Source organism: Arachis hypogaea, chromosome 2 (genome assembly GCF_003086295.3).
Source record: "Arachis hypogaea cultivar Tifrunner chromosome 2, arahy.Tifrunner.gnm2.J5K5, whole genome shotgun sequence".
Lineage (NCBI taxonomy): Eukaryota > Viridiplantae > Streptophyta > Magnoliopsida > Fabales > Fabaceae > Arachis > Arachis hypogaea.
The window spans coordinates 8,513,704-8,647,626 of NC_092037.1; the positions used below are offsets into that span (position 1 = coordinate 8,513,704).

The following is a 133,923-nucleotide window of genomic DNA, read 5'->3' on the forward strand; positions in this document are numbered from 1 at the left end:
ATATGGAACACCCAATAAAGTCTAGCCAACCTCTTGCAATTGGCTTGAGGTCTCCCCTCTTGAGTTGGTTTGGGACACCCTTTGAATTGGTTATCCACTTAGTCCCAGGGAGGCATATGTCCTCTAGAACTTGATCCAACCCTTTATCTACTCTCACCATCCTCCTATTGAAGGAGTCAGGATCATCTTGTAGTTGAGGTAGTTTGAAGATCTCTCTTATTTTGTCCAGATGGAAGTACATAACTTTCCCTCTGACCATGGTTCTGTAGGTATGGTAAGCAGTTCCAGTCATTCTCTGCTTATCTGTTAACCACAGATTTGAGTAGAATTTCTGAACCATGTTCCTTCCAACCTTTATTTCAGGATTGGTCAGAACTTCCCAACCTCTGTTTCGAATTTGCTCTTGGATCTCCGGATATTCATCTTCTTTCAGATCAAATTTAACTTCCGGGATCACTGACCTCAGACCCATTATTTTGTGATAATGGTCTTCATGTTCTTTGGTTAAGAACTTCTCTTGATTCCAAAGATTCTTTGGATTAGTCTCTTTCTTTCCTCTTGAGTTGGTTTGTTTTCCCTTGGGAGCCATGATCTTGATGAATCTTGGCTTAGTGATCACGGAAAAGCACACCAAACTTAGAGGTTTTGCTTGTCCTCAAGCAAAAAGAGAAGAAAGAAGAGAAGAGAGAGAGAGAGGAAGAGGAAACTCGAATGGTGTGGTGGAATGAGGAAGCCAAACACGAATTTATAAGGTGAGGGGGAGAGCTTTTTCGAAAAAAAAAGAGAGATTTGAAAGGAGATTTGAGAAGATATGGAAAGAAATTGAGAAAAGGGTGAGTTTTTGAAGAAGATTTGGGATTAATTTGAAATAGATTTGAAGAATGGTTTTGATTTGTGAAGATTTGAAAGTGAATGATGAAAGGTTGAAGTGCATTTATGTAGAAGAGTATGGGTAAAAAGAGGAAAGTTTGAAAAAAATTGAGTTGAAAACAAAAATGTGGTCCCCCCACCTTTCTGGCGTTAAACGCCCAGAATGGCATCCATTCTGGCGTTTAACGCCCATATGGCACCCCTTTTGGGCGTTTAACGCCCAGCCAGGTACCCTGGCTGGCGTTAAACGCCAGAAAACCTTCCTCACTGGGCATTTTTCAGAACGCCCAGGATGCTGCACACCTGGCGTTAAACGCCCAGAATGGTGCCCATTCTGGCGTTTAACGCCCAAAATGGCACCATTCCTGGCGTTAAACGCCCAGAATGATACCCATTCTGGCGTTTAACGCCCAAAATGCACCTTACTGGCATTTTTTCGCTAGTAAGCTCATTTTCTCTGCTTTTTGAGCTGAATCCTTCTGTAACTCTGTGAATTCCTTCATTTTTGATATTTGCCTCTGTAAGAACTAATCATATAACCTCCTAATGACTGGGTTGCCTCCCAGCAAGCGCTTCTTTACTGTCTTTAGCTGGACTTTCACTGAGAATCACTCAAGTCTCAGTTTTGAGCATTCCTGCTCAAAATTTCCTTCAAGATAGTGCTTGATTCTCTGTCCATTAACAATGAACTTCTTGTCAGAATCAATATCCTGAAGCTCAACATATCCATATGGTGACACTCCTGTAATCACATACGGACCCCTCCAACGGGATTTGAGTTTTCCTGGAAACAGTTTGAGCCTAGAGTTGAAGAGCAGAACTTTTTGTCCTGGCTCAAAGACTCTGGTTGACAACTTCTTGTCATGCCATTTCTTTGCCTTTTCCTTATAAATTTTTGCATTTTCAAAGGCATTGAGTCTGAACTCCTCTAGCTCATTTAGCTGGAGCAGTCTTTTTTCACCAGCTAACTGTGCATCCATGTTTAGGAATCTGGTTGCCCAGTAGGCTTTATGTTCCAGTTCCACAGGCAAATGACAGGCCTTCCCATACACTAGTTGGTATGGAGAGGTTCCTATAGGAGTCTTGAATGCTATTCTGTATGCCCACAGAGCATCATCCAAGCTCTTTGCCCAATCCTTTCTTCGGGCCATCACAGTCCGTTCCAGGATTCTCTTTAGCTCTCTGTTAGAGACCTCAGCTTGCCCATTTGTCTGTGGATGATACGGAGTTGTCACTTTGTGGCTAATTCCATATCTAACCATAGCAAGGTGCAGCTGTTTATTGCAGAAATGAGTGCCCCCATCACTGATTAGCACTCTGGGAACGCCAAATCTGCTGAAAATGTTTTTCTGGAGGAATTTCAGTACGGTCTTAGTATCATTGGTGGGTGTAGCAATCGCTTCTACCCATTTAGACACATAGTCCACTGCCACCAGAATGTAAGTGTTTGAGTATGATGGTGGGAATGGCCCCATGAAGTCAATTCCCCATACATCAAACAGTTATATCTCTAATATCCCTTGTTGAGGCATGGCATATCCATGAGGCAGGTTACCAGCTCTTTGGCAACTGTCACAGTTACGCACAAACTCTCGGGAATCTTTATAGAGAGTAGGCCAGTAGAAGCCACATTGGAGAACTTTAGTGGCTGTTCGCTCACTTCCAAAATGCCCTCCATACTGTGATCCATGGCAGTGCCATAGGATCCTTTGTGCTTCTTCTCTGGGTACACACCTGCGGATCACTCCGTCAGCACATCTCTTGAAGAGATATGGTTCATCCCAGAGGTAGTACTTGGCATCTGAAATTAATTTCTTTCTCTGCATGTAACTGTACTCTTTGGGTATGAACCTCACAGCTTTAAAATTTGCAATATCTGCAAACCATGGAGCTTCCTGAATGGCAAATAGTTGCTCATCTGGGAAAGTCTCTGAGATCTCAGTAGAAGGGAGGGACGCCCCAGCTACTGGTTCTATTCGGGACAGATGATCTGCTACTTGGTTCTCTGTCCCTTTTCTGTCTCTTATTTCTATATCAAACTCTTGCAGAAGCAACACCCATCTAATGAGCCTGGGTTTTGAATCCTGCTTTGTGAGTAGATATTTAAGAGCAGCATGGTCAGTGTACACAACCACTTTGGATCCCACTAGATAGGATCTAAACTTGTCAATGGCATAGACCACTGCAAGTAACTCTTTTTCTGTGGTTGTGTAGTTCTTCTGTGCGTCATTTAGGACACGGCTGGCATAGTAAATGACGTGCAGAAGCTTGTTATGCCTCTGTCCCAACACTGCACCAATGGCATGGTCACTGGCATCACACATTAGTTCAAATGGCAATGTCCAATCTGGTGCAGAGATGACTGGTGCTGTGACCAGCTTAGCTTTCAGGGTCTCAAACGCCTGCAGACACTGTGTGTCAAACACAAATGGTGTGTCAGCAGCTAACAGGTTACTCAGAGGTTTTGCAATTTTTGAAAAATCCTTTATAAACCTTCTGTAGAACCCTACATGCTCCAAAAAGCTTCTGATTGCCTTAACATTGGCAGGTGGTGGTAATTTTTCAATTACCTCTACCTTTACCTTATCCACCTCTATTCCCTTGTTTGAAATTTTGTGCCCAAGGACAATTCCTTCAGTCACCATAAAGTGACATTTCTCCCAGTTTAAAACCAGGTTAGTCTCTTGGCATCTTTTCAAGACAAGTGCTAGGTGATTAAGACAGGAGTTAAATGAGTCTCCATATACTGAAAAGTCATCCATGAAGACTTCCAGAAATTTCTCTACCATATCTGAGAAGATAGAGAGCATGCACCTCTGAAAGGTTGCAGGTGCATTGCACAGACCAAAAGGCATCCTCCTATAGGCAAACACGCCAGAAGGGCAAGTGAATGCTGTCTTCTCTTGGTCCTGAGGATCTACTGCAATTTGGTTGTAGCCTGAATAGCCATCCAAAAAGCAGTAATAATCATGGCCAGCTAGTCTTTCTAGCATTTGGTCTATGAATGGTAAAGGAAAATGATCCTTTCTGGTGGCTGTATTGAGCCTTCTGTAGTCAATACACATGCGCCACCCTGTGACTGTCCTTGTAGGAACCAGTTCATTTTTTTCATTATGAACCACTGTCATGCCTCCCTTTTTGGGAACAACTTGGACAGGGCTCACCCAGGGGCTATCAGAAATAGGATAAATAATCCCAGCCTCTAGTAATTTAGTGACCTCTTTCTGCACCACCTCCTTCATGGCAGGATTTAGCCTCCTCTGTGGTTGGACCACTGGTTTGGCATTATCCTCCAACAGGATCTTGTGCATGCATCTAGCTGGGCTAATGCCCTTGAGATCACTTATGGACCACCCAAGAGCTGTCTTGTGCGTCCTTAGCACTTGAATCAGTGCTTCCTCTTCCTGTGGATTTAAAGCAGAGCTTATAATCACTGGAAAAGTGTCACCCTCTCCCAGAAATGCATATTTCAGGGATGGTGGTAGTGGTTTGAGTTCAGGCTTGGGAGGCTTATCCTCCTCCTGAGGAATTTTCGAAAATTCCTTTGCCTCCTCTAGTTCTTCTTGATCAGGTTGAGCATCCTTGAAGATGTCCTCAAGCTCTGATTCTAGGCTTTCAGCCATATTGATCTCTTCTACCAGAGAGTCAATAATGTCAGTGCCCATGCAGTCAATTGGTGTGTCTGGATGCTGCATAGCTTTTACAGCATTCAACTTGAACTCATCCTCATTGACTCTCAAGGTTACTTCCCCTTTTTGCACATCAATGAGAGTTCGTCCAGTTGCTAGGAAAGGTCTTCCTAGAATGAGAGTTGCACTCTTGTGCTCCTCCATTTCCAGCACTACAAAGTCAGTTGGAAAGGCAAATGGCCCAACCTTGACAATCATGTCCTCAATTATGCCTGATGGGTGTTTAATGGAGCCATCAGCAAGTTGGAGGCATATCCGGGTTGGTTTGACTTCTCCAGTCAACCCAAGCTTTCTGATAGTGGATGCAGGTATTAGATTGATGCTTGCCCCAAGATCACATAGAGCTGTCTTGGTGCAGGCACCTTCCAATGTGCATGGTATCATAAAGCTTCCTGGATCTTGAAGCTTTTCTGGTAAGCTCTTTAATATGACTGCACTGCATTCTTCAGTGAGAAACACTTTTTCAGTTTCTCTCCAATCCTTCTTATGACTTAAGATTTCTTTCATAAATTTAGCATAAGAAGGTATTTGCTCAAGTGCCTCTGCAAACGGAATCTTTATTTCAAGAGTCCTTAGATAGTCTGCAAAGCGGGCAAATTGCTTATCCTGCTCCGCTTGGCGGAGTTTTTGAGGATAAGGCATCTTGGCTTTATATTCTTCAACCTTAGATGCTGCAGGTTTATTCCTTACAGAAGTGGTTGAAGAAGCCTTGTTAGAGGGATTACTGTCAGCACTCTCAGATGTCTGATCTTCCCTTGGCGTTTGAACGCCAGGAATGGGTGAAGCTTGGGTGTTAAACGCCAACTTTTCCCCCTTTTCTGGCGTTTAAACGCCAGAACTGGGCAAGGAATGGGCGTTTAACGCCAGATTTCCTCCCCTTTCTGGCGTTTGAACGCCAATAATATTCCTCTCTGGGCTCTGACTGTCCTCAGAGGGATTTTGCACAGTGGTTTGGTTGTCCTCTGTCAATTGTTCCTTATTTGGCTTTTTATTCTTTTGAGCAGTGTTATTCAAGGTCTTCCCACTCCTCAATTGAACTGCTTGACATTCCTCTGTTATCTGTTTAGATAGTTGCTGTTTTGCTTGATTCAACTGCAGTTCTATGCTCCTGTTAGCAACTTTAGTTTCATTGAGCATCTCTTTAAAATCTGCTAACTGTTCTGTCATCATGAGCAATTGCTGATTAAGCTCGGTTATCTGTTCTTGAGGACTAGGGTCAGTGATTACTGTCATGACTTCCTCTTTTGGAGAGAACTCATTGCTAGAGTACAAATATTGGTTTCTAGCAACAGTGTCTATAAGCTCTTGAGCTTCTTCAATTGTCTTCCTCATGTGTATAGATCCACCAGCTGAGTGGTCTAAAGACATCTGAGCTTTTTCTGTAAGCCCATAGTAGAAAATGTCTAACTGTACCCACTCTGAAAACATTTCAGAGGGACATTTCCTTAACATACCTCTATACCTCTCCCAGGCATTATAAAGGGATTCATTATCCTCTTGTTTAAAGCCTTGGATGTCCAGCCTTAGCTGTGTCATCCTCTTAGGAGGGTAAAAATGATTCAGGAATTTGTCTGACAACTGTTTCCATGTCTTTATGCTTGCTGTAGGTTGGTTATTCAACCACCTTTTAGCTTGATCTTTTACAGCAAATGGAAACAGTAATAGTCTGTAGACATCCTGATCAACCTCTTTATCATGTACTGTGTCAGCAATTTGTAAAAACTGTGCCAGAAACTCAGTAGGTTCTTCCTGTGGAAGACCGGAATACTGGCAATTTTGCTGCACTATGATAATGAGTTGAGGGTTTAGTTCAAAGTTGCTTGCTTTGATGGGAGGTGTACAGATGCTACTCCCATATGCAGCTGTAATGGGGTTAGCATATGACCCCAGAGTCCTTTTGGACTGATTGATCCCACTTAAGTCCATGATGGACAAAAGGGAAATGATAATGATTGCAAAGAGATAAATTTTGTTTTTTTTTTTAATTTTGACGAAAAAAAAATAAAATAAAGTAAAATAAAATTAAAGTAAAATAAAATTAAGATATAATTCGAAAATCAAAAAGAAAATAAGATCAAAGCAAATTGAAAACTGAATCAATTAGTTAATTAAAAAGATTTTGAAAACAGCAATTAAAAAGATATGATTGAAAATTTTTTTGAAAAAGATTTGATTTTTAAAAAAAAGAGGAAAGAGAAAAACACAAAAAGACACCAAACTTAAAATTTTAGAAAATCAAACACACAATTTTCGAAAATTTTTAAGGGAAAAACACAAAGAGGACACCAAACTTAGAATTTTTGTAAATCAAAAAGGGACTAAAAACATGCAAAAATCGAAAAATAGAAGAAAAACAAAAGCATGCAATTGACACCAAACTTAGAATATGAAACTAGACTCAACTAAAAGACTCTAAACCAACAAAAATAAAAAAAATCCTAATCTAAGCAACAAGACAAGCCGTCAGTTGTCCAAACTCAACAATCCCCGGCAACGGCGCCAAAAACTTGGTGCACGAAATTGCAATCACACTTTTGCAATCCCGCACAACTAACCAGCAAGTGTACTGGGTCGTCCAAGTAATACCTTGCGTGAGCAAGGGTCGATCCCACAGAGATTGTCGTCTTGAAGCAAGCTATGGTTATCTTGTAAATCTTAGTCAGGATATCAGAAATTGTCAGGATTGATTGTGAAAAGCAAAAGAACATGAAATGATTACTTGTTTTGCAGTAATGGAGAATAGGTTGAGGTTTGGAGATGCTCCATCTTCTGAATCTCTGCTTTCCTACTGTCTTCTTCTTCACACACGCAAGTCTCCTTCCATGGCAAGCTGTATGTAGGGTTTCACCGTTGTCAATGGCTACCTCCCATCCTCTCAGTGAAAGCGATTGCATATGCTCTGTCACAGCATAGCGGAATTCATCTGTCGGTTCTCAATCAGGCCGGAATAGAATCCAGTGATTCTTTTGCGTCTGTCACTAACGCCCCGCCTTCAGGAGATTGAAGCACGTCACAGTCATTCAATCATTGAATCCTACTCAGAATACCACAGACAAGGTTTAGACCTTCCGGATTCTCTTGAATGCCGCCATCAGTTCTAGCTTATACCACGAAGATTCCGATTAAAGAATCCAAGAGATAATTACTTAATCTAAGGTAGAACGGAGGTGGTTGTCAAGCACACGTTCATAGTTGAGAATGATGATGATTGTCACGGATCATCACATTCATCCGGATTAAGAACAAGTATTATCTTAGAATGGAAACAAGCATGATTGAATGAGAAACAGTAGTAATTGCATTAATCCATCAAGACACAGCAGAGCTCCTCACCCCCAACCATGGGGTTTAGAGACTCATGCCGTGGAAGAAAACGTGTAAAAAAAATGTCATAAGGTCATCAAAAAGGTGCTGATACAATGTCAAAAGATCCTATTAATAGTAAACTAGTAACCTAGGGTATACAGAAATGAGTAAATGACGTAAAAATCCACTTCTGGGTCCACTTGGTGTGTGCTTGGGCTGAGCAATGAAGCTTTTATGTGTAGAGACGTTTTCTGGAGTTAAACGCCAGTTCTCATGCCAGTTTGGGCGTTTAACTCCAAATTTTATGCCAGTTCCGGCGTTTAACGCTGGAATTTCTGAGGGAGACTTTGAGCGCCGGTTTGGGCCATCAAATCTCGGGCAAAGTATGGACTATCATATATTGCTGGAAAGCCCAGGATGTCTACTTTCCAACGCCGTTGAGAGCGCGCCAATTGGGCTTCTGTAGCTCCAGAAAATCCACTTTGAGTGCAGGGAGGTCAGAATCCAACAGCATCTGCAGTCCTTTTTGGTCTCGGAATCAGATTTTTTGCTCAGGACCCTCAATTTCAGCCAGAAAATACCTGAAATCACAGAAAAACACACAAACTCATAGTAAAGTCCAGAAAAGTGAATTTTAGCTAAAAACTAATAAAAATATACTAAAAACTAACTAGATTATACTAAAAACATACTAAAAACAATACCAAAAAGCATACAAATTATCCGCTCATCACTGTACCATCTACTGTGCATCAGAGTGTCCTCCTTTAGACAGAAAGTAGAAAACCTGAAATTGTTAAGGCTAATTCGAATTTGTATGTCGAACAGCTACATGTTGATTTCAGATTATATAGTCCAAAACTGAAACCTTTAAATGTTGACAGGGTGTTAAATTCTTTCAATTGTGAGGGCTACTATTTGTCTTCAGAAGGTTTGATGGTGAAATTGCGTCATCCACACTTTATTGTACCCCCAACTGGTTGAAACTGTTCGTCTCAAAAAGGATTCGAGACATTGCTCAATAGAACATGCACAAGATGTCTCGGATTACCTGGTAACTTTAAATAAATATATAAGTAATTTCCTTTTAATAGAAAATAAAAATGATTCTTTTGATGAAGTCGAATCACTTAGGAACGTAGTTTCTTCTTTTTTTTTTCAATAAAAATTTGATGTCTTTAATCGAATTTAGTCATGGTTTAAGTTCTTTTTCTTCTTGTAATACAAATGATGTTATTAGTCAAACTGCTGATGAAATAGCAGAAGTTCATTGTATTGAAAATGAAGCTATTATTAATCCAGCAAATGATCAAGTTCATTTTGTTTTTAATGAATCGATCTGTTGATTTCTCTTTTGATTGCATCTATGATTTAGAACCTTTGGATTTTGAAAAGTATTCAGTGAAAGATGACGACCATGCAAAAGGTTTTGAGTCCCAAGATCCCTTAGAAGAAATTAATTTGGGATCTGTTGGTGATATTCGAATTACTTATATTTGTAAGGGTCTTACGGATCCTTTTTGAACTGAATTGTTTCATCTTTTACATGAGTTTAAAGACTATTTTTCTTGGAATTATCATGAGATGCCTGGTCTCGATCGTTCTTTTGTAGAATATCGATTAGCATTAAATCCAAATTATTGACCTGTGAAGCAAACCCCTCGGCGCTTTGCTCCGAAAATCAATCAAAAGATTAAGGAGGAAATAGAACGGTTAATTAAAACAAATTTTATTCGAACTGCACGCTATGTTGAATGGGTTTTAAATATTGTACCTATAATGAAGAAGAATGGGAAATTGAGGGTGTGTATTGATTTCAGATATTTGAACAATGCTACCCTGAAAGATGAATATTTATGCCCATAGCAGACATGTTAATTGATTCTACAGCAAGGAATGAAATTTTAAGTTTTATGGACGGTTATTTAGGATATAACCAAATCTTCGTCGCGGAAGATAACATGTCCAAAAGTGCTTTTCGCTGCCCTGGGGCTTTAGGCACTTATGAATGGGTAGTTATGCCATTCAGTTTGAAAAACGCTGGTGCAACTTACCAACGAGCAATGAATGTCATATTCCATGAGTATATTGGGAAATTTATGGAGGTATATATTGATGATGTCATGGTCAAGTCGTATTCAGTGAATCGACACATTGATCATTTGAGAAAGACATTTGTTACTATACAAAGGAAAAGATTAAAAATGAATCATTTGAAATGTGCCTTTGGAGTGTCGGCAGGGAGCTTCCTGGGTTTTATTGTTCATAAAAAGGGGATTGTAATCGATAAGAATAAGACTGATGCGATTTTAGCTTTATCTTCTCCTATGTCGAAAAAAGAAGTGCAGTCGTTCCTGGGGAAGGTGAATTACCTTCGAAGGTTCATATCGAATCTTTCTGGCCGAACTTGAGTGTTTACACCTTTAGTAAAACTAAAGAATGATTCAGAGTTCGAATGGACAAATGAGCATCAATAGGCTTTCGAGTCAATAAAGGCTTATTTGTCCAAAGCCCCGATAATGGCAAATGTTCGCCCACATGAGCCTTTGAAATGGTACATTGCTGCATCTACAAACACGATTGGGTGTATGTTAGCACAAGACGATAAGAATGGTCATGAACGAGCCATTTATTACCTTAGTCGAGTATTGACTGATATCGAGACAAGGTATTCGCCAATAGAAAGATTGTGTTTGTCTTTATATTATGCGTGTATGAAATTAAAATGTTATATGGTGGCCAAGCCTGTGAAAGTCATTGCACAAACTGACCTTGTCAAATATATGTTGGGTTCTCCAATGTTACGAGGTCGTTTGGGGAAATGGATGCTAGCTTTGGCAGAGTTTGATTTATAATACGTTCCAGCAAATGCTGTAAAAGGCCAGGTCATTGCAGATTTTTTAGTTGATAATTCGAAAAACTTGAATGACCAGGGGGCAAATGTGCTTGATGTTAAAGTCGATTATTGGAAGTTATATTTCGATGGATCGAAACACAAGGATGGTGCAGGAGTAGAAGTTCTCATTATTTCACCAGAAGGAATTCTATCAGAATTTCTATTCGGGCTAAAATATCCTTGCTCGAATAATATGACAGAATATGAAGCTTTGATTTTAGGTCTTAAGATTTTGATTGGGAGAGGTGCTTCAGAAGTTCAGATTTTAGGGGATTCCCAGTTGGTGTTAAAGCAGTTATCGAAAGAGTTTAAGTGTAATAATGAAAAGTTGTAGAAATATTTGGCAACAGCTTGGGAGTTGTTAACTTCCTTTTGAAAAGTTTCACTGGTCCACATTCCAAGGATCCAAAATGAAATTGCCAATGAGTTGGCCCAGATTGCTTCGAGATATAAAATAGGCCCCGAAACATTGAAAAAATTGGCAAAAATTCGCCAAATTTTAGTGCCTATAGATGAAAGAGAAGCTTTATGCTTGGATGAATGGGGAGATAATGATTGGAGAAAACCTATTGCTGAGTATTTAAGGAATCCTAGCATTTGAGTTGATAGGAGGATAAAATTAAAAGCAATGAATTTTGTTTTAAAGGCTGATGAGTTATATAAGAAAGGGATCGATGGGAGCCTTTCGAGATGTTTAAGTCAAGATGATAAAGACATTACTTTAGGAGAAGTCCATAAAGGTATGTGTGGTGCTCATCAGGCTGGGTTGAAAATAAAATGGGTTCTATATCGAAATCATGTGTTTTGGCCCTCTATGATTAAAGACTGTATTGATTATGCAAAGACTTGTCAAGAGTGTCAACTCCATGGAGTGGTGCAACAGATTCCAGCATCTGAGTTGCATTTGATCATTAAGCCTTGGCCATTTCGAGGTTGGGCTTTAGACCTAATAGGATTGATACATCCTCCCTCATCGAAAAACCACAAATTTATTTTGGTGGCAATAGATTATTTCACGAAGTGGGTTGAAGCAGTTCCTCTGATAGAGGATGGACAAAATGAAATAATAGATTTTATCGAGGAACATATAATTCATCGATTTGGGATTCCTCAAATATTGAGTACTGACTAAGGAACTATGTTTACTGGTCAGCGAATAAAGAATTTTGCAGCTTCAAGAAACATTAATATGGTTACTTCAACCCCTTATTATGCACAGGCCAATGAAAAAGTTGAGGCAGCAAATAAAATTTTGATCAATTTGATCGAAAAGCAGATCGAAAGCAGACCTCGAACTTGGAATAAGACTTTGAGCCAAGTACTTTGGGCCTATCGAAATTCTCCAAGAGGATCGACAGGTACATCTCCTTATAAATTGGTATATGGGCATGATGCCATTTTGCCATTAGAAATTAATCTTAATACTCTGAGAGTATTAAAGCAAGATGATTTGCCTGTTGATGATTATTGGAACGCAATATTCGATGAGTTAAATGATTTAGATTAGAGTGTATATTGGCGCTTGAAAATATGATCCGACAAAAAGAAAGCGTTGCTGGAAGTTATAATCATCGAGTAAGGGAGAAATGCTTCAGTATTGGGGAGTTGGTTTTGAAGGTTATTTTGCCAATGGAAAAAAAGTCAAGATTTCTTAGCAAATGGTCCCATACTTGGGAAGGACCTTTTCAAATTATTGAATTATATTCTGGAAATGCGTATCGAATCAAAGATATCGAGTCTGGGAATATAGTTAATTCAGTAAATGGGAAATACCTGAAGTAATATCTTGTTGCCAGATTAAAAACTTGATACGCACTGTTGTTACTCATACTTTTCACAACTTAAACAATCCCCGGTAATGACTCCAAAAACTTGGTGCACAATACCATGGTCCACACATAACTTCACAACTTCACACAACTAACCAGCAAGTGCACTGGGTCATCCAAGTAATACCTTACGTGAGTAAGGGTCGATCCCACGGAGATTGTTGGTATGAAGCAAGCTATGGTCATCTTGTAAATCTCAGATAGGCGGATTCAAATAGTTATAATGGTTTTCGAAAATTAGAAAGATAAATAATCAAATAATAAAGGATAGAGATACTTATGTAAATCATTGGTGGGAGTTTCAGATAAGCGTGTGGAGATGCTGCGCTCCTGTTTAATCTCTGCTTTCCTATTGCTTTCATCCAATCATTCTTACTCCTTTCCATGGCAAGCTGTATGTTGGAGGATCAACGTTGTCAATGGCTACCGTCCGTCCTCTCAGTGAAAATATTCCAAATGTGCTGTCACCGCACGGCTAATCATCTGTCGGTTCTCGATCATGTTGGAATAGAATCCCGTGATTCTTTTGCGTCTGTCACTACGCCCAACACTCGCGAGTTTGAAGCTCGTCACAGTCATTCAATCCCTAAATCCTACTCGGAATATCAAACACAAGGTTTAGACTTTCCAGATTCTCAAGAATGCTGCCAATGGATTCTAGCTTATACCACGAAGATTCTGATTAAGGAATCTAAGAGATACTCATTCAAGCTTATTTGCATGTAGAACAGAAGTGGTTGTCAGGCACGCGCTCATAAGTGAGAATGGTGATGAGTGTCACATAATCATCACCTTCATCAGGTTATTAGGAACGAATGAAGATCTTGGAATAAGAATAAGCATGAATTGAATAGAAGAACAATAGTACTTTGCATTAATACTCGAGGTACAGCAGAGCTCTACACCTTAATCTATAGTGTGTAGAAACTCCACCGTTGAAAATACATAAGTGATAATAGTCCAGGCATGGCCGAATGGCCAGCCCCCATGAAGGTCTGAGATCACATACAACTGATCAAAGATTAATCCAAAAACTCTGAATACAATAGTAAAAAGTTCTATTTATACTAAACTAGTTACTAGGGTTTACAGAAATAAGTCTAAGTGCAGAAATCCACTTTCGGGGCCCACTTTGGTGTGTGCTTGGGCTGAGCTTGAGCTTTACACGTGCAGAGGCTTCTCTTGGAGTTAAACGCCAAGTTGTAACGTGTTTTTGGCGTTTAACTCTGGTTTGTGATGAGTTTCTGGCGTTTTACTCCAAAATGCAGCATGGAGCAGGTATTGAACGCCAGTTTGCATAATCTAAACTTAAATAAAGTATGAACTATTATATATGTCTGGAAAGCCCTGGATGTCTGCTTTCCAACGCAATTATGAGCATGCCATTTGGAGTTCTATAGCTCCAGAAAATCCACTTCGAGTGCAGGGAGGTCAGAATCCAACAACATCAGCAGTCCTTTTTCAGCCTGAATCAGATTTTTGCTCAGATCCCTCAATTTCAGCCAGAAAATACTTGAAATCATAGAAAAACACACAAACTCATAGTAAAGTCCAGAAATGTGAATTTTGTATAAAAACTAATAAAAACATCCCTAAAAGTAGCTAGATCCTACTAAAAACTACCTAAAAATAATGCCAAAAAGCGTATAAATTATCCGCTCATCACAACACCAAACTTAAATTATTGCTTGTCCCCAAGTAACTGAAAATCAAATAGGATAAAAAGAATAGAATATACTATGAATCCCAAAATATCAATGAATATTAGTTCTAATTAGATGAGCGGGACTTGTAGCTTTTTGCTTCTGAATAATTTTGGCATCTCACTTTATCCTTTGAAGTTTTGAATGATTGACATCTATAGGAACTCAGAATTCAGATAGTGTTATTAATTCTCCTAGTTAAGTATATTGATTCTTGAACACAGCTACTTTTATGAGTCTTGGCCGTGGCTCTAAGCATTTTGTTTTCCAGTATTACCACCGGATACATAAATGCCACAGACACACGACTGGGTGAACCTTTTCAGATTGTGACTCAGCTTTGCTAAGTCCCCAGTTAGAGGTGTCCAGAGCTCTTAAGCACACTCTTTTTGCTTTGGATCACGACTTTAACCACTCAGTCTCAAGCTTTTCACTTGGACCTGCATGCCACAAACACATGGTTAGGGACAGCTTGATTTAGCCGCTTAGGCCAGGATTTTATTTCCTTGGGCCCTCCTATCCATTGATGCTCAAAGCCTTGGATCCTTTTTACCCTTGCCTTTTGGTTTTAAGGGCTATTGGCTTTTTGCTCTTGCCTTTTGGTTTAAAGAGCTTTTGGCTTTTTCTGCTTGCTTTTTCTTTTTCTTTCTATTTTATTTATATTTTTTCGCATTTTTTTCCGCAAGGTTTTTTTCTTTTACACTCTTTTTTCTTGCTTCAAGAATCAATTTTATGATTTTTCAGATTTTCAATAACATTTCTCTTTTTCATCATTCTTTCAAGAGCCAACAATTTTAACATTCATAAACAACAAGATAAAAAATATGCACTGTTCAAGCATTCATTCAGAAAACAAAAAGTATTATCACCACATCAATATAATTAAACTAATTTCAAGGATGAATTCGAAACTCATGTACTTCTTGTTCTTTTGTATTAAAAAGCATTTTTCATTTAAGAAAGGTGAAGGATTCATGGAATTATTCATAGCTTTAAGACATAGTTACTAAATACTAATGATCATGTAAATAAAACACAAACATAGACAAACATGAAGCATGAAAATCGAAAAACAGAGAGATAAGAACAAGGAAGTTAAGGAATGAGTCCACCTTAGTGAGGGTGGCGCCTTCTTCTTGAAGAACGAATGGTGTTCTTGAGCTCCTCTATATCTCTTTCTTGCCTTTGTTGCTCCTTCCTCATAGCTCTTTGATCTTCTCTAATCTCATTGAGAATGATGGAGTGCTCTTGGTGTTCCACCCTTAATTGGTTCATGTTATGATTCAATTCTTCTAGAGAAGTGTTGAGTTGTTCCCAATAGTTGTTTGGAGGAAAATGCATCCCTTGAGGCATCTCAGGGATTTCTTGATGATGAGCTTCCTCATGCATCTCTTGAGATCCATGAATGGGCTCTCTTGTTTGCTCTATCCTCTTCTTAGTGATGGGCTTGTCCTCTTCAATGAGAATGTCTCCTTCTATGACAACTCCAGCTAAGTAGCATAGATGGCAAATGAGATGAGGAAAAGCTAGCCTTGCCAAGGTGGAGGGCTTTTCGGCTACTTTGTAGAGTTCTAGAGAGATGACTTCATGAACTTCTACTTCCTCTCCAATCATGATGCTATGGATCATGATGGCCCGATCCACAATTACTTCGGATCGGTTGCTAGTGGGGATGATGGAGCATTGGATGAACTCCAACCATCCTCTAGCCACAGGCTTAAGGTCCAGTCTTCTCAGTTGAACCGGCTTGTCCCTTGAGTCTCTTTTCCATTGAGCTCCTTCCACACATATGTCCATGAGGACCTGGTCCAACCTTTGATCAAAGTTGACCCTTCTAGTGTAGGGGCGTGCATCTTCTTGCATCATAGGCAAGTTGAATGCCAACCTTACATTCTCCGGACTGAAATCTAAGCACTTCCCCCGAACCATTGTAAGCCAATTCTTTGGGTTTGGGTTCATGCTTTGATCATGGTTCCTAGTGATCTATGCATTGGCATAGAACTCTTGAACCATTAAGATCCCAACTTGTTGAATGGGGTTGGTAATAACTTCCCAACCTCTTCTTTGGATCTCATATCGGATCTCCGGATACTCATTTTTCTTGAGCATGAAAGGGACCTCAAGGATCACCTTTTTCTTGGCCACAACTTCATAGAAGTGGTCTTGATGGGCTTTTAAGATGAATCTCTCCATCTCCCATGACTCAGAGGTGGAAGTAATTGCATTCTCTTTCCTCTTTCTTGAGGTTTCTATGGCCTTAGGTGCCATAAATGGTTATGAAAAAATAAAAAAGCTATGCTTTTACCACACCAAACTTAGAATGTTGCTCGCCCTCGAGTAAAAGAAGAAAGAACAGAAGAAGAAGAAGATATGGAGGAGAGGGAGAGATGTGTGGGTTTTCGGCCAAGGGGGAGAAGGGAGGGTGTATTTGGGTGGGAAAGAGATTTTGAATTGAAGGTAGGTGGGGTTTATGGGTAAGAGTGGATGGATGTGAGTGGTGAAGAGGTAATGGGGAAGAGAGATTGAGGTGATTGGTGAAGGGTGTTTGGGGAAGAGTGATGTTGGATTGTGTGAAGAAGAGAGAAGTGGGGTAGGTGGGGATCCTTGTGGGGTCCACAGATCCTGAGGTGATCCTGTGAGGTCCACAGATCCTGATGTGTCAAGGATTTCTCATCCCTGCACCTTTTAGGCATGTAAAACGCCCTTTATATGCAATCCTGGCGTTTAACGCCAGACTGCAGCATGTTTCTGGCGTTAAACGCCACTTTCATGCTTGTTTTTGGCGTTCAGCACCAATCTGTAGCATGTTTCTGGCGCTGAACGCCAGTTCTATGCTTGTTTCTGGCGTTAAACACTAGACAGATGCTTGTTTCTGGCGTTTAAACGCCAGATAGCTCTTCTCCATGGTGTGCTTTTTCTTCTGCTATTTTTGATTCTATTTTTAATTTTTGCAATTGTTTTGTGACTCCACATGATCATAAACCTAATAAAATATGAAATAACAATAAAAATATAGATAAATAAAAATTGGGTTGCCTCCCAATAAGTGCTTCTTTAATGTCAATAGCTTGACAATGAGCTCTCATGGAGCTTCACAGATGTTCAGAGCATGATGAGGACCTTCCAACACCAAACTTAGAGTTTGAATATGGGGACTTCTCAACACCGAACTTAGAGTTTGGTTTTGGCCTCCCAACACCAAACTTAGAGTTTGATTGTAGGGCTTTGTTTGACTCTGTATTGAGAGAAGCTTACTGAGCCTCTTTTCCATGTTTACAGAAGGATAACCTTGAGCCTTAAACACAAGGTGGTCCCCATTTAATTGAAGGACTATTTCTCCTCTGTCAACATCAATCACAGCTTTTGCTATGGCTAGGAAGGGTCTTCCAAGGATGATGCCTTCATCCTCATCCTTCCCAGTGTCTAAGATTATGAAATCAGCAGCGATGTAAAGGCCTTTAACCTTCACTAACACGTCCTCCACTAATCCATAAACTTGTTTTATTGACTTGTCTGCCATCTCTAATGAGAATTTGGCAGCTTGTACCTCAAAGACTCCCAATTTCTCCATTAGAGAGAGTGGCATCATGTTTATCCCTGATCCAAGGTCACACAGAGCTTTCTCAAAGATCATGGTGCCTATGGTACAGGGTAATAAGAATTTACCAGGATCTTGTCTCTTTTGAGGTAAAGTTTGCTGAACCCATGTGTTTAGTTCACTAATGAGCAAGGGAGGTTCATCTTCCCAAGTCTCATTACCAATCAACATTCAGCTTCATGATGGCTCCTAGATATTGAGCAACTTGCTCTTCAGTTACATCTTTATCCTCTTCAGAGAAAGAATAGTTTTTAGAGCTTATGAATGGCAGAAGGAGGTTTGGAATCTCTATGGTCTCTATATGAGCCTCAGATTCCTTTAGGTCCTCAATAGGAAACTCCTTACTGAATGGAGGACGTCCCAGGAGGTCTTCCTCATTGGAATTTTTGTCCTCCTCCTCCTATAAGGTTTCGGCCATTTTGATCACATTAATGGCCTTGTACTCTTGTTTTGGATTTTCTTCTATATTGCTTGAGAGAGTGCTGGGAGGAGTTTCAGTGACTCTTTTACTTAGCTAGCCCACTTGTGCCTCCAAGTTTCTAATGGAGGATCTTGTTTTAGTCATGAAACTGAGAGTGGCCTTAGATAGATCAGAGACTAAGTTTGCCAAGCTAGAAGGATTCTGCTCAGAATTCTCTGTCTGTTGCTGAGATGATGATGGAAAAGGTTTGCTGTTGCTAAACTTGTTTCTTCCACCATTGTTATTATTGAAGCCTTGCTTCTGTGAGTCCTTCCATGAAAAATTCGGATGATTTCTCCATGAAGGGTTATAGGTGTTGCCAAAGGCTTCACCCATGTAATTTACCTCAGCCATTGCAGGGTTCTCAGGATCATAAGCTTCTTCTTCAAAAGATGCTTCTTTAGTACTGTTGGATGCATTTTGCAATCCATTCAGACTCTGAGATATCATATTGACTTGTTGGGTCAATATTTTGTTCTGAGCCAGTATGACATTCAGAGCATCAATTTCAAGAACACCCTTCTTCTGAGGCATCCCATTACTCACAGGATTCCTCTCAGAAGTGTACATGAATTGGTTATTTGCAACCATGTCAATGAGTTCTTGAGCTTCTGCATGCATTTTTTTTAGGTGAATGGATCCACCTGCAGAATGGTCCAGTGACATTTTAGAGAACTCAGATAGACCATCATAGAATATATCCAAAATTGTCCACTCTGAAAGCATGTCAGAAGGACACCTTTTGGTCAACTGCTTGTATCTTTTCCAAGCTTCATAGAGGGATTCACCATCTTTTTGCCTGAAGGTCTGAACATCCACTCTAAGCTTGCTCAGCTTTTGAGGAGGAAAGTACTTAGCCAAGAAGGTCGTGATCAGCTTATCCCAAGAGTCCAGGCTATCCTTAGGTTGTGAGTCTAACCATGTTCTAGCTCTGTCTCTTACAGCAAAAGGGAAAAGCATGAGCCTGTAGACTTCTGGATCTACTCTATTAGTCTTAACAGTATCACACATCTGCAAGAACTCAGTTAAAAACTGATAGGGATCTTCTGATGGAAGTCCATGAAACTTGCAGTTCTGTTGCATTAGAGCAACTAATTGAGGCTTCAGCTCAAAATTGTTTGCTCCAATGGCAGGGATTGAGATACTTCTGCCATGAAAGTTGGCCTTAGGTGCAGTAAAGTCACCAAGCATCCTCCTTGCATTATTGTTGTTGTCATTATTTTCGGCTGTCATATCCTCTTCTTTTTCAAAAATTTCTGTAAAGTTTTCTCTGAAGTTTTGTGTTTTAGCTTCTCTTAGTTTCCTCTTCAGAGTCCTTTCAGGTTCAGGATCTGCTTCAACAAGAATGTTCTTGTCCTTGCTCCTGCTCATATGAAAAAGAAGGGAACAGAAAATAATAATAGGGATCCTCTTTACCACAGTAGAGAGATTCCTTTATGTGAGTAGAAGAAAAGAAGAATAAGAATGAAGAAGGAGAAGAGGAAAATTCGAACTCAGAGAGTGAGAGGGGGTTCGAATTTTTAATGAGGAGAGGAAAAGTGTTAGTAGATAAATAAAATAAATAGAAGGAGATGAGCGAGATAGAATTTCGAAAATAAATTTTGAAAAAAGGGGTTAGTAATTTTTGAAAATAATAAATGAAAAAGTGGTTAGATGATTTGGAAAAAGATTTTGAAAATAATTTTGAAAAGATGAGAAATTAGAAAAAGATATGATATGAAAAAGATATGTTTAAAAAGATATGATTAAAAAGATATGATTGAAAGATATGATTTTAAAAAGATATGATTGAAATTAGTTTTGAAAAAGAATTGATTTTTTAAAATCACAATTAATGACTTGACTCACAAGAAACCAAAAAGATAGGATTCTAGAATTTAAAGTTTGAATCTTTCTTAACAAGAAAGATACAAACTTTGAAATTTTTTAATCAAAACATTAATTGTTATCATTAATTTCGAAAATATGATGTAAAAATAAGAAAAAAGATTTTGAATTTTTTTTTTAAAAATAGATTTTTGAAATTATTTTCGAAAACAAAGAGAAAAAAAAGGAAAAGATATGATTTTTGAAAAAGATTTTGAAAAGATAAGATTTTTAAAATTGAAATCTTGATTTGACTTACAAGAAACAACTAATTTTAAAATTTTTTGACTAAGTCAACCCAAAGATTTCGAAATTTATGAGTAAAATAAGGAAAATATATTTTTTGATTATTTGAATTTCAATGATGAAAGAGAAAAACACAAAATTGACTCAATGCATGAAAGTTTTAGATCAAAACACGTGATGCATGCAAGAATGCTATGAATGTCAAGATGAACATCAAGAACACTTTGAAGATCATGATGAACATCAAGAACTTATTTTTGAAAAATTTTCAAGAAAAGAAAACATGCAAGACACCAAACTTAGAAATCTTTCATGTTTAGACACTATGAATGCAAGAATGCATATGAAAAACACCATACAACACAAAACAAGAAAATATGAAGATCAAACAAGAAAATTCACAAGAACAACTTGAAGATCATGAAGAATGCAATGCATGAACTTTCGAAAAATGCAAGAAACAATGAAACATGCAATTGACACCAAACTTAAAACATGACACAAGACTCAAACAAGAAACACAAAATATTTTTTTATTTTTATGATTTTATTAGTTTTTTTTATTATATATATATATATATTTTTTTTTTCGAAAACATATAGGAAGAAGAAAATAAGAAATTCAAAATTTTTAATAAGAATTCCAGGAATCTTTTAATGTTAGTCTAAAGCTCCGGTCTAGGAATTAGACATGGCCTAATAGCCAGCCAAGCTTAATGTGAAAGCTTCGGTCCAAAACACTAGACATGGCCAATGGCCAGCCAAGCTTTAGCATATATAGTTCAAGCATGTAAAGAGGAAGCCTCAGTCCAAAAGAATTTAGACATAACTTTACAGCCAGCCAGGCTTCAATATGTTTTATGAAACTCTAGAATTCATTCTTAAGAATTTTGAAAAACATAAAACAATTTAATATATATATATATATATATATATATATATTTTGAAAATAAAACAAAAAAAAGTACCTAATCTGAGCAACAAGATGAACCGTCAGTTGTCCATACTCGAACAATTCCCAGCAACGGCGCCAAAAACTTGGTGTGCAAAATTTGTGTTGTTGCCAGATTAAAAACTTGATAGGCATTGTTGTTACTCATACTTTTCACAACTTAAACAATCCCCGGTAATGGCTCCAAACACTTGGTGCACAATACCATGGTCCACACATAACTTCACAACTTCACACAACTAACCAGCAAGTGCACTGGGTCATCCAAGTAATACCTTATGTGAGTAAGGGTCGATCCCACGAAGATTATTGGTATGAAGCAAGCTACGGTCATCTTGTAAATCTCAGTTAGGCGGATTCAAATTGTTATAATGGTTTTCGAAAATTAGAAAGATAAATAATCAAATAATAAAGGATAGAGATACTTATGTAAATCATTGGTGGGAGTTTCAGATAAGCGTGTGGAGATGCTGCGCTCCTGTTGACTCTGCTTTCCTACTGCTTTCATCCAATTATTTTTACTCTTTTCCATGGCAAGCTGTATGTTGGGGGATCACCGTTGTCAATGGCTACCGTCCGTCCTCTCAGTGAAAATGTTTCAGATGCGCTGTCACCGCACGGCTAATCATCTGTCGGTTATCGATCATGTTGGAATAGAATCCCGTGATTCTTTTGCGTCTGTCACTACGCCCAACACTCGCGAGTTTGAAGCTCGTCACAGTCATTCAATCCCTGAATCCTACTCGAAATACCAGAGACAAGGTTTAGACTTTGCAGATTCTCAAGAATGCTGCCAATGGATTCTAGCTTATACCACGAAGATTCTGATTAAGGAATCCAAGAGATACTCATTCAAGTTTATTTGCATGTAGAATGGAAGTGGTTGTCAGGCACTGATGAGCGGATAATTTATACACTTTTTGGCATTGTTTTTAGTATGTTTTTAGTATGATTTAGTTAGTTTTTAGTATATTTTTATTAGTTTTTAGTTAAAATTCACTTTTCTGGACTTTACTATGAGTTTTTGTGTTTTTCTGTGATTTCAGGTATTTTCTGGCTGAAATTGAGGGTCCTGAGCAAAAATCTGATTTAGAGGCTGAAAAGGATTGCAGATGCTGTTGGATTCTGACCTCCCTGCACTCAAAGTGGATTTTCTGGAGCTACAGAAGCCCAATTGGCGCGCTCTCAACGGCATTGGAAAGTAGACATCCTGGGCTTTCCAGCAATGTATAATAGTCCATACTTTGCCCGAGATTTGATGGCCCAAACCGGCGTTGCAAATCAGCCTCAGAACTTCCAGCGTTTAACGCTGGAACTGGCATAAAACTTGGAGTTAAACGCCCAAACTGGCATGAAAGCCGGCGTTTAACTCCAGAAAAGGTCTCTACACATAAAAGCTTCAATGCTCAGCCCAAGCACACACTAAGTGGACCCAGAAGTGGATTTTTACGTCATTTACTCATTTCTGTATACCCTAGGTTACTAGTTCACTATTAATAGGATCTTTTGACATTGTATCGGTACCTCATGACACTTTACACATTTCTTTGTGTACCTTCCATGGCATGAGTCTCTAAACCCCATGGTTGGGGGTGAGGAGCTCTGCTGTGTCTTGATGGATTAATGCAATTACTACTATTTCTTATTCAATCATGCTTGCTTCCGTTCTAAGATATCACTTGTTCTTAACCCGGATGAATGTGATGATCCGTGACACTCATCATATTCTCAACTATGAACGTGTGCCTGACAACCACCTCCGTTCTACCTTAGATTGAGTAGATATCTCTTGGATTCCTTAATCAGAATCTTCGTGGTATAAGCTAGAACTGATGGCGGCATTCAAGAGAGTCCGGAAGGTCTAAACCTTGTCTGTGGTATTCTGAGTAGGATTCAATGATTGAATGACTGTGACGAGCTTCAAACTCCTGAAGGCGGGGCATTAGTGACAGACGCAAAAGAATCAATGGATTCTATTCCGGCCTGATCGAGAACCGACAGATGGATAGCCGTGCCGTGACAGGGTGCGTTGAACATTTCCACTGAGAGGATGGGAGGTAGCCGCTGACAACGATGAAACCCTACATACAGCTTGCCATGGAAGGAGCTTTGCGTGTTTGATGAAGAAGACAGTAGGAAAGCAGAGATTCAGAAGATGGAGCATCTCCAAAACCTCAACCTATTCTCCATTACTGCAAAACAAGTATTTATTTCATGTTCTTTTGCCTTTTTACAATCAACCCTGATAATTTCTGATATCCTGACTAAGATTTACAAGATAACCATAGCTTGCTTCAAGCCGACAATCTCCGTGGGATCGACCCTTACTCACGTAAGGTATTACTTGGACGACCCAGTGCACTTGCTGGTTAGTTGTGCGGGGTTGCAAAAGTGTGATTGCAATTTCGTGCACCAGGCACGCATTTATAAGTGAGAATGGTGATGAGTGTCACATAATTATCACCTTCATCAGGTTCTTAGGCACAAATGAAGATCTTGGAATAAGAATAAGCATGAATTGAATAGAAGAACAATAGTACTTTGCATTAATACTCGAGGTACAGCAGAACTCCACACCTTAATCTATGGTGTGTAGAAACTCCACCGTTGAAAATATATAAGTGATAATGGTCCAGGCATGGCCGAATGGCCAGCCCCCATGAAGGTCTAAGATCACATACAACTGATCAAAGATTAATCCAAAGACTCTGAATACAATAGTAAAAAGTTCTATTTATACTAAACTAGTTACTAGGGTTTACAGAAATAAGTCTAAGTGCAGAAATCCACTTCCGGGGCCCACTTTGGTGTGTGCTTGGGCTGAGCTTGAGCTTTACACGTGCATAGGCTTCTCTTGGAGTTAAACACCAAGTTGTAACGTGTTTTTGGCGTTTAACTATGGTTTGTGACGTGTTTCTGGCGTTTTACTCTAGAATGCAGCATGGAGCTGGCGTTAAACGCCATTTTGCGTCATCTAAACTTGAATAAAGTATGGACTGTTATATATTTATGGAAATCCCTGGATGTCTACTTTCCAAAGCAATTGAGAACGCGCCATTTGGAGTTCTGTAGCGCCAGAAAATCCACTTCGAGTGCAGAGAGGTCAGAATCCAACAGCATCAGCAGTCCTTTTTCAGCCTGAATAAGATTTTTGCTCAGATCCCTCAATTTCAGCCAAAAAATACCTGAAATCATAGAAAAACAAACAAACTCATAGTAAAGTCCAGAAATATGAATTTTGCATAAAAACTAATAAAAACATCCCTAAAAGTAGCTATAGATCCTACTAAAACTTCCTAAAAATAATGCCAAAAAGCGTATAAATTATCCGCTCATCAATGGGTCTAAAAAAACAAAAAAGACATTACTACAAGGACTAATACTCTAAGGTGGAAACATGTAAGGTGCCATAAGCTTTGCTAAGTCTGAGTATAGTTTAATCCTTTCACTGTCCAGAGCTGAAAGGGTTTCGGTTTGCTCGTACTCCTCATACTAGGCCTGATCAAGTTGCTTCTCACATTCTTCTTGCTTGGCCTCAATAAAACGGATTTCTTGCACAAGTTTTTGATATATCAGCCTTCCTCTTTCGAATTTTATCAATTCTCTCATTCATTTGAGCCAGTTCTGCTTCAAGTGCTTCTTCTTATTTATCATAGTAAGCTTGAGTGGAAAAAGCTTGAGAGATTCTTAGGTCAAATTCTTCACGAGAAGCTTTAATTGGTTGAAGAGCTGTGGTATAGCCTTCTGATTCTGTCTGGATCTTAGCCACCTTTTTTTTACCTCTTGTAACTTGTCCTGGACAGTTACACATCTGTTGGCAACTTTTATGAATTGGTTGACTATAGCAGAGTATTGGGATGGAACCTGAAGTCCAAGAGACGAGCTTAAGACGTCAGACAGAAATGGGTTCAGGGCTGCATCGTTTGTCCATTCAGTGGGTGGATGCTCCAGGAGCCTGAGAAGGGTCAATAGTTGGTCTTGAGCATTCTTATCTGATTCGGAAGGGAGATAAGATATAAAAGGACCTGCAGGTGCAAAAGTTGAAATAAGCACCTTGTCTTCTTGGACGACCTGGTTTAAAATGGTAACCAATTCAATTAGATCGACATCTGCAGAGTTGGAAATCATACTCAAGTTTTCAGATTCTAAATTAAGAGGAGTTTGAAGTTCAGCATTCTTAGGTGGACTGAAAGATTTTTGTGGTAAAGAAATGGTCTCTGAAATTCGAGAAGGTGAATCAGAATTGGATTCTGGAACTCGGGAAGGGGAGTCAGAGTCAGGAGCCGCTTGAGATCCACTAAGAGCTTTGACATGAATTGGTGAAGGAGTACGATCAATGGCTGCAGTTTGAGATAGTGAATGTTGCTCCTCTGATAAATCAACCACTTGTGGTTCAGTTAAAATTGGAGGAACCACTCGAATAGGTTCAGCAAGTGTAATGGTTTGGACTGATGAGTGAGATCCATGTTGTTCTGGCCTTGGTTGATTTTGTTGTGTCGGTTGATCAAGGGCCAGAGAGGAAGTAATTGATTGAGCCAAGGTTCTGAAAACTAAACCAGATCGGCCAGTTCAATCGGGTTAATTGAGAATCGGTCATTTATCCAGTCCAGTTCACCTATAAAACCATTTTGTAAAAAACCGGTTAAACCAGTGGTTAACTGTCGAACCAGAAAAACCGACTGGGTTTTAGTAAGCACCGGTTTTCCCACCCAGCCACCAAATGGCATCGTTTTGACGGCTTTAAAAAAAAGGAAAAGCGGCTGAAATGCTGAATGAAATTGAACGCTGCTGAGTGAGCCACCTTCTACTCTTCGAAGAGGCCTAAGTCCCAACCCTAATTTCCTCTTCGAAGACAATCACCTCCAACGCTCCAACAAATGCCACCGTCACCTCCAACAAACACCAGATCGAAGCGTCACCATCACGGACAAGGCAGCTGTCACCGGCGTCGTTGTCTTGATCTCTGAACTCCAAAGCGTCTGACATTGGCATCATCTGGTCGTCGGCTTGTCATCCTGGTCCTCGGCGTCTTCTGGTCGTCATTGGGCATCTGGTCATCGTTGCCTGGCCTTCTGTGCTCTTTTGTGGTGAGTACTCTAACTTAACATCTTTGTTTTTTAATTAATTTTGTTTATTTGGTTTGGTGACAAAATTGTATGAACTGGGTTGCTGACTTGCTGATGTTATTGAGTTCATGGGTTTTTGGTTTTTGTTTTCAATTGATTTTTTATTCAGTGAGGAATTTAGGGCAGATTTTAGTTTAGAGCTTCAGATGCAGAATTTTTTAGTTTTTCTTCTGAGTTCTTGTCCTGCTTTTCAAATTTTTTTATTTTGTTAATTATATGGATTAAAGGTTCTGTAATTTTGAATAAATTTAATGTAAATTCAATTTTAAAATTCTAAATTTTGGATTTTGGTATATTGAATTTTGCTATATAAGTTCAATTATGCTATATTGAATTCTGTTATATTGAGTTTTGGTGAATTAACTGATGAATTACTGAATTTGATTACGTTGAATGTCGTATGAATTGTATGAATTGATATATTTGTCTGGAATCTGGATTGCTGTCATTTTAAATTTAGATGGAACAACCACAAAATGATCAGCAACCACAACATAATGGTTGAGTTTTTATTTTGCTGCTATTCTAAATTTTTCTATAGTTGTTGTCATTTTGAGTTTATATATTGCTGTCAATTCAAAATGTCCAGTTTGCTTCTTTGACTTGAGGGTATTTTGTTAGACATTATTTATCTTTGGCATGTTTAATTTATTTGTTTTTAGAAGCTAAATTGTAAGTGTCATCATCTTTTGGATATTAAATTGGTGGTTTATCCTTATTTTTTTATTATCTAGCATTTGGTTCTCGAAATATTAGTTTTCTAGCAAAATGGTCTTCATTTTGTGTGGAAAAGTCAAGCAGAACCAATCTTTTGGAGACTAAGGTATAATTCTCAATCTTTGAAGGATCATTTTTGTCAACAAACTAATTTTTGTAATGGTTTACTCATTTGATGTGTGTATTGGAACATATATGCAATAAAAATAGCTTATTAAAGACAACCTTTCATTCACGCAAGTACTTATATCATATGCAGTTTTCCATTCATAATAAGCTCACAAGCCTATAAAAACATTAGTCTTGTTTGTTCATGAAATTTTAGTCTATATTTAATTAAACTGGTTCAACCACGGTTCGACTCCAATTGAACCATTGAACCATTAAACCAGTCACTTGACCAATTCAATGATCGATTCGGTTCTCACAACCTTGGATTGAGCAGCAATGACAGGATGAAATAAAATATACATCAGTTGGAGTTTATTTCGATTGAATTAATATATTTGAAGATATTATAAAGTCACTGGAACAGGTCTTCTTCTTCGAATCAATTGAGAGGATGGATTAGATTCAATTTCATCATCTGTGTTCGAAGATGCAGCAATAAGATTTTGGATAGTCGGTTCACTGTCTTCGGAGGAGCTCTCACTTGATATTTGTAACTGTAACTAAAGGAAGAATCAAAATTAAGATACGGTTAAGCAAATATGGTTTTAGAGAGTTTGTGGTAAAGAAAATATATATACCCTTCTGGAAGTTCTTAAGGAAGCTTGTGACTTTTTTTTTTGAAGTTGTCTTAAGGAGGCAGTAGCTTCGGGTTTTATTTTCAAAGGCTTTTTTGGAGAGCCTTCAGCAGTAGGAGCAATTCGAATTATAGAATTTTTTATTTCTTTGAAGGTACGACTGTACTTAGAAATGTAGGTAGTCTACCAATCAAAGCAAGACTTTGTAATGAATGAGCTACGCTCGTAAAAAAAGGTGATTGTAGCCCATTTTGGGTTTTTGGTTTGAAGTAAGAAAAATGTCGAGTTCTTCCTTCGAAGTCAAGCTAACATAGCAAAAAGGTTTGCTGTGCTTGGGGAATGGAGTTGGAATAGCTTGGGAGAAGCCCAGTTGTCTAGCTGCATAGTGAGGAGCGTAAAGAGTGGCTTTAAAACGTTCCTTCTTGTATTGTGGTAGCCCTGTTGGGATCACTTGTACAACTAGTAAGTTGCTCAATTCCTGTTGGCAATTTCATCCTCTTGGTAGTCATTGGGGAAAAGGAGATACTCAAGCCAGGCAGGACCACAATTTCGACGCAAAAAGGGAGCAAAATTGAGGTCATCATTATTGAAGTTTTTACAAGAATGGAAAAGAGAGAAAACGGTCCAAAATCGATCTTCGTCCGATTGAGCCTCTAGAAAGTGTGGCTTGAAGTTAGCCAATCGAAATTCCTCAATGTGTTGCTTGTCAGATGCACCACCTCCAGGCTTTATCATGTATTTCTTGAAAATGGCATTCAGCCAATGTTGGAGAAGCCAAAGAGGACCTCCCGTGCTAATCAAGAAGTTCTTTCGAAGACAATTGACAAACTGACCAAGTTCTTCGAAGATATGCCCTAGGAGTAACTTCGCTAAGTTGAAGTTATTCCCTTCATGTAAAAGGGCAGCAAGGGGATAGAAAAGTTTCTGCATCTGAACACTTCGAGAGCAGAAAACTATGGCATTTAACCAATAAAATAAAAATGCCACATGTTCGTCGTCCGTTATAAGATCATTTTCTGCACCCATATGATGAGCAACAAATTCACTATAAGAAGTCATAGAACCTATTTTGTATTGTCGCTCGGAGCGCATATCAAAAGTAAAATCAGGGAGGCTTATTGGAAGTCCTGTGATAGTAGCCAGATCAAGGAGTGATATGCCAATCATCCCACAAGGAAGATGAAAGTTATTGGTGGTTCTGTTCCAAAAGTAAACCACAGCCCCAATCATCTAGGGATGCGTTGAAGGAGAAAAATAAGAAAGTCAAAGAAGGTCTTGGATCCCAAGAGCCCCCCAGGCAACACTCTTTTCTGGTGCCAGACGCCTATGCCAGGCCATAAAATCAGTTCTTCGAGGAGTAACTTTGGGGTTGTTTCTGAAGGGTTGTTGGGGATTGTGAAAAAAGAAATATCGAGGTCTTGACTAATCAGTAAATCTTCCCCTTGGGCACTTGGGAAGAGAGGAAGCCTTCTGTTTGCCCTTTCTAAATTGTCAATAGGGCCAACGAAACAGTGAGTTTTGTCACTTATGGTGAAGGGGATAAAGATTCTGGGGTCATCAATTTGAAGTTGAGGGTCTCCAATGATTTCATCATTGATTTGATTCAGGATGTACAACGACAGAGGAGTTGGTTGTTGGGTTGTTGGACCCTTACCCTTATCTTGAACAACGTGAGAAGATGAGGAAGCCATTGATGAACAAGGAGGAGAGTGAGAGATGAAAATAGCAATTGCAAAATGGAACCAAATGCAAGGTTTCAAGGAGCGAAGATTCAAAAAGGGAAAAAGATAATAATGGGAAGTTTAAGTTAAATAAGGTTTGCTTCCTAACCGTTGTCACAGAGGAGATTCAAGGAGAAAAGATGTAACTTTGCGAGGAAGGCAAAGTGGTGGAGAGAGAAACTGAGAATCGTGGGAGACGTGTCAAACAGGTCAAAATTGATGGAGAAAGTAAATAACAATTATGACCAGTCAAGGTAATCAAAGATTGAATAGGGATTAAGCGTTTTGTCTTCTAAGGAGTGACTTCGAGAAGTGAATACGTTAATCTTAGGGGGCAATTTGTTAGTCAAGATAATTACTTTCGAAGGTTAAGCTGATTCGAAATGTTAACGAGGTTTCGAAATAGAAGTAAAGATCAGAAGAGACGCACGCGCAGGCATCAAGTGGAGAACTGTTGGCACGGATTCGACGGACATGATAAATCGAGTAGCTACTCGAATGAAGAAGATCGAAGGCTTTTTCGAGTTAAGGATTTTTCAGTAACGCTTTTAGGCAAAAGAGTGGGAACGGTTACCCAAAATTTTGCACACAAGGGGGCATCATGTCATTAATGGTCGGTTATGGAAATGGGTTATAAATATTAGAAAGTTTTAGGAAATCGAGGTTGGAACTTTTCTTCAGAAATACACTCAAGCATACTCATATCCCAGCGAATTCCTAAGTCTGCATTCGAGTTTGATTTCTGTAGGGTTCCTTCCATGTCTTTATCTTTCTAATTTATTATTTTCAGCAAACTTTACTTTTCCTATCCAATTTATCTTTTCAAGCAATTTTAAATTTCATTGTCAAATTTACATTCCACCACTTTTAATTTTCATGTCAAAAACCCCTTTAATTCAGTCGAAGGTATTTTTATTGCTTTATTTAAATTCATTGCAAACCTTTTCGATTTCAGTCAGTTTATCTTCCATTATTTTATTTCATACCCTTTAAACCTTTTTTAATACTCGTCTAATTCGAAGACTTTGATGCACTTATAGAAAAACTGGTACCTGCAAAAGAAGAGTAGGTTTCGTTTCCAGACCATTAAAATCGAACCACCATCGATTTGCTAAAAATCGACAAAACAGTTACATAAGTTGATATTTATCAACTTGTCATACAACATAATAAAGATGAATGTGAAAAAAGATTTTAGTACACACACTTCTACAATTTGTGCACAACTTGATCAACTTATAAACCAAATGTACCTCCACAAAATACTACATATAGAGGGTTAAGGCATTTGCTAATGTATGCCATGTTTTGCATAGAATTAGTGAGTGAAATTTAGAGAAAAAAAGTAATAAGATCTCTCATATGTGTAATCTATTTGCATGAATTTCTATAATATATAAGAGAGTATTATAGACTTCTCTATATATTGTGAGAGATTGTAATTTTTCCACCTTATCATATTATTTTTATTATTGTCTAAATTCTTGTTTAGTTCCGTCTATTTTTAGTTCACAAATTTTAATTGTATTATTTTATCTCTACTAACTCTGGTACCTAACATATTATGTGATACATAAAATGGAAATTTAAAAATAAGTAAATAACGTTTAAATAACAAAAAAAAAAAGTAAATAACGTTTTAGGGCATAGTAAAATGATTTAATAAAAGAAATTGACCAAAAATTAATTGGTTGCAACCTACAGCGAATTACGGAATTAATAGGGAAGAGAGAGGCCAAGCTAGCTCGTTGTAGTATAAAACTATAATAGATTTATCTAATATCGTAACAACAAGTAAGTTTAAAAATTTTTATTGTAAGCATTTTCTTTTATAAAATTTAAATTTTTTTATTATATTCGTTACATTTTGTACAACTAAAATAATTACAACAAATTTTTTTATAATTATTGTAAATATTTTTATAAAGTTTAATATTTTTATTATAAGTATTTTTATAATTTTTTAAATACTCATTATTTTAATTGTACTTATTATTTTAGTTATACTCATTTTAAAATATAATTAGATTGAGATTCGTACGTGGGGTGGTAAATTAATGATAATATAAAATATATTTTAATAAATATTATATTATTTAAAATTAATTAAAAAATATATAAATTAATATTAAATTTGATGTATTTTTTATTTAAAATATTTTATAATACAATTTTTTTATATTGAAGTGGTACAAAATTACATCTTTATTTGTTGTTTTTATTTTTGTATTTGTTTTAATTGACAGACTTAGTCTTTTTATGTGGTGTTTGTTCTCCTTTTTTTTCAGTTTTTGTTAGACTTGTTTCCTTTTTCATATGTTCTTACGAAAATATGTTTTTTTTTAAACGGTTAACTTGTATATATTTTTTATTGTCTTTTTTGTTTCGTCTTTGTATGTATATTCTTCATCTGGCATTGAATTCGTTTACTTTTTTTTCTCTTTAATCTCTTGATTGGTATGTCATTTAAATTTGATGATATTAGTGTTGGTGAAGTTAATTTCTATAATCAATAAAGAATATAAATGAGTAGTATAAATCATGTTTTGAATAAATAGAATTTTTGTAGTATTACCTGTTAGATTTGTTGTAGTAGGAGTTGAATTTTTTATTGGGACAAATATCTTAATGGCAATATATTGTTGAGAGCCGTTTTCTAAAATTAAAATCATTTACTTTGACTTCTAATATAAGTATGGAGTTGTATAAATTCTTTAACTGAGATGATATCTTAGTGTCATTGATGACTTAGAGTGTAATTAAATTTAAAGTAGTAACATCTAATAATTTTTTTATTTTTTTATCAAATAGCACAAAAGTTATTGTACTACTTTGATTTATAACTTTTAATTTAGTTTTTAATATGTAATAATTATTGAATTAGTAATTTATAATTTAATGAAATTTTGTATGATAAGTATAATTTGATGAAATTTGATAGAATTTTTTATAATTTAAATCTGTAATATTTTTTATGTTGTTCATATTTTTTTTATAGAATTTCAAATTTTTTATACAGGTTTTCAATAACATCTATCATAGTTAGAATAATTGATTTTTTTATAATTTGAATCTATAATAATTTTTTATGTTATAGCACGAAAATTTTATTTTTCGTATTTTTTTGTAGAATTTTTTTTGACATCTTGTGTTTTTTCTCCTAATGTATACATGTTTTTAATGATATATATAATAGTAAGAATAAAAATTTTTAGAATATATATATATATATTGAATAAGTTATTTTTAATAAGAATAATTTAAATAGTATAAAATAAAAATATTTGTTAATATTTTTATAAAGTCACTCTATCAGACAATGTTTTAAATGATATAAACACAAAATAGTATTGAAAAATAATCAAAATTGATTCTTTGATTTAAATAGTATATTGGAATAAGTATAATTATAAGGATCTTAAAATATAATTACATGTAAAGTATTGCAAAAACTAAAAAAAAATTATAAATAGTAAAAGTAATATATAAGAGTGTTTTTTTCGTAAATTTGTTTTAAAAATACCATAAATATTTTTATTTTGTACTCATCTAATAGAATTATTTTTAAGTAAATAGGCTTCTCTTTATTTGTTGGTGTAAATATTTTTTATAGACAAATTACGAATTGTGAAATGAAATAATAGTGATAAAAGTTCTATGTATGATGTAGGTCAAATATGATGAAATTTGAAAATTTTATAACTTAAAATTTATTATGATAATATTATTATTATGATACTTTTAATGTAGATATTTATTATATTTAGTTAATGTTTTATATTTTTATTGAATAATAATATATAATAAATTAATTAATTAATTATACATGGGAGTTATGGTTTTATTTTTTTTAATATTTTACTAAAAATTGATTGGTTAATTTCTAATGTTTTATCAAGTAATCAAAATTAATGATGTAACATTATTAAAACAAGAAATATGACTTAGATCTAATGTATAAAGAGTTGTTATCAATTTTTATATAATAAAAATAAATAGATAGATTGATACATGATTTATACGCCCATGTCCACCTAAATTGTGGTTGCTCCTAATGAATTATAAAGTGGTCTCATCCAAGTTAAATCATGGCATTCAAGCACGATTTATGTCTTTACTCCCAATAAAACATTGTAACACAATTTACATAGATTTACATAAATTAAAAAAAATCTATTTAAGATAATTGAGTAATATTAGGGTCAGATTATTTTATTTGTATAATTTACTCTGAAATTCATTTAAATTTAAAACAAAAAGCTGAATAAGTCCTTGAAGTAGAAATGAGAGGAACAAGGGTGTAAAAAGGTGCTGTCTGCTGGTACTTGTGTGTATGTGCATTGTGTCTAAAATAGATGAGCCTCCTCTTTCCCAGTTTTATTCATGAAAACCATTTTAATTTTGAAGAAATAACCCAAAAAATCAACAAAAAAATATAAAGAATACATACAAGTGGAGGAAATAACACGTGAAATTTATTGCTGAAATTAAAACTCACCTCCAGTTTTAAAACAACACAAACTTCATATATGTGAACATACATATCATCTTTATTCTTTAAAAAGCATAAACACCTCCTGTAAAATTACAGGTACAATTTATTTATGGCAATCCTTTCTGCAATTTAAAAAACATCACACACATCTCGCTCCTATAATACAAGATTAATCATAAAAACAACCTTTCACACTTCCTGCAGAAACACAGGTAATTTATTCATGCACACCACACGCCGGCCGAAAAAGAAAATCCTTCCATTAGTAGTTGACAGTTGCCACCATGGTGCTATCCAGTTACATTCTCATTGTATTCCGGGGGACACTGAGCCTCCACAAAGAAAATTTTGGAAACAATTATGTTAGTTTGGCTCAAAATTTTTGGACATTAGTTAAAGACAATTATGTTGGACATTTTCTAGTTTTGTCTGTTATCACAAAAATCGAGAGTCCTTAGAAACATGATACTTCACTCTCAAGCACAAGTTGAAAGCTTTCTTTCCTTTATTTCTTACTGACCTCATGTTATGACATGGACAAATCACAAGCTAAGTAACCCCCCAAATACACTCACATGAAAGAACCTTAAGCGTATTTTAGTGCTGAGGTGGCATCAAGTAGCGTTTTCAAATAAGTTTACACTCTCCTAAGAAAAGGACTGAAATGCCAAGGGATTCCAAACAGTTCATCACTACATACAAAGTAAGAAATGACGAGATGATGAAATCATGAGAATTAAAAATTCAGAACATCATTTTATATAAACACTCACATGTGATACTGCTTGCTTTTTGAAACTGCTTCTTACTGCGTTATTCAGATCACCATGCCAAGGGTCTTCATCTATTTCCCCTTGCAAGAACTTGGGCAGCACGTCACCATGAGAGAAAGTCTTCATCTTATTACACTTAGTCACCGTGAAGGAAACATAGTAGATACTCGAGAAATACAAAGTTGAATTCCCCGTGTAAAAGCTTTCAAGTTGTGGTAACTCGTTGAGCGACAAAGTATAGAGATTACTGAATAATATCAAATCATCTGGTGTTTCTCCCTCTTCATGAGCCACTACTGTCTCCAATGATTTACACTTGGTAATGACCAATTCTCGCAGTGCACCCAAACTTTTGGCAGTTGAAGATGTGAACAAATATTTCAATCCTGCGCAATTCTCTACCCTCAGTACCCTGAGATAGAGGAAAGACACGACAGATGATGCTGCCAAGTTTGTCAACAAGTTGCATTCCGAAACCTTCAAGGTTTCTAGACTTTCAAGAAGAGGGGCCATCCAGGGGTGCTCAAACCCCATGGAATTGAGCTTGTGTAGATTGGTAATCTCCAAATAATTGAGCTGCGAGAGCATTTTGGAATAATCCATGTCAGGCCTCTTTGGGCGGAAGATATATTTAAAGGCGCAATCTAGCAGCTGAAACTCCTTTAATTTCGGTAGTGACATCTTGGAGAGGAAAACATCTGGAAATTCATCTGTCTCATCATCATTGAAGTTATTCAGTCCCAAGTAATTCAAGTTTTGGAGGTCCACATGAAGTAGTCCTTTCTCAATCATTGTAACATCTTCCTTACTCAGCTCTAGTTCCTCAAAATTGGAGGTAGTAACCTAGGATGTGAAATCATTAACAAATTAAATAAAAATAACGTACCTGGGAATCTTTCTTAAATATAAAACAAGAAGATTTTTTTGGTGAAGAGTAGGATTCCATGAAGAGTGAAGATTTTTATTAAATTTAGACAAAATTAAACCAATTTAAAAACTTTTTGAAAATGTGGTATATTATAAGTGAGAAATGGATGGAGGAAGTTATATATCTATTTTATATTAATGAAATGAGATTGAATTTTTTTTAAAGATGTCTTTTATTTTATGAATCCAACCAGTCATTTATCTATTTATTAGTAATATATTAAAAGTTAATATAGAGCTAAAAATAGTCTTTATATTTATTGTTAGCTTTCTAAGTTTCTATCATAATATTAATAAAAATAAGCTAATTCACACAACTTGAGTATAATCTTTTATCTTTGTCTCATGCCATAAGATTTTTATTGGATTTTCATTATATTTTTATCTTCTAGAATAACTTATCTTTATATAATGTTATAGCATTTTTTTTAACCTTAACTTTTCATATATTCTCTTATCTTTTATTTTTATTTAGGTTACATTATTGTTTTCAATGTTAATTTTAATTTTTTAATAGGTATAAATCTAATTAAAATCTAATTCTTTTTCTTCTCCTTTCATATTCATCACTCATTCTTATATTTATTGTATAAATCAATATTCACTTCACACATTTTCTTTATTTCTTCTCATATAATCTCATACCTCTTTCTATTTCTCCATCTCCTTCTCCCTCTTCATTCTTACTAATTTTTTGCATAATTGGAATTTGGTTGATGGCTATAATTTTTATTTTATTTTTTAATTTGATAAATATGTGCATTAGGTGATTGTATGATTGTATTCATTAATTTATTTATTTCTTTGTGTAATTATATTCATGAGTTATATAGTATTATTGTCGCCTATATATCAATTTTTTATTTTTTAATAATTTATTTTTTTTAATATCATTTAATTATAATATTGTTTAAAATACATGTTATCGTGATTCATAAAAAATAAAATTAAAAAATTAATGAATGTCAATTTTAATGATCAAAATATTAATAATATTCATACTTATATTTTATCTATTAGTTTTATTATTGTACCATAATATTTAAATAGAACCTATAAAAAAAAACACAAAAGTAACTCTTAAAAAAATATATATGAAATTAGCTGAATAAACTTCAACAGAATATTTTAATTACTTATAGTCTAATTTATGTATAATTTTATTTTTTATAATTATTAAATTTTGAATTAATTTTTTATTTCAAATTTTCATTTATCATCAACAGTTATAAAATTTAATTAAGTTTGATATGCTACTAAAAAATATCTAAACTTCTTAATTAATTAAATTTAATTCATATTATTATTCAATTGAATTACAAAGTAATGGTTAAGCACAATTATTATCTAAACTAAAACAGTATTTTTTTGTATTTTTGTTGAAAAATAATATTATTAAATTATATATAAATTTTCAAAATAAATAGCTATATTGTACAATATTTTTTACAAATTAATTTTTAAGTTTAATATTAGTTTACATATGATCTAATATATCCCTAAGCAATATATATAGCATTTTAAATTTATAGAGTAAGTATTGTTTTGGTCTCTAACGTTGAGGGTCAGAATCGAAACCGCCCCCGACGTAATTTTTTATTTAAAATCATCCTTAACGTGTTTTTCCGTATTAAAATCGTCATTTTTAATAAAATTTTAAATTTTATTCCAACACTACCCCTATTTTAATAATAAAAAAAAACGCGTTTTGGGGGGAGGGGGCAAAGGAAACGCGTTGGGGGTGGGGGGAAAGGAAACGCGGGAGGGAGGGGAGGAGGCCATTGCCATAGCCACCACCACCATCCGACACCTGTATCGTCGCCGGTCCGCCCATGAGCCGTCGCCAGAACCACGAACAGAGGAAGACGTCGCCGCCTTCCCTTCATGCATGCTTCTGCCGCCACCGTGGAGTGCGTCGCCGGAAAGGGAGCCCGAGCTGCCGATCTACCCAGCCGTGGAGTGCGTCGCCGCCGTTCATACATGCTCCTGCCACCGCCGATCTACCCAACTGCCGTCGCTCCGTCGCCCACGAGCTGCCGGTGGTCCTGCTTCGCCTTCTGCATCTGCTTCTTTGTGCTTTGAATTTCTGATTTGATTTTGTTCTTCTCTGTTGATTTGGCTTTGTGCTTGAATTTTCAGCTTCTACTTCTCTTTGTTGTTGAATTTTTTGCTTTGTGCTGAGTTTCTACTTCTACTTCTCCATTGTTGAATTTGTGCTTCTTCTTCTCTTTCTTGTTGAGTTTTATGCTTTCTGTTTCTGCTTGTGTTGATTTAGTTTTTGGATTTGCCGAATTTGTGTTGATTTATTGATTTGTTGCTTTCTGTTTCTGCTTATGTTGAATTTGTGTTGATTTGTTGATTTTCTGCTTCTCTGTTGATGTTGTTATTCTTGGAAGTGGAGGTGGAGGTGTTGGTGGAGGTGTTGGTGCCGGTGCCGGTGGTAGAGGTAAAGGTGCCAGTAGTGGTGAAGGATATTTTTGTCCGGAAAAATTTAAAAGGACAATTTTAATATGAAAAAAATGTTAAGGATGATTCTAAATAAAAAATGACGTCGGGGACGGTTTTGATTCTGACTCTCAACGTTAGGGACCAAAACAATACTTACCCCTAAATTTATACTATATAATATACTAAATTTAGCTCTTTTAAATAAATTTAGGGTTTATTTGGGTAAACTTCTAAGAAAATATCTTTTTTCAAAAGATCTTATAGAAAAGTAAAAGTAATTTTATGTTTGGATATCTTATACAAAAAAATCTCTTTATTTATCAATGGTTTAATTACTCTATTGGTCCCTATAATTTCACAAAATTTTCAATTAAGTCTCTATATTTTTTTTCTTTTAATTGAGTCCCTGCACCAATTTATTTTTTCAATTAGGTCCCTCTTAACAGTAATTAGCTTAATTGTATAGGGATCTAATTAAAAGAAAAAAAATTGGTGCAAGGACCTAAATAAAAAGAAAAAAAAGTATAGGGACCCAATTAAAAAAAAGATTTGGTATAATGACTCAATTAAAAAGAAAAAAAGTATAAGAACCTAATTAAAAATTTTACGAAATTATAGGGACCAACATAATAATTAAACCTTTATCAATTATGTTTGGGTATAATCATATAAAAGTATTTTTTTGTTTATTTATTACGTGAAAATATCCTTTTTTTTAAATATTTTAAAAAAGATGTAAATTATAGCTTCTCAAAAAAATATTTTTATTTTTTTATTATTTTAATACTTTTAATTTTACTATTAAAAATTTACTAAACACGTTAAAAAAAAGATATTTTTTTATCAATTTAATAGCATCTAAATAAATACTTAATCTAGTTACTTTTTAATTAAAAAATAACAATGCTGCTCTATGTATAAGCGTTTTTAATTTTTAATAATAAGTCTAACTAAATTAATATAAACCGATAAAGAAAAAATAAATGCATCTATCACGTAGTTTTTTTTTTATCTCTGAGCTTCTTTAGTATTAAAAATTTTGCACATAGCATATAAATCTATGGATATAATACAAAAATTATTACACACAACACAAAAATTTATTGATATAACATAATTTTTGTTTATGTTATGTACTAATTTTTTTATATTGTACACTAAAATTTTTATGTTGAATATCAAAATTTTTTTGCTAAACATATATAAGAAAAGAAAAAATAGCAGTCATAATACTTATGTACATACGTTCTAAGAAAAAACATGCTTAGTTAAAGACTTAAATAAAAAAAAACTTGGACGTATAGCTTTATTAAATCTTAGTTGGTAAAGTTTTGACTTTTTAAAAGTAGTTGATAAAAGTTAACTTTTAAAAGTTGACTTTTTAAAAGTTGTAACATTTATGTTCGGTAAATCAAATCAAAAATAGTTTTTAATAAACAAAAGCAACATCAATTGAGTTTGGTAAAATAGTTTTTAAAATTTAAAAATACTATAATAAACATAAATATAAACATTAAATTTGAAAATTAGTTAACATATGAGGGTTATATTAGACTTTTAAATTTTGAAAAGTACAAGCCAATTTTGAAAAGCTCTATCTTAGGTATTTTCGAAAGTACTCTGATCTTTTAGAGAGTCATTTAGATAAAGATGACAAAAATATCTTTTTTTAAAGATATTTTTTAGAAATTAAAATTTAGCATATATAATCAATTAAATTATATTATTTTTATTAAAATTAGACCTAACAAATCAGTTTAGCAAAAAATTAATAAATTAAATTTTAAACTGATATAAATTAATATTTTTTATAAAAAGTTATTACAATATCCCTATTATAAACCACAACTAAAATATTCCTATTATATATATATATATATATATATATATATATATATATATATATATATATATATATATATATATTGAAAGCTTTAAATTCTAATCCGATAACAATAGAGAAGAAAAGGGTTAGAATTTAGGATCTTCAAAATTAATATATATAAATAAAAAAGAGTATTTTAGTCAATTTATATAATAGGGGTATTATAGTAATTTTTTATAAAAAATAATATTAATTTAAATCGATTCAAAATTTGATTCACTATTTTTCGGTTAAATTAATTTGTCTGAACCAATTTTGACAAAATAAACACAATTTAAACGATTATATGTGTTAAATTTTAATAATTAAAAAATATCTTTAAAAAAAGACGTTTATCCGTCTTTATAGGAGCATTTCCCGATCTTTTTAAAAACTGCAAGTACAAGTATTGAAGCATATGATTTTTTTTATTTACCAAATACAAAATAAAAAACTTGAACTTTTAAAAAATACAAGCACCTCTTCAAAAAAAATTTACCAAACCAAATTTAAAAGAATAATGATAAGGCCCGCATTTTTAGCGTAAAAAGTGAGAGAATTGGGTAGTAGTGGTTAAAAATAAGACAAAATTAAGGAAAAAAGTGTTCCGTCACCTAGAACTTTTCTTAATTAAAATGTAAAATACTGACCATTTTCACTAAATTCATACCTTTTGTGCAGAAGAAACAAGGTGGTGTTTATCATCATCAGTTGCAAAACAATCTTCAACCCCTGGATTTGAATTCTGAATATCTTGTGCAAAAACTTTGAGCATTGGACAACGAGAAACGTATAATCTTGTTAAGACAGCAGACCAGTCTAATAAACTTTGCATTCCAGAACAAGTGCACCTTAGCTTTGGCAAATCCCGTAGCACCAGACAGGTCAATTTGGGGAACAGAATAATAACCTCTTGGGGAAATGCTTCATCTTTTGCAACAATCTCCTCTAACCCCCCACAGTTTCTCACAACTAAAAGCTGTAGGTTGTCTCTGGGAACTGATGCTGGAAATAAACTTTTTATGCTTTTACATTCCTCAACAAAGACTTTCTCCAGAGATGGAAAGCTGAGACTTGCTTTGGGATCATTGTTCCAAACATGAGTCAGAGTTGGAAGCTCCTTCAAAAAGATCTCCCTCACGGGAATCGTAACAATCTTGTTTGGATCATCGTGTTCTGGTGGTGTGTCTTTCACATCAAATATTGCCGCAACACGTTTACATTTCTTCACTGTCAGCTCTTCCAAATTACTCAGAAGAGGAAGCAAATGAGATGGGAGCACTGCATTTGTCAAAAAGTCACAACCTTCCACCTCCAAATATTTTAAATAGTTAAAAGACCACTCAACTGGGATTCCTGATGCGCCAACCCATTTTCCTTGCATTTCAGGATAATCATTCAGACATAAACGTGTCTGAAATAATTGAAGAAAAATATTAATATTATTGTCAGCTGATTGATAGAAAAGTATAATTGATCAACTATGACTAATGTATTGTACAGTCAAAAGGAAATTTTTATACGATTTCTAAAAATATAAATCTTTAAATTATATGTAACAAATAATTATATAAGTCATGAAATCGGATCCCTTTTGTTGGTGCATAATTCAAGTCCTTTTGACCAATTTGCACTATAATACAACTAAGCACGTTATATATTATCTTTTTATTCACAATATTTATCATGTGAACATATTCAAAATTTAAATTACTATCTTAACATCTTAAAAAAATTAAAACATTTATACTAATTTAATCTTCAAAAGAAAAATGATTTCATTTGACAAATTAACCTAAATTAAACATGTTAAGCATGCACTAAGACATAATATATATTTGGCAAAAATTTAGTAAACAATAATGTACATTTTTGAAGTAAGATAAATAACGGTTTTGTTAGGTAGACAATGATTTTTGTGAACAATATGAACAATAAACTCTAGAATTGACTCAATAAAGTAAAAAAAGACTTCATTTCAAATTATCTCATAAATCCTAACATTAGGATAACTATCTACACACCTAGTGAATTGAACATCCAATTATTATTAACTATATATAAGTAAACCAAATCAAAAGGAATAACCATCTAATTAAGAATTAACATAATCATCTGCATACCTATTGAATTGAATATCCGACATATCTATTGTTCTCATTATTTAGTATTCTCATTGTCTCTCTATATTTTTTAGGTAAATAATTATCCACGTCTCAGTTATTCCATAATTAAATTACTGCCACACCTGAGTTAGTTGGACCTCCGATTTGTCATCTCGGCTGTGGAAAGAAACGCTGATTTGTCTTGGGGGATCTTCGCCGTCTGTCAATTGTGGAGAGAAAATAGTCATCTTGGGGCACTTCCATATCGTTACCCGAGCCAGAGATGGTAACTTCAAGGCAGCATTGCCTGAATGAAAGCATTCCAGGCTTTCCAAATATTGAAGACTTATTGTTTTTAGCTGCTCAAAAATGATCTCTTCTGTGGCTGTTTCATCATCTTGCTCTTTTCGCATTACGTCTTTCAATGATTTACAACCACTGACGTCCAACTCCTCGAGGTGCTTTAAGGTTCTTGCTGTTGAGGATGTGAACAAACACTCTAATCCATGACATCCTGCCACATTCAATATTTTCAGACTGCTAGGATATTGTTCTATTCTCTTCAAAAGTGGACAATGATGAACTTCTAATTGCTCGAGCTTTGACAAGGGCTCTAACCCACCAATGGAGATTAGCTCAAATAGGCTGCCTAGGAGCAAGTACTCTAAGTGTCCAAGGAACTTGTCTTTCTCCCTGTAGGGATCTTGAGAGCGGAATGATATCTCCTTGAGGCTTGTGGAACGCATCATTCCCATTCTTTCTAACTTGGGTGTCCTCGTTAGTATTTCAAAGGGCAAAGTAGAGTACTCATTATTCACATCATCAACAAAGTCTAACATTAGTCCTCCTAAATATTCAAGTTCAACATTCTTGGACTCTTGTAACCATGACTTTAGCACCCAAGTATCCTTGGATCTCATGCTCATAACTTCCACCTTGGAAATGTCCTGGTAAAGGCAAAACAAGAAGAAAAATAAAGGACCTGCTTTTTTGCTTTCCTGGTTTACGCTTGTTTGGAATTAAAATGATGAGTTAATTTTTATATTTAAAAATTAATATTAAATCTAATAAAATTTTAAAGTCATTGTACATTTTACAGTTTGAAAGAGTTCATTACTTAATATATATATATATAACAAACTTGAGTACTATAGTATAAAATAAAAGTTATTAGATGTAATACAAATATGAATATGATGTTTAATAATTAAAAATAATATTTATTTTTTCATAAATTATGACATTATGTATTTTTAATATTATTATTATAACTAAATAATATAAAAAATATAAATTGTACTGTTGAAAAAAATGATATATAAATAACAAAGATAATATATAATTAATAAATACAATATGATCAAACATCAGTAAGGATAGCCAATGAGTTATAACTCAAATGGCATAGTCTCCTCATACTCTTTGCGGGTTCGAATCTCTTATCTTTGATAAAAAAAAAAATCAATAAGGATAGAGGAGAAAGAGTAGAGATATAAGATTATGTTAGAGGAGATATATAAGATTATGTTAGAGGAGATATAAAAGATGTGTGAAGTGAATGTGGATTTATAAAGTAAACATGAATAAAAGTGAGAATAAAAAGAGAGAATGAATTAGGTAAAGTATTAAATTGGTTTCTTACATTTGGGCGTAATTCTGTTTTGGTCCTTAAGGTTTAAAATGTCTTATTTGAATTCAAAAAGGTTTCATTTAGCTTCAATGTAGTTTCACCATGAGGTCAAAGTTAACTAATTAACGGAATATCTTACATGATAGTAGTACAAGAACAAGGTCGATAATTTGGAGAACAAGTACAAGTTCTACAGGTACAAAATTAATGGTAGATGCATCAATACATTTATTTATCATTCTTCCTACAATTTAAATGAAATATTTTCTATAAAAATAGAATGATAAATAAATGTATTGATGCATCTACGGTTGATTTTGTGCCTCTAGAACTTGTATTTGTTTTTCAGATTATCGACTTCATTCCGTTAATTACTTAACTTTGACAACTTTGACCTGACGGTGAGACTACATTGAAGTTAAACGAAATTTTTTTGGAATCAAATAGGACACTTTAAACCTTAAAGACCAAAACAGAATTACGCCCAAATATAGGAGACCAATTTAATATTTTATCCTAAATTGTATTAACTAATTTATATCTAGTAAAAAGGAATAATATTATTATTAAAAGCATAGAGCAAATTACATAAAAGTAAAAAGTAAAAAAGATTAAAAGGTAAGGATAAATATTATATAAGAAGAATAAAAAATAATATGATGATAGAAAAATTATAAAATAACAAATTTACTAGAATATTGAATTCATGTAACAATATTAGAAGTTATTTATAGATAACTTAAAAAGAGTTTATTGTGTCATTACTTAATTTTTTTATACATTATAAATAAATTGATGGATAGCTAAATAAATAAATAAATAAATTTTCATAAAATAAAATTTATTCTCTAAATATGATATGCAATATTAGAATTTAGACCATTATATGAATTAACATTCTTTATACTTTTTTTTTTAGAATAAGATAATTTAGTGTGTGAAATTATAAGATTAATGCTAGATTATTGATTGTATAAATATTATTTTCTATGGTAATATAAATATAGTTCTAAGATAGATACTTTTTTCTATGTTATTATAATGGATGACATGATAATTTCATATGAAACTTAAAAGCTTATGTGTCACTCATCCACTATAACACTACTTTGAATTCTCTTTTTATATATTATAATAGTTTTTTTTTGTACAATAAGATAATTTAGTGTGTGAAATTACGAAATTAATGCTAGATTGATGGTATAGATATTATTCTCTGATAATATAAATATAATTTTAAGATAGATATTTTTTTATGTTTTTGCAATGGATGACATGGTAATTTCATATGAAACTTAAAAACTCATGTGTCATTCATTCACTATAACACTATTTTGGATTCTCCTTTGTATATATATTATACTAGATAAATAGATATGTTTAGCAAATTTACATACTATATATAGTATATAGCACAAGAATGAACGTAATGCAAATATAGATATAATGTTTCAATAATTGAAAATAACATCCATCTTTTCATGAATCATGATATCATGATATTATTAAAAAATATAAATTATTGAAAAAAAGTTGATATATAGGTGACAAAAATAATTAATATCTAATTGATAAATATAGTTAAAACAAAAATAAAAAGACTTAAAAATATTATAAAGACATCACACATTATAGTGTTTTAGGTATTCATTGCGCAACATATAATTGTTTAGCAAACTAAAATAAAAAAACTGTGGTTATCAATCAAATTTTTTAAATAATTGTGTAAAATATTAGTAAAGATAAAAGAGAAAGAGTGAGAACTATAACATTACATGAGAAGATCGGAGATAAAAAATACGCGTGAAATGAATATTAATTTATATAACAAATATGAATCGAAATAAGAATAAAAGATGAAAATGAATTATGTTTTATTAAATAATTTATATCTAACTATTAAAGAAAAATAACATTATTACTAAAAACATAGAGTAACTTACATAAAAATAAAGAATAAAAAGAGATTAAAAAATAAGGCCAAATACTACATAAAAAGAATAAAAAGTGATATGATGATTAAAAAAAAATATAAAATAGTAATAAAAGTTAGTGTATAAAATTATAAAATTAATACAAACTTAATTATATAGATATTATTTTTTGTGGTAATATAAATATAATTTTAAGATAGATATTTTTTTTCTATTGTTGTAATAGAGGATATGATAATTTATATGAAAATTAAATTTTATGTATCATTCATTCACTATAATACTATTTTAAACTCTCTTTTTATATATTATAATATATAGATAGAAAGATAATGTATGTACTAAATTCAAAGAAATTAAGAGAATAATTACCTTTATATTGGAAAAAAGAGCTGGTCTATTGATACGAGTATGAAACAGTTCAAATTTGTCGCAGAGGAACGGATACAAATAGTTTAACTCGGGACACTCTAAAGTGAACTTTCCATCATAAAAGTGAGCGAGTTGTGGCAAGTTATGCACATCCATCTTTGTTAGATAAGGAAACACAAAATTTTCTGTGCCTCCACCTCCACCCCCATCTTTCTCAACAATTTCTCGCAACTCATCACAAGAACTTACTTCAAGTTGTTCAAGCATCTTAAGATTTCTAGCTATGGCCATCGGAAACAAGACTTTCAGTTTTCTACAAAATTTGACAGTCAACTGCTGCAGATTTCGAAAGCGGCTGTCTTTTTGTTTATCCTGTTGGGTCCACACATGAGTCACATTTGGTAGCTCTTCCAGAGTGAGCTTCTCCAACTGGAATGTTCCCTTGATGTCATTCATATCAAAAATGAATGCGATGCTTTTGCAATTTCGCACTTCCAATTCCTTTAGGTTCTTCAAACATCGAAGAACAAACGATGGAATTGCACATGATTCGAATTTACACCTTTCCAACTTCAAAGTCTTCAAACTGTAGAACCAACCTCTGTCAAGAGCTGTTTCATTTTTCCAGCCTTTTTCAAGTACCAAATGCTCGGAAACACTTATTTTGTCCATACCTTCATAATATTTCTGCCAACATATTGCAAATAAAGTTATGATTCAAGCATATAAGGATATGTAGATAAATCTTAACTCGATTTTACATTATTCAAGTAGAAAAGAAAAAAGAAGCTGAATTCAAACACAATTTACCTTCGTATCGTATATATATTTTATTGTATCTTGCAAATTACAATCCCAGCACATTCTCTTCTCTTCATCACCTACAACGTACACTTTCTGCATAATTGTTGGCGTGGTTTTGATTTCTTTTTCAGAGAACGTTTCCATTTTGGGGCAAGCACTCACCACAAATTTCTTCAATGATGGAAACTCAAAGGAACAACTTTTGGAACTGCAGAAACTAACAAGATTATTCAAAGATACAAGTTCTAGAGCTTTCATTTGTTTGAAAACAATGATGGACTCTTTTTTGTGTTCTTCACCTCCTTGATGATTATCTGATACAATTTCAACCAGAGATTCACAATTGGCTACCTTCACTGTGACGAGTTGACCCAAGCTTTCAGCTGTTGATAGTGGCATTACATATTTCATACATTTACAATCTACAACTTCCAAACTGGTCAAGAAATTGAAACATACTCTCTCCTTTGAAGGCACGATAGTCTCCAAACTAGGACAATTCTCTAAAGTCAAAGATTCTATTCTTTGCAGAATTGCGTCTTGTTCAAAGCCAATATCATTGAGAGATGGTAAGTTGGTTAACTTCAAGGTTTTCAGCTTTGGAACAACTCCTATGTTTTCAATTCCATCAGACTTTGGCTCCACCAACCTGGAAAAGTAACAGTTGTCCAGCCATAGGCTCTTCAAATAAGGATTGCTGTGAAGGAAACGGTATAGAATATTGGTGTCCTCTAACCAGGACAAGCGAAGAACTTCTAACTTGTCTCGTCGATAGCGACTTGACGAACTTGTGTGCTGTAACTCAATATGCATCGACCTCAACTCATTCATTACCTATATAGGAAACAATGAAGCAAATGTATAAATTTGACAGTTTTCTTTTACTATAATTTCGTTCTGATTTCAAGTGTTTGGTGAGTAGTTAAAATGTTTCTCACATCGGTTCAAATGAATTGTTGTAAGGTTTGGATCAACATATGACATCTAACATACAAGTTAATATAATTTCTTATTAAACCATGCTACTTGTACACCAAAAATCAGACACTAGTATAAAATACATGTTAAAATACAACATACACATTGAAAATGAGTTAAACAACACATATTTATAACAAATATATAGTGATTGATTTGGTAACTGGTGAGGAGATTTGCAAAGTAACAAAGTAAGGAATTAATCTTCATTGAATTTGTAGTCTCTATCATGTGAGTCACCATGCCTTAATTCAAAGGTGATTAGACTTTTACTTTCTCACTTTAGATAAACTTGACCGACCGAGATATTTGTGTAAAATTAAATGAATTTTTCTATGAATTGAAAAGCTGATTGATATTACCTTTTCATGAAAGAGAGGCTTTCCTTGTGCAGATGTGGTGGCTTGACTGGTTTCTTCTCTAAATAGTTCAAGGTTGCCACAAAATTCAATAGACACGTCATGTAATTTTCTACACTTCAATTCACAATGTCCTGGACAGAAATTCTGGAACTTTGGTAGCTTAGAAAATTTAATGGTGGTTAGCTCAGGAAACTCCAATAGAACAAGATTACTTGAGCTGCTGCTGTTGTTGCTGGTACCTTTTTGCGCTGCTACAATTTCATTTAATTTGAAGCAATCCGATACCACTAAACATTGCAGTTTTTTAAGCTGATGTTCAGCAACGGAAAATGGAAATATATTTTCCAACTTGTCACAATCATGAACCGTTACATTCTGCAGAGATTTCAATTTAAGTGTCCCTTCTTGATCTTCCTTGCATCCCAATATAGTTTCCAGTTTTGGTAGTGATTCCAAATGAACATCTCGCAGTACGGTTTCGAAAGCATATCGGTTCTGATCGGCGGCTAAGTCAAATATAGTTTCCATTGACTTACAATTAGTAACTGTCAAGCTGCTTAGTCCTTGAAATATTCCCTCCATGTCATGACTGAAAACACTCACCAATTGATTGCACTTTTCAATGACCAGTGTGTCCAGTTTCCCAACCGGGACATTAAGATTCCAAATCTTTCTCAAACTGCTCATCCTGCTCAGTTTGATATTCTTCAAATTTGGAAAAGAAACACCCTGCATTGATTTACCGTAATAAGATAAGAATCAAATTAAACGAAGTGAATAACACTGCTAGGTGGTGCAAAAATGAATTGCACGAACTAACAAAGTGCGAATTCACTGCAAAATTAAGGTAACTTGATTAATTATTATAAAACGAGTAATGTTGACTTTGGTCAATCAAAATTGAAGTGATGGGTGAAGATGGTCCTTAATTTTTCAAAGTGGTCCTCAATTAAAGAAGGGTCAACAATTTTTGGAGAGAGAAGGGAAACGGATTTTTAGGGTATTTTTAAATAGAAACTCACGTGCGTTTATGAAGTGAGATAGTTGAAAATGGTTACATAGGCGATCCGAAAATTGCGGATACGATTCGATCTTTGCGGATCGGATCGTGGATATCTGCTCTGCATCCGCGTATTAGATCTGCGGATTCGCAGATCTGTACAATAATAATTAAAAAATAAATAAATATATATGGTGAGTTCTATTCAACCCTCTCTATTTCAACATGTAAATTACCCCCGTGATGTGGTATGTTTTAATTGGATGCTTAGTTTTAGTTTTAGTTAATTTAACTCAATAAGAGTTAATATGTTAACTAAAGTAGGATAATTTTGTAATTAAATATTTTTATAAGAGAGATAAATATATAATTTCTATAAACATTAAAAAATAAAGTTATATTTTTATCAATCATCCCCATTCACAACGAAGGTATGTTCTACAATTATCTGTATTCATATGCTTTAGTTTAATGAATAAGCTAGCAAATTATTATTTATTTATTTTCTCAACAGGTTGCACCTTATGAAGTTTTTCGAATTGAAAAACATGAAGGTTCATCTGTTATCTCCATTTCTCATGAAACTAATGTTGACAAGTTACCTCAAGAGATGATTGAACACAGAAGTCTACCCTCTGACATCATTGTGTGAGAAGATGATTTGGGGGAAGAATGAAAGACTGGATTTTTAATATTTTAGTAAATTATATAATCAACCACTTTGGGCTATAATTTAATTACCAATAGTTTAACCATAGTTAACATAGCAACCAATTAAAAGATGACATGTCACAGAGGGTAAATTACATGTTATTATAGGAAGGGTAGGCTAGAATTTACCAATATATATATATATATATATATATATATATATATATATATATATATTTGGTATTATATTTACTTATTTGTATGTTTTAGTTAGTAATTATTATTCATATATTGTATTATTTGATTTTTGTTATTTAGAAAGAGTTTGATTAAAAATATTTTAGGAATATATAAGTTTAAAAGTATGAAAGAAATATTTTTATTGAATTTTTTACATAGAAATATGATTAAAAAGAGAAGGTTTAATTATGCTACGAGGATCGGATCGAATTTTCGGCCATATCCGATCCGATCCGATCCGCCAACACCCCTATCGTTACATGATAAAGAATGATGGGTAGATGAGGGATTAAGTGTTTGTTTCGACGCCATTCAATTGATAAATTTTTTTTTAATAAAAAAAGATCTTTTTTATTTTTTAGTGTGTTTGGTAAATTTTTAGTGTTTGTTTAGACACCATTTATCTTGATAAAAAAAGATTTTTTTTAATGAAAAAATATTTTTTTATTTTTAGCGTGTTTGACAAATTTTTTATAGTAAAAATAAAAGCACGGAAAAAATAAAAAAAAATTTTTGAGAAGCTGTAATTTACGTCTTTTTTTAAAAGATCTTTTTTTTTAAAAATTTTTTTTCATGTAATAAATAAACAAAAAAAGTACTTTTATATTGTTATACCCAAACATAATTGATAAATAAAAAAATCTTTTTGCATGAGATATCTAAACATAAAATTACTTTTACTTTTATATAAGATTTTTTAAAAAGAGATAACTTAAAAAAAATCTTTTAAGCTCACCCAAATAAATGAAAAAACAAGTGTGAAGGGTGGTGTTTTTTGAGATTGGCCTCAACATGCCTTTTTAAATGTAGAGACTCACCTGCACTCTTCACTTAAGAATTCTTAAATAATTTAATAATTTTTAATTATTAAGACAACTGTATAAAATTTTTTATCCTTTTTCATAACACACTAAAGGATAGTGTTTTTTGTTAGAAAATTTGAGGCAAACTGAACCTTTACCTATTTAAACATGACACTTATCGATTAGATCATCGTAATAAAGTATCACATCAATGACTTTTGTTAATATTTAACTCTAAAAATCATTGTTAGTTAAGTTTTTTAGGTGAATGCTAGTGTAAATATAGAGTTTTGGAAGTAGGGGGTTAGGGGCTAACAAAAGATAATACAAGTTGCATAGAATAAAAAAAAGAATGAATATTATTATTCTTAGAGTAAACCACTAATTCTGCACTCTGAATTGTCAAAGCGCTGACAAAAATAACTCCACTTTTGTTAACAATAAAAATATTCTCAAATTTAAAAAAATGCTAAAAAAAATACTCAACCATAAATAATCATATTGTATTGGAGCTTTTGGTTGTTGGAAAGATAAGAAAATGTAGCTTTGGCAGCCAACATGGAGTTGTCAGCTCAGTGGAGGTAGTGGAAAGGGTAGTGTTCTCACAGTAGGGAAGAGGACAAAGAGAACGAGGAGAAGGAGAGAAGCAGTGTATGCTGGTGATGAGGGGAGGAAGGATATGGCAGTGGTGGCTATGATGAGAGATTAATGGTGTGTTTGTTTGAGGTGAAAATGGGAGGAAAGAAAAGGAAGAGAAAGAAATTAGAAGGAAAATAGTTATTTTTTTTTGTTTGGTTAAAGAGAAAAATAAGAAAGAAAAAAAAATAAATGGAAAAATATTGGTGGGATCCACTATTTTTTTTCCTTCCAATAATGGAGAGAAAATGGAGAGAAAATTAATTCTTTTTCTCTATTTCCAATATTACTCCTTTATTTTTTTAATATATTTTATAATATAAGGATAAAATTGTCTTTTTATACTATTTCTTTCCTTCTTATTTTCTTTTCATCCAAATACATCTAAAGAAAATAAAAATCCACTCAATTTCTTTCTTTTCTTTTTTTTCTTTTCTATTTCTTTTCTCTCTATTTCTTTCTTTCCACCTAAACATAAGGGAGCTGGCTACTGTGACGATGGTCTAAGGGAACTTTGGTGTTAGTGAAGGATATTTTGGAAGGATAATTTAGTTATTTATTAGAAAATTAGGGTTTTCCATTTGGGGATAAATAGAAACAGTATCACATCATCAAATTATGGTGTCATTTTATCATTTTCGTTTGCTACTTCAGTCTTCAGTTAATTTCTTTAACAAAAAAGACTTTTCTTTACTGTTGAACATTTTTATAGTGTTTTTAAAAATTTAGAAGATATTTTTGTTGTTAATAAAAGTGTAGATATTTTTGTTAGTGTTAATACAGGAGTGAAATTAGTGATTTATTCTTATCGTTGGCCTTCTGAATTTGATAGTTTCAGAACATTTAGATTATGAAATAGTATCATAATAAAACACATTTTTTAAGTTTTTTAATAACTATTAAATAGTTTTTATTTAATTTTAATTACAAATTAATATTTTATATACTATTTAATTATAAAATCTATTCTTTTATTTAATCTATTGTTCATATTATCTCATTGATTGATTTTATAAGAAACACAATTTCACAACCCTATACGAATATAACGGATCAAAGATAAAATTCTAATTGGTTAGGAGTGCCAAAAAAATTATTACAATTAATAAAAGATTTAATTCTTTATTATATTGTTTTTTATTATTAATAAACATGATAGATGAATGATAAAATAATAATTTATAAAATAAAAAATCAATTTTATAATTAAATAATATATAAAGGATTAATTTGTAATTAAAATTAGATAAGGACTATTTAACAGTTATTAAAAAACTTAAAAAACATGTTTCGTTATGGGACCGTGAGACCATGTGCCTAGTTTGGTAAAAACTTTTACTTTTTAAAAGTAATTTATAAAAGCTAGCTCTTAAAAGATAGCTTTTTAAAAAGTGTAATATTTATGTTTGGTAAATCAAATTAAAAATAATTTTTAATAAATACAAGCAACTTGGTAAAATAGCTTTTAAAATTTAAAAATTTAAAAATATTATAAAAGACATTAATTTAAGTGTTAAATTTTAAAATTAGTTAATATATGAGGTTATATTAGACTTTTAAATTTTGAAAAGTACAAGTCAACTTTGAAAAGCTCCACTTTAGTTGCTTTCAAAAGTATCTCGATCTTTTAAAAACTGCAAACATAAGCACATGATCTTTTTTATTTACCAAACACAAAATGAGGAGGTTGTGTTTTTAAAAAGCACAAGCACCCATAGTTGTCAGAACCGAACCGGTGAGGTTACTGGGTCACTGAGTTACTGGTTCAAACGGTGGATCACTGGTCGAACCGGTTAACTCGGTATAATTAAATAGTTATATAAAATTTAATTATTTTTTATCATTTGTATTTTTATTTTTGTTTTTATAAAAATAATTATCATTTTTAAATTTTAATGCTTTATTAATTAGTTTATATTCATTTTTTTATTATATTATTATAGGTGAAAAGTTACATAAAATTATTTTTTTGTGAAGTTGATATTTAAGAATCGTTAGATGATTTGACTAGTTTAACTAAATATCATCTAGCGATTTTTAACTATCAACTTCATATGAAGACAAAAAACAAAATAATATATTAAAACAATAATATTAATAGATATCTTATAATCATGAAAAATTTATAGTTAAATAAAATGTGATTGACTTAAAAATGAGAGACTTTGAAATTAAAATAAATTGAATATAAGTGAAAAGCAAGAATGCTATATGTATTATAATTTGTATATTAAATGATGAGAATCATTGCAGCTTGGTGGTAGAAGCACTCCTAACTTTTAATAGCACATAAGCTTTTTGATTTACCAAACACAAAATGAAACACCTTTTTAAAAAATTTTATCAAACCAAATCTTATTTTAATAATATCACTATTTTTTAATTCATACATATAATATAAAAAAATCATATATAAAGTGACATCATAAAAAATAGAAATGATATTTTTTTTAAGGTAAAAAAAAAAAACATAAATGTTACCTACAGACCTTAGCAACTTTTACGGGTCCATCAGGGAAGATGTTCTCCATCTTGTAGCATTCACCAAGATAAAGACTTTGAAGCTTCTTCAGATTCGTGGCCAACGAGAATGGCAACAAATATTTCAAATTGTGACAACCGATCACATCCAAATGGATCAAATTTCCAAAATTTGGACTCTGGCCAATCCATATTTGGTCAATTTGGATAAACTTCAGCTCTATTCTCTCTAATTCTGAAACTTCAACCTGCCAATTTTTTTAAAATACAAAAAACAAATCAAAATATATATATATATATATATACTTTTAATTTTTAAATAAGGAAAATTTTGAATCTTTTATGTTTTCAAAAAGTAACATATATATTTAAATTTCAATTTTTTTAAGTATTAAGAGGATGAATTGGGACTCTTAACTATTTGTTGCCACAATATAACTCTTTCACAAAGAAAAATAATTGGAGCTAAGTAATTTATTTTTTCTAACTTTAAAACAAGGAAAGTTTTGACTTTTTAATGTTTCGGAATTAATATTTTAAAATTTTATTTATTTAAGTGTGAAGGAGATAACTAAAAAAGGAATTAGATAGTACCTTTTCATGAAATAGAATTTTGATGCCTTCTGTTGTTGATATGGGATCAAATCCACTGAACTCAGGTAAAGATTGTAGTGTCAAAGTGCGCAATTTAGGGAGTTTAAGCATCTTACTTTCATGAGTGCTCTCTACGGGGACAATCTCCTTTAAAGAGTCACAATCAGAGGCTTGTATTGTCTCAAGAGCATATAGAAGCTCAAGCATAGGAGTAGAGAAAAGATGCTTTAATTTTTCACAGAAATTGACTTTGATGGTTTTCAAGTTTGCAAAGGAGGGCTCAGAAAGTAAACATGAAGAGAAGCATAGTTCCTCGATTTGCGTCACTTTATAGAGATCAAGAGTCTCCAGTTTCTCAAAAGCCTTCTCAAGATGCTGCTGCCTGTCCTTGGGGTGAATAAGAAATTGGATGTCATGATTATTTTGAATGGCCAGATATTTGAGATGGGGAAATCCTTTCAAATTCAAATCATAAAACAGATCTTCAACATCAGTGAGTTTTCCTAGCAACAGATACTCAACTCTTTCGAACAGCATTTTGATTCCCTTTTGAGAATGAATGTGAATGCCACCTTTTTGATGTATTGCCAAAAATCTCGACAATTCATGCTTTTCTGGTATTTTGAAATCTTTTTCTAAATATCTACTCAAAGAGCCAATGACAATTTTGTAACTAGATAACTTGTCAAAGAACAAGTTCTCCGGCAAATGATCCACACTTTGTATTTGTATGTCAAGATTTGTCAGTTGATTTAAACCCCCCAATTCTAATAGGCTAGCATTTCTCCTCTCATCATTTTCAGCTCCATTGATAACCTTTGGCCATTGAATTGGAGTCTTTCTCATGTACAATTTCTCCAAAGAAGTAAGACGTGAGATTACATTGGGTGGAATGACTCTAAGTTTAGGGCAATTACTTATGTCTAGAGTTTGCAGCTTAGACAATTTCCCTAATTCAACAGGCAAGCAATCAATATTAGACCCTGAAAAGCTAAGAATTCTTAGATTCTTCAGGTTTTCTATGATGCGTAATTCTTCACTTGAGGAATCTAACGTGCAATGCTCCAAACAAAGCATTCTTAATTTGGTTAGACAACCAATGGCTGAATTCAACAGTGACAGATGAACACCAGTTAAGATCAACACTTTGAGCTCTTTCATTTGTTTAAAAAAATCATCTGGAAGTTGTAACTGTGGATCATTATTGTTAATTTCCAAGATTTTAAGTTTATCACATGTCATGCTCTTAGTAATCGCCTCATTGACATCACAATGCCGCAAAGAAATAACAATGTACCTTCTAAGCTCATCATCATCTGGCCATTCATCTATTTTTCCTTTGGTCAACATGAGCATGTGCCTCTCCTTGAATGCTATCGACAAAGCAGCATTGCGAACAAGATTCTGCATTGTGAAACGATCACTTGAATAGCTGTTAGACAACAAACCCGACTCTCTGAGCTTCATAAGCATCACTTGCACTCTGGTTCTGGCGTCCTTTACTGTGTAGATACCTTGAAGAAAACCCAATCCAATGCATAGTCTCACCAAATCTGAAACTAATGCATCATGATCCATACAAGCACAAAGCAAGAAGGTTATCTTGAGCTCCTCGTTTTCTAATAGATCGTAAATCACCCGTGTAGAATGCTCGGGTGTTCCTACCAATGCTTGCGTTTCAAGCTTGTGATGAGTTTCCTCCCAAACCAAGCGACTCCGTTTTTTTAATGCCTTTGCAGTTGTAACTATCGACATTGGCAATCCATCACACTTTTTGACAATTTGAGCTGGTAATTCTCCAAGTTCATGGCTCTTGTCACCTATTCCAGCCATTTCATTGAACAAGGTCCTTGCATCCTTCTCGTTTAAAAGGTTCACAGCGACAACTACGTCCGGCCTCACATCCATTTGGTTCAATACTTGTCTCACCTCAGAGATCAGCAAAACCTTGCAACCTTTATAACGCTCTTCTGTTGTCAAAGGTGAAGAACCATCAGGGTCCTTCTGCTCCTTCATCACACCTTGCTTGATGACTTGTTGGTCTGTCTTTTTCTCCTCGGGAACGGGAACCCTTGAGCCAAGGGACTTCTTTCCTTTTGGATTCTTCTGATTTCCATCACCACTCTGCCATGGAATCCCCAATATATTCAAATCAACTTTACCGTAAAGATCATCGAGGATTATAAGAGTGCTCTCCTTCTCTTTCTTCAATCTCTCTCTTATTCGACCTGCTCTTCCTTCCTCACTCTCCTCTTCTAATTTCATCCACAGCACGTCAGCAATCTGCCCTTGGATCTTTCTTATGTCTGGAGTTTTTGTCACGTTTGCTATGATCACCACATCGAATAACTTGGGCTTTTCTTGATCATTTTGAATTCTGTTAACCGCTTCCTTGACTAGAGTGGTCTTCCCCACACCAGATGGCCCGTGAACACCGATCATTCTAGCACTCGAGTCTTTCAATGCATTCATAATGTCTTCCATGGCTGTGGCTCTGGAAGGAAGGCTTTGATAATCAACATTAGACAGAGCAAGACCCACTGAAGGTGGCCCTCCATGTGATATACAAGGAAACTTTGCCTTCTGTACCTGACTCTCAGCTTCTTTTTTAAGTTGTATTGATTTTTTGCTAAGCAAATATCTCGCTAGCAAATTAGGAGGAAGGCCGGAGAAACATACTGCATGGGCATGGTCTTCTTCTTTACGGAACTTTTCATAATCAGAAATGATTGTATCAGCCCTGTCCAACCATTTTGACACATCATCATATATTTCTTTCCCATGACGGTCTTCATCCTCTGCAACCCTATCACCCAGCTTCTGTCGCTCTTGCTTGAGCTTGTTAACTTGATTTTCTAGATCATTAATGTTACTTTGATAGTACACCAGGTAGCTCAGCTCTTGCTTTAGGGTCTCTTTTACCCATTTGACTAGCCAATCTGGCAAAGCAGGTGTAGCAAGAGCCATGCTTCATTCTTGATCTTCTACCGCTACATCTTCTTTCTGCATATATGCACATGAAACTGTAAATTCAATAATAGGAAAAAAAAAAGGGTCATTTGCACGCTTTTTGAAATTAGTGTCTAGTTAAATGCCTTCATGATATCTAACTACTTTTGTGTATTTTTTGTACAACATAAGAGTATTTTTACTTTTGCGTGAAGAAAAAATTGTATATTTTAAGCACAATGAAAAAATACGTGTTATTTGAGCATAAAAGTATTGTTGAGATTAGTATCCATAAATTCTGCCTTGATTGTTGTTCATTTTTGTTTGCTCTAATTATTCCAATTTTGTTATTGTTCACAACGACTAAAGTACTACAGTGAAGAGCAGTGTATATATATAATACATTGAGTAAGAAAAGAACAACAAAGAATGAGCTTTTCAAGGCCTTGATTACGCCTTCATAGCCGTTCGATGGAAGCACACCGGGTTTCAATCATATTATTACTTTACTATTCTATACTCTTCATGACAATACTAATCTTATCTGGGAGTATCCAATCCAACTCAATATATTTGGATAGGATTGTCAATCCGATTCATAGCGGATCAAGTTGAGAGCGGAGCGAAATGAATTACAGGTAAGATCAGGTGTGAATTTAGTCTTTAACTCTATTCAGTCTCTCTAGACTCTTCATATATTATAGTATACAGTTAAAAATTTTATACTTGTATAATAAAATTGGTAAGGATTGAACGCACATCTTTTTCATTTTATAATTTTATTTTTTATATATAACGAAATTGATAAATAGTTGATTATATTATTTATAATTTTAAATGATCAAATTGTCAACGGAAGAACTTTCTAATTTGATAAAAATAAAAATATTTATAAAATATTCAAAAAATATAATGTTTTATATAAGTGAAAAACAATTTTTATATTTAGTAAATTGTTTATGTATTTTATTCAATAATATTATTTGACTAATTCTAAATTACACTGAAAATTAAATTTTAAACTTTAAACTCTAAATCATAAATTCTAATAATATAAAAATAAAGTATTAGTCTAAAGTGTTAATTGATAAAAATTGTTAATCCCATAACATGTCTGCTTTTCATTTCTTAAAAATATTAGTGGTCATTAACAAAAAAAATGCAAAAAATCTAATTAATGTAAAATGCTCAAATTTTAAAAATAAAAATATTTTTTAGTTATTTTTATAAAAAAATATTACATTTTAAAAGTATTTTGTCTTTAAAGTCTCATAATCCAATCTTTAAAATCTTTTACAAACATATTAATTTAATAATTAAATATTTTTATTGTATTTTAAAATATTTTTAAAGTATTTTGTCTTTAATGATTTTAAAGCACACAGTTGGAGGACAATTTTGGAAAGTTGACCGACTTTTGAAAGGTGCAGCTCTTCAATTAGAGGGATGATCTTCTCAAAAGTAATGCATAATTGTTTTTGGATGGGAATTTTGTACTTAGTAAACAACTTGTATCTCTAAGAAAAGTGTATTAATTTTTCTTTAAATATATAGTTTTTTTTTACTGTTTTCAAGTAATCTTTTTTAAAGAGTATTGGATATAATAGAAATAGATGTATAGAAGATTGTGAGGCAAGTTTTCGTAAAGAGTCATATTGATGATTATTTTTTTGAGGTTTTGATCTTTCTTACTCCGAAGGTGGATAATCCGAAGAATATGAAAGAATTTAGGCCAGTTAGCTTATGCGATATTATCTACAAAATTGTCACAAAATTTTCGTAAATCGATTTCGCCCGTTCCTTTTTGAGGTGATTGGTCTGTTGCAAAAACGGATTTATTTCTAGAAGAGGAACTAGTGAAAATATTTATTATTGCTTTCAAGATTAATATTGAGAAAGCGTATGACCGAGTTGATTGGCGTTTTTTGGAGCATTCATTGAAGAGTTTTGGATTCTCAACTACAACTGTGAGACCTATTATGTGTTGTGTGTACTCTCCTTCCTTGTCCATTCTATGGAATGGGGAAAGATTTCAAAGTGTCAAGCATCTAAGGGGTTTGAAATAAGGAGATCCAATATCGCCATACCTTTTTGTTATTTGCATGTAAAGACTCGCTTGTTTTATTTCTCACCTTGTCTCTGGTGGTTCTTAGATTCCGGTGGCTATTTCGAAAGAAGGGCTTAGAGTATCCCATCTTATATTTGCTGATGATTTGTTCCTTTTTTGCAAGGTCACTAAGAATCAAATTGAAATAGCCATGAAAGCTTTGGACATCTTTACAAAGGTATCTGGACTTAAGGTGAATTTGTCCAAGTCGAAAGCTCAACGTTCTAAAAATATTTCTCAGAAAATGAAGGATATTTTATCTAGTATTTCTAGCATTCACTTCACTCAACTCAACACTTTGGAAAGATATTTAGGAAGTGAATATTGATCATGATAGAGTTACGCGTAAAACGGTTCAAGAGGTGTTAGAGAAAATTCGTGTTAAATTGGCTAATTGGAAAGGGCGCATGGTAAACAAGGCTAGGAGATTGTATTTGGTAAAATCGATTTTATCTTTAATTCCGGTCTATCAAATGCAAACTTCCCTTTTCTCTTTCTATGCTCATAACAAGATTGACTCCATGATGCATCAATTCTTGTGGAAAGGTAATGCGGATGGCAGAGGTTTAGGATAAAGGTCTTCCTTTAATTAAGTAGGAGAAAGTTTTGGCTCCCAAAAATCTAGAAGGACTTGTAGTTAGAAATTCAATCACAGTGTATTAATGTGGCACTTATTGGTAAATTGATTTGACAAATATTGAAGGATAAGGAGCGGTTGTGGATAGAACTTCTTTTTCATAAATATTTAAAGCAAAATAAAAATTAGAAATCAGCTAGACACATGATTCTTTTGTGTGAAAATAATCTCTTTTTTTTTTCATAAATAATTTATATTAACAAATAATTTATATTTTTAAATAATCTTTTTATACATAATATTTTTTTTTATCATACACTATTCACTCACTCACATACAATCAAACCCAGCTATTGCTTGGGATGAACCTGGCGTGACTCTTTAGGAGACAACTAATTTGCTACTAGTACACATACCTCAACAACCATAATAAATCATGTTATATTTAGGTTGCATTTGAAAGGAAAACAAAAACAAAGACTAAATTAAATTTTTGTATTGTATTTGATGTAAAATATATTAAATTAAATTATATTTAAATATTATATTTATTAATTTAAAATAAATATAAAAATTGATAATAAATTTAAAATCTAAAAAATTAAATAAAAATATTATTAACATTTTAGTCTCCAATTTCAAAAATTTTAATTTCATGAATCTACTTTGTATCCGAAAATTAAAATTTTAGTTTTAGTTTCTAATTACTAAACATAATACTGAATCTCAATCTCTCAATAAAATTTTATCTTTTGAAAACAAATACTACTTTAAAGTTTTATTGATGGATGTTTTTTTTTTCTAATTAAAAACATCATTTTTTAAAAGAAAAAAAATTAATTTTTCAATTACAATAAGATGGAAATTAAGTGTAGTCAACTTCACGTGAAATTGATAAGTCGTTAGATGAAGATTTAGTTAAATCGTTCAAATCATTTAACAGTTTTCAACTATCAACTTTACATGCAGTTGACTATACTTGAATTTTTATCTTAGAATAGATGTATAAAGAGTTTTTGTTAAAAAGTGTTTAAGAAAAAAAAATGATAAAATTGTTATATTGCAAACATACAAAGAAACTGCATAATAAGTATTTTATAGTGAGCAAACAAACCTCTGATTGGAGTAGTAGTTTGGATCAAGCTTTGATGAGTCGTTGTTTGACCTTTACAAGAATATGGAACAAACAAGAAGCTCTAATATGCTCCACTGATCTTTTAGTAGTGTTTCCTCTCTACAAGCATGTGAGCATGTCTCCCTCTTTTCTCTATACATTTTTAGAGGTTGGAATTTCAAACACAGGAAGAAAATGGAGAATGATTTTAAAAGTAGAGTGTAGTCTATTTTGTAGTTCAAATCTTTCTTTTCTCGCTTTCTAAAATACCAACTCACTAATTACGGCGTAAATTTATATAATATCTACTTCAACACTCTCTTATTATGCAATGGTATAAACAAAATCACAAGATATATAGAGAAACAAACCTCCATAAGCAGCTGGAAGCTCTCTAATAATGATTAAGGCATAGAAGAGAAGCGCAAAGACCAGGGCTACAGAGAATGCTCCCAAATTCCAATTAAGTTCCAACAATGACTTCAAGGCAGTGAGAATAACAACCTAAGGTTTATAGCAAAACTAGTGCATAGAAAAAGTGAGAAATAATAAGAGTTGTTGTATCTGCTGAATTATTGATTGGTAATTATGTTGATGGTCTGTGGCTCTGTCACACTGTGGGGAGTGGGGACTCATTGAATATTGGTGGTTGTTACGTACACAATGACTTCATGGTGGTGATGATGAATGATGATGATGCAGAGCTAATTTGTCATCATGTAATTATATTCATTTACTGTAAAACATATTTTTGTATTTCATACTAGCGTTACTGCTTACTAGTCAAGTCCTATTATATTAATTCTTTTAAAATTTCAAAGTCATGATAATATTTGATTTTCTCTTAATAAAATCAAATAATACAAATAAATAATAAAAATAAAATTGAAAAAGAAAGAATAAAAGAGTAGGAAAGTGTCTCCTAAAAAATTTAGTTGCTGACGAAAATATTCTTGAAAGATTTAAACAGTAAAATTTTTTCAATAAATTTAAAATGGTGACAAAAATTACCCCCGACATGAAGTAATTTCGTTGATGGCCTGTGGGGAGTGAGGACTCATTGGTTGTTGTTACGTACACAGTGACTTGATGGTCATTTAGTGTAAAAGATATTTTTGCATTGGTGAATTATACTGTACACAGCAATTTTTTTTTTTAATTTGTATATATGCTTTTTTGTTCACAAGTTTAAGCACGTGTTTTGTGAGTGATGTAAATATGCTGTAAGGTGAAAATAGACTCTATAGTTATTGCAGCTTAGTTAGGAGCTGCTATTTTGTTTTACTGAAAGAGTGAAAATAGAACATACAGTAAAAAATTGACTGACAGAGAATCTGTTAGTGTCACCAGATATTATATTAAATCTTTCTAGTATTGTTTATTAACTGAAATTCATTATTAAAGTATCGTTTATTGTATTTTTACCATAAAATAATTGTACATATAAATTAAGAATAATTTTTTAAAACAATAGTTACAACATTGTTTAAATTTGTTAAAATAACTTAACAAGAATATATAATTGACATAAAATTTGTTAAGAATTATACCTGCTTGTGAATGCACTTCAAAATGCTCCTGTGATCTTGGAGTTATTCGAGCGTATAGATTTGAGGGATGTGTGGTGAAATTTCTACGGGGTTAAATGATCAATTCTCAACTATACATTCACAGGTCATGATGATCGAGCCACTACCCAATCTTGATTCTACTTTTGCCTTACTCACACAGCAAGAAAGGCAACTTGGCTTTCATGGAGAAGAATCTCAAATACTTCTCAATATTGCTCCACCCAAATCTCTACAAGGAACCACTTCCAACAAAGGATCAGATTCTACTAAGAGTGATATTGTTGCTACTAATTGACAAGGCAGAGAAAAGAGCAGAACATATGGAGGCAAAAGATCGGGTAGAGGAAAAATTATTTGCACATATTGTGAAAAGCTTGGACACACAATAAATGTTTGCTATAGGAAACATGGTCTGCCACCACATCAGAAAAGAGATATAATAGTGGTAGTGCTGCAACATTCAATTATGCAGCCACTGATGAACATGCTGATGAAGACAGTGCAGATCAGAAGCAGCAAAGAAGTGACGAGCAATGCTTGGAATTCACTCAAGATCAGAAGATCGCTTTACTAGCCCTTCTTCAGCGCAATGAGTTACAGTCCATCCACAGCACCAACCAAATAGTTGGCCAAACTCCAGCAATGAGAGGTAACAATAACCGAGTGATTCAACTATTGCATTTTAAATCACATGTTTTGGCTGAGAGAAGTGGTGATGAAACAGAAAAGTCAAAATCTTAGATCATTGATACAGGGGCCACGCTGACCATGTATCATATTATCTTCAAGATTTTGACACTTACCATCATATTCCTACAATTATAGTTAGGCTTCCAAATGGCTCCTACACCACAAGCAACATCATAGGAACAGTTAGATTTTCTGATTCACTCTATCTTACCAACACATTATACATACCTAGCTTTAACTATAAACTTATTTATGTTTCATCACTTACATCAAATTTAAAATACAAATTGGAAATAACTGACACAATGTGTGAGATACAGGATTCATCAAAGACGAGGATTGGAGTAGCTAGAGCAGCAGAGGGACTTTATGCATTGGATATCTCAACACAACATGCATTTTCATCTGCATCTTTGATGAATTCTGTTATTAGCTTCAATGCTACAGATTTTACACACATTTGGCATACTAGATTAGGTCATATACCGGAGAATAGGCTTGCTGTAATGAAACAGAAATACAATCTTACAGATTGTGATTTGAATTTCAATAAAATTCCTTGTGATGCTTGTCATTTTGGTAAACAAAAGAAGCTTCCGTTTCCTTTAAGCTCTAGTAAGGCAGCCAATTGTTTTGATTTGCTTCATATGGATATTTGGGGGCCTTTGGGAACTCCATCTACTAATGGTCATAAATATTTTTTAATGGTTGTTGATGATAAAAGTAGATTCACATGGATTTTTCTGATGAAACATAAGGCTGAAACATCAAACTTGATTAAATCTTTCGTTCAACTGGTTAAAACCCAATTTGAAAAATCTGTTAAGGCTATCAGATCAGATAATAGACCAGAATTTAAGATGCTTTCTTTTTACAATTCTAATGGAATTGAACATCAAACCTTTTGTGTTAAGACACCTCAACAAAATGGAATTGTAGAACGAAAACATCAACACATATTACAAATTAGCCGCAGCATTATGTTTCATTCAAATATTCCAAAGTGTTTTTGGAGCTATGCTATTAAGCATGCAGTACACCTCATCAACCGTTTTCCTAGTGTTATTCTCAAAAATGCTTCTCCATATGAAGTTCTTTATTCAAAATTACCTGATATTTCACATTTGAAAACCTTTGGCTGTCTTGCCTATGCAAGTACTTTAACTTCAAAAAGGACTAAGCTAGATGCTAGGGCTTCAAAATACTGTTTTTTGGGTTATCAAGCAGGAACTAAGGGCTATCTTTTATTAGAATTACCATCGAGAAAAATATTTCTTTCAAGAAATGTTATTTTCTATGAAAATCATTTCCCTTTCATTGACAAGAACTTAAATCACACAAACAATTCTCATAGATCTGAAGATTTGTTTAATTACAGCCATCATTTATCACCAAATTATCAACATATTACTCATATATCTGCACCTCCTGTTGATAATTATACTGAAGGTTGTGGTAGGCTTGGAGAAGGGGGGTTGAATCTATGCCTTTCTTTTTAATTACTGAAGTCACCTTTTAAAATAAACTTTCAATTCTACTTTTGTTTGAACTCAGCAGCGGAAATTTATGAGACAATTTATTTTTGTCTCATGAATATAAAAAACAGAACACAGCAGAGAAGAGAAAAGCTAACACCAGCATGTATCCTGGTTTGGTTGCCTTGTGCTATGGAACCTATGTCCAGTCTCCTCCACAACAATGGAGGAATTTTCACTATAGTTAAAAGTATTACATACACCAATTTCACACTCAAGTTTTAACCTAACTTGACATTGGTTATGCTAATACCTAACTCTTCACTCTTAGTGCTAACCCAACTAAGAAAGGGATACCTCACAGGTACAAGATACAAGACATAGACATACCTAAAGAAATCTGAAAAATAACTCTAGACTTTTCTCTCAAGTGTATCACTCAGCCTTTTTCCACTCATGGCTTTTACTTGAGCTTTCTCACTATGCCTTTTCTCACAAGAAATTACAGAAAGATAAACATTGAAAAGTAAATTACAATCTGTAAAATATGAAGGAGATTGACTGGATCAACAGCCTCTTTGCTATGTGAAAAATCAGCTTTGCAAGCCTCAGGTTTAGTTCTTCAATCTTGGCGGAATGTTTCTTTGAAAGAGAACATTGTCCAAGCAGAGGAACTTCTCAGGGAACTTCTTCTCAGAACACAACTCACCAAACTCTGATTTTCTCTCCTTAGTTCTGAATGAGCAGGAAGTCTTCTTTTATCTTCTTGCATATTGCTTAGTTGCACTTCCAAGGTCAACACCTTGAGCCTTGAGCTTCACTAACCCACAGATTCACTTGTCCTCAATAAACCTTAGAGTAGATACTTTGCTTCTGACTCCTTCATCTTGACCGAAATCTATAAAGCAGCAACCACAAGAGTCTTCCAATGGTCAACTTGATCTGAGCCCTTGAAAACCAACTTGGTCCCCAAGACATGTTTGAGACCGTGGATTCATAGCAGAGAGGAACAGAAATCCTCTTTTCCATATAGCTCAAAAATGGAGATACAAAAGGTTGAAGATGAAGAGAAGAAAGTGTGTTGCATGTATAAGAAAATGGGTTACCTTTAATCTTTTCTTAAGCTTGATTTGGCTTGAGCTTGTTGATTTGACATTCTGTCTTTCAAGCTTAAACCTCCTCTCTCTTGCTTCTTTGGTTAATAGCTTGGGAAAGAAGCTCTTTCTCTCTTTCTTACTTTTTTGAGTTTCTGACCAACTCTTCAGAAATGAACGTTGCTTTTGGTAAGGCCAAAGAGAGGGATTTGCTGAACAAAAGTTGGGCTTGGATCGGGTAGAGATATGCTTGGCCTGTTTTGATTTCTTCATCTTTTGATTCCTTGGGCTTTGTTTATTTTATTAACCCATCACTTCTTCTTTTATTTTCTATTCCATTTGGGCTGCTTAAATTTAATTATAGCCTACAACACATAGTAAATAATTAGCAACATATACTCATTAATTAATCAACACTAATTATTTATTTTGCCAAAAATAATGTTTGTCATCACTAATTAATTTAGTTAATTTCTTAACTCAACATATACACATTTTGGGATTGATAGCATAGATCCACCTGAGAATGCTCCACAATTAGGACTTGAAATAAATGATTCTGACTTTAGCATTTCATCTCATGATGTTAATCATGCATCTCCATCTTCATCTTCCTCAAACACTCAAAATAATGATAATTATCATACATCTTCATCTGCATCTTCCTTAAACATTCAAGATAATGCTAATGTCACAGTAGATACTTCTAGCCCATTCCTTAGAAGATCCACTTGAACTAGGCATGCACCTGCATATTTAGCAGATTATCATTGCATAAACTCAGTTGCTGCTTCAGCTACTCATCCCATGTATTCATTACATGTGCCTCTTTTCAATTTGAGTGACAGTTTCAAACACCTCTCTCTAGCCATCACAAATACACCTGAGCCGAAACACTATAGGGATGCTGTAACTCAACAGTGTTGGAGAAGTGCTATTAAAGCTGAGCTAGATGCTCTTGAGCAGAACCAAACTTGGGAACTCACTTATTTACCAGCAGGGAAGTTTCCAATTGGTTTCAAATGGGTGTTTCGAAACAAATTCCATTCTGATGGCATAATTGAAAGGCACAAGGCCAGGCTTGTTGCAAAAGGATTCACCCAAGTTGCCGGAGTAGATTATCTTGACACATTTAGTCCAGTTGTCAAGATGACTACATCAAGAGTAGTTCTGTCACTTGCTGCTGCAAAAGACTAGTTTCTCAAACAACTTGATGTAAACACAGCCTTCTTGCATGGAGATTTGGATGAGAAAATGTACATGACATTACCCCCTGGTCTTGAGGTAAATGGTAATGGCTTGGTTTGCAAATTGAAGAAATCATTGTACGGCTTAAAACAAGCTAGTCGGCAATGGCACACCAAACTGAATTCAGTTCTGCATGAGGCAGGTTTCACTCAATCAAGACTTGATCACTCTCTATTTACAAAGTATAACAATGATGGTATTGCCATCATTTTGGTTTATGTAGATGATCTAGTCTTGATAGGGGGACAATTTGACAGAAATCAACAGGATCAAGCACATTCTTGACAGCAAGTTCAAAATCAAGGATTTGGGGGACTTAAAGTATTTCCTTGGTATGGAGGTAGCTAGATCTTCCAAAGGGATTACTATTTACCAAAAGAAATATGTGTTAGGCATGTTGAAGGATCACGGATTGCTTGATTGTAAACCAAGCTCAACTCCTATGGACTATACTACCAAATTGTGCAAAGACAATGGTGATGATTTAGCTGATTCTGTTGAATACAAAAAATTAATTGGAAGGCTTTTATACCTAACCAACACAAGACCAGATATTTGCTTTGCTGTGGAAAAATTAAGTCAGTACCTTGATCAGCCCAGGAAGAATCATATGAGTGCTGCCATTAGAATTTTGAAGTATCTCAAGGGCTGTCCAGCAACTGGTCTCCTATTTCCTTCTCATTCGGACAACAGTGTGATTGGATTCACCGACTCTGATTGGGCATCTTGCAGTGATTCCAGAAAATCAGTCTCTGGATATTATTTTTTCTATGGATCAGCACTCATCTCATGGAAGAGTAAGAAACAAGCAACAGTGGCGAAATCGTCCACTGAAGCTGAATATAGAGCTCTTGCTTCTACAACTTGTGAGGCCCAATGGTTATTTAATTTATTTACTGAATTAAAATTGCCTCTTACAAAATCTATAAACCTATACTGTGATAATCAATCTGCCCTTCACTTGGCTGCTAATCCTATCTTTCATGAAAGAACTAAGCACATCGAGGTTGATTGTCATATTACACGGGAGAAAGCTCAAATGGGACTAACCAGATTATTGCCCATTAAGAGTGAAGAACAACTTGCAGATGTTCTCACTAAACCCTTGCCCCTTTGACCTTTCTCCAAATTCTATCTCAAGCTGGGACTGACAGATATTCATGGCATTCCTGGATTGCGGGAGGATATCACATGATCAGTAATCATTGATCATTTTTCATTCCCAGCTTGTGGGAGGATATCACATAGTTAATTCTGATGGTAACAAACTTGATATTGTTAGAGGGTAGATTTGTAATTATAGGATCACAGCTGTAATTATACATTGTATAAATAGGTATTGTAGCTTGTATATTCATTTTAGGTTTTCATTCACTAAAATCACCTTTACCAAATTCCTTCTTCTTCTCTCGTTCATCTCTCTCTCAGCTCTATGAGGACACACGAAGAAACACCTCTCTGAGCTCACTTTCAATATGAACTATTATGTAGTTATATATATTTATACATATTTATTCATATATATTTTAATTGAATAATTAATTACTAAAATAATTAAAATCTACATTAATAAATGATCAAATATATTATGGGAGAATAATAAAAAATTTCTACAGTAAAATATATATACATATTACGCTATTTTTTCTTTTTTTTTTGTTCAAAACGACGTCGTTTTAAGGTTTTGATGAACAGAAAATGCTTCAGGGACTACTATGAGTTCCGGAATACAAGTTTGGGGACGAATTTGAGTAATTATTAACTTTAAAGATTACTTTGAGACTCGAGTGCAAGTTTAGGAACTACTTTGAGACTTAACTCTAAAGGTTATTAACGATTGAATTTAGAAGAGTGAGAGGAGAGAATGAGATTGAAGAAGAAGATAATGAGAAAGAGAATTCAGGAAAAAAAATTGAAGATTAGGATTTTAAAAAGAAAAAGGGACCATATTGCAAATAAAAAAGTTTCGTTTGCTACATGGCAGGAACTAGTCCATCTCGGCTTTCTGACGACCAGTGATGGACAAAAATTGCCAGGCAGACTACTATGAGTCCTGGAGTGCAATTGAGTAATTATTAACTTCAGGGACCACTTTAAGTTTTGAATGCAATTTTAAGGACTACTTTAAGACTTAACTCTAAAAATAAAAATTGTGCCATCTTTCAAAAACGAATTTGACTATTAATTTATATATCAATTTTAATCTAACCTAAACCTGAATTAAATATAAATTTAATAATGTATTGTAATTTGTAATCTATCTATTCTCTTTTTTTAATTAATTTTTTCATCATTTTATTTATTTTTTAAATTTAATTTTTAATAGATATTCAATTACCTAAATTGATTCATTTTGAATTGAATAATTATATTTTATTGATTCAGTTCTCGGTTTTTTTTAAATCCAAACCAATCTTACATGTTTATACCCCAAGTAAAAATTAGATTTTTCACGGTAAATTATTAAAATATGATAAATTGATCTTATTTATATATCCAGAAATTTTATTTTAAAAATAATTTTATACCATACGTCAAAGTTTTATTTAATAATTTTTTTGACATGGGCTTAGTAAGGGAGGTAGTAGCTAGCTAGAAGCTTTAAATATAATATCTTATGTTGTTTGTGCCTTTGCAAACAAGATTACTTAGCTTTTAATACAATATCTTAATAATATTTTGTGTGTGTATATATGAAATTTCTCTTTTAATTCTTCTCCACGTGGACTTAGCTAAAATGATTTGTGAAAGTCGTCTTACAAAATTGGTTTGGGATATTATGTAAAAAGAAGCAGCAATTTTGGTTTCAATAAAAATAATTAGAAGTTATAAATAATATTAGTATGATAAAATTTTAAAAAAATTAAAGAATATTATAGAACCTAAACTTAATCTAGAATTAAATATAATACAAATAATTTGAATTAAGTTAGAAGACTCATAAAATTATTTGTAAATTGTTCAACTTACATAGTTAAAATTTTAGTTAAAATTTGTAACTTAAAAAATAAGTTAGTTTAGTTGTAATATTTAACTTAATTAAAGAATGAGTTATTACGTAAAGTTGATAATTATCAACTTGTCATATAAATTGACAAAGATAAATGTCAAAAAAGATTTTAGTGCACACACTTTTATAATTTGTATACAATTCGATCAACTTATAAATCAAATGCACCTCCACAAAATACTATATATAAGGAGTTAAGATATTTGCTAATATATGTCATGTTTTGCATATAATTAATGAGTGAAACTTAAAGAAAAAAGCAATAAGGTCTCTCGTATATGTAATCTATTTGCATGAATTTTCATAATATGTAAGAGAGTAGGGCGGCAAGCGGGAAATTCCGCCCTGCCTCACTTAGTGAGGCGGTCCTAGAATTCCACCCTATCCCACTTAACTGTGGGATGGCGGGCTAAACCCGCCGAAATTTCTCTTTTTTTTTTTTTAATTACTATTAACTACTAAATAATATATATAATTTCACAACCATACTACTATAGTAATAAATTTATAATTTATAAAGGCATAAAAATAATTATATTTTTTATATTCACAAATATTAAAGTCTTTGTAGTTATAAATATCTAATAAGCATAATTATAAACCAAGTTTTCATCCAAAACATAATTATAAATATTGTCTCCAAAGTAAAATAAACATAATCCAAAACATAATTATAAATATTGTCTCCAAAACAACATAAACATAATCCAAAACACTCAATTTTAATCTTCATACTCTTACTAAAAAAATTGTAAACATACCCTCTTACTAAAAAAAAAAACTAAACCCAGCGGGAAAACCCGCCATGCCCCGCCGAAACTCGCAGTTTAAGCGGTGCGAGTTAGATGGGCTTTTGTTCTTTGGCAGTCTCAATTTTTCAGCCCAGCCCATCTTTTTTAGCGGGTTACGCAAGCCGACTCGGCGGGTTTAGGCCCGTTTGCCACCCTTATAAAAAAGTATTATAGATTTCTCTATATATATTGTAAGAGATTATAATTTCTCCACCTTATCATATTATTTTTATTATTATCTAAATTATTGTTCATTTCCATCTATTTTTTGTTCATAAATTTTAATCGCGTTATTTTATCTCTATTAACTTTGGTACCTAACATATTATGTCATACATAAAATAGGGTTTTAAAATAAGTAAATAACGTTTAAATAACAAAAAAAAAAGTAAATAACGTTTAGGGTATAGTAAAATGATTTAATAAAAAAATGAGCAAAAATTATTTCGTTGCAAGCTAAAGCAAATTAATAGGGAAGAGAGAGGCCAAGCTAGTAGGGATGGTAAAATTTTTCGAGACGCGAAAATTCCTGTAGGGACTGTTCGAAATGGAGATTCGATTGTGAGAAATTTTTTTTGTGGAGACGGGGACGAGGTACACAATTCTCCTGAGGCAGGCGTGGAAACTCGAGCGGAGATCCCCGCCCTGTCCTCGTTAATCCCCGAAATTCATAAATTTATTGAATTGTCCTTAATAGTTGAATTATCCTAATCCTCATTTGCATTACCCTCAGAGATCCCTAACGCTGTCTATACTCCATCCAACCTCTCTGCAGCCACCCCCTCGCTACTCTCTCTTCTTGCCGCATTGTCACACCTTCACTGCGTTGTGCTCTCTATTTGCGGTGTTCATTTTCGTAACTCTGCCGTCGTGCCATTCTCCTCTCTATTCCTGCGTCTCCCACCGGCCTCATCCATTGCTTTGTCCTCTGGCTCGCCATTGCGTCTCCCACTGCGTCATTTCGAAGGAAGTCACCATCTTGTCGTTTAAACTTTTTGTATAAAATCTTGCTGTTTTTGTATAGGATGGATACTTGTAGCTCTATTCATATGGAAATTAATAATTAGTTAGAACTATCAGATAGATGGAGAATGTGGTCCTCGCGGAAAATGAGGCTCTGTGAAGAATAGGGATGGAGAGCAATATTCTCCCACAGCAGAGAACGGGAGCGAAGACGGAGAGCAAATTTGGAGGCGGGAATAGAGAATAGGAAGACATCCCCCACCCCTACCCTACCCCTATTGACATCCCTACAGCTAATTCGTTGTAGTATAAATAGATTTATCTAATATCGTAACAACTAGTAATTTAAAAATTTTTTATCTTAAGCATTTTTTATAAAATTTGAAAATTTTTATTATATTCTTACGTTTTGTACAACTAAAATAATTACAACTAATTTTTTAATAATTATTATAAATATTTTTATTATAAGTATTTTTTATAAAATTTATTTTTTGTTAAATACTCATTATTCTAATTGTACTTATTATTTTAGTTATACTCGTTTTAAAATATAATTAGATTGAGAAACGTACGATGCGTAGTGTAGTAAATCAATGATAATATAAAACATATTTTAATAAATATTATATTTTTTAAAATTAATTAAAATATATAAAAATTAATATTAAATTTGATGTATTTTTTATTTAAAATATTTTATAATACAAAAACTTTTTATATTGAAATGGTACAAAATTACATCTTTATTCGTTATATTGACGGACTTAGTCTTTTTATATGGTGTTTGTCCTCCTATTTTTATTTTTGGTTGTTGTTAGACTTGTTTAATCTTTTTTTTTATATGTTCTTATGAAGATATGTTCTTTTTAAACGGTTAACTTGTATGCATTTTCTATTGTGCTTTTTGTTCCATCTTTGTATGTATATTATATTCTTCATCTGAAGGAGTGCTTTAGATTTGTTTATTTTTTTTCCCTTAATCTCTTGATTGGTAGGTCATTTAAATCTGATGATATTAGTATTGGTGAAGTTGGTTCCTATAATCAATAAAAAATATAAATGAGCAATATAAATCATGTTTTGAATAAATACAATTTTTGTAGTATTACCTGTTAAATTTGTTGTAGTAGGAGTTGAGTTTTAGTATTTTTATTCGGACAAATATCTTAACAGCAGTGTATTGTTAGGAGCCATTTTTTAAAGTTAGAATAATTTACTTTGACTTATAATATAAGTGTGAGATTGTATAAATTTTTCTATTAAGATGATGTTTTAGTGTCATTAAGGACTTGAAGTGTAATTAGATTTGAGGCAGTAACGTTTAATAATTTTTTTATTTATTTTTTATCAAATAGTACAAAAGTTATTGTAGCACTTTGATTTGTAACTTTTAATTTAATTTTGAATATATAATAATTATTGAGTTAGTAATTTATAATTTGATGAAATTTTTTATGATAAGTATAATTGATGGAATTTGATAGAATTTCTTATAATTTAAATCTGTAAAAAAATTTTATGTTGTTCGTATTTTTTGTAAATTTTTCTTTGACATCGACTTATTTTTCTTCTCCTAATGCATATAGATTTTCAATAACATCTATAATAGTTAGAATAATAAATTTTTTATAATTTGAACTATAATAATTTTTTATGTTATAGCACGAAAACTTCATTTTTCGTATTTTTTGTAGATTTTTCTTTGACATCTTGTTTTTCTTCTCCTAATATATATATATATTAAATAAGTTATTTTTTAATAAGAATAATTTAAATAATATAAAGTAAAAATACCTGTTAATATTTTTATAAAGTCAATATCTCAAGTGATACAAACTCAAAATAATATTGAAAAATGATTAAAATTGATTCTTTGATTTAAATATCATACTGGAATAAGTATAATTATAAGGATCTTAAAATATAATTATATGTAAAGTATTGCAAAATTTTAAAAAATAGTAAAAGTAATAAGGGTGTTTTTTTTGTAAATTTGTTTTAAAAATACCATAAATATTTTTATTTTGTAATCATTTAATAGAATCATTTCTAAGTAGATAGGATCCTCTTCATTTATTAGTATAAATATTTTTTATAGGTAAATCACGAATTGTGAAATGAAATAATAGTGATAAAAGTCTTCTGTATAATATAAATAGGTCAAATATAATTGAATTTGAATATTTTTTAACTTCAAATTTATTATTATAATATTATTATTATGATATTTTTAATGTAAATATTTATTAAATTTAATTAATGTTATATATTTTCATTGAATAATAATATATAATAAATGAATTAATTATATATAGGAATTATGGTTTTAATTTTTTTAATATTTTACTAAAAGTTATCGGTTAATACGTGACATCAGTAGAATGACATCAGTAGAAGAAGAAATATAACTTAAATTCAATATACAAAGAGTTATTATCAACTATATAAATAAGAATAAGAATAGATATATAGACGATTTAGACGCCCATGTCTACCTAAATTGTGGTTGCTTCTAATGAATTATAAAGTAGTCTCATCCAAGTTAAATCATGGCATTTAAGCACGATTTATGTCTTTAATCCTAATAAAACATTGCTCTGTAACATAATTTACATAGATTTACATAAATTTAAAAAAAATCTATTTAAGATAATTGAGTAATATTAGGGTCAGATTATTTTATTCGTATAATTTACTCTGAAATTCATTTAAATTTAAAACAAAAAGGTGAATAAGTCCTTGAACTGGAAATGAGAGGAAAAATGGTGTAAAAAGGTGTTGTCTGCTGGTACTTGTGTATATGTGAAAAATGGATTCTCTCCAATTTTTTTAACACTGGACAAAATGTAATGTGATCTCTCACATTTGATTCTATAAGTGAGACCAGAAATAAATAAGAAAGAGAACAATCAATGGTTAGATTAAACACTGGATACTATCCAATTTTTTTCACCGGAGAGGATCCACTCCCGTGTATGTGCATGGTGTCTACAATAGATGACCCTCCTCTTTCCCAGTTTTATTCATGAAAACCATTTTTAATTTTGAAGAAACAACCCAAAAAATCAACAACAAAATATAAAGAATACATATAAGTTGTGGAAATAACACGTGAACTTTATTGCTGAATTAAAACACACCTCCAGTTTTAAAACAATACAAACTTCATGTATGTGAACATACATATCATCTTTATTCTAAAAAAACATAAACACCTCCTGTAAAATTACAGGTACAATTTATTTATGACAATCCTTTCTGCAATTAAAAAGATCACACACATCTAGCTACTGTAATACAAGATTACTCCTTTCACACTTCCTGCAGAAACACAGGTAATTTATTCATGCACACTACACTCCGGCCGAAAAAGAAAATCCTTCCATTAGTAGTTGCCACCATGGTGCTATCCAGTTACATTCTCATTGTATTCCGGGGGACACTGAGCCTCGACAAAGAAAATTTTGGAAATAATTATGTTAGTTTGGATCAAAATGATTGGACATTAAGACAATTATGTTGAACATTTTCTAGTTCTATCTGTTATCACGAACATATAGCAGGAAAATTACCGTACTCACTGGCAATTCAAGTGTTCTACGCTGTTTCTTCTTGATTGTACTATTAGCACTTTGGGCCAGCGTGATGAATGAAAGCAACAATAAGCTTCTCTCAGTAGGCAACAAGTCCCTGAAACATTATTATCGTTTCAACAAAGGACTATTGTTAAATGGTGAAATGATACAAACCGTGTATTGCCTTCTCTTTTTCTCATTATAAAAAGGGTACACTTCTCTGATCTCTTTTCTTTTTTCTCTCTTTTTTTTCTTGTTTTATCCAAACAGACTTGCCTAGACTTATAAGAATATTAACAAAATGAAAAATAACCATTTCTTTTTAAAGAAATAAAGCCCTTCTTTCTTTTCTTCTCTGTTTTTTTGGGGGTTAAAAAGCTTATCAGTTTTTCAGGTTTGTTTATAAACCACTACAATTGGTTTAGTAGGGGTTTGGGAAGAATGCACCATGTCTTAGGTACAAATTCCATTCAGTATATATAAAGTGATTCCAAACTGTGCATCACTACATACCAAATAAGAAAATGATCCAAGATATAATAAAAAAGAAAACGACCCAAGATTAGCACATTAGAGATTATGAAATAATCATGAGAATTAACTAATTCAGCACATCATTTGATATAAACACTCACATATAAGTCCAGGGGGCAGTAGTTGTGATAATGTGTGCTTTCTGAAACTGTTTCTGGACTGCGGCATTCAAATCACCATGCCAAGGGTCTTCATCTATTTTCCCTTGCATAAACTTGGGTAGCACGTCGCCATGAGAGAAAGTCTTCATCTTATTACACTTAGTGATCGTGCACAATAAATTACCATATAGCATCGGGAAATACAAAGTTGAATTCCCCGTGTAAAAGCTTTCAAGTTGTGGTAACTCGTTGAGAGACAAAGTATAGAGATTACTGAATAATACCATATCATCTGGTTTATCTCCCTCTTCATGAGCCACTACTTTCTCTAATGATTTACACTTGGTAATGACCAATTCTTGCAGTGCACCCAAACTTTTGGCAGTTGAAGATGTGAACAAATATTTCAATCCTGCGCAATTCTCTACCCTCAGTACCCTGAGATAGAGGAAAGACACGACAGATGAAGCTGCCAAGTTTGTCAACAAGTTGCATTCCGAAACCTTCAAGGTTTCTAGACTTTCAAGAAGAGGGGCCATCCAGGGGTGCTCAAACCCCATGGAATTGAGCTTGTGTAGATTGGTAATATTCAAATAATTGAGCTGCGAGAGCATTTTGGAATAATCCATGTCAGGCCTCTTTGGGCGGAAGATATATTTAAAGGCGCAATCTAGCAGCTGAAACTCCTTTAATTTCGGTAGTGACATCTTGGAGAGGAAAACATCTGGAAATTCATCTGTCTCATTATCATTGAAGTTATTCAGTCCCAAGTAATTCAAGTTTTGGAGGTCCACGTGAAGTAGTCCTTTCTCAATCATTCTAACATCTTCCTTACTCAGCTCTAGTTCCTCAAAATTGGAGGTAGTAACCTAGGATGTGAAATCAATAACAAATTAAATAAAAATAACGTAGCTGGGAATCTTTCTTTCTTAAATATAAAACAAGAAGATTTTTTTGGTGAAGAGTAGAATTCCATGAAGAGTGAAGATTTTTATTAAATTTAGACAAAATTAAACCCATTTAAGAACTTTTTGAAATTGTGGTACATTATAAGTGAGAAATGGATGGAGGAAGTTATATATCTATTTTATATTAACGAAATGAATTTAAACTTTTTTTTTAAGATGTCTTTTATTTTATGGATCCAATAACTCATCTATCTGTTAGTAATATATTAAAAGTTAAAACAGAATTAAAGATAGTCTCTATATTTATTGTTAGTTATCATCATGCTAATAAAAATAGGGAAAAACTCTGCGTACAAGCGATTAGGGCTTGTAAGTATTACAAGCCAATTAAACTCTAATCCCCAAAATTCGCTGTAAGTGTTACGTTCCTTACACGCGCTACATCCCTTCTTCTTCTCCTTCTTTTTCGATCGTTCTTTTCTCCTCCTTTCTCACTGGTTTGTCCTTCGTCGTTGACGTTAGTTCCTCCACATACTGTTACGGCACGTTTTCATTGCACCTTATTCTTCTTCTTGCTGCACGTTCTTCTTCCTCTTCCTCTTCCTCTTCTTTTCTTTTGTTTCTTGCCTTCTCTTTCTCCTTCTTCATTTACGTGCTTTTCTCTCTGTTTTCTTTTTTCGTTATTCTCGATTTCTATTGTTTTTTGACATCAAGCTCTGAAATCGTTTTTGAAGAAGAAGAAGTAGCAGAAGATGAGGAGGAGAAAGAGAAAGAGTTCTGAATTATGCATGATTTTGGGTGTATTTCTTAAATCCTTTGAGTGTATTTTCTGTAATCTTTTGGGTGTATTTCTATAATCGTTTGGGTGAATTCCTGTAACCGTTTGGGTGTATTTCTGTAATCTCTTGGGTGTATTTTATGTAATCGTTGGGTGTATTTCTTTAATCTCTTGGGTGTATTTTATGTAATCGTTTGGGTATATTTCTGTAATGCTTGCCATTTTTTCTGAAATGAAAAATACACCCATAGATATCAGTAAGATACACCCATAGATATGAGTCAGATACACCCATAGATATCAGTCAGATATCACTCAAATACACCCAAATGATTACAGAAATACACCCAAAGGATTACAGAAAATACACCCAAACGGTTACAAGAATTCACCCAAACGATTATAGGAATACACTCAAAGGGTTATAGAAAATACACCCAAAGGATTTAAAAAAATACACCCAAAATTCGTTGAAGTACATCTTATGCATAATTCAGAACTCTTTCTCTTTCTCCTCCTCATCTTCTGCTGCTTCTTCTTCTTCAAAAACGATTTACCATGAAAAATCGAAAAAAAGAGAAAACAGAGAGAAAAGACGTAAATGAAGAAGAAGAAGAGGAAAACGAGGAAGAAGAACGTGCAGAAACGAAAGATAAGGAGAAGAAGAAGAGTAAGAGGAAGAAGAACGTGCAGCAAGAAGAAGAAGAAGAATTTCAGAAACCATGAAAATCGAAAAAAAAAACGAAGAAGAAGAAGAAGAAGAAGAAGAAGAAGAAGAAGAAGAAGAAGAAGAGGAAGAAGAAGAAGAGGAAGAGGAAGAGGGAGAAGAAGAAGAAGAAGACGACGAAGAGGAACCGTTTGAGTGGGGCGCGTGTAGTTACGCTCCATTCAAAATGAGTTAATGCGCGTGTTAATGAAGTTTGGGCTGATAACTTGTAAAACTTGTACGGCCTTTTTACTTGTATGTGTAGCAGGCCCCATAAAAATAAGCTAATTCACATAGCTTAAGTATAATCTTTTATCTTTGCATTATGTCATAAGATTTTTGTTGGATTCGCGATATATTTTTATCTTTTAGAATAATCTATCTTTATATAATGTTATAAAATTCTTTTTTAACCTTAACTTTTCATATTTTCTTACCTTTTGTTTTTTATTTAGGTTACACTATTATTTTTAATGTTAATGTTAATTTTTTAATAGGTATAATTATTTTCATTATTTATTATTTTTAAAGACTTGTCCTACTAGGTTGGATCGACTACATGAATCAAACGACGCCATTGAGCTTTGTCATATATCATGTCTACAGAGAGACTGTTTACATGTAGATCTCGTTTGACCACCTCATGAATGGTCTTCTTAGGTCTTTCTCTGCCTTTCACCCCTTGTCTATCTTTCATCTCATCCACCCTTTTGACTGGGTGTTCTGTCGGTCGTCTTCTCACATGTCTAAACCACCTGAGACGCAATTCTACCATCTTTTTCACAATGAGTGCTACTCCAACTCTCTCCCTTATATCTTCGTTCCTTATTTTATCCAATCGCATATGACCACTCATCCATCTCAACATCTTCATCTCTCCTATACTTAGCTTATGTTCGTGCTCCCCTTTAACCGCCCAACACTCCGTACCATAAAACATAGCCGGTCTTATAGCCGTGTGATATAATTTTACCTTTAAGTTTTAAAGGCATTTTTTTGTCGCATATAAAACCAGATGCACTCCGCCATTTTGACCAACCTGCTTGGATCCTATGATTTACATCATGTTCAATGTCTCCATTATCCTGTATGATGCACCCAAGATACTTAAAATTTTTATCTTTTCGTAGGATGTTTTCTCGAATCTTCACCTCTATATTAGGGGTTTTTCCTTCTCAAACCGAACTTACATTCCATATATTCCGTTTTGCTACAGCTTATGCGCAGACCATACACTTCTAGAGCTTTTCTCCATAAGTCTAACTTCTTATTTAGGTCTTTCCTTGACTCTTCCATAAGGACGATATCATCGACAAAAAGCATGCACTATGGCACAGGCTCTTGGATGTGCCCTGTGAGTATTTCCAAGACTAATGTGAAAATGTATGGACTTAAGGATGATCCCTTGTGTAATTAATCCTATACCAATAGGAAATTCCTCTGTCACACCACCTTGAGTCTTCACACTAGTTGTGGCCCCATCATACATTAATCTTTCTTAGTACTATTATTTTTCATAAATCAAATACTCAAAAAAACTACCTTTAAAACTTCCCAGACCCTCAATTAAAAACAAAGCTTGGACGCCTAGCATTAGTAAAAGCATAATGATAGGGCCAGCATTTTTAGCGTAAAAAGGAGAGAATTGGGTAGTAATAGTTAAAAATAAGACAAAATTAAGAAAAAAAAAGTGTTCGTCACCTGGAATTTTTCTTAATTAAAATTAGGACTGACAATTCATATTTTATTGGTGGGTATCTAATTCGATCCAATCCGTTTAGATAGGGTAGACTATTTGATCCACTGCGGATAAGATAGGGTACAGTCCAGGTATACCTGCGAGTAGGATAGAGTACGGGTTTAAGGTGTACCTTACCCTACCCTACTCGCACCTTATATATAACACATATTTTATTAAAAATTAAGTATATGGTGAAGAAAGTGAGAATTAAACCTACAACTTCTCTTATGTAATAACTTACAATAAATGAACAATTACTAAACTAGTTAGTTAATTTAGTAATTTAAAGCATTAATTTTTTAATTTTTTATGTTATTAATATATATAAAATTTAAAATGATTGAATTTTATATTTACTATGAAAAAATTTGATATTTTTGCAGATAGGGTAGAATAGGGTTTAGAACTTTAAGGTGCGGATAGGGTTAGGGTTGAGAGATTTTCAACCCACGGGTAGGGTTAGGATAGAGTCTAAACCCTATCCTACTCTACCCATTACCAGCCCTAATTAAAATGTAAAATACTGACCATTTTCACTAAATTCATACCTTTTGTGCAGAAGAAAAAAGGTGGTGTTTGTCATCATCAGTTGCAAAACCATCTTCAACCCCTGGATTTGAATTCTGAATATCTTGTGCAAAAACTTTGAGCATTGGACAACGAGAAACGTATAATCTTGTTAAGACAGCAGACCAGTCTAATAAACTTTGCATTCCAGAACAAGTGCGCCTTAGCTTTGGCAAATCCCGTAGCACCAGACAGGTCAATTTGGGGAACAGAATAATAACCTCTTGGGGAAATGCTTCATCTTTTGCAACAATCTCCTCTAACTCCCCACAGTTTCTCACATCTAAATGCTCTAGGTTGTCTCTGGGAACTGATGCTGGAAATAAACTTTTTATGCTTTTACATTCCTCAACAAAGACTTTCTCCAGAGATGGAAAGCTGAGACTTGGTTTGGGATCATTGTTCCAAACATGAGTCAGAGTTGGAAGCTCCTCCAAAATGATCTTCTTCACCGGAATCTTAACAATCTTGTTTGGATCATCGTGTTCTGGTGGTGTGTCTTTCACATCAAATATTGCCGCAACAAATTTACATTTCTTTACTGTCAGATTTTCCAAATTTCTTAGAAGGGGAAGCAAATGAGATGGGAGCACTGCATTTGTCAAAAAGTCACAACCTTCCACCTCCAAATATTTTAAATAGTTAAAAGACCACTCAACTGGGATTCCTGATGCGCCAACCCATTTTCCTTGCATTTCAGGATAATCATTCAGAAATAAAAATGTCTGAAATAATGGAAGAAAATTATTAATATTATTGTCAGCTGATCGATAGAAAAGTATAATTGATCAACTATGACTTAGGTATTGTACAGTCAAAGTAAATGGAAAGTGAAAACTGAAATAATGTTAGAATTTACACTTAATTTATTCACCAAAAGGAAAATTTTATATGATTTCTAAAAATATAAATCTTTAAATTATATGTAACAAATAATTATAAATTATGAAATCGGATCCCTTTTGTTGGTGCATAAATCAAGTCCTTTTGATCAATTTGCACTATAATACAACTAAGCACGTTATATATTATCTTTTTATTCACAATATTTATCACGTGAATATATTCAGAATTTTAATTACTATTTTAGCATCTTAAAAAAGTTGAAACATTTATACTAATTTAATCTTCAAAAGAAAAATTATTTCATTTGACAAATTATCCTAAATGAAACATGTTAAGCATGCACCGAGATATAATATTTGGCAAAAAATTAGTAAACAATAATGTACATCTTTGAAGTAAGGTAAATAATTATCCACGTCTCAGTTATTCCATGATTAAATTAGTGCCACACCTGATTTAAGAACTGGGCTCCTACTGCGAGGTTGAGTTGATGATAATGAGTTAGTTGGACCTCCGATTTGTCAGCTCCGCTATGGAAAGAAACGCTGACTTTTTCTGAAGGATCTTCTTGTCTCAATTGTTGAGAGAAAATGATCATCTTGGGGCACTTCCATATCTTCGCCTGAGCCAGAGAGGGTAACTTTAAGGCAGCATTGCCTTGATAAAAGCATTCCAGGCATTCCAAATATTGAAGACTTATGCTTTTTAGCTGCTGAAAAATGATCTCTTCTGTGGCTGTTTCATCACCTTGCTCTTTTCGCACTATGTCTTTCAATGATTTACAATCATAAACGTACAACTCCTTAAGGTGCTTTAAGCTTTTAGCTGCTGAGGATGTGAATAAACACTGTAATCCATGACATCCTGCCACATTCAATTTTTTCAAACTGGAGGGATATTGTTCTATTGTCCTCAAAAGTGGACATTGAAAAACACCGAATTTCTGGAGCTTTGACAAGTACTCTAACCCGCCAATGGAGCTTAGCTCAAATAGGCAGCTTAGGGCCAAGTACTCTAAGTTTTCAAGGATCTTGCGATTTTGAGAGGGGAACAATATGTTCTTGAGGCTTGTGGAATTCATAATGCCCATTCTCTGTAAATTGGGTGTCCGCCTCCCAAGTATTTCACACTGCAAAGTAGAGTACTCATTATTCACATCATCATCAAAGGTTAACATTAGTCCCCTTAAATATTCAAGTTTAAGATCCTCGGACTGCTGTGACCATGACTTTAGCACCGAATTGTCCTTCGATTTCATGCTCAAAGTTTTCACCTTGGAAATGTCCTGTTAAAGGCAAAAAAAGAAGAAAAATAAAGGGCATGCTTATTGCTTGCCTCAGTTTGTGTTTAATTTGGATTTTAATAGATAGGAAATTAAGAGAATAATCACCTTTATATCTGAGAAAAGGGCTGGTCTAGTAATTGAAGGGCTATTTTCTTGTGGTGTCTGAAATAGTTCAAATTTGTTGCAGTTGAACGGATACAAAATCTTTAACTCTGGACACTCCAAAGTGAACATTCCATCATAAAAGTGAGTGAGTCGCGGCAAGTTAAACAATCCCAACCATGTTAGATAAAGAAACACAAATTTTTTTGTTTCACCACCTCCACCACTACCTTTCTCAACAATTTCTAGCAACTCATCACAAAAATGTACTTCAAGTTGCTCAAGCATCTTAAGATTTGTAGCTATGGCAACAGGAAACAAGGCTTTCAGTTTTCTACAAGACTTGACAAACACCTGCTGCAGATTTCGAAAGCGGCTGTCATTTTGTTTATCCTGTTGGGGCCACACGTGAGTCACATTTGGTAGCTCTTCCAAAGTGAGCTTCTCCAACTGGAATGTTCCCTTGATGTCATTCATTTCAAATATGCATGTGATGTTCTTACAATTTCGCACTTCCAATTCTTTTAGGCTCTTCAAACATCGAAGAACAAAAAATGGAATTGCAAATGATTCAAATTTACACCTTTCCAACGTCAAAGTCTTCAAACTGTAAAACCAACCTTTGTCAAGAGCTTTTTCAGTCTTCCAGCCTTCTTCAAGTACCAAATGCTCGGAAACACTTATTTTGTCCATACCTTCATAATATTTCTGCCAACATATTGCAAATAAAGTTACGATTCAAGCACATCCCAAAACACAATCAAATTTCTATCCATAATATATGTATGTAAATAACTCTTAAATCGAGTGCAATAATCGAAAATGAAGTGTGATGAAAGTAACTCGATTTTACCTTATTCAAGTTAAAAAGAAAAAAGAAGCTGAATCAAACACAATTTACCTTCTTATTGTATATATGTTCTATTGTGGCTCGTAAATCACCATTCCAGCACAATCTCTTCTCTTCATCACGTACAACATACACTTTTTGCATAATTGTTGGCATGGTTTTGATTTCTTTTTCAGAGAACTTTTCCATTTTGGGGCAAGCACTCACCACGAATTTCTCCAATAGTGGAAACTCAAGAGAACAAATCTTGGAACTGCAGAAACTTTTAAGATTCTTCAAAGATACAAGTTCAAGAGCTTTCATTTGTTTAAAAACTATCTTATTATTAGTCCTGCTCTGTTCATCGACTTCTTTATCTACTGTTTGATGATCTGATACAATAATTTCCTCCAGAGATTCACAATTGATTACCTTCATTGTGACGAGTTGACCCAAGCTTTTAGCTGTTGAAAGTGGCATTACATATTTTATGCATTTACAATATACCACTTCCAAATTGGTCAAGAAATTGAAACGTATTCTCTCCTTTGAAGGCACTATAGTATCCAATTTAGGACAATTCTCTAAAAGCAATGACTCTATTCTTTGAAGAATTGCATCATGTTCAAAGCCAATCTCCTTAAGACAAGACAAGTTGGTTAACCTCAAGGTTTTTAGCTTTGGAACAACTCCTATGTGTTCATTTCCATCGGAAGAGGACTTTTCTTGAGACTCCACCAACTTGTCAAAGAGACAATTATCCAGCCATAGGCTCTTCAAATTAGGATTGCTGTGAAGGAAACGAAATAGAATCTCAGTGTCCTCTAACCGGGACAAGCGAAGAACTTCTAACTTGTCTCGTCGATAGCGAGTTGACGAACTTGTATGCTGTAACTCAATATGCATCGACCTCAACTTATTCATTACCTATATAGAAAATAAACATATAATTTTGATGGTTTTCCTTTACTATAAATTTGTTCTGATTTCAAATGTTTGGCAAGTAGTTAAACATGAATAATGTGGTGAGGTATATTAACATAAACGAGTCATAATTTCTTTTATAAGGTTTGGATCAACACATGACATCTAACATACAAGTTAATATAATTTCTTACTCATAAATGCTATGGGCACATAAAAAATCAATCACTAAATCAGTCACCATATATTTGAATATATAATTTAACTCATTTTCAATGTATTTTGTATTTCAACTGGCATTATATAGGAGTAGCTGATTTGGTGACGGAAATTTTTTGTAGTTATTTCTTATTGACCGAGATATTTACGTAAATTCAAATAAATTTTTTGAAAGGCTGCTTGATATTACCTTTTCATGAAAGAGTGGCTTTCTTTGAGCAGATGTTGCGGCTTGAGAGGACGGAAATGTTTCATGCAAGAGTTGGCTTTCTCTAAATAGTTCGAGCTTGTCACAAAGTTCAATAGACACCTCATCTAATTTTTCACACTTCAATTCACAATGTCCTCCACAGAAATTCTCGAACTCTGGTAGCTTAGAAAATTTAATGGAGGTTAGCTCAGGAAACACCAAGGGAACAGGATTGCTTGTGCCGCTGCTGCTGCTGTTGTCGCTGGTAACATTTTGCACTGCTACAATTTCCTTTAATGTGGAGCAATCCGATACAACTAAACATTGCAGATTTTCAAGCTGGTGTTTAGCAATGGTAAATGGAAATATATTTTTCAAGTTGCCACAACCATGAACTGTTATGTTCTGCAGAGATTTCAGTTGAAGTGTCCCTTCTTGGTCTTGCTTGCATCTCAATATACTTTCCAGTTTTCGTAATGATTCCAAATGAACATCCCGCAATAAAGTTTGGTAGGGACGAGCATACCAGTTCTGATCGGCGGTTAGGTCAAATATAGTTTCCAGTGACTTGCAATCAGTAACTGTCAAGCTGCTTAGTCCTTGAAATATTCCCTCCATGTCATGACTGAAAACACTCACCAATTGATTGCACTTTTCAATGACCAGTGTGTCCAGTTTCTCAACCGGGACATTAAGATTCCATATCTTTCTCAAACTGCTCATCCTGCTCAGCTTTATATTCTTCAAATTTGGAAAAGTAGCATCCTGCATAGATTTACAGTAACAAGATAATAATCAAATTAACAGAAGAACACTGCTAGATTGCACGAACTATAAACAAGCAAATCCACTGCGAAAAGAAGGTAACTTGATTAATTATTATAAAAAGGAGGTATGTTGATTTTGGTCACTCAAACTTGAAAACTTCTCAGAATGAGCTTTTTACTTTAGAAATGTAACTTCCGTTAACTTCCGCAAGGCTTTCGTCTCGCAACTATTAGTCCTGCACTCCTACCAATGAATGTAGTGCTGATGTGAATGTCACTTTATGTTGTATTAGCCTATTAGGATTCGAAGTAAGTCAAAGCTAAGTCGAGTCAGGTCAAGGTCAAATACTCCTAATAACTAAGCTCCATTCGTTAACAATCCAGGCTATTTTTAAAAAATTAAGCTCAGCTTCTACCAAGAGCTCACGGCTCAAATATAATTCATAATTCTATATAAATAAATTATAATTAGATATAAAAAATATCAATTATATATGTTTAATCGATCTATATATTCTATAGCATTCACCTAATTTATATCATCTATCATAATTGTATATAAACATTATACGTATATGTAAAATTGGAGTCAAATACTATTTTGGTCTTTAGAATTTGGAATAAAAATAAAAATCGTCCCTAATTTTTTTTGTCCCTATCAAAATCGTATCTAAGGTTGGATTCTGGTTTAAAATCATCCTTTTGTTGCCAATTTTTTTGCGGACAAAATTACCCCTTATTTTTTTTTGTGGAGATTGGTACACCTTATTACTCGGCATCCTCCGAGGAGTCCGTTGCCATCGGTGGCGCGAGTCCAGATACTCCGCTTCCGTTCACCGTTCGACCGACGTCCTTCTCGTCATCGTCTTCCGTCTCCTCCGTCATGCTGGATGCTGATGCCGTGGAGTGTTTTGTGGGGTTGTGGAGGGAGAACGAGCTGGACTCGGAGTCAACTCGTGAACTGAGAAGGTGAGGGAGAAGGCCAAAAGGATGGGGATGATGATGATGGTTCGGAGCATGATCGGGTTTGGAAACCGGCGGGTTGGCTCGGATGAGGTAGCGAGTTGGCGACAGTGGTGGCAGGAACAATGGCAACACCATTACGTTCTAGATTAATAGAGTTGACTCGTTTGATCTGTCGATTGCTTATTGTGGATTAATGAAAAGTACTACTACTGTGAATCGGTGAATCCATGCAAGAGATGAATGAGATTGGAGGAGTCACATGATGCTCATGCCGTGGAGAGAAGATTGTGTGTATGGCTGTATGCGTTGGAGTTCAAGGGCAATTTTGTCCGAAAATTAAGAAAGGATGATTTTGGAAAAATAATATCTTAATCGATCTTGACAATTATCTCAAAAGATAATCAGACTCTGAAAAATAAAAATATTTTTCTGAGATTGATTAATCTTCTATCAATTTTTTTTGTATTAATAGAATAGACTTAGGTAACATGTTAAACTATTTATTTATTCTTTTTTTTAAAAGAAGTTTAAGTATAATCTTAAACGGAACATTCTCTCTATTTAAACCGTTTCTTTAGTCACAAAAAAAAGTTTCTTTATTTTTTGTTTAACTTGTTTAAATCACCAAAAAATTATTTATTTATCCATTAAATACCAACTAAAATTGATAGATTATTTTTATTGAAAGTCATATTATATTTCGAATAATTGTTAGGATAGTTTAGTTTATTTTTAATATTTTTTATTTTTTTAATTTATTAACTAAATTTATTGTGTAAAATTATAAAATATTAGTGACATCACATAAATATAGTCATCAAAAAAATATCACATAAATATATTCTAAAGAGATCATTAAGATAAAGACTAATTAGTTCACAATGTTAAAGAGTAAAGGTCGAAATAGATATTTTTTGTTAGAGACTTTATAATCCTTCAAAAAAAATTTTAGGATCACCATAGATATTTCAATGATGATTTTAAACCAAAATACAATTTTAAAGATGATCTTAAAAGTAAAAAATAATAAATATTAAATAAGACAACTTTTAACTTTTAACTGTTTCTTTTATAGCATTACTGAATTTATAAACTAATGTGAATATATTTTAATATTTTTAACCTTTAATCAATATTTATCTAAAGTTAATTTATATGACTTAATTAATATATACTCATTTTGATTTAATTTTTTAATAGAAAATGGAAACCCACAAATTTTAATTACATACCTTAGCAACTTTTACAGGTCCATCAGGAAAGATGTTCTCCATCTGGTAGCATTCACTAACATAAAGGCTTTGAAGCTTCTTGAGATTCTTTGCCAATGAGAATGGCAACAAATATTTCAAACTGTGACAACCACTCACATCCAAATGGATCAAATTTCCAAAATTAGAACTTTGGTCATTCCATATTTGATCTATTTGGATCGACCTCAACTCCAGTCTCTCTAATACTGAAACTTCAACCTGCCAAGTTTAATAAAACAAAAATTTTATCAAATTAATTTTCTCAGCTCCCAACCGTGTGATATTTCATCGTATTATTTTATTTTTTTGCAAATACAAATATCAAGTATTGAATTACCTATTTATTAATCTTCAAACTTTCCAAAATTTGACATGCTCCCTTGGTGTAAAATTTAAACCCACAATCATTAATTATAGAAGCAAAACTCTTATTATCTTTTTTATATTTAGTTGGTCGATATTGCAATATTTATTATTTAAATTAGAACATAAATTTGAAAAAATGGATTATAGACACTTCAATAGTGTGTAAAAAGAGGATTGAGATAAACTAATCTCTTTATATCTCAAGTTATCCAGACTAATTTCATTTGTTACTATTCACATATTAACAATAATATAAATAAAATAAAAAATATTATGTGTACATAAAAAAATCAGTTATCATAAAACAAAATTATGAGTAAAATCAATTTTTTTTCTCAACAAAAATGTGTGTTATAATCAATATCTGCATGAAGGTGTACTTTAAAATGTTAAAAAGAAATAAATAAAGAGGAGTGCTAGGGGCAATAAATTTGTAATTTATAGTCATCAACTAGCTATTATTTATATTTTTAATGGTGTGAGATTTTATCAAAATTATATGGAATTACTTAATTTTTTTTGCTAATTAAATACTGACAAAATTTTAATAAAAGTACTGCCCCTAGACTTTCTCATAAATAAAAGTATGCAAGATAGCTTAGAATTGAGAAATGCTATTTGTACACCAAAATTAGTCACTAAAATTAGCCACCAATGTATTTGTGTATAAATACATATGTGGTTTAATTTATTTTCAATGTGTATTTGTATTCCAACATATATTTTATACTAGTAGCTGATTTTAGTGGTTGATTTTAGTGTACACTTAGCATAACCCAATAGAATTAGATCATACCTTTTCATGAAATAGGAATTTGGTGCTTTCTGTTGTTGATATGGAATAGAATCCAATGAAGTCTTTTAAAGATTGTAGTGTCAGAGTGTGTAATTTAGGGAGCTTAAGCATCTCACTTTCATCAGGCCTCTCTACAGGAACAATCTCCTTTAAAGAGTCACAATCAAAAATTTGTATTGTCTCAAGAGCAGTTAGATGCTTAAGCAAAGAAGGCAAGAAGAGATACTTTAATTTTTCACAGAAATTGATTGTGATGGCTTTCAAGTTTACAAAAGAGGACTCAGAAAGAAGATATGAAGAGAAGCATAGTCCCTCGATTTGCGTCACTTTATGGAGTTCAAGAGTCTCTAGTTTCTCAAAAGCCTTCTCATGATGCTCCTCCCTGTCCTTTGGATGAATAAGAAATTGGATATCATGATTATTCTGAATGGCCAGATATTTGAGATGGGAAAAACCTTTCAAATTCAACTCATAAAACAGATCTTGAACACCATTGAGTTTTCCCAGCAAAAGATACTCAACTCTTTCGAACAGCATTTTGATTCCCTTGTGAGAATGAATATGAATGCCACTTTTTTGATGTATTGCCAAAAATCTCGACAATTCATACTTTTCTGGCATTTTAAAATCTCTCTTCATATATCTATTCGAAGAGCCAATGACAATTTTGTAACTAGATAACTTGTCAAAGAACAAGTTCTCTGGCAAATGGTCCACACTTTGTATTTGTATGTCAAGATTTGTCAATTGATTCAATTCTCCCAATTCTAATAGGCTAGCATTTTTCCTCTCATCATTTTCGTCTCCATTAATAATCTTTGGCCATTGAATTTGAGTCTTTCTCATGTACAACTCCTCCAAAGAAGTAAGACGTGAGATTACATCGGGTGGAATGACTCTAAGTTTAGGGCAATTACTTATGTCTAGGGTTTGCAACTTAGACAAATCCCCTAATTCAACAGGCAAGCAATTAATATTAGACCCTGAAAAGCTAAGAATTCTCAGATTCTCCAGGTTTTTTATGATGCTTAATTCCTCACTCAAACTTAATTCTTCTTTGGATGAACTTAGCGTGCAATGCTCCAAACAGAGCATTCTGAGTTTGGTTAAACAACCAACAGATGAATCGGACGGTGACAGATTAATGCCAGTTAAGATCAACACTTTGAGCTCTTTCATTTGTTCGAAGAACTTCTTTGGAAGTTTCAATTGTGGATCATTATTGATAACTTCCAAGATTTTAAGTCTATCACATGTCATTGTCTTAGTAATGGCATCAATGATATCACAATGCCGCAAGGAAATAGCAGCATACCTTCTAAGCTCATCATCATCTGGCCATTCATCTACTCTTACTTTGTTCAACATGAGCATGTGCCTCTCCTTGAATGCTATCGACAAAGCCGCATTGCGAACAAGATTTTGCATCGTGTAACGGTCACTCGAATAGCTGTCGGACAACAACCCTGACTCTCTAAGTTTCATAAGCATCACTTGCACTCTGCTTCTGGTGTCCTTTACTGTGTAGATCCCACGAAGAAAACCCAATCCAATGCATGCTCTCACCAGATCTGAAACTAATGCATCGTTATCCATACAAGCACAAAGCAAGAAGGTTATCCTGAGCTCCTCGTTTTCTAATAGATCGTAAATCACCCGTGTAGAATGCTCAGGTGTTCCTGTCATTGTCTGCGTTTCAAACTTCTGATAAGTATCCTGCCAAACCAACCGACTTCGGCCTTTCAAGGCCTTTGCAGTTGTAACTAACGACATCGGTAATCCATCACATTTTTCGACAATCTGAGCTGGCAATTCTCCAAATTCAGTGCTCTTGTCACCTATTCCTGCTATTTTATTGAACAATGTCCTTGCGTCCTTCTCGTTCAAGAGTTCCAGAGGGACAACTAGTTTTGGCCTTACATCCATTTGATTCAGCACTTGCCTCACCTCTGAGATAAGCAAAACCTTGCACCCTTTATAGCGCTCTTCTGTTGTCAACGCTATTACCGAATTTGAAGCTAAAGAAGAAGAAGAGGAAGCATCAGAGGCCTTCTGGGAATTCATCATCACACCACCATCTGCTAGGCCTTGTTGCTTTGTCTCCTCATTGGGAGTGCTTGAGCCAAGGGACTTCTTTCCTTTTGGATTCTTCTGATTTCCATCACCACTCTGCCATGGAATCCCCAATATATTCAAATCAACTTTACCGTAAAGATCATCGAGGATTATAAGAGTACTCTCCTTCTCTTTCTTCAATCTCTCTCTTATTCGACTTGCTCTTCCTTCTTCACTTTCCTCGTCAAGTTTCATCCACAGCATGTCAGCAATCTGCCCTTGAATCTTTCGGATGTTTGGACTTTTCGTCACATTCGCCATGATCACCACATCGAAGAGCTTCGGCTTTTCTTGATCGTTTTGAACTCTGTTAACCGCTTCCATGACTAGAGTGGTCTTTCCCACACCAGATGGCCCGTGAACACCGATCATTCTAGCACTCGAGTCTTTCAATGCATTCGTGATGTCTTTCATGGCCGTAACTCTCGAAGGAAGGCTTTGATAATCAACATTTGATAAAACAAGACTCACTGAAGGTGGCCCTCGACTACGTGATATGATATCAAACTTTGCCTTCTGTAACTGACTCTCAGCTTTTCCTTTAATTTCTATTGATTTTTTGCTAAGAAAATATCTTGCTGGCAAATTAGGAGGAAAGCCAGCTAAACATTTCATATGGGCTTCTTCTTCTTCTTTTTCGAACTTTTCATAGGCATCAATGATTGTATCAGCCCCGTCCAGCCATTTTGACACGTCATCATATATTTCTCTCCCATGGCGGTCTTCATCCTCCGCAACCCTATCACCCAGCTTCTGTCGCTCTAGCTTGAGCTTGTTAACTTGATTTTCTAGATCTTTAATGTTTTTTCCATAGTACAGGAGGTAGTTCAGCTCTTGCTTTAAGATCTTTGTTGCCCATTGGACAAGCCAATCTGGTAAAGGAGGTGTAGGAAGAGCCATGCTTCATTCTTGATCTTGTGCAGTTGTGCAACCCATCTTCTTTCTTCTGCATGTATGCACATGAAATTGCAAATTCAATCATTAAAAGAGTTCATTTAATTAGAATATTTAAATCAACCATGATAGTACATACCAAAATTATCTACTAATATAAAATATCGATAATGTTAAGAAAATAAAATAAATATTGTTTTTGACTAATTTTTTTTTGTTATTAAACATTTCTGATAAAATATATATTAAAATATAAAATACGTATTAAAAATAAATTAAATAACATATACATTTATGTATAAATATATAATCACTAATTTTAGTCTATAAGTAATATTTTTATATTTAAATTGATGTTTAATTAAAAGCCTGACTTTTGTGCATTATTATAAACGACTATATTATGTATACACTAAAATCAGTCACTAATATAAAATATATGTTGAAATATAAAATATACATTAAAAATAAACTACATAACATATACATTTATACATAAATATATAATGGCTAATTTTAATATACAAATAGTATTTTTGATACATTTATACAAATAGTATTTTAGTATACAAATAGTATACACTAAGGCTTTGTTTGGATATAAGAAAGAAAATAAAAGGAAAGAAAATAGAAGGAAAAGTAAAATTATTTATATGTTGTTTGGATGAAAAGAAAATGGATGAAAAAAAATAGAGAGAATTTTTTTTTGGATGGAAAGAAAAGTGAAAAGAAAGAAAATTATAATAGTATAAAATTACATTAATACCACTATCTATATTAGATGTAAATTATAATTTATTAATGATAAAGGATAAATGTGTAATTTTATTTATGTTTGCCACCTTTTTCTTCATTTTCATCTCATCTTTAGAGTGAAAATATTTTAGTGGGTCTCACACTATTTTTTTTCTTTCCATCCTATTTTCTCTTCTCATCCAAACAACAAAAAACTAACTTTTCTATCTATTTTCTCTCCTCCCATTTTCTTTCCCTTCAAATTTTCTCCAAAATATTTTTATTTTTATGTGGCAAAAAATTTAGATGATGATTTCTCACATGAAAATATCTTTATATAAAGATATAAAAATGTTAATTGCATACTAAAATTAGTTACTAAAATTAACTATCATATATTTATATATAAATATATGTATAATTTAATTTATTTTTAATATACATTTTATATTCTAACATATATTTTATCCTAATAACTAATTTTGATATATACTTATCATAATTAATAAAATAATTAAAAATTATTAAATAATTTTAAAAATTAACTAAATTACTTAATATAACACGTGAATATTTGAATTATCATCTTCATATCAAAATATTTTTATGTAACCAATTATTAATTTTTATATTTCTATATTTTTATGATCAACAAATAATTTGTCTGAGCTGTTTCTCCTAACAAAAGTATATTCATTTTCTATAACACGGTATATTTTGTTATTGTTTTTTTGATAAGTGCTTTTAAAAACACTATTTGTTATATGAAGCACTTTTTCTTTAATTTATATTTTTTTCACACTAAATAACAAAATTCTTATATATATAAAATTTCATCAGGATAAAGAAAACATTACCTTCTTGTGAACAACTTATCTTGAAGAAAAGAGTGGGCACAATAAACAGCCTAAAAAACAAACGAAAATGGAAAAAACTTAGAAAATAAATAAATTAAAAAGACTTCAGAATCATCACTACTTTCGGGTTAACAAAAGTTATCAAGACATTACCCCAAAAAATATCTATCTATAACAGATTCAAGCTATTAAAAAAGTTTATATTCTTTAAAAGATCAGATAGTTTGTTGGAGTCAAAATATTTTTAAAAAAATTTGAATTTGAATCTTCTATCATATTAAAATATCTTTATTTATTAAACTATTTGTCTCTTTAATTATATATATAATTTATTTTTATTTTGTATCAATATTGTCTATAAATTTATTATTTTATATTTTATAATTTTAAAAATTAAATTATATCTTAAATTTAATTATTATTAAAAAAAGACAGACTTATTGACAGATTTTAGGTTAAGTCAAATTTAACAATAAATCAGATTCAGTATTTATTAAAAAGTCTATACCAAATTATATATCAGATTTAGGCCAATATACTCTATTACAAATTTAACCCATTAAAAATAAAACCTGATTTGAGCTGACTTATTTTCACTCCTTAAGCACTCATATTTAGATGCTATGCGTTGCAATACATATACGCTCACTGACTCACATACAGTCATACGTAGTTATGTACTCTAGCGAATTAACTTACCTTTGAGTTTATTAGAAAAAGAAAAAGGAAAAAAAAAAAGTGGGCTCCAATTTGTGGGGAAGTAGCTTCAAGTCATTAGGTGGCCAAAGGTACAAATATAAAGTCGTCTGCCATTATTGAAACAAAGAAATGAATTTGTGGGTGGGTGACAAAGGTTTGAACGTGGGTTCCATGTTATCTTTTGACTACTCATTATTAGTAAACATTTGAGAAATAATTTTAGTTAATTACAAAAAAAAATTGTAAAATTTTAATATTTAAATTAAGTCTTATTTTTATTTTAATATTTAAAATATTTTATTTTTACCTCAAAAATTTTATTTCTTTTTATTTTAATTTTTAATTAAAATTATTTTTTTCAAAAAACATATTTTTAATAAATTTGTTTACAAATGTAATTAAAAAATAAAATATTTTATTCTTAAAACTTAAAAATTTTACACTAAGTAATAATTTTTATAATTTTTTTGTCAATAACAATTTTTTTTAAAATGAAAAAATATTTTTTAATCCAATTTTTAACATACAATTTCTAAATATTTATTTACATGTTCTCCCCAAAATAACTGGGATTGTCATTTTCTTTAGTTACAGATTAGCATGTACTTACTGAAATAAATTCTTATCTATACCAAATATAGCAAACTTGTTATTTGTTAATATTTCCCCTCTCATTTATCGTTCCAGCCAAATACTAAAAGAATTACTACCTTCTTTCCAATTTTCTTCGCCTCTCTCCTTCCTTTCAATTTCGTTGTTTGCCTGGGACCTGATGAGGATCAACAAGACAAATTAAATGAGCAGAACTCAACCATTAGATATGAAATTATGCTCATGAGTCATGAACAAAATCAGAGAGGTAATAATACAATTTCAGGATTGTTCAAGAATTCTTCTCAGTTCTACAAAGGTAAAAGATAGTACGTAATAAAAGTTTTAAAGTAGCTACCATTTTTCTTTAAGGAATATTAAGAACTAATATTTTTCTTTTTATATTTATTTTATATTATTTGAACAGTACTAATTAATTCTTCTTCTTTTTTTCACTGAAAAAATTTGTCATTAGCCTTTTCATTTTTTTTTTAATTTTCTATCATTAGATTTTGCTTGTGTATATACAGTGTAAGAGAGTATCTTTTTGAGTGACAATAAAAGAACAACACGAATCTAGGTTTATCTCCTCTTTAATTTTACTCTATTCGTCAATCCTTCTTATCATCTTATGTCACTCTTTTAGTAGTAGTGTTTCCTTTCTACAAGCATGTCTCCCTCTTTTCTCTTTAATCTTTATACATTTTTTAGAGGTTAGAATTTCAAACACAAGAAGAAAAAAGAGAAGAATTTGAAAAGTATAGTATAGTTTATTTTCAATATTTTGTTCTTTAAATCCTTCTGTTTTCGCTTTTTAAATATCAACTCACTAATTACAGCAAAATCTATATAATATCTATTCCGATACTCTCTTATAAAAGTGTTATATGCTATTTGTATAATAAAATTAATTATTAAAATCAATTATTAATATATTTATATATAAATACATGTTATAAATTCATTTTTAATATATATTTATATTTTAATATGTATTTTATCTTTATGACTAATTTTAATGGGCGATTTTGTTGATTGTTCTCTTATTATATATGCATGGCTTTCTCAAAAGCAAGGGTGACAGAGTGACAGACAATAAATTAAGTAAACATTTTTTGGAAAGAAACGGTATAATAATCCATGCATGCTCCGATCCTCCTTTTTGGGAGATTAATTAGTATAGAAAAGACAAGATCACAAGATATATAGAGAAACATACCTCCATCAGCAGCTAGAAGCTCCTACTAATGATAAAGTGGCTAAAAAGAATCATCCCAAATTCCAATTAAGTAATTCCAAGAATCACTTCAACGCAGTGAGAATAACAACCTAAGATTTATAGCAAAACTAGTGCAGAAAAAGTGAGGAATTATTGTATCTGCTCAATTATTGATTAGTAATTATGTTGATGGTCTGTGCCCTGTGGGAGTGGGGACTCATTGGTTGTTGTTATATGTACACAATGACTTGGTGGTGATGATGATGATAGTGAGGTAATTTGTCATCATGTAATTATACTAGCGTTACTAGTCAAATCCTATTTTATTCATTAATTTGAAATTACAAATTCGTGATATTATATGATTTTCTCTTAATAAAATCAAATCATATAAATAAATAACAAAAATAAAATTGAAAAAGAGAAAGAAAAAAGAACAGTAAACTAATATTATTGAAAATGTAAAATACTTTTCAAAGATTTAACCAATAAAAATTTCTCAATAAATTTCAAATTATGACAAAAATTAAATATCCCGACATAAAAATTTTGTATTTACTTTATGTTGGGATACTTTGTCATGATTTAAAATTTTGTAAGGTGGATATTTTTGTCGTTTAATTTTTCAGTGATATTTTTACTAGTCAATAATTTTTTTAAGAATGTTTTTATAGTTTACTTAAAAAAAAGAAAAAATAAAACAGAGAATATACTATCAAAAATATCTATAAATTATCAAAATATTGACAAAAGTATCTTCTATATTTGTCGACAATAAAAATATCTTTAAAATATTTTATAATGGAACAAAAATAACCAAATCATACAATTTTTTTATAAGCGACAGGTAATTTTTGTATTTGTCAAACCACTTGTGCAATTGATTCGAAATTTTGTGAGAATATTTTGATAAAAAAGACTAAAAATGATAAAGGATAAATGTGTAATTTTATTTATATTTGCCATTTTTTTCTTCATTTTCATCTCATCTTTAGAGTGAAAATATTTTAGTGGGTCTCACACTATTTTTTTTTTCCACCCTATTTTCTCTTCTCATCCAAACAACAAAAAACAAAACTTGTATAAGTTATTTTTACTGTCTGATTTCATACATGGTCTGTATATGGCTAGCCAGTTTAAACTCCGTAAATCGTGGCTAGTGTCTTATGATATTATACTATTATACTATGATGTTTTGTTACTCTGTACATATTTTCTATGCTTTAAGTCAGTAGCTTTGTTAGTACGTTTTGCGCTCTTAAAATTCTATTTTTGAACTATGTTCTTCATCGAGCTTCTAGTTATTATTACTTCCTTCTATATAATATATGTGTAAGTTTAGAACTGTCGTAACCTTTGATTAACCCTTGCTTTACGACGCGAAATAAGGTTTAGGCTAATTAGGGTATTACACAGCCAACCCGACAAGTCCGAAAACCTTAAACTGTCCCCCGTCGCGCATCCCCATGAGTCTATGCATAGATTTCACATTCATATATCATTCAAATCACTCATTTGGGGTTATCCATACCCGGAAATTCATACGTGCCCGGTCACCCTTACGACGTAGGGTCAATAGAGTATCGAGATTCAACGTGGAACACGTAGTGGAGAGCCACGGTTCTGTTACCCAGAAAAACTCGTATCTCAGATATCATAATTCATAAGCCATTTCATATTTATAATCAATATATCGTCATTTACCAAGCCATAGCATTAAACTTCCTTTAACATTCTCATCTTCTTTATAAAACTCCTTGGCCGATCACTTTATTCAATCCAAGGCAGCCTCACAAGCAAGAACACAGCCCCCCAAACTCAAAGAAACCAGCCACAAATCAAGCTTCAATCACCAATAAGCCTCCAAATACTCACTTTTTACTTCCAATGCATATATATGAACTTAATTCTCACCTAATACACATATATGTTCCAAATCAGATTTTTCCTAATAAAATTAAAATTAAATTAAAGTTTAGAGAAACCTTACCGCTCCCATACGCGTAGCAACTCAACCCAATAAGCTCCGGGAGCTAAATCGAACCTAAAACACCGAATTTGGCAAGATTTTATCACATGAGCTCAATTTCTCAAATAAAAAGGGGGATTGAGAATCTGAAATGAAATTGATACTTATCCATAAAATTGATCCAATAGAAACGTAGAGCTCGACGCGCTAGACGCATGACCGCGAACAGTGCGGTGAACGGAGCTCAAACGGAAAAGTTATGGTGGTTGGAAGGTTGTTGAGGGTTTAGGAAGCTCTCTTCCTCCCCCAACGCTATTCAGCGTTTCTGATGCAAAATGGGGAAGAAGGTGATTCTGTCCCCTTTTAATTATGGGTCCGGTTGGACCCACGGACCCGGTTCAACCGGTTCGGTCCATTCGGTCTAATTTTAGGCCAAATTTTTGAAATTGGTATCAAAATTTTCATTTTGACGAGTTCTATCCTATTTTGATATTAGTTTTGCATTTATAATTTTCCTAATTAAAATTTAATTTATTGACTAATTATTTACCGATTTTAGCGGGGTTTATAAATACAAATTATATAATAAAGGTTAGAGTTATGTCTCAAAATAGTCTCTGAAGTTGCACTGAAGTCTCAAAATAATTCACGAAGTTAATAATTATTCAAATTTATCCTCGAAGTTGCACTCCGAGACTTAGTAGTCCCTCAAGCATTTTTCGTTCATCAGAACCTTGAAACGACGTCGTTTTGAACATAAAAAAAAAAAACAAAAAAAAAGAAAAAAAACATAGCATAGAACGCCCCAATTCAAAAAAAAAAAGAAAAGAAAGAAAAAAAAAGAAAGAAACGTAGCATAGAACTCCCATCCCACCCCTTCCTAATTCTCAATTTGTTCCTTTTTCCATCCCCATCCCCAACTCCTTTTCCTCTTCCAACCTTTCTCTTCCCCTTCTCCATCCCCAACCCGTCTCCTTTCTCTCCTCCAGCCCTTCCTCTTTCCCTTCTACTTCCCCAACCTGACGTCTTTTTCCTTCTTCTTCCTCTTCTGCTTCTCCAACCTGAGATCCTTCCCCTTCATTTTCTCCTTTCTAATTTGATGCCCTCCCTCTCCCCAATCAAACTCTCACACTCACAAGAGCTCTCCTTAACTTTAACTGCTGTCGCCTCTTGCCGGCCTCCATTTCGCTACCGCCGTCGTTCGCCAGCCTCTATCTCTGCTCGGTCTCCCTCTTCTCTTCTTTGACACAGTTCTTTCTCTCATACACTCTGGTCTAAGTTGTGTTGTATCATTCTTTCTATTAAACCTCCTATAAAATCTCATACACTCGGATTAAAATGATTTTTAATACGAAAAAACTTACATGTTAAATTGAAAAATAAAAAGTTTCCTCCAAAATCCACACAGAGAAAGTTGTGTCCATAAATACACAATCATCACTTCATTATTCCTTAATTCCACTGCCAAATATATTGTTGTCACCTCTTCCTCTTGCGTGTAGTGTTACTTTTTCTACTTCTAATATCCATATATAAAAAATTTGAATTTGATCCCAACTATTAACACAGGTGTTGAATTAATTGATGATATTGCTATTTCTTGTTCGTTGGTGGAGTTGTGTGTTTGTGCTGCTAAATTCAGGAGTTGTTAATGCTCAGTATTACCGAACTATTGAAGACAAAATCCATCCATTCAGCAAAATTATTGTCGATTCTTTCAGACATGGCAACTTCTCTACAATTCAATCTGCCATTGATTCTGTCCCTTTTAATAGGGCTGTCAAACGGCTAGCCCGGCCCATTTAGGCTCGGCCCGTTAAGCCCGCGAGTTAAATAGGCTGCCCGTTTAAGTTCGTTTTATTCGCGGGTCATAATTTTTTAACCCGGACCGTTTATGGTCAGCCCGATGGGTTAAACGGGCCAGCCCGTTTATTCTTTTATTTTATTTTTTGAAAAATATTTTGACAAAAATATCACTTTTAGGTCAAAAACCTTTAAAAAAATAATATTTTATAGTTGATGGGTCAAATTTTCGAGTCGGATTGGAAAAAAATATCAACTAAAATTGCTACTTTTTTTAAAAAAAATGTTAAAAAAATAAACGGGCCACCCGTTTATCTTGCGGGCTAGCCCGTTTAACCAGTCATTTTTTCGGGTTAATCGGGCTCAGCTCGTTTAGCTCAAAATTTAAACGGACTTAATTTTAGAGGCAAAATCCGCCCATTTAAATGGGTAAACGGGCTGGCCCGATGGGTTTAGCCCATTTTGACGGTCCTACTTCTAACAATAAGTATTGGGTTTCAATCAATGTGAAGGCTGGTATTTACAGGTAATAAATTCAATATTCTTTTGCTCTGCAAAGAAATAATAACTTTTTCTAGATAACTATTCACTTCAAATGTTTTATATGAAAATAACAACTATAAGTGAAAATTCAGGTGCAATTAATTATCTCTAAGTTTCTATCTAATTCACTGTTATTTTTACATAATATTTTTATGTAAATAGTAATATTTTTAGACCAAGTCTTATTTACTATTATTTTGAGTTGTGACATGTAACTCTTTTATTTAATTTGACTTAAGAAATTTGGTGTTACAAGGAGAAAGTGACGATTTCAACTAGGGGTGTGCATGGATCGGGTGAAACCAGGTTCGATGTGTGACCCAGACCCGACCCGAAATATATACCGGGCCTATTTATTATACCCGAATCCGGCCTTAGACCCGATGAAATCTATACACTTTCGGGCTATGATTATACCGGGTAAAAATCGGGTGAAATCCGGGCCATTAACATTACATTACCTTGATACCTTCTTATAAGCTAGCATGTGAAAATATCCAAATTTCCAAGGCTCCAACTATTATTTGACATGGTAAAATTCACTTAGAAAAACAAGAACTCACTCTTCTCTAAAATTAAAGCATAATCATAATCAATACTAATATTGTATAATAACACCAAATATTTAAATCAATACAAATAACATAACATTATGCATTAGTCTAAAATCTTATGCATTTTAAACATAAAACATTAACTTATAGTCTTATAATAACTAATAACACAAAATATTAAGGTTTACAATACTTAAATTCCACATAAGAATAGTCATCATCCATCACTAATAATACAAAATATTAATTGTGTATGATGACCAGGCCACCGGACCGACTTCAGGTGACCCGAGCCATGGCCCGGATCCGACCCGAAATAATGACCGGGTCTATTTTTGAGACCCTTACTCGACTATAGACCCGATAAAATCACACTAAATTAGGCCCTAAAGTGCTCGGAGTCGGGCCGGGTCTTCGGGCTGGACCGGGCCATGTACACCCCTAATTTCAAATGATAAATCATACATAATATTAAAGAAAACTGAAAAGAAGAAAACGTGGGTTGAATGGGCTGACAATAATACAACCGCTCAGAGCCCTATATTTAAATCCATGGCTGATAATATCTTTGTCAAATCCATCTTTTTCAGGGTAACTAATCATTTATAATTATTAGGGTTAACCACAAAAAACGTCTCCGAATTATTCAAACGCTAACAGAAATACACTCAAATTTTACTATCGACAAAAATACCTTTAAATAATTTAAAAACATAACAATAATACCCAACAGTAAATATATATTTTCAAAAAATATCTTAGAGATTGAATTTTGATGTGATTTTTTACAAGAATAATTTAAAAAATGAGATATTATTATTCTTAAAATTTGATAATTTTTTTATAAGTATATATTTTTTTGTGATTTTTTAAAAGTATTATTAGTTGTTAACAAAAAAATTACAAAAAAATATATAGGAAAAGTCTAGGGGACCAGCAGTTTTATTAAATTTTGGCCAGCATGTAACCAGCAGGGGAAGGTGAGCCATTGGATGAAATCTCATACCAATCTCACACCATCAAATCATCATTGATGGCTAGTTGATGGCTAACAATCACAAAAATTGCTGGTCCCCTAGCATTGCTCAAATATATATACTCAACGAAAAATTACCAAATTTTAAGGATAATAATATCTCATTTTTTTAATCATGCTTGCAAAAAATTGCATCAAAATTCAATCTCTAATATATTTTTTTGAGAAATACATATTTAATGTTAGAGATTGAATATATTTAAATATGTATTTCTCAAAAAATATATTAGAGATTGAATTTTGATACAATTTCTTACAAACATAATTAGAAAAATAAGATATTATTATTCTTAAAATTTGGTGATTTTTTGTTAAGTATATATTATTTTGTGATTTTTTAAAAGAATTATTAGTTATTAACAAAAACAATTATAAAAAAATTATATACGTAACAAAAGATTACCAATTTTTATGTATAATAATATATTATTTTTATAATCAGGCTTGCAAAAAATTGCATCAAAATTCAATCTCTAAGATATTTTTTGAAAATATATATTTACTGTTGGGTATTATTGTTGTGTTTTTAAATTATTTGAAGACATTTTTGTCGATAGTAAAACTCAGGTGTATTTTTGTCAGCGTTTGAATAATTCAGAGATGTTTTTAGAGGTTAACCCTAATTATTATATCATTATTTGCCTATTTTTATTTCATCTCTTAAATATTATTTAATGTTTGAAAATCTTCCATCTCTAATATATATGACATAAGTGACCTTCTTATTACATTACAATGATATTACATTACAATGATAGATCTTAGTGAATAACCAATCTCTTGTTGAATTACAAAAAAAAAAAATTTTTTTAATTCTTTTTATTTATTTAATTATATCTAATGTGGTTTTCAAACCCCAAAATTTCAGTGGACAAATAACTAATAAGATTTATTTAATGTTACGTACCTTGAAATTAAAACAAGTCTAATTTGAATGATTCATTATCACCATATTTATTATATCACATAATTAATGTAATTGACCCAACTTATCCAATACTTAAATATCTCATACTTTATGGCAGTTTTTTTTGCTCAAAAGATAATGTGAAGCTAAAAATAAATATCTTAAGAATTAATAAGATATTGTCTAATTTATAAAATAATTTCTCAAAAAATAAATTCAAATATTTTGAGAATTTTCAATTTTTTTTAACAGAATACATATAAATACGAACTCTAGAGTTTTTGCCGTAGCTGCATTGATAAGTAAAGACAAGTCTTATTTTTATAGAGTTAAATTCTTTGGATTGCAAGACACTTTATAAGATAATTAAGGAAGACATTACTACAAACTTTGTACCATTTAAAATGGGCTAAACCTATCAGACCAGCTCGTTTACCCATTTAAATGGACAGGCTTTGCCTCTAAAATTAAGACCGTTTAAATTTCGGGCTAAACGGACTGAGCCCGATTAACTTGAAAAAATGACGGGTTAAACGGGTTAGCCTGCGAACTAAACAGGTGGTTCGTTTAATTTTTTTAACATTTTTTTTTAAAAAAAGTAGCACTTTTAGCTGATATTTTTTTTTCGATCCGATTCGAAAATTCAACCCATCAAGTAAAAAAATATTTTTTTTAAAGATTTTTGACCTAAAAGTGGTATTTTTTGTTAAAATATTTTTCAAAAAATAAAATAAAATAATTAACAGGCTGACCCGTTTAATCCATCGGACTGACCATAAACAGTCCGAGCTAAAAAATTATGGTCCGCGAATAAAACGAGTTTAAACGGGCCAGCCCATTTAACTCACAGACTTAACGAGTTAAGCCTAACTGGGCGGCGCTATCCCGTTTGACAACCCTACCTCTAAATCATGATATATTTAATAATTATGGATTCTAAGTTTCTCAAATTTATTGTGTGTATACTAAAATTTAGTTATTATATTTGTGTATAAAAATAAATAATATTTAATTTATTTATAAAATATATTTTATATGAACGACTGAAATTTTTATGTACTTTTAATAAAATTGAAGTTTTTTTCTTTTTTTATTAAAATTTTATTAAGTTAAATACAACATAATTGAATAATTACTAATTTACGAAAATATTGAAACTACTATTGTCTAATTTTTTTATAAATAATGAATGAATAAACGGTAAAATTAGTTACTGAAAGATTTTTTTTAATTAAATTTATTTTTCAAAGATTTTAAGTTAGTCATTTTAGTTCTTTCATCACTTTCGTTGTTAATAGTGTCAAAGTTTGTTGATGTAAGATGTTAAGTGATATTACAATATACACCTAATAGTCCTAATTAATGACTAACATAATAAATTTATAAAATTAGATCAAATAAATCACATAATTAATATAATTGACCCAACTTACCTAATACTTAAATACCTCATACTTTACGGCAATTTTTTTTGGCTCAAAAGATAATGTGAAGCTAAAAATAAATATCTTAAAAATTAATAAGATATTGTCTAATTTATAAAATAATTTCTCAGAAAATAAATTCAAATATTTTGAGAAAATTCATATTTACTTTTTTTTAAACAAAATACATACAACAATTCAATAAATACGAATTTTAGAGTTTCTGTCGTAGCTGTACATTGATAAGTGGAGATAAATCTTATTTTTATAGAGTTGGATTTTTTGGATTATAAGATATCTTATGAGACAATCAAAAAAAGACATTACTACAAATTTTGTACCATTCAATGTGCTATTGATTTTATTTTTGGTACTAGCCAATCATTGTTTAAAGTAATTGAATTTTATTGAAATATAAAAGGTGCATGCTATCATCTCTATGATTTCAGTTAAAATAACATTTTTTAGTTGCAAGAACATCTTTAATACTTAGTTTTAGTTTAATTTTATTTTAAGTCTTATAAAATGTCACATAAATATTTATAGAATTATATATCATAAAAATTAATTTAAAATTTAATATAAAATTCATATAAAAATATATATAAATTTAATCTTAATAATATTTTTAAATAATGTTAAAATTATTTAGTCATAGTAACTATTATAACTACAATTATCATAAATTTCACCAAAATAAAAATAGATTGAATGAGAATTGCTGATTATTTAAATGTATTATTGTTGTATTGGCAATGACAGAGGTGTAGCATAAATGTGATTGGATGGGCATTAGAAAAAGGGTTTGTAGGATATATAACAGCACAAAGGAGAACCAATTCAAATGGGTTTGTGTTCAAGAATTGCAATATCTTTAAAAATGGTTCTACTTTTTTAGGAAGGTCTTGGAGACCTTATGCTAGAGTTCTTTTCTATAACACAAATTAAACATAGCCAACATTATTCAACCCTTTGATTGGGATCAATGGGATTACTCTCAACATGAGTAAGACTCTGTTACTATGCTAATAATCTTATTAACAACATTATTAACTCATGTTAAATTCAAAGTAACAATGTCAATTTGACTTAGTTCATAATATTTTAAGAATTATAGGTATGTATTAAATTGTTATGTAAACACATGATTCTGATTGGACGATCGTATAAAATATTTAAATTTTTTTTGCAGGAATAACATTATGTTTGCAGAGTATGACAATTTTGGACCAAGTTCTGATACCTCTAAACGAGTAAATTGGATTACAAAATTGGATTTAAAGACGGTTAATATGATAAAAATTATGAATTTCATAGACTCTGAAGGATGGCTTCGTCACAACCAACGGTTTTAAAAAAAACAACATTATCAATAGTTTCAACACCATTTTAGATAGAATATAACTCTTTATTATTTTATAAATTGATTAGATTATTAAGGAATTAAAGTTGGACATACTTTTTTGTTGAGAATTGAGATTACTCATTTTTAAAAAATTATTAACTTTAAAAATTAATTCTACAAATATTTTTTCATATGTGTTCGGTCTTAATATTATTCTGGCTTTATTTAATATTATTCTGGCTTTATTTAAATTTTTAGTTACTTTATTTCTTAAACAATTGTGTTTGCGTATCTAATTATATTTTTTATCTTTATATTTTAAATTAATTTTAAAAAATGTGTTATTAATTTATTAATATAAAATATCTAATATATTTTATATAAATAAAAAAGACATTAAAATATTTAAAAAATTAATTTATTTTAAATATTAATAAAATATTAGAATATAATTATAATTTATCCTAATGCTAAATTTTGTTTTAAAATTATTCTCGAGACAGTTAATTTTTTCCTTACCTTTCTCATCAGCACCCTTAATCCAAATCCTCTCAATCACTCTCAATCCGTCACCTCTAATTTATTTTAATAAAAAAAAACTAAAATCTGTGAAGAGAAAGAGAAAAATAACTAAAAAAAATATTCATTCAACTACATTTTTTTATAGGAGAATAAAAAATATAATTATAACCTCTCCTTAAATATTATAAAGATTATTTATATATCTATTAATATATTTTTTAATCAAAAAATGCGTTTTTAAAGAATAATCTGTTCCTTATATTTTGAGTACGGTTCAAATCCATACACTTAGTAAATTTTTGGTTTCATTTTTATCGTACCCTGCACAGTGAAATTTTGCTAATGATGTCACACCAATAATTTTAATTATTTGACAAAAAATAAAAATTAATCAATCATTTTTTAGTATAAATTTTTTAAAAATTTAAAAAATCTTATATTTATATATTACTATTATTCAATTAACATATAAAGTACTAATTAAATGCAATAAACATACATTACAAGTACCATAATCATAATTATTATAAAAAAATTCAGTTACAAATATTTAAAATTTTATAACTTATACATATTAAGACTCTTATTACTATATCTATACTATTTGGTCTATTTATACATGCTTCATAAGATTATTATTACTCTTTATTTTTTAGTCTTTTGTACTAATTGTTAAAATTTTTTTCAAATAAGTTCAAATTTAATACATCTTCTTATTATGCATATTTAAATATATCAGGATTATGAAGTTAATTCATAATTTTTTTTGTTTTTATTCTCATTCATTTATTTATTTTTAATTATTTGCAAACCAAAAAATATTATATGAAAAGACTAAATATGACAACTAAAACAAATATAAAAATAAAAATAATAAATAAAGATGTAGTTTTGTATAATTTTAATATAAAAAATTATATCTTTTAAAAAAAATGAATTTAAATTCTTAAACCAATAAACTAAATTTCAATTTGTATTACATTTAGTTGAACAATTATATAAAATGATATATGAGTTGTCAAATAAATGTTCTGAAAAATATTGTTAATACAAAACATACTTTTTAAATTTAACATTAATTTACATATTATATAATTAATTTTTAAATAATATATCACTTATTAAAATATATTATATAATATAAATAATTTATCTGTCATCTCACTTTAGTTATATATATTGATGGTGTCTCTGATCTCGAGGGATCTCTTCAACGTACTTTTGAGATGAAAGATCTTGGTTCTCTCAGCTACTTTCTTGGTCTAGAAGTCATATCCACTAATGATGGCATCTATCTCTCTCAGGCTAAATATGCTTCAGATCTCTTTGCTCGAGCCAGAATTACAGATAGTCGCACTGAGTCTACTCCTCTTGAGCCTAATGTTTGATTTACTCCTATAGAGGGCACTATTCTAGACAATCCTACTCTTTATCGACAGCTAGTTGGCGGACTCGTCTACTTAACTGTCACCTGACCTGACATCGCTTATCCGGTTCATGTTCTTAGCCAGTTCTTGTTAGCTCCTCATGTTACTCACTATGCGGTAGTTCTTCGCATTCCTCGCTACATCAAAGGCACCCTATTCCATGGCCTTTATTTTTCTGGCCATTCTTCTTTATCCCTTCAGGCGTACTCAGATGCTGATTGGGTTGGTGATCCTACTGATCGTCTTTCTACTACTAGTTATTGTTTGTTTCTTGGTGACTCTCTCATTTCCTGGCGAGCTAAGAAGCAAACATTCACGGCTCGATCCAGCACAGAAGCTGAATATCGTGCTCTTGCTGACACCACTGCTGAAGTTATCTCGATTCATTGGCTTCTCGCAGACTTGGAAGCTCCTCAGTCATCTCCAACTGATGTTTTTTGTGACAACCGCAGTGCTATTCAGATTGTCCATAATGATGTGTTTCATGAACGCACCAAGTACATTGAGATTGATTGTCACTTTCTCCGACAACGTATCCTTATTGATGCTGTTCGTCTCATCGCTGTTGGAACACTGTATCAAACTGCTGATATCTTCACAAAGGCTCATCATCCGACTCGTTTCTGGACTCTGTTACCCAAACTCAAGATGGTATCCTTAGCTCCAACTTGAGTTTGAGGGGGAATGTTAAGAGAATAATTAGAATCAAATCAAATCGATTAGTATCATTTGTATTTATATAGCATATTTGTATATTAATTGTAGGATTCTATGCCTTTATTACTTTGATTCCTCTAGCAGCTATATATACCCCTTGTACATTGTATTTTTTCTCAGACTGAATAACACACAAAACACTTTATTTAGATTGGTCTCTTATTTCTAACAATTTCTAAGTCAATGTTCTTACTTGATTCAAACCAATTATCCCCCTTTTTCAAGTATGGAAGTCAATTACGCAAAAATAACTTAACATAACCAATATTCTTTCTTATTATTTCTTGGTTGTTCCCAGTATCCTTCAATCTAATAAATTAAAAATTAATTTAGAATAAATTATCATTTGTACTCATGAAAGATACAGACGCTGACAAATATACCCATATAAGAATAAAACGACAATTGTAACCACGAAAAATGGCTTTCGTGTGCCAAGAGTACCCTAACGGACCAATTGCGTAACCAACATTTGGGTACTCTTGGCACATGGAGGCCATCTTTCGTAGTTACAATCAAGGTTCTGAAAACCGAATCGATCATCGAACTGCTCTAGTCACTGGTTCACTAGTTTAGTGGTTCAACCGTGATCTAACAAAAAAACTATTTTATATAAAATAATAAATAAATTGTAAATAAATACTGTAAAACATAATTATAATCTAATATAAATTTTGAAATGTCTTCTAAATATAAAGTATTACATCAACCAAAATCTAATGGAACCTTTGATTTCATAATTATTAACAATTAATCATTCATTAGTCATTATATTACTATTGAACTCATTAAGATAGTCACAAAAAAAAACAAAAATAAAGAATTAACCAAACCAATAACAAATATTTGATCATATACTTAACTAGTTAATTGAGTTAATTCAATTTATCTATTACTTCATTGAATTAAAAACAATGAGCATAAAAGGCACAACAATATAGTAATATTTATAGTAGAGAAGAATGAATACAACAACGTGAGCAGAGATAATAAATAATCATTCAAAGTGGTTTCTAAACAAAATGTTCATCAGGCTCTATAGGAGAGGAAACAAAAACCATTTCATCAGGCACTTGAGAATGGTAGCTTGCAAAATCATATAGTTTCTCTGCTAATGAGTGCACAAAAACAAAAGTTAAAGCACTTACAAGACAAAGATTATATGCACAAACATTTAATCAATAATAAATAATCAGTAAATTAAAATAATAAAATCACAACACAAAACAGTAGCACAGCAAAATCAGAGCTAATCAATAATCACCTAATCGTTCAACAAAAATTAAAAACACAAAAAATATCTAAAAATAAAAAGCCAACATAAAAAGTTTGTTATCAATCATCAAAATTTGTAAAAACTCAATCTAAGCATAATTAAATCATAAACCAATAAATCATTAAGAGTTTAAGAGAGTCACGAAGCATAATTAAATCACAAAACAGTAAAACACAAAACAGCACCTCAACAACAGCAACACATCACTACCCAAAAAAAACCAAAGAAAACCACAAAACAGTAAACACAAAGCAGCACATTAACAGTAGCAGCAACACATCACTATAAAAAAAATTCACAAAATAATAAACAAAAACAAATTCATCACCAGTAGGCAGCAACATATTAGAACCCCAAAAAGTCATAAAACAGAAAACACAAAACAACAGCAGAGAGCTAATCAATAATCATTAATCAGATAATTATTCAATAAAAACACAAAATATTCAATAATCATTTAATAATTTCTGAAGAAAGCATAAAAAATTAAAAAAGATAAGAACGTGTTAGCTCTGAGTCAATGACCTTCGATCGCAGAGGAGGACGAACGGCGATAGACGATGGTGACAAGATTGCGAAAGTTCAAGGTCGTCTTCCTCGGCACACCGACGGCAAAGTTCCGCAATTAGTGCTCTGTGATGTGGTTAGCAGAACGCATTTGGGGTGGAAAGTGAAAAATAAAAAAATATTCAACAAAGTTGACAGTTCAGTTCAGTAACTTCAGTTCACAGTTCACAAAAAATCAAAAATCACAAATCACAGTTCACATCTCACAGAACTTCACAGAATCGAAAAGTTATTCAATTATAGTTAAAGAAAAAATTACCTAGAAGCTAGAAGAAGCCTTCAACAGAGCATGCAAGAGGGAGACACTGAGACAAGGTGCACCTTCGAACGGGCTTCGATCGGGACACTAGCTGCGGTGGAGTAGAGCTAGCACCGGCGGCGGCGTGGCTGCGCGGCGGAGGCTTCCACGTTCGCACGGTGGCTGCGCGATGAAAGGGAATGAAGGTTGCGACGGCAACTGGCGCTGGCGGTGGCTGCGATTTTGACGGCTGAAAGGAAAGCTGGCTACGCGAACGAAAAGCTGGCTGAAAGGAACTTGCGACGGTGAGTGACTTCCACGGACCTTGTGACGGTGGCAGTGGCTGAACGGAGATTACGTTGGAAGCTTGAGGTAGAGACTGGGAAGTGGGAACTGAGAGCGAGAGGTGAGAGTGAAGGGCTGGAAGGGAGGCTCTATGAGTCTGTGGGTGTCTGGGTGAAAGACTAGGGTTCCTCTTTTGGTTCCAAGTCAAAACGCAACATTTTTTGGCTTAATTTCAAAACCTGGCTGGGTCACGATTCGGTTCGACTGACCAGTTCCTGGCCGATTCGACAGTTCAACTCCGGTTATTGGATTTGACGGTTTTGTCTTATGCTCGAACCGTATTTGTTAACGGTTCCCGGTTCGAACGGACGGTTCCAACCGGTTTTCAGAACATTGGTTACAATTGTCATTTTATTCTTATCTGAGTATATTTGTCAACGTCTGTATCTTTTATGAGTACAAATGGTAATTTATTCAATTAATTTATTATAAATTTAAATTTTATTTAAAAGTTTGTTGCTGACGCGGCTAGAGTCTAGAGACACACCACTTCTTAAGTTGAATATTGCCGGCCCAAATTTTGCTTTATCAAATCCGTCACTATAATTTAATGAGAATGTGAACACATTACACATTTGGGTAAGCTAAAAACCAATTATACCTAATGCAACAATTTCGGTAAAGTACCATAACATCATATGTATGTTTCAATTTTTAGTAAATTAAATACGTAATATCATCATATGTCATAGCGGTGGCAAAACGAATCGAACCCGCCGGATCAAACCGTCAAAACCGCCAAAAAAGGCGGGTCGAGCTGAGATTTTGAACCTGCCAAATTAAAAAACCGCCTAAACTGCACCGCCAAACCCGCGAGCCAAGGCGGGGCAGGGCGGGCTGGCCTGGCGGGCTGGCATCTTTTTTTTAAGGGTATTTTTGTAAATTTACATATCATATAAATAAAAATATTTCACTTTTCCTTCCCACAACCACCGCCAGCCCTAATTTCCCTTCCCTGACCTTGAGAGAATGACAATTGAGAGTGAGACCCTGAGTCCTTGACCCTCGCCTCGAGCCCGAGGCCTCGACTTCCTTCAGCCTTCAGCCTTCAGTAGCTCATCGTCGTCGGTCTCCCAATCGCCGGTCCCTGTCTCATCATCACGATTCTCGCCAGTTCTCACCGAATCGCACTCCCGGCGGTGCTGTTTGGTCTTGCCTCTACTCTATCCTCTGCTCATCTCTCCTTATTTGTAGCTCATCGTCGTCGGTCTCTCAGTCGCCGGTCCCTGTCTCATCACGATTCTCACCAATCCTCACCGAATTGCACTCCCGGCGGTGCTGATTGGTCTTGTCTCTACTCTATCCTCTGCTCATCTCTCCTCCTTTGCCTCTCAGGCCTCGAGATAAAGGCTTTGTTGATGGTAATTAAATTGTTAGTTACTAATTTAATATTTATATAACACTTAAGTATTTATATCTTGTTCTAAATTTGGGTATTCTTCTAATTATAGGTGAAGGTGAAGATGTGAATCCTCAATGTACTAGGCGAGGCGGTGTTTCAACTTCCGGATCAGATTCAAATTTTATTGATTTGGTAGTTAATAATTGATTTATATAGATTGATTTAAGGATTTTTTTTGGGTGTCTTGTTGATTTATGAATTATGTTGTGTGTTTTGTTTTAATTATAGTAGGACTTATGAGTAGATTATGTGTTTGTTTTATTATTGTTATGCACTTATGTTTGAGACTTTGATACTTATTATTTGTTATGTTATTTTCAATGAAAAAAGTTATAATGGTTAATTATAATTTTTTATGAATTAATAATTAATTTAAGATATTACTTTATATGTTAAAAAACTAATTCGATAAAATAATTTTATTATAAAGTAAAATAATCGTTAGTATAGTATTTAGTAAGTTAGTATGTTAAATTGAATTTAATTATAAAAGAAAATATATGGTTAAAAAATATTAAAAAAAAAGAGAGGCGGGCCGGCCCGTCAACCCGCCAGTCCGCTCTTTGGTGGGGCGGGATAGCAAGTTAGACCCATATTAGTTTGGCGGAGCAGGCCGGTCCGCCCCATATTTAGGCAGACTTTGGCGGCGCAGGGCGGGGCGGGCCATCCCGCTTTGCCACCCCTAAATTATGTCATGGTCTACAATACTAAAATTGGTAAAATACTATAATATCATCCGATTATGCCACCCTCTATCCCATCTCTTAATTATTCCAACCAACTAAAATACAAATCTCTTTTGACTTTTCCTAAATCCTAACACTCGCTACTAAAAACAAAAGAAAATTTTGATTAAAGTGACTAATACTTTTTTTTTAAGTTAAAAAATTATGGTTAAAACAAAAATTAATTATTAATTTTTGAAATTATTAAGTCTATATCTTATTAGTTTGTTTTTTTGTCAAGATTTATTAAAAGATTTAATTTAATTTTAATTTGTTTAGTAGTATTTTTAAAAATTTTAAATTTAAATTAAATATAATCTAATCTAATAAGATCAAATTTGATTTTAAATTAGTTATCATAGGTTTAGAATTTTAATATTTAAATAAAATTTGATTTAATCCAATAAGATCAAAAATGATTTAAATTAGTTATCTTATTTTTAAAGAATTAAATTAAATTATCTTATCTTATCTTTAGAAGAGTTAAATTAAGTTATTTTATCTTATCTTTTAGTTAGTTTTTTATGAGCTTATTTAAACACCTTTGGTGAGACAACTTAGACAACTTTGATGAATAAAATTTTCATTGCTTTATGCACGTTTTTTTAGTGTGAAAAAGTGAGATGAGTGATTTGCTTCGCTTGTTACATAAAGAAAATTGAAGGATCAAACACTAAAGTAATTTTGTGTGCTAGTCTCTTTCAACCTTCATGCCTCTGATCTAAGTTGTGTTGTATCATTCTTTTTATTAAACTTCCTATTAAATCTCATGCACTTGGGATAAAATGGTTTCTAATACGAAAAACTTACATGTTAAATTGAAAAATAAAAAGTTTCCTCCAAAATCCACACAGAGAAAGTTGTGTCCATAAATACACAATCATCACTTCATTATTCCTTAATTTCACTGTCAAATATATTGTTGTCACCTCTTCCTCTTGCGTGGTGTTACTTTTTCTGCTTCTTATATCTATATACAAAAAACTTGAATTTGATCCCAACTACTAACACAGGTGTTGAATTAATTGACGATGTTGCTATTTCTTGTTCGTTGATGGAGTTGTGTGTTTGTGCTGCTAAATTCAGGAGTTGTTAATGCTCAGTATTACCGAACTGTTGGAGACAAAATCCTTCCATTCAGCAAAATTGTTGTCGATTCTTTCAGACATGGCAACTCCTCTACAATTTAATCTGCCATTGATTCTGTCCCTTCCAACAATAAGTATTGGGTTTCAATAATCAATGTCAAGGCTGGTATTTACAGGTAATAAATTCAATATTCTTTTGCTCTGCAAAGAAATAGTAACTTTTTTTAGATAACTATTCACTTCAAATGTTTTATGTGAAAATAACAACTATAAGTAAAAATTCAGGTGCAATTAACTGCCTCTGAGTTTTTACCTAATTCACTGTTATTTTCACATAATATTTTTATGTAAATAGTAATTGTTCATGCAAGGATACTCGTCTCCGCTCTATAGTTTGGACTCCAGGCGCTACTGGTGGGATGACTTATCCTGCAGTGGGGAAACACCTTGCCTGAACACGAGCCGAGCGGAGAACCTGCAAAAAGGACTCTGACGCTCAAGTTAGTGGAGAGTATTTCTCAATATTTGAGTATAAAAATAAAATACTTGTACGAGTGCTTTCAGATGTTGCCTTGGTCATCTAATTCATCGGTCTGCCTTTTTTTATAGGTTTTAGGTTTGGTTCCGTTTTGCGATCTGGCGAAGTAGATCTCGATTTTAGTCGAGATTCTTTAGGTGGTGATTGTTATCGTGACTAGCCGTTTGTTACTTGCCTCTCCTTTGTGGCTAACGTGGCCGAGATATAGGGTGTTAGTTCTGATTTGTAGGGTGCAATACATAGCCCCCAAGCTTGACTTGCCTGGGTGTTTAGATTTTTAGCAAGTTGAGCTTTAAGATGACTTATATGTCGTTTTTTGTTAGTCTTTGCAGCCCCCAAGCTCAACATTACGTTTGTTTTGGGGATTTGTTGTAGACTGTGTTTTTGAAAAAAAGATTATTTGAATGTTTAACTAAAAAAGGGGTGTTTTCCCATATTTTTAGGAAAACGTATTGCCATTATTTTATTTAATGACTGCAACTGAACCGGTTTTGACCCCTGGTTTCTAAGCGGTTCCTGTTTTCACTTTCCCACTTAGTTAGTGGGTTGTAATAGGTTGTTTAGTGTTCCTGTCTCTTGGGAATTCTTCGAGAAGTCACTCCTTTTTACTCTGATTTGAACGAAAATGACTTCTAAAGGTTAGATTTTTTGTTTCCTCCGTCTTCTACTCTTTCTCTGTATCTTGTCATAATTTGTGTCTGTAATGGAAAAGGAGAAGTTGAAGGAGAAGAAAAAGGTTGTTGAGGTTAGGAAGGATGACTTTTATCACTAGGTTCATGACGATGTTAAGACCCATGCCTCTTCGTACTCTAGCGTTGATTCTCTTCGGGAGTTTCGTGCTATGAAATTGACAAGGGATGACTCTAATGTTGCTGTCAAACTTCTCCCCTACTCGAGTGAGGATAGGGTTTGTGAGCGCAGGGGAGATTGGGATACTTCTATATGTACACCCCTTGTTTCTCTGAACTGTACGTTAGGTTTCCTTTTTCTTCTTTTGAGTATGACCTATTGACCCAATTCAATTGCGCCCCTTCCCAGCTGCATCCAAATTCCTGGGCGTTTCTGAAAGCGTATCAGTGTTTGATGGCCTTTCTTGAACGTCCCCCCTCCCTTGGTGTTTTCTTTTCTCTGTTTCAGTCTAAGGGGTTCGGCAGGGTTTATGGGTTTGTTTGAGTAGTTTTCCTGGTCGTTCTTTATTCTTTCTGTACAAGACCTCTTTTAAAAATTTCAAATCCCTCTTCGTAAAAGTTTGATCTGTAGAAACAGAATAGCCTTTTTATCTTGATGACGAGCTGATAGAGAAGTACCCACTGTATTGGTGTTTTGAGCCTATGCAAGTGCTGGAGGCGTATAGGATTGAAGAGGAGGATTTGATTATTGATTTTTTGGTAAAAAACTTTGCTGCTGGCGAATGTCTTTCGATATCAGAGATGTTAAGTTTTGAAAAAGATAATGATAGGGAGGGATTGCGGACTTATATAGGTAATGCACATTTGTACCTTTAGTCTTGGTTTACTATTTGGAGACTTGTGTTGTTTTTCGTATTTGTTTGAAGGAGGACGAGTGCAGCATCTGAATTCGTCCAGGCTTCAATCTTTCTAGACAGGAAAAAGGAGAAAGGTGTGAGTACGTCGGCTGTTCAGAAGATTGGTGAGGAGGGTGCTGCTTTTTCCGCTGCGCAGCCGGTTCATTCAAAAAGGAAAAGAGACATTTCTGATGATTCCTTGGAAGTGTTTTCTGAGGGGGGTAAGGCAGCTGCCAAGGTTTCTACCACAGTTTTTTATCGCCAGTGCAAACTCCATGGTTTTATTCTTGGGGCGAATGTTCACTCTTTGTGGAGCGATCAATTTCCCTTATCCGAGCTATCTGATAGGGCTTCACAATTTCCTGGAGACATGGTTTTTACCCGGCGTGCTGGGTTGGAAGCTCTAGGCAAATACGTTCAGGTAGCTTGCGTCCGTCCTTTTTTCAACTCTGATGTTGCTATTTTCTTTGTTTTGTCGGTTTTAATGTTATCCTTTCAGGTTGTTGCTGCTCGCCTGCTGTGTGTTGGCCGGACTACTGAATTGCTTGGGGCTGAGCAGCAAATTAGTGTTGATAAATTTGCTACTTTAGAATGTTTAGTGAAAGAAAAATAGGGAGTTATTATTGACATCACGGCCAAGATGAAGGAGAAAGAAGAGGCTGTTTCCGATATTATTGCTAAGCTGGAGGAAAAGGAGCAGGAAATCGCTCGTCTTCAGGATCAGATTCGGTCTTTTCATGCCGAAATTAGGGATAATGATAAGGTGAAAGGTGAAATGACTGCTTGTATTGGTGAGTTGGAAGAACAAGGTATAGAGATGTTCACCTCGGGGTTCGACCGAGCTGTTGCTCAGGTGTCACTGTTTGATCCTGTATTGGATGTTCGTCGACTTGATGTGACGAAGATAGTTGTTAATGGGAAGCTGGTTCAGGATGAGGTTGGCGAAGATCATGATGAGAATGTGCCCCTTCCTGTTTGAATATTGATATCATTTTAGAGAGTAGTTTAGATTTGTATTTTGTTTTTTGGAAAACTTATGTTGGCCTTTGTTTCGACCTTTTGAACTGCTTTTTTGAACTACGATTTTGGAATTCGCTTTTGTTAAGATATGGTATAATTCCAATGTTTATTCTTGTTGATTTGTAGTACGTGTGGAATATAACTGTGCGATATAGCAAATGTATGGTTTTACTCAGATAGGATTGTTCCTCATGTTTGAGGTATGCAGGATGGTCGGCCTCGTTAAAACCTACCCGAGTAAACCCTCCTTAGGGAAAAACCTCGTGGCTAGGAAAAAGAGTACCTGGCCATCTTGCCTTTTACAACATTATAATCAACTATAATAGTATTTGAGTGACGAGATATTCCATGTGTTTGGCAATGCTGTCCCATTCAGTGTCTCTAAGCGATAGGCTCCCTTTCCAACTACTCTAGTAATCCTGAAAGGTCCTTCCCATGTCGCCGCTAATTTTCCCTGTCCTGGTGGCTTCCGAATATCTTCTAATTGCCTGAGTACTGGGTCTCCTTCTTTAAGGGTTCTTGGTTTGACTTTCTTGTCGTACTGACGCTTCATAGCTAGTTGCATTGATTTTTGTCTTAACTCTGTATAATTGCGTTCTTCGTCGATGACGTCAAGCTCGGCACACCGAGTTTGTTCATTGGCACTCTCGTTGAAGTGCTCGGTCCTTGTTGAGCCTTGTTTGAGCTCCAAAGGGATTATGCACTCTGATCCGTGCACTAAGCGGAAAGGGCTCTCCTTTGTTGTTGACTAGGGAGTTGTATTATAGCTCCATAGTATTTCTGGTATAAGCTCGGCCCAGCATTCTTTAGCCTCGGCCAATTTTTTCTTAAGGGCCTGCAAAATCACTTTATTAGCTGCTTCTGCGAGCCCATTCGTTTATGGATGCTCAACAGAAGAAAAGTGGTGTCTAATATTCATGTTAGTTAAGAATGATGCAATTTTTTTATCGCTAAATTGCCTGCCGTTATCGGAGATAATTTCTCTTGGTAAGCCATATCTACAAATGATAGATTTCCAAATAAACTTTTGTACCTTGTCCGAGGTTGTTTTTGCAAGTGGTTGTGCTTCTATCTACTTCATGAAGTAATCGATGGCTATTAAAAGGAACTTTACCTGTCCTGGCGATATGGGGAACGGTCCGAGGATATCCATGCCCCACTTGTGGAATGGCCAGCTGGCGTCGGACATGTGTAACGTCTCGACTGCACTGTGTATTAATGGCGAGCACTTTTGACATGATTCGCATTTTCGAACTTTGTTTATGCAGTCCGATCTTAAAAGTCGTCCAATAATAACCTGCGCGTAAAATTTTTGCTATTAGGCTTCTGCTTCCGATGTGATGCCCGCAGATACCCTCGTGAACTTCATCTATTGTTGTTCTTGTGTCCTCTCCTGCAAGGCATTTGAGTAGAGGTCGAGAGAAGCTACATTTGTATAGATCGTCTCCTATTAGGGTAAAATGAGTTGCTTGTCTTTTGAAAGACCTCAGGTCACCTTCTGGTACAATTCATGTCTTCAGGTAGTGTATTATGGGAGTAGTTCGCCAATCTTCTCCCTGCGACATATTTAAAACATAATGCATATCTAGGCTAGGTTTCATTAGTCTAAGATGTACTAAATTTTCTGATTGTTGGTCCTCTCTGTAGGTTGCTAGCTTTGATAGTATATCTGCTCTACTATTTTGTTCTCGTGGTATATGTGTTATTTCAAATTTTTGAAAATTTCTTATCATGTTTTTGACAATATGTAAATATTTTTCTAAGAGGGGATCTTTAGTTTGGAAGGTACCTGTTATCTGTTGTACTACGAGTAAGGAATCGCAGTATACCTGCAAGTTCGGCACCTGAATCTCTTTTGCTAGTTTTAGTCCTGCCAATAATACTTCATACTCGGCTTGGTTATTTGTTGCTTGGAACAGGAATTTGATTGATTGCTCTGCATATACACTTTTTTTGTCCCTTAATAGTATACCTGCTCCGCATCTATTGTCATTGGATGCTCCGTCTACGTATAATTCCCATGACTCGGGTTCCTCTACTGTATTTGTGAATTCTGAAATGAAATCGGCTAGAGCTTGGGCCTTGGGGAATCCCCTGGATTGATAGGTGATGTCAAATTCTGAGAGCTTGACCAACCACTTTGTGAGTCTTCCTGCCAGGTCGGGTTTCGCTAGGATTTATCGTAGTGGTTGGTTAGTCCGAACTATAATTTGGTATCCTTGAAAATAGTGTCGTAGCCTCCTAGCTGTGATGATAAGTCCAAATGCTAATTTTTTTATCATTGGGTACCTTATTTCAGCGCCCTGCAGGACTTTGCTTACGAAGTATACTAGGTGTTGTTCCTTGTCGTTATCTGTTACAAGTACTGAACTGATTGTGTTAGTTGAAATTGAAAGGAATAGATGTAGTGGTTTACCTCGTTCTGCCTTTTTCAATATGGGTGGTGACCCTAAGGTATTTTTCAATTTTCTGAAAGCTTCTTCATACTCCTCTGTCCAAGTGAACTGATCTGACTTCTTTAGTGTGTTGAAGAAGTGATATGATTTTTCTGCTGCTGCTGGCAAGAATCTAGAAAGAGCTGCTAACCGACCTGTGAGCTGTTGGACTTCTTTCTTATTCCGAGGAGATTACATGTTGATTACTGCAAGACATTTTTCGGGGTTTGCCTCTATCCCTCTGTTGGTTAATAGGAAGCCGAGGAATTTTCTGCCATGTACTCCGAACGTGCACTTTTCTGGGTTCAATCTCATGTTATGTTTTCTGAGCTGTCCGAATATTTCGTTCAAGTCGTTTTAGTGCTATTCTTCCGAGGTTGATTTTACCACCATATCGTCTACATATATTTCAATGTTTCTTCCAATCTGATTTTGAAAGACTTTGTCCATTAGCCGTTGATATGTTACTCCTGCATTTTTTAGCCCAAAGGGCATGACTTTGTAACAGAAACTTCCTTGATCGGTGACGAATGCTATTTTTTCTTCGTCTCCTGGATGCATGAGAATTTGATTATAGCCTGAATAGGCATCCATGAAGCTGAGTATCGGGAAGCCTGATATGTCGTCCACCAATCTGTCTATGTTGGGGAGTGGGTAGCCGTCTTTGGGGCATGCCTTGTTTAAGTCGGTAAAGTCTACGCACATGCGCCACTTTTCCGAGCTTTTTTGCACCATGATGACGTTTGCCAGCGATGCTGAGAATCGAATCTCCCGAATAAATCCTGCCTCTAAGAGCTTTTTGGTTTTTGCTTTTGCCGCCTTTCTTCTTTCATCGCCCAAGTTTCTCTTCTTTTGTCGTATAGGTCGGGCGTTGGGGTTGACCACCAACTTGTGGTAGATAAAATTAGGGTTGATGCCAGGCATATCCGCCGACGTCCATGCAAAAAGGTCGGCGTTTGTCCTTAATATTGTGATAAGGTCGGCCTTCTGCCCTGCAATGAATGCGGACCCTATGTTAGTAAATTGTTCATCCTGATCTAACTTTACCTTTTCAAGGTCATCCATTGGTGTCGGATGACTGTTGTCACTTCGGGGGTCTAGTTCGGCCAAAGTTGGTATATTTTCCGAGTTATACACCGTGTGGATTCGAGGTGTCTCCTCCTTCTTTATTGCTTTGAGGCTTTCATTGTAGCCTTGCCTTTCCTCCTTGTGGTCGGCGTATACTGTCCCCAGTACGTTATCCTGCAAAGGAAATTTTACACAAAGATGAACAATTGAAACAATGGCTCCAAAAGCGTTTAGCGATGGACGCCCTAGGATGATGTTATAAGGGCTGGGGTAGTCAACCACTAAAAATTAAATGTCTAGTGTTTTATTACTTGGTGGTTCTCCAATTGTTGTTCTCAGCCAAATATACCCTGATACCGATACCTTTTCCCTGGAGAACCCTACCAATTCTCCGGGTGATGGCTGTAGTGCCTTGTCACTGAAGTGCATTTTTTTGAAGGTCGAGTAGAACAAGACGTCGGCACTACTTCCTGGGTCGAGTAGGACCTTTTTCACTGTTAATTCTCTCATGTGGACTGAGATGACGACCGGGTCATCTAAATTCGGGCAAGTTGTTTTAAAGTCGGCCGTGCTGAAGTCGATGCGGAAGGTCGGAATCGATGCTTGCCTTTCTGGTCGAGACCCTTCCATTGTCATCATTGCTCTGTAATTTCTTTTCCTGGCCGAGGTAGTAGTCCCGCCGTCGGCAAAGCCTCCTGAAATGTAGTTAATAATCCCTTTGGATGGGGGTGTTTCGACTTGTTTTTGCCTGCTTTCTCTTTCTGTTTCTCGTTGCTTTCTTGCCGAGATATACTTGTCTAGGAGCCCTTGCCTCACCAACCTTTCCAGTAGATCTTTTGCCATCACACACTCATCTGTTGTATGTCCTAACCTCTAGTGGAAAGCGCAGTGTTTATTTTTGTCCACATACCTATGATCTTGATATGATCCTGCTCTGACTGGTGGTTTGATCAGTTTGTTATGCAGAATCTCCTTGATTATATATTCTCGTTTCGTGTTGAATTTTGTATACGAATCACACTTCGGTGCTAGTTTGAATGGTTTCCTTGGGTCTCTGCTTATGGGCCGTTGTAACCTTTCTTCTTCTTTCTTGATCAGCTTTTCGCTTCTTCGGGCCTCCCTGAGCTCTTCGATTTCAATCTGGCCCTGGGCTTTTTCTCAGAATTCCTCCAGCATTTTTGGTGTTGCCACCGCATTTGCTTCCTGGAACTTTCCGGGGCGAAGGCCACTTTTGATGGCGTGCAGCTGCACCTCAGGGTTAAGGTCTGGGATTTGCATAGCCGCCTCTGTGAACCGCATCATGTAGTCCTTTAAGCTCTCGTGTTGTCCTTGCTTGATCGTGCTGAAGTAATCTGAGTCTCGCACGTAGATTTTAGATGCTGCGAAGTGGTTTATAAATAACTTGGCGAACTCGTCAAAGCTTGATATTGATCCTGCAGGTAAGTTAGAAAACCATTATAAAGCAGCTCCATCTAAAAAGGTAGGAAAAGATCGGCACAAGATGGGATCGGAGTCGCTATTTAGAAACATCATTGATTCGAATTTTCAAACATGAATTTTAGGATCTCCGATCCCCTTGTATAGCGTCAGGGTCATTGGAAGTGTAAAACTTTTAGGCATTTTAAAACTCATTATTTCTTCTGAAATGGGATTTGTTCATCGTCTTGCTGTTTTGGGGTTGGTTTCCGCAGTCTTTGCATTTGACTCAGACTGATGTTCTTCATGTTGATCGATATTTGCTTTCTTGTTAGCTTTCTGTTCGTCGTTGTTCTGCATGGCTGCCAGCAGTTCGGCCATTCGCTGATTTTTCGCAAGCAAGACAGCATTAGCAGCTAATAAGTCGACATTGGTCGGATTGGTTGAAGGTGTTGCCGAACGGTCCGTCATCGTTTAGTTCCTAAAAGGAGAGAAAATACAAGGCAAAGGTAATGCTGTTAGTTCGAAAAAACTAAAGAGGTGAGGCGCGGCCCCACGGTGGGCGCCAAATGTTCGTGCAAGGATACTCGTCTCCGCTCTATAGTTTGGACTCCAGGCGCTACTAGTGGGATGACTTATCCTGCAGCGGGGAAATACCTTGCCTGAACACGAGCCGAGTGGGAAACCTGCAAAAAGGACTCCGACGCTCAAGTTAGTGGAGAATATTTCTCGATATTTGAGTATAAGAATAAAATACTTGTACGAGTGCTTTCAGATGTTGCCTTGGTCATCTAGTTCATCGGTCTGCCTTTTTTATAGGTTTTAGGTTTAGTTCCATTTTGCGATTTGGTGGAGTAGATCTCGGTTTTAGTCGAGATTCTTTAGGTGGTGATTGTTATCATGACTAGCCGTTTGTTATTTGCCTCTCCTTTGTGACTGACGTGACCGAGATATAGGGTGTTAGTTCCGATTTGTAGGGTACAGTAGAGTAATATTTTTAGAACGAGTCTTATTTACTATTATTTTGAGTTGTGGCAGGTAACTCTTTTATTTAATTTTACTTAAGAAATTTAGTGTTACATGGAGAAAGTGACGATTTCAAGTGATAAACCATACATAATATTGAAGGGAACTGAAAAGAAGAAAACGTGGGATGAATGGGGTGACCATAATACAACCGCTCAGAACTCCACATTCCAATCCATGGCTGATAATATCGTCGTCAAATCTATCTCTTCAAGGGTAACTAACCATTTATAATTATTATATCATTCTCTGCCTATTTATAATTATTTAAGGGTTTCTTGTCGGTTCGACGATTCAACTCTGATTTTTGGATTTGACAATTTTGTCTTCTACTCGAACCGTATTTACTAATGATTTTCAATTTGAACCGATTTTTAAAACATTACTTTGGACATATTTGGTGTCTTGTGTGCGTTTGCAAAAAGTGAAATATATCTTTGATTGATTATGTTAGATGTATATTAAAATTAATTACTAAAATTAATTATTAATATAAAATATATATTAAAATATAAATATATATTAAAAATAAATTAAATTATATATATTTATACATAAATATATTATAACTAATTTTAATAATGAATTTTAGTTTACGAATATTTTTTTTATCAATTTCTCTTCTTCATTTGAATTTTACGTGAAACGACTCTCAAGTCGTCTTACAAATTTAGTTTAGTCTATTTTTATGTAATGCAAGTTGTGGATTTTGAAAATGACGCTTAAACAAGGGAAAAGGTAGAGTGTACAAGACAAAAATGTGGGACAGTTTTTTCTGAGTTTAAGGTAGAGCAACTCGGACCATGTGAGTTCTTCGGACATAAAAATTTGCTGCACAAATCGCATGGTACGATTTGTAGCTGGAGGAAATTTGGTATTTAAAGGAGAAATTCGGACCCTCCATTTTGCTTGTAATGGAAATTTTTTTGAACGTTATGAGGATGAAATCGGAGGGTACGAGTTGGTTTTTTATTATTGTTTTGAATCCGGATAACCTAATCGAAGGGTCCGATTTTGTTATATGGACATATATAAAAGTGTGTAACTGAGGGAAGAGATCTAGTCGCGTTTTCTTCTCCTTCTTCAACGTCTTCTTCTCCTTCTTTAACGCCTTGTGTTCCTGATTTTTTTTGCTGTGTTTCATGAAACCAAGATATTTATTAGTAAAGTTCATGTTTTTTAAGTGACTGGTTTTTTTAAGTTCATGTTTTTTTAAGTGACTGATAGTTATTAGTAAAGTTCATATTTTTTTTAAGTTCATGTTTTTTTTATGAAGCTCAAGTCGATCCACATCTTTAATTTTTTTTTTCTTTGGCATTTTTACTGAACTTCCACCATGAAAAGCTTGGAAGAATGGAGAAATAAAGAAGCAGAAGAATGGTGAAAGTGAAGCTTCAGAGTGAATGAGTGAAAGTGTATAACTCGAATGGTGAGTGTGGGGCTATGTTGGATGCTACACCACCGCTTGGGGAGAAGTCTCTGCGCAACACGTGTCCTCTCTGTCACTAATCAAATCGTGCATTTTGAGGGATGCAACTCAGACCGTCTGTTTTGAGGGATGCAAGTCGCAGAATCCGAGTTCTGCTTCCTCTGATTCCACAACGAGGTGAAATACCTCTACTCCCCATATGCGAGTCTAACACATACTTTGCTTCCATATACAAATTAAAAAACGGCTAGAAACACCAAGTCTTGATTTATATTAAAATATTCTATTTTATATATATATATATATATATATATATATATATATATATTAATTCTTATTCATAATTCACCCGATTGATTAGTCAATAAAGATTCCTGTACATCCACCTACTCCCCAACTCCCCTACCATGTTTGCCTAATCAATAAAATTTCACCCCTTTTCTTTAACACCAAACCATTAAAGAATGTACCACATGCTTCACGTTTTATATCAGCTTAGTGGAAAAAAAATTGCAAAAAAAACGAGGGATATAAACAAGTACGGATGATCCGAAACCTAATCAATATCGACCCGATTCGAGTTAATTGGTAATTGATCAACTTCTACATATTTGTCAACCATATAAACTCATGATAATTCTTTTCACTTTAACTCTGCACTTTAATTAGTAGCGCTAACTCTTCTACAAATGTCGTCGTCACAAAACAATGATATACTGAGGGGGTTTAGAGCTTGGATAAAAGTCTTAGGACAGAACTTAGAGAAAAGAGAGTAGACAAGAGGTTTTAGAGATAATTACGAGAGTTGGTAAAGGAAAGTAACATTTGAATATTCCTTCTAGACATGAAAAAGTAAAGGTTTAATTTGGAGGCAAATATAAATAGAGAAAAGCTCGGCATACAAGTCATTAGGGCTTGTATGCTTTATAAGTTAATTAACGAATAAATCCTAAAAACGTGATGCAAGGTCTACGTTCTTCTTCTTCTTCTTCTTCATCTTCCTCTTCTTCTTCTTCTTTTCTTTCGTTTTTTGCCTTCTCTTTCTCCTTCTTCTTCTTCTTGCTGCAAGTTCTTCTTCCTCTTCCTCTTCCTCTTCTTCTTCTTTTCTTTCGTTTCTTGTCTTCTCTTTTTCCTTCTTCTTCTTCTTGCTGCACATTCTTCTTCCTCTTTCTGTTCTTCTTCTTCATTTACGTGTTTTTCTCTCTGTTTTCTTTTTTCGTTATTCTCGATTTCCATTTTTTTTACATCAAGCTCTGCAGAAGATGAGGAGGAGAAAGAGAAAGAGTTCTGAAATATGCATAAGGTGTACTTCAACGAATTTTGGGTGTATTTCTTAAATCCTTTGGGTGTATTTCTGTAATCCTTTGGGTGTATTTCTGTAATCCTTTGGGTGTATTTCTGTAATCGTTTGGGTGAATTTCTGTAACCGTTTGGGTGTATTTCTGTAATCCTTTGAGTATATTTCTGTAACTGTTGGGGTGTATTTCTGTAATCGTTTGGGTGTATTTCTGAAGTTCCATTATCTTCAAATTTGGCAAGAAAATTGTTTTCATGGAGGAAGAAGAAGAAGAGTCGTTCATAATGTATGGTGAGTAGCGCACTTTGGAAACAGAAAGTTGTTGAATAACGTGCGTTTTATTTACTCTTGAATGTGAAAGTGTGTAATGCGTTAATTAAGTGTAATGCGTGTGTTTTATTGGACTTGTAAGACTTGTAAGCCAAAAAGACTTGTATGTGTAGCAGGCCCCATATAAATAATACTATGCATTAAAGTATTTTTATGAATTAAATCTAACTAAATTAAATAATAAAATTTATAATAATTTTAGCTATAATTTTTTTTGTTATGTTAAATTAATTTGGTTAGATTTAGTTAATAAAAAAATTTAAATATATAACATTATTCATCTAACAAATCTATATTGTTTAAGGTGTATTATGTTGTTAGTCAAAATTACAAATCAGCTAACATTAATCACATCAGCAACTAATATGACGGAAGGACTAACTCGATTATTTTTTCAAGATAAAAATAGGAGTTAAGTCTTAAAGTGGTTTCTAAAATTACACTCAAGGCTTAAAATGGTCTCTAAAATAATTACTCAATTTTATCCTTGAAATTACACTCCAAAATTTATAGTAGTCCTTTAGATAGTTTCTGTCCATCACTGGTCCCTTAGGTGATGAATTGGAATACAAATTATATAATAAAGGTTAGAGTTAAGTCTCAAAGTAGTTTTTAAAGTTGTATTCGAACTTCAAAGTGATTCATGAAGTTAATAATTATTCAATTTTATCCTCGAAGTTACACTCCAAGACTTATAGTAGTCTCTCAAGCATTTTCCGTTCATTAGAACCTTGAAACGAGATCGTTTTGAACATAAAACAAAAAAATAAAAAAAAAACAAAAAAGAAACATAGCGTAGAACGCTCCAATTCGAAAAAAAAAAAAGAAAGAAAGAAAAAAGAAAGAAGTGTAACGTAGAACCCTCACCCCACTTCCTCCCAATTTCCAATTTGTTCCCTTCCCAATCCCCATCCCCAACCCCTTTTCCTCCTCCAACCTTTCTCTTCCCCTTTTCCATCCCCAACCCGTCTTCTTTCTTTCCTCCAACCCTTCTTCTTTCCCTTCTGCTTTCCCAACCTGATGCCCTTTTCCTTCTTCTTCCTCTTCTGCTTCTCCAATCTGAGATCCTTTCCCTTCATCTTCTTCTTTCTAATTTGATGCCCTCCCCCTCCTCCTCCCCAATCATACTCTCACACTCACAAGAGCTCTCCTCAATCTTTGCTGACGTCGCCTCTCGCCGGCCTCTGTTTCGCTGCCGCCGCCGCTTGCCAGCCTCTATCTCTACTCGGTCTCCCTCTTCTCTTCTCTGATACGGTTCTCTCTCTCAGCATGGTGATTTTTTTCTTTAATTTTTTTAGTTATTCAATCATTGTTCTTTAATGTTTTGGGTGATTGTTGCTGCTGATCCTATTTTAATATAACAACAATGATTAATTTTAGTTATTTTCTATTCTGTGATTATTACCATTTTTTTATTGTTGCTATCTTTTGTGCTTGTTGCTGTTTAGGTTGATTGATGCTTGCTATATATGTTGATTGATCTTTTCTAATTAATGCTGATTTTTTTGTGATATTTTGTGTTAGTTTTTATTTTTGTGATCTTTTGAAGAAGAAGAAAAAAGAACAGAGTTGAAGAAGAAGAGGATCAGAATTGAAGAAGAAGAAGGTTTTTTTAATATAAAACGACGACGTTTTTTTACGCTTTTTTTTCTTTTTTTTTTTGTGTTCAAAACGACGTTGTTTCAAGGTTCCGATGAACAGAAAATGTTTCAGGGACTACTATGAGTTTCGGAGTACAAGTTCGGAGACGAATTTGAGTAATTATTAACTTCAGAGATTACTTTGAGACTCGAGTGCAAGTTCATAGACTACTTTGAGACTTAACTCTAGAGGTTATTGACGATTGAATTTAGAAGAGTGGGAGGAGAGAATGAGATAGAAGAAGAAGATAATGAGAAAGAGAATTTAGGGGAAAAAATTGGGGATTTGGATTTTAAAAAAAAACAGGGACCAGATTGCAAATAAAAAAGTTTCGTTTGCTACGTGGCAGGAACCAATTCACCTCGACTTTTCGACGACCAGTGATGGACAAAAATTGCCTGACAGACTACTATGAATCTTGGAGTGTAACTTCGAGGACAAAGTTGAGTAATTATTAACATTAGGGACCACTTTAAATCTTGAGTACAATTTTAAAGACCATTTTAAGGCTTAACTCTAAAAATAGAGATTGTGTCATCTTTCAAAAATTAATTTATATATTAATTTTAATCTAACCTAAACCTGAATTAAATATAAATTTAATAATATATTGTAATTTATAATTTATCTATTCTCTTTTTTTTATTAATTTTTTCATCATTTTATTTATTTTTTAAATTTGATTTTTAATAGATATTCAATTACCTAAATTTATTCATTTCGAATTTAATAATTATATTTTATTGATTCAGTTCTCGTTTTTTTCTAAATCCAAATCAATCTTACATATTTATAGCCCAAGTAAAAATTAGGTTTTTGACGGTAAATTATTAAAATATGATAAATTGATCTTATTTATATATCCGGAAATTTTATTTTAAAATTAATTTTATACCATATGTCAAAGTTTTATTTAATAATTTTTTTGACATGGGCTTAGTAAGAGAGGTAGTAGCTAGCTAGAAGCTTTAAATATAATATCTTATGTTGTTTGTGCCTTTGCAAACAAGATTACTTAGCTTTTAATACAATATCTTAATAATATTTTGTGTGTGTATGAAATTTCTCTTTTAATTCTTCTCCACGTGGACTTAGCTAAAATGATTTGTGAAAGTCGTCTTGCAAAATTGGTTTGGGATATTATGTAAAAAGACAAACTTTTTTTTGTTTTAAAGTCAATAAAAATAATTAGAGATTATAAATAATATAAGTGTAGTATGATAAAATTTTAAAAAAAATTAAAAAATATTATAAAATTTAAATTTTATTTAGAATCAAATATAATACAAATAGTTTGAATCAAGTTAAAAGATTCATGAAATTATTTGTAAGTAGTTAAATTTGCATAATTAAAATTTTAGTCAAAATTTGTAACTTAAAAAATAAGTTAGTTCAGTTGTATATATTTAACTTAATTAAAGAATGAATTGTTACATAAAGTTGATCATTATTAATTTGTCATACAACTTGACAAAGATAAATATGAAAGAAAATTTTAGTACTCACACTTATATAATTTGTGTACAATTCGATCAATTTATAAACTAAATGCACCTCTACAAAATACTATATATAAGGGATTAAAGTAGGCACGAACCTACATTGAAAGAAGAGGAGACATTTGCCCCCACAAGATTTAAAAAAAAAAAACTAATACATACATACTTTTATATATATATATATATATATATATATATATATATATATATATATATATATATATATATATATATGTTTTTTATTATATTATATTTATCTAAAATAAAATATAAATATTTTTTTTGTATTTTATGTTAAAAAAATATTTTGTTAAACTTAACATTAATAATAATTATATTGTTAAATTTGATTTAGTATAAAAATAAAAAATAAAAATTAAATAAACTCAAAAAATAGTGATAATTAATTTTATTATATTAGTTAATTAGTTAATAATTAAATTAAAATTTAGTTTTTTAATTAAATACAACTTAAATTATTAGTGATTTTTTAAAAAATATTTAACATAAAAAAATATATTATCTATATATTAATATACTCTATTAATATTTATTATTAGAATGGTTTTGATTATAGTAAATATTTTGGATAAAAGATTTATTTATACCATAAAAATTATAATAAGTAAATTTTATAATTAAATATGAGATGATAAAAAATAAAATAATTGTTTAAGAACATGTATAGAAAAATAATATTTAGTCATATTAAAAATAAAAAAAAAGTCATTATAAATTTTTTTTATTATTTTAAATAGTATACTGAGTGAAATTATCTTTTTATTATTTTAAATACTATAATAAGTGATTGTATGTATGTTTTTAATTCTTATCAATATGTATAAATAGTTCTAATTTAAAATTTTAAATATGTCTAAATAAATTTGGGTTGGTCGAGTGATTAGCTTAATCGTCCGCTTAAACAAGTGTTGGGAGTTCGAATTTTATTTCGTGTGTGTAGTAATTCATTGACCCTCTTAAATAAAACTCAAAGTCATGATACATTAGTTCTTAACTTATTAGATATTGTGAAAAATAAAAAAAGATATATCTATACCTAAATTTTATTATTTTTTTGCCCCACAACTAAATTTTTCTAGGTCCGTCACTGGGTTAAAGTATTTGCTCATGTATGTCATGTTTTGTATATAATTAATGAGTGAAACTTAAAGAAAAAAGTAATAAGGTCTCTCGTATATGTAATCTCTTTGCATGAATTTTCATAATATGTAAGAGGGTAGGGTGACAAGCGGGGAAGCCCGCCCCGCCCCGTCCCACCCCGCCTGACTGTGGAATGGTGGGCTAAGCTCGCCGAAGCTCCTTTGTTTTTTTTTATTATTATTAACTACTGAATAATATATATAATTTCACAATCATAATAATAAATTTATAATTTCTAAAGCATAAAAACAATTCTATTTTTTATATTCACAAACATTAAAGTCTTTGTAATTATAAATATCTAATAAATATAATTATAAATCAAGTTTTCATCCAAAACATAATTATAAATATTGTCTCCAAAGTAAAATAAACATAATCCAAAACATAATTATAAATATTGTCTCCAAAGCAACATAAACATAATCCAAAACACTCAATTTTAATCTTCATACTCTTAAAATTTGGATTGGGGGAAGTTGAGTTTTGGCCAAAAAATTACAAAAATACCCCCTTACTGAAAAAACTAAACCCAGCGGAAAAGTCCGTCCCGCCCCCACCGAAACCCGCGGTTTAAGCGGTGCGGGTTAGGCGGTTCCAATTTTTCAGCTTAGCTTGCCTTTTTGGCGAATTACACGGGTCGACCCGACGAATTTAGGCTCGTTTACCACCCTTATAAGAGAGTATTATAGATTTCTCTATATATTGTGAGAAATTATAATTTTTTCACCTTATCGTATTATTTTTATTATTGTCTAAATTTTTGTTCATTTCTATTTATTTTTTGTTCATAAATTTTAATTGCGTTATTTTATCTCTATTAATTTTGGTACCTAACATATTATGTCATACATAAAATAGGGTTTTAAAAATAAGTAAATAACGTTTAAATAACCAAAAAAAGTAAATAACGTTTAGGGTACAGTAAAATGATTTAATAAAAGAATTCCAACACTTATTTAAGCGGACGAGTGAGCTAACCACTCGACCAACCCAAGTTGATTTAAAAAAAATTTTTCGTAGCATTTTTTATAAAATTTGAAAATTTCTATTATATTCCTTACATTTTGTACAACTAAAATAATAACACCTAATTTTTTTCTAATCATTGTAAATATTTTATAAAGTTTAATATTTTTATTATAAGTATTTTTTATAAATTTATTTTTTGTTAAATACTCATTATTTTAATTGTACTTATTATTTTAGTTATACTCTTTTTAAAATATTACTAGATTGAGATCCGTACGATGTGCGGGGTGATAAATCACTGGTAGTATAAAATATATTTTAATAAATATTATATTGTTTAAAATTAATTAAAAGATATAAAAGTTAATATTAAATTTGATGTGTTTTTTATTTAAAATATTTTATAATACAAAATTTTTTTATATTAAAGTTGTATAAAATTACATCTTTATTTGTTATTTTTTTATTTTCGCATTTGTTTTAATTGACGGACTTAATCTTTTTATATGGTGTTTGTTCTCCTTTTTTTTTATTTTTGGTTGTTGTTAGATTTGTTTAATTTCTTTTTTCATATGTTTTTACGAAGATATGTTCTTTTTAAACGGTTAACTTGTATGCATTTTTTATTGTCTTTTTTGTTCCATTTTTATATGTATATTCTTCATCTGAAGAAGTGTCTTAGATTTATTTTTTTTTTCTTAATCTCTTGATTGGTAGGTCATTTAAATCTGATGATATTAGTGTTGGTGAAGTTGGTTTCTATAATCAATAAATATAAATGAGCAATATAAATCATGTTTTGAATAAATACAATTTTCGTTGTATTACCTGTTAGATTTGTTGTAGTAGGAGTTGAGTTTTAGTATTTTTATTGGGATAAATATCTTAATAGCAGTGCATTGTTGAGAGCCATTTTTTAAAGTTAGAATAATTTATTTTGACTTCTAATATTAGTGTAAGCTTGTATAAATTTTTCTATTGAGATAATATTTTAGTGTCATTGATGACTTGAAGTGTAATTAGATTTAAGAGAGTAACGTTTAATAACTTTTTTATTTTTTTTAATCAAATAGTACAAAAATTATTGTAATACTTTGATTTGCAATTTTTAATTTAATTTTAAATATATAATAATTATTGAGTTAGTAATTTATAATTTGATGAAATTTTTTATGATAAGTATAATTGATGGAATTTGATAGAATTTTTTATAATTTAAATCTGTAAGATTTTTTTTATGTTGTTCGTATTTTTTGTAGATTTTTCTTTGATATCGGCTTATTTTTTTTCTCCTAGTGCATATAGATTTCAATAACATCTATAATAGTTAGAATAATAAATTTTTTATAATTTGAACTATAATAATTTTTTATGTTATAGCACGAAAATTTCATTTTTCGTATTTTTTTTGTAGATTTTTCTTTGACTTCTTTTTTTTTTCTTCTAATGCATACAAGTTTTCAATGACATTTATAATAGTAAGAATAAAAATTTTTAGAATATTTATTGGCTTGTGTCTGTATATATATATAGATATATATTAAATAAGTTATTTTTAATAAGAATAATTTAAATAACATAAAGTAAAAATACCTGTTAATATTTTTATAAAGCTACTCTATCAGACAATGTTTCAAGTGATACAAACTCAAAATAATATTGAAAAATAATCAAAATTGATTCTTTGATTTAAATATCATA

At 32.9% G+C, this 133,923-nt stretch overlaps 1 protein-coding gene and 1 long non-coding RNA gene across 9 annotated transcripts; both read right to left on the reverse strand.

Annotated features, from left to right (window-relative positions):
- Positions 1-34,178: 34,178 nt before the first annotated feature.
- Positions 34,179-97,227, reverse strand: LOC112736444 (uncharacterized). Of its 8 annotated transcripts, none has more exons than XM_072214348.1 (13): positions 96,978-97,227; positions 95,878-95,936; positions 94,469-94,518; positions 89,868-92,928; positions 88,685-88,924; positions 85,720-86,484; positions 84,459-85,313; positions 83,561-84,265; positions 82,622-83,455; positions 81,306-82,049; positions 76,625-77,493; positions 75,987-76,104; positions 34,230-34,546 (listed from the first exon to the last, which is right to left on the reverse strand). In XM_072214348.1, exons 4-13 carry the CDS (start codon positions 92,880-92,882, stop codon positions 34,511-34,513), a joined length of 8,181 nt encoding a protein of 2,726 aa, XP_072070449.1. In that variant the 5' UTR covers positions 92,883-92,928; positions 94,469-94,518; positions 95,878-95,936; positions 96,978-97,227; the 3' UTR covers positions 34,230-34,510. The 8 variants fall into 8 exon arrangements, with proteins under 8 accessions (XP_029147111.1, XP_025628175.2, XP_072070449.1 ...); XM_025785932.3 differs by lacking the exon at positions 34,230-34,546 and adding an exon at positions 75,511-75,856 and having other exon boundaries at positions 75,996-76,104; XM_025785923.3 differs by lacking the exon at positions 34,230-34,546 and adding an exon at positions 75,511-75,862 and having other exon boundaries at positions 75,996-76,104.
- Positions 97,228-98,627: 1,400 nt separating this feature from the next.
- Positions 98,628-99,283, reverse strand: LOC140177808 (uncharacterized). The gene is made up of 2 exons (XR_011869280.1): positions 98,968-99,283; positions 98,628-98,891 (listed from the first exon to the last, which is right to left on the reverse strand). It is a non-coding gene; the product is annotated as an uncharacterized lncRNA (long non-coding RNA).
- Between the last annotated feature and the right edge of the window lie 34,640 nt (positions 99,284-133,923).

Excerpts from the sequence above, each read along its gene's own strand:
- LOC112736444 (XM_025785907.3), bottom strand. The coding sequence starts at position 92,882 with ATGGCTCTTCCTACACCTCCTTTACCAGATTGGCTTGTCCAATGGGCA. Across the intron at positions 88,925-89,867 it reads AATTCCTATTTCATGAAAAG|GTTGAAGTTTCAGTATTAGA; the intron begins GTATGATCTAAT and ends TAAACTTGGCAG. Across the intron at positions 77,494-81,305 it reads TTTTTTCTTCTGCACAAAAG|GTTACTACCTCCAATTTTGA; the intron begins GTATGAATTTAG and ends TTCACATCCTAG.